This window comes from Oncorhynchus gorbuscha, linkage group LG13 (genome assembly GCF_021184085.1).
Source record: "Oncorhynchus gorbuscha isolate QuinsamMale2020 ecotype Even-year linkage group LG13, OgorEven_v1.0, whole genome shotgun sequence".
Classification (NCBI taxonomy): domain Eukaryota; kingdom Metazoa; phylum Chordata; class Actinopteri; order Salmoniformes; family Salmonidae; genus Oncorhynchus; species Oncorhynchus gorbuscha.
Window position 1 is genome coordinate 69,117,830 of NC_060185.1, and position 141,240 is coordinate 69,259,069.

At 43.6% G+C, this 141,240-nt stretch overlaps 10 protein-coding genes and 1 long non-coding RNA gene across 29 annotated transcripts in view; 3 read left to right on the forward strand and 8 right to left on the reverse strand.

The window, feature by feature from the left end:
* Positions 1–6,917: 6,917 nt before the first annotated feature.
* LOC123993411 (E3 ubiquitin-protein ligase RNF38-like) lies at positions 6,918–14,681 on the reverse strand. Of its 2 annotated transcripts, XM_046295523.1 has the most exons (12): positions 14,459–14,680; positions 13,244–13,822; positions 10,617–10,666; positions 10,293–10,504; positions 9,781–10,162; positions 9,495–9,635; positions 9,126–9,314; positions 8,817–8,978; positions 8,555–8,658; positions 8,125–8,328; positions 7,913–8,012; positions 6,918–7,722 (listed from the first exon to the last, which is right to left on the reverse strand). In XM_046295523.1, exons 2-12 carry the CDS (start codon positions 13,509–13,511, stop codon positions 7,660–7,662), a joined length of 1,875 nt encoding a protein of 624 aa, XP_046151479.1. In that variant the 5' UTR covers positions 13,512–13,822; positions 14,459–14,680; the 3' UTR covers positions 6,918–7,659. The 2 variants fall into 2 exon arrangements, with proteins under 2 accessions (XP_046151479.1, XP_046151480.1); XM_046295524.1 differs by lacking the exon at positions 13,244–13,822 and having other exon boundaries at positions 14,459–14,681.
* Positions 14,682–24,831: 10,150 nt separating this feature from the next.
* Positions 24,832–26,340, reverse strand: LOC123994083. Its single transcript, XM_046296578.1, has 4 exons — positions 25,943–26,340; positions 25,685–25,742; positions 25,423–25,505; positions 24,832–25,261 (listed from the first exon to the last, which is right to left on the reverse strand). The coding sequence occupies exons 1-4, from the start codon at positions 26,204–26,206 to the stop codon at positions 24,962–24,964; spliced, it is 705 nt and encodes a 234-aa protein (XP_046152534.1). The 5' UTR covers positions 26,207–26,340; the 3' UTR covers positions 24,832–24,961.
* Positions 26,341–30,482: 4,142 nt separating this feature from the next.
* Positions 30,483–42,488, forward strand: LOC123993414 (signal-transducing adaptor protein 1-like). 3 transcript variants are annotated; one of them, XM_046295530.1, is made up of 10 exons: positions 30,484–30,844; positions 40,070–40,141; positions 40,242–40,358; positions 40,487–40,543; positions 40,698–40,870; positions 40,963–41,094; positions 41,296–41,365; positions 41,556–41,658; positions 41,785–41,955; positions 42,062–42,488. In XM_046295530.1, exons 1-10 carry the CDS (start codon positions 30,743–30,745, stop codon positions 42,085–42,087), a joined length of 1,023 nt encoding a protein of 340 aa, XP_046151486.1. In that variant the 5' UTR covers positions 30,484–30,742; the 3' UTR covers positions 42,088–42,488. The 3 variants fall into 3 exon arrangements, with proteins under 3 accessions (XP_046151485.1, XP_046151487.1, XP_046151486.1); XM_046295529.1 differs by having other exon boundaries at positions 30,483–30,844; positions 41,785–42,488; XM_046295531.1 differs by lacking the exon at positions 41,785–41,955 and having other exon boundaries at positions 30,483–30,844.
* On the reverse strand, positions 42,487–52,339 carry ankrd13d (ankyrin repeat domain 13 family, member D). The gene is made up of 16 exons (XM_046295528.1): positions 51,250–52,339; positions 50,973–51,108; positions 46,926–47,050; positions 46,775–46,820; positions 46,494–46,637; positions 46,228–46,417; positions 45,963–46,029; positions 45,771–45,852; positions 45,628–45,689; positions 45,383–45,513; positions 45,027–45,184; positions 44,721–44,834; positions 43,863–44,035; positions 43,649–43,737; positions 43,305–43,538; positions 42,487–43,096 (listed from the first exon to the last, which is right to left on the reverse strand). Exons 1-16 carry the CDS (start codon positions 51,331–51,333, stop codon positions 43,033–43,035), a joined length of 1,899 nt encoding a protein of 632 aa, XP_046151484.1. The 5' UTR covers positions 51,334–52,339; the 3' UTR covers positions 42,487–43,032.
* Positions 52,340–52,491: 152 nt separating this feature from the next.
* Positions 52,492–64,231, reverse strand: kdm2ab (lysine (K)-specific demethylase 2Ab). 2 transcript variants are annotated; one of them, XM_046295525.1, is made up of 23 exons: positions 64,051–64,231; positions 63,166–63,204; positions 60,633–60,771; positions 60,360–60,438; positions 60,165–60,211; positions 59,870–60,048; positions 59,581–59,687; positions 59,317–59,410; positions 58,955–59,108; positions 58,749–58,864; positions 58,462–58,588; positions 58,077–58,387; positions 57,461–57,538; positions 57,067–57,318; positions 56,847–56,987; positions 56,533–56,622; positions 56,149–56,391; positions 55,989–56,021; positions 54,820–55,883; positions 54,530–54,693; positions 54,289–54,435; positions 53,831–54,046; positions 52,492–53,707 (listed from the first exon to the last, which is right to left on the reverse strand). In XM_046295525.1, exons 2-23 carry the CDS (start codon positions 63,199–63,201, stop codon positions 53,526–53,528), a joined length of 3,999 nt encoding a protein of 1,332 aa, XP_046151481.1. In that variant the 5' UTR covers positions 63,202–63,204; positions 64,051–64,231; the 3' UTR covers positions 52,492–53,525. The 2 variants fall into 2 exon arrangements, with proteins under 2 accessions (XP_046151481.1, XP_046151482.1); XM_046295526.1 differs by lacking the exon at positions 64,051–64,231 and adding an exon at positions 63,534–64,006.
* Positions 64,232–65,084: 853 nt separating this feature from the next.
* Positions 65,085–90,095, reverse strand: stx3a (syntaxin 3A). 11 transcript variants are annotated; one of them, XM_046295539.1, is made up of 11 exons: positions 89,676–90,090; positions 75,808–75,882; positions 75,621–75,720; positions 75,439–75,513; positions 75,263–75,333; positions 75,026–75,134; positions 74,861–74,934; positions 74,662–74,796; positions 73,257–73,367; positions 65,983–66,073; positions 65,085–65,793 (listed from the first exon to the last, which is right to left on the reverse strand). In XM_046295539.1, the coding sequence occupies exons 1-10, from the start codon at positions 89,703–89,705 to the stop codon at positions 65,996–65,998; spliced, it is 858 nt and encodes a 285-aa protein (XP_046151495.1). In that variant the 5' UTR covers positions 89,706–90,090; the 3' UTR covers positions 65,085–65,793; positions 65,983–65,995. The 11 variants fall into 11 exon arrangements, 10 of the variants coding, with proteins under 10 accessions (XP_046151495.1, XP_046151493.1, XP_046151496.1 ...); XM_046295537.1 differs by lacking the exons at positions 65,085–65,793; positions 65,983–66,073; positions 73,257–73,367 and adding exons at positions 70,798–71,829; positions 72,499–72,617; positions 73,693–73,803 and having other exon boundaries at positions 89,676–90,080; XM_046295540.1 differs by lacking the exons at positions 65,085–65,793; positions 65,983–66,073; positions 73,257–73,367 and adding exons at positions 70,798–71,829; positions 73,626–73,803 and having other exon boundaries at positions 89,676–90,082.
* A 10,823-nt stretch (positions 90,096–100,918) lies between these two features.
* ran (RAN, member RAS oncogene family) lies at positions 100,919–105,536 on the reverse strand. The gene is made up of 7 exons (XM_046295543.1): positions 105,462–105,536; positions 104,504–104,570; positions 104,290–104,374; positions 103,736–103,861; positions 101,807–101,994; positions 101,461–101,631; positions 100,919–101,295 (listed from the first exon to the last, which is right to left on the reverse strand). The coding sequence occupies exons 2-7, from the start codon at positions 104,534–104,536 to the stop codon at positions 101,251–101,253; spliced, it is 648 nt and encodes a 215-aa protein (XP_046151499.1). The 5' UTR covers positions 104,537–104,570; positions 105,462–105,536; the 3' UTR covers positions 100,919–101,250.
* Positions 105,537–107,218: 1,682 nt separating this feature from the next.
* On the reverse strand, positions 107,219–110,225 carry LOC123994258. The gene is made up of 5 exons (XR_006831607.1): positions 110,048–110,225; positions 109,356–109,411; positions 109,002–109,071; positions 107,892–108,062; positions 107,219–107,465 (listed from the first exon to the last, which is right to left on the reverse strand). It is a non-coding gene; the product is annotated as an uncharacterized LOC123994258 (long non-coding RNA).
* Positions 110,226–123,631: 13,406 nt separating this feature from the next.
* tbc1d10c (TBC1 domain family, member 10C) lies at positions 123,632–133,144 on the forward strand. 4 transcript variants are annotated; one of them, XM_046295547.1, is made up of 11 exons: positions 123,632–123,952; positions 125,937–126,088; positions 126,695–126,794; positions 126,892–126,999; positions 127,138–127,244; positions 127,394–127,508; positions 127,615–127,680; positions 127,850–128,039; positions 128,234–128,391; positions 130,106–131,199; positions 131,242–133,144. In XM_046295547.1, the coding sequence occupies exons 2-11, from the start codon at positions 125,943–125,945 to the stop codon at positions 132,983–132,985; spliced, it is 3,828 nt and encodes a 1,275-aa protein (XP_046151503.1). In that variant the 5' UTR covers positions 123,632–123,952; positions 125,937–125,942; the 3' UTR covers positions 132,986–133,144. The 4 variants fall into 4 exon arrangements, with proteins under 4 accessions (XP_046151503.1, XP_046151502.1, XP_046151500.1 ...); XM_046295546.1 differs by having other exon boundaries at positions 123,634–123,952; positions 130,133–133,142; XM_046295544.1 differs by having other exon boundaries at positions 123,635–123,952; positions 130,106–133,141.
* On the reverse strand, positions 133,110–137,567 carry rad9a (RAD9 checkpoint clamp component A). Of its 2 annotated transcripts, none has more exons than XM_046295548.1 (13): positions 137,455–137,567; positions 136,811–136,909; positions 135,954–136,024; positions 135,724–135,797; positions 135,589–135,637; positions 135,158–135,272; positions 134,925–135,024; positions 134,725–134,831; positions 134,463–134,569; positions 134,274–134,338; positions 134,078–134,182; positions 133,753–133,984; positions 133,110–133,653 (listed from the first exon to the last, which is right to left on the reverse strand). In XM_046295548.1, exons 2-13 carry the CDS (start codon positions 136,842–136,844, stop codon positions 133,531–133,533), a joined length of 1,182 nt encoding a protein of 393 aa, XP_046151504.1. In that variant the 5' UTR covers positions 136,845–136,909; positions 137,455–137,567; the 3' UTR covers positions 133,110–133,530. The 2 variants fall into 2 exon arrangements, with proteins under 2 accessions (XP_046151504.1, XP_046151505.1); XM_046295549.1 differs by lacking the exon at positions 137,455–137,567 and adding an exon at positions 137,406–137,432.
* A 1,203-nt stretch (positions 137,568–138,770) lies between these two features.
* The window catches only part of LOC123993421, a 6,493-nt gene continuing 4,023 nt past the window's right edge, over positions 138,771–141,240 (forward strand). The window contains exons 1-2 of the mRNA XM_046295550.1: positions 138,771–140,436; positions 140,587–140,729. Coding sequence (XP_046151506.1) covers positions 139,522–140,436; positions 140,587–140,729 — 1,058 coding nt within the window. The 5' untranslated portion in view covers positions 138,771–139,521. The remainder of the gene's footprint in view (positions 140,437–140,586; positions 140,730–141,240) is intronic.

Here is a 141,240-nt window from a genome sequence, read left to right on the forward strand (position 1 = left end):
GCAAGGTGACTGGGAATATGGCAGAATACAGAGTAGTTATTACCTCTGCATTTAACCATGGCAAGGTGACTGGGAATATGGCAGAATATAGAGTAGTTATTACCTCTGCATTTAACCATGGCAAGGTGACTGGGAATATGGCAGAATACAGAGTAGTTATTACCTCTGCATTTAACCATGGCAAGGTGACTGGGAATATGGCAGAATACAGAGTAGTTATTACCTCTGCATTTAACCATGGCAAGGTGACTGGGAATATGGCAGAATACAGAGTAGTTATTACCTCTGCATTTAACCAGGACAAGGTGACTGGGAATATGGCAGAATACAGAGTAGTTATTCCCTCCGCAAGGCAATCAAACAGACAAAACGTCAGTATGCAGACAAAGTGGAGTCGCAATTCAAGGGCTCAGACAACGACACGTATGTGGCAGGGAAAACCAGTCACGTCACGGACACTGACGTCTTGCTTCCAAATAACACAGTGCCACCGAGGCGGCCAGCTACCAAGGACTGTGGGCTCTCCTTCTCCGTGGCCGACGTGAGTAAGACATTTAAACATGTTAACCCCAGACGGCGTCCCTAGCCACGTCCTCAGAGCATGCTAGACCAGCTGGCTGGTGTGTTTACGGACATATTCTCCCTGTCCCAGTCTGCAGGGGCCCATACGCTTCACGATGGCCAGCATTGTTCCTGGACCCAAGAATGCAGGAAACTGAACTAAATGACTATCGCCCCGTAGCACTCACTTCTGTCATCATGAATTGCTTTGAGAGACTAGTCAAGGATCATATCACCTCCACCTTACCTGTCAACCTAGACCCACTTCATTTTGCGTACCGCCCCAATCGGTCCACAGACGATGCAATTGCCATCACATTGCCCACTGCCCTAACCCATCTGGTCAAGAGGAATACCTATGCAAGAATGCAGTTTATTGACTACAGCTCAGCATTCAACACCCTCCAAGTTAATCATTGAGCTCGAGGCCCTGGGTCTGAACTGCGCCCTGTGCCCTGTGCAATTGGGTCCTGGACTTCCTGACGGGTGGCCCCCAGGTGGTGAAGGTAGGAAACAACATCTCCACTTTGCTGATCCTCAAAACTGGGGCCCCACTAGGGTGCGTGCTTAGCCCCTTTCTGTACTCCCTGTTCAACTATGACTGAGTGGCCATGTATGCCTCCAACTCAATCATCAAGTTTGCAGATGACACAACAGTAGTGGGCTTGATTACCAACAACAACGAGGCAGCCTACAGGGAGGAGGTGAGGGCTCTGGGATTGTGGTGTCAGGAAAATAACCTCCCACTCAATGTCAACAAAACAAAGGAGATGATCGTGGACTTCAGGAAACAGCAGAGGGAGCACCCCCCATCCACATCGACGGAAAAGTAGTGGTGAAGGTGGAAAGTTTTAAGTTCCTCACGTACATATCACTGACGAATTGAAATGGTCCACCCACACAGACTGTGTGGGGAAGAAGGCGCAACAGCTCCTCTTCAACCTCAGGAGGCTGAAGAAATTTGTCTAGTCACCTAAAACCCTCACAAACTTTTACAGATGCACAATCGAGAGCATCCTGTTGGCCTGTATCACCGCCTGGTACAGCAACTGCACCGCCCACAACCGCAGGGCTCTCCAGAGGGTATTGCAGTCTGCACAATGCATCACTGGGGGCAAACTTCCTCCCCTCCAGGACAGATCATCAAGGACAACAACCACCCGAGACACTGCCTGTTCAGCCCGCTATCATCCAGAAGGTGAGGTCAGTAAAGGTGCATCATAACTGGGACCAAAAGACTGAAAAACAACTTCTATCTCAAGGCCATCAGACTGTTAAATAACCATCACTAGCACAGAGAGGCTGCTGCCTACACATAGACTTGAAATCGTTGGCCACTTTAATAAATGGAACACTTGTCACTTTAATAATGTCACTTTAATAATGTTTACATATTTACATTTACATTTACATTTAAGTCATTTAGCAGACACTCTTATCCAGAGCGACTTACAAATTGATACATATCTTGCATTACTCATCTCATATGTATATACTATATTCTATTCTATCTATTGCATCTTAGCCTTTGCCGCTCTGAAATTGCTCATCCATATATTTATATTTTATTTTCCATTTCTTTACTTAGATGTGTATGTATTAGGTACTTGTTATGGAATTGTTAGATATTACTTGTTAGATACTGCTGCACTGTCGGAACTAGAAGCACAAGCATTTCGCTACACTCACAATAACATCTGCTAAACACGTGTATGTGACCAATAACATTGTATGTGTGTGGGTGTGCATGCATGTAAGTGAATCGGGCAGAGCTTGGCGCTTCCTCTACTTTCTAAAGAGGCAGGATGGAGATTCCCTGTACCCTATCAACCTGGGACACTGCAGACAGAGGCACACACACTCACACACGCGCACACACACACACACAATGAAGGCAGTAGGATGCATAAAGGAGAAAAATAAAACCGAAGAAGGGAGACGGAATGAGAAGGATGGAGAGAGTTGAATGGAGAGAGTTGAATGAAGAGAGTTGAATGGAGAGAGTTGAATGGAGAGAGGTAAGAGGGATAGAAGAGAGATAGAGAGAGAAAGGAGGAACACATCCGTTTGTCTAGCGTGACATGAACCATGAGTCATAGACCCACTCAGTGACATGCCATCCTCAGTGCACCCCTAACAGTGCCAGAGGGTCTGCCCTAAAGGGTACTGTGACATCATACCACGTGCATCACGCCCATAAATCCAGCATGACATCACCAGTGACAGTATTTACTTTTAATGAACATTTAGATTCTTTGGGAAAGACGGCTGCACATGCGCACAAGCATGAACACATACGCATGCACACCAGTGGAGGCTGCAGAGGAGAGGACGGCTCATAATAATGGCTAAAATGGAGTATAATGGCTGGAATGGAGTAAATGGAATGGGATCAAACACATGAAAACCCTCAAGAATGTATTTGATTTTCCATTCCGGCCATTATTATGAGCCGTCCTCCCCTCAGCAGCCTCCACTGATGCACACACACACACACACACACACACACACACACACACACACACACACACACACACTCATTCACTCCTATATTTACACACACAACCAAATCTAGAACATGACATAGACAGAACGACAGGAAAAGTGTTTGTGTGAGGGACTAGCCGAGGAATCCAAGGTCATTCCGTTCATGTGTCTTCATATGGTGGTATGCCACCAATCAGGAAACAGCTAGAGGACATACAGAAAACCAGTGAACAGCTTGAGGAGAGCCAACCAACCAAAATCTTATGAGGAGGATCAGTAATTGGAAGCTGCATGTTGCAAGTTAATGTTGATTTCTCTATGTGTAAAACAGAGATAACGTATCTGTGATAATGCTGCAACGGGGCAGTAGTTTGAAGGACAAAGTGACAACGTTTGAAGGTCTCGTCTGTTTGCACTGTTATTCGTGTCTATGTCTGTCAATGTGTTTATCTGCGTCTGAGTAACAGAGAGAGAGAGTGCTTCTGTCCCCAACCAAGGAGGGCCTACAGCAGCACCTAGATCTTCTGCATAAATTCTGTCAGACCTGGGCCCTGACCGTAAATCTCAATAAGACAACAATAATGGTGTTCCAAAGAAAGGTCCGTTGCCCTAGAGCACACAAAAAACTGTACATATCTCGGCCTAAACATCAGCACCACGGGTAACTTCCACAAAGCTATGAACGATCTGAGAGACGAGACAAGAAGGGCTTTCTATGCCATCAACAGAAACATAAAATTCAACATGCCAATTAGGATCTGGCTAAAAATATTTCAATCAGTTCTAGAACCCATTGTCCTTTATGGTTATGTGAGGTCTGGGGTCCGCTCACCAACCAAGAGTTCACAAAATGGGACAAACACCAAATTAAGACTCTGCATGCATAATTCTGCAAAGAATATCCTCTGTGTACAACATGAAACACCAAATAATGCATACAGAGGAAAATTAGGCCAACACCCTCTAATTATCAAAATCCAGAAAAGAGACGTTAAATTCTACAACCACCTAAAAGGAAGCGATTCCCAAACCTTTCATAACAAAGTCATCCCCTACAGAGAGATGAACCTGGAGAAGAGTTCCGTAAGCAAGCTGGTCCTGGGCCTCTGTTTACAAACACTAACACACCCCACAGAGCCCCAGGACAGCAGCACAATTAGACCCAACCAAATCATGAGAAAACAAAAATATAATTACTTGACACATTGGAAAGAATTTAAAAAACAAAGCAAACTAGAATGCTATTAAGCCCTAAACAGAGAGTACACAGGGGCAAATACCTGACCACTGTGACTGACCCAAACTTAAGGAAAGCTTTGACTATGTACAGACTCAGTGAGCATAGCCTTGCGATTGAGAAAGGCCGCCATAGGCAGAACTGGCTCTCAAGAGAAGACAGGCTATGTGCCCACTGCCCTCAAAAGGAGGTGGAACTAAGCTGAGCTTCTAACCTCCTGCCAAATGTATGACCATATTATAGACACCTATTTCCCTCAGATTACACAGACCCACAAAGACTATTAAAACAAATCCAATATTGATAAACTCCCATATCTACTGGGTGAAATACCACAGTGTTCAATCACAGCAGCAAGATTTGGGATCTGTTGCCACAAGGGCAACCAGTGAAGAACAAACACCATCGTAAATACAACCTATATTTACCTTTATTTTCCCTTTTGTACTTTAACTATCTGCACATAATTGCAACACTGTATATAGACATATGACATTTGAAATGTCTTTATTCTTTTGGAACTTTTGTGAGTGTAATGTTTACTGTTCATTATTTATTGCTTATTTCACTTGTGTTTATCATCTATTTCACTTGCTTTGGCAATGTAAACATATGTTTCCCTTGCCTATAAAGCTGCCTTAAATTCCAAATGAATTGAGAGACGGACACAGAGATATAAGCGCGGAGAGTGACACACAGAGAAGGGGAAACCGTGCTCAGTGAATGCATTCGGCTTTAACTGGAGAGACAGTTTAGGCAGAAATCCCATATCTCTTCCATCTCATTACTCTCCGAGGGCTGGAGGATGGTTTGGACGGGAGGATGTAGGGATGGGCAGTGGTAACAGTGGAGGGAGGAGGGATGGAAGGGTATTTAGGGTGAAGGACGTGGGAAGGGTTGCATCTCCTCTGCTTATTGTTCTGAGTCATCAAAGTCGGGCCAAAAGGCCTCCGATTTCCATTAAACATGAACTCAGATTCGCTCTCCTTTTGTCTCTCTTGCTGTCACACACACTCTCTCCCTTTGCTGTTTTGTAAGAAACTGTTTCTTATACAGTTGTATAATTGGTGAAAGTTAATTAAAGATAGTTGATAGAATGCTAATTCATCTTTAGACCTGCTCCTGCTCAGAGCGGAGTTGCATTCCTCCGTTTTAGGAAATAAACCTGCAGTTACCATTGACTATTTGTCTCTCCATCCTCTACCCCTCTTTTCTCGACCACTCCACCCCACTCTCGTTCTCCTTCTTCACATCCCACGACACACACAAGTCAAATGCAACGGTCTCCTGTGTCCAGTGTGTATGTGTTTAGATCCGTCTGCATCTGGAGTTCCAGATGACCCCTGACAGTGTCTGTGACAGACAGAGGTGTGGATCCGTGTCAGGGTGTCTCAGAGGAAGGCTTCTGTTCCACAACAGGCCAATACGGACAATATGCTAAACGGATCTCACTCACTCTCCATGCATCAGGCTACTTAGAGCCAGGGCATTCAGCTTGGAATAATAACCTCTCTCTCTTTAGCTGGTGAGTGGTCATGAATCATCAAATGCGATGCAAAGAAAGGATAGTGAAACAAAATGAGAGGAAGCAAGGGTAGAGTAAGGGAAGTGCCTGAAAGAGGGAGAATAGAGAGAGCAGAAAGAGAACAATAAAATGAAAGAGTATAAGGAGTCAAATGTGAGTAATCCTGTATGGTTACATTACGCAGGTCAGAGGTCACATTGCCTGGAGACAGCCTGGTGAAAGGCTCACCATGAACAGACAACCCCTTCCATGTGATGGAGCTAACAGCCGTGCACTAGGCAACAGGCCAGACGCACGGCTATGTGGATGCTCCATATGGGGTCACAGAGTAGACTAGCATAAGTGTGTTACCGGCCAGGGTTAACAAGTTAATGTGTTGATCATTGCATATCATATAGGTCAGACTGTAGAAACATGTGTTGGTTAAAAAGTGTTAAACACCATATGCTGCCTTGTAGAACCGGTTTATTCCTGTCTTTTGGGACTCATTTTATTATTTTGATCTAGTGCCTAGTCCTTAACCAAACCCTAATCTCTACCCTTAAACAATCTGAAAGAACTGGATGGTTGTGTCATCTGATTATTATAGCCTGCGTTTATACAATTGTAATATTTTTTTTCCCCAAATGGCAAAAGAACACATCGGGTTGGTCAAAAGACAAATAATTGGGCAAAAGATCAGAATTGGTCTCTCTGTGTAAAACACATCCTTCTGGCTTCCATCTGTACCCAGGAGTGAACCTTATGAGGATAAGGAGAGGAAGCCTCTTTGAAACATTGAGAGCCATTCCTCCCTCTCTAAAATAAACCACCATGCCTTAGAAAGAACTGTGACACCACCCTATGGCGGTTTGCAGTTATTACAGTTTAAAAAGGTGCAAATAAACAAAGCCAGCCACCAACTGAGAAGAAACACACCGGAAAGATTAACGGCTGAAAGTAGCAGGTGGCCGCGGCGTGCGAGCGATCACCTGCCGGGTGTTAACGAACACATGTAGAAGCGACAGGAAATTGATGGATAATGTTCTGTGGAGAGGCGATAGGATTTCCTGAGGGCGGGTGTCCTATACTGTGCGTTTCCTCGACATGAAACAGACAGCAGACAGATCAGTGTATAATGTCTTTTATTAACGAACCACCACCTAGTCTAACACATCCAGAACACAAATCAATTGAGCACAATCAAACCCAACTGCACCACAGCTCATAATACAAAACAAACCTGTACAAAATGTGATTTTAAAAAGTTAATGTCAAGCCTTTTATTTGGTATACAGATATTAATATATTTATACAGTATATATATATATATGTGTGCCACTGCAGTCAGAAACTGATCATATTTAATAAGGAACAAAAATAAAGAGAAATAGAATAAGAGAAACTTCAGAGGAATACAGTGAAACATGTTGTCGTGGCAACAATGAGCAACAGGAATGACGAGGTAAACAGCCAGGCAGAGAAACTGAACAAAAACAAACAGAAGTTCTACAGAGAGGCAGCGCAGTGGCATGGACCTTTACGTGTCAACTACATGGAGAGGTCCGTGTGGACACCCAAGTCTAAACACACACACGATCAGAAACACTAAAATACAGTATCACACACACACACACACACACACTCAACGCTGGTACATACCAACGCCAGGAATCATACAGATAGACACGTTCATGCGCACACACTACACACACACACCAGCTGAAGGACATTCAGAGCTAGAGAGATGCAATGGGTGTGTGCTGGACCAGTGGGAATGGAGTATAAAGAGAGGACAGAAGGGCAAGAGCGCGAAAGGAGAGATGGAGGGCAGTACTACAACTGTCAGCGTGGTTGTGCCCCCTGCTGGTCACTCCGAGTCTCGCTGGACCTCGGAGGCATCAGCCCTACAGATGGGACACGTCCTGTTAGCCTGGAGAGAGAACCAGAGGGAGGGAGAGTGACAATGTCAGTTAACCCGCAGGGATGACTTGATCATTACAGGGAAACAACTCCAGATTTGAGGGAACTAAGAATGAAGACGTTTCACAGCATCTAAGAAAGTACACGTTTGCCAACGAGTTGATCCTGAATTGTGAAATACTGGAGCGAGAGAAACTCACCCTGAGCCACTTGTCCACACACTTTCCATGGAACTCGTGACTGCAGGGTAGAACCCGCAGCAGCTGACGAGACTCAAAGTCACTCATACACACCACACACCTGCAAATCAACAGTACAATGTTATTACAACAGAAACACCAACAGTATGATCCAATTGATAAATGCGGAGGATAATATCCTCATATTCCATTCTGATAGGGGAAGTACTCACAGCGTCTGTTCTGATTGGTGGTTGTTGGGGTTGAACCTATAGGAAGGCAGCTGTTCAATGTCTCCCTTGGTCAGTCCTCTGAGTTTGGCCTCTCCAAGACGCTCTGCCAGGTTGAGAAGGGCCTCATAGTTCTCCACCTCTCCGTCATCTACATCCAGCTCCAGGCTGATGGCAGGGCCTGTTGGCTGGACTGGCAGCATGGAGCTGACAGAGGGAGAAAAACCCACTTACCTACAGACACTGTGTGCCTACACAGCACATTAGAACTGAGGATAGTGGCAGATACATGCTGTACATTAAAGCTCAGCAGTATTTACACAAATATGCTGTGCCACAAGGGTAGGTTTCTTCCACACAATATGGCAGAGTCTCCGGATTCTCTAAACTACAACTCCCATGATGTCGAGCTAGAAGCGGATGGTGGACTTACAGGAAGTAAGGCAGGAAACTGGGGTGGTAAGGCGAGGGTGGCAGTGGCTGCTGGGAGCGGTAGCGTCGTCCTGGGATACGTCGTGGCATGAAGCTGGGATACGACTGAGAGAAGAGATGAGGCATCGTCAACATCGCTGGCAATACCAGATTTTAAAATAAAGCCAACAGGCTATTAAAATGGCTTAAAAGATAATGATGCAACCATCACCCTGATGTGTGATAAAGGTGGTTTGAAGAGAATGGCAGAGAGAGACACTCACCACTCCAAAGAACTCCTGTGGCAGTGGATCATGGGAAAGGAAGTGGAGCTGTGTGGAGTGGGGGGGCAGGCCGGGGTGGGCTGCGGGGGGGTAGTGGAGACCCGCCCCTAAGGACAAGTGTTCCCCCAACAGCTCCACGTCATTCTCTATCCTCTGTAATGGCTAGGAGGGAGGGAGAGAGGGGGGGGGTTGATTACATGAGAGCAAGTGGAGCTACCCAAATAGTTAAATGATTACCTACAACTTCAATACTAACTGAAATACTGCTTTAAGTCGCTAATGGAGGTTCAAATTGCTAATGCCACTCACCGATCTGGCCTGCTGTGTGGGGTAGGGTCCAAACTGTCCAGGCTGGGGGAGGTGAGGGGGATGGTGGGGGAGGTGAGGGGGATGGTGGGACAGGTGGGGAGGGGGCAGGAGAAAGGTGGGGTCACTGGACAGCAGGGAGGGGAATGGGTAGGGCATGGGAAGGTGCTGCACAGAGCATGTCTGCAGAACCTGAGACCGAGAGGGAGCCATTTAAAACACACGATTCTATTACAATATAGATGACAGATAATGACACATTATGTACACATGAAAATACATGCTGATGGAAAACGGGGGGAATTAGACCCATATGAAGTAGGCATACTGTGCGAACTATATCAGACAAACAGACAGGGTAGTTGAACTCACCGATGGAGGAACACTGCAGACAGGGTAGTGTTGTCCACTGAAGACCACCGAGCATGCTGGGAGCTGCGGGGGGGCAGAGCGGGGAGACAGGCCAGGGGGTGCGCCAGGGGGAGAGACCGGGTACGACACCTGAGAAGAACTCTGGGAGCAGAAGTCAAAAGGTCAGAATTCAAACCACCACGTCACCCGAACGCCCACATAGAAGGATAAAGATGCCTCTAATCACATTCAATAATGTTTGATTGGCAACTATAGAAACAAAATGGCTTCTTGTTTCCCCACTGACCTGGTCATGAAGGTCGAGCACCACACTGCTCTGCTGCTGAGGGGGGTGCTGGGGGTGGGCAGCAGGGTGCATCAGCCTGGGGGACAGGTTAGGAGGGTGGTGGAGGGGGTGGGGATAGGTTGGGGGGTGGTAGGGGCGCTCCTCTGGACCCCGGGGGGGTTGCTGGTTGTAGGGGTAACTCTGAGGGGGGACGGGGTGGCGGTAGTTCTCATCCTGAGGCCCTGCTGAGAGGCCGTGGTGGGGGTGAGAATGATGATGGTGTGGGTTGTGGTGATGGTGGTGGTAGTGGTGATGATGATGTTGTTGTTGTTGGGGGTGAGAGTTGTGATGAGGGTGGGAGGTGAGACGGTCACGGCGGCCACGCTGGCGTCTCATTGGAGGACTGGGGAGAGAGGACGCTTGACATTATTACATCACAATTTACACCAAACATCCTCATCCTATCACAACAGATAATGCCCAAAGGATTCATTACTACACACAGATTCTGTGTCATTGACACCCACACATACCTGCGGCGGTTGCGAACAGGAGTGTGGCATCGCTCTGGCAGGTAGTGGGGGTGTGGCCTGCGACTGGGTGGGGGTGTGGCCCAGGTAGTGGGGGTGTGGGGTAGCTCCCAGGGACGAATGGGAGAGGATGGGGTGGAGGGAGGGGCAGAGCTCAAATCTAACATAGACTGCTGGGAAAGACGCTGTCGCTTTGGGCTAGGACTGTCCTCCATCTATAGATGAGACAGAGAGAGATAAGGGAGCAGAAAGAAAGCATGGTGTTAAATAAGGCTAAAGCATTCCTACTGCTGTGTTGGTACAACAGGGAGAGGTTAATATCCTCACCTTGTCCCGCTCATCACTGCAGATGTTATCAGGGTGGAAGTGCAGGACACCTACAGGCCACAGAGAATAACAGGAGGGTCAAGCCAGGCTATAGGCCCCACAAAACCTCAAAGCTCAAACTTGGATGGGCCTGGCTAACAGGTACACACCAGTAGTCATGCTCCTTTAAACCATGTCTGCAAGTACCATTTGTAGAGAAAGTAGCAGCCCAAATTGTGTCTACAAATATGCACGTATTATAGCTGGATAAAGTCTGCTCGGTCTAGGGCAGGGTTTCCCCAAACTCTTGTTTTTTCTCTAGCACTACACAGATGCTTCAAATTACACGTTTTGATCATTTGAATCAGCTGCGTAGTGCTAGGGGGAAAAAAACAAAAAGTACACCCCTTGGGGACCCGAGGATGAGTATGGGAAACTGGTGTAGGGCTTCAAATTGCCTGGTTCAGTGTCTGCCACTGACAAGAGGGAGAACCACTAAGATGTAACAATAATCTTGCTGTTCTCAAATATAAAAACTACCCCCTCTGCTGCCTCAATCTTACACAGACACAATCCCCTCCAATCGCCAACAGGCAGAAATGCCCTTGAACTGTGCGGATGGAGTTTGCTTTAAAACAGTCCTCTGAAAACACCTCCCTCCCCAGCCTCCCATCTCCAAACTAGCCCCCCCCCTCCCTCAGTCGCTTCAGAAACAACAGATCTGAGAGCAATCCCATCGCTCCTCTCTGCTGCTCTGTGAAGTCAAGGGAGAGTGACAGCTCAAAGACGCCCCGCCAGCAGAACAGAACAGAGCAGCCAGGCGACTGGCGCTCAGCTCCGACAGGGAGGGACAGAGATCCAGACATTGGGCTGGGTGAGGATTGCCAGGTTATGAGGCGTAGTCCTAGTATCTGGGCCTCAGCACAGAGCCAGCAGCTGCATACAACCCTGGTTCCAGGATTGAGCCACTAGTCTAAGCTGCTCTTCCACAAGCCCAAAACACACAGTTTATCGGTTTGAGCTCAGAGGGAGAGAAACCGTGGACAAATGCACAGACATATTTTCAACACCTCCAAATCCAGTCCTAACACATTCCCCTGAAAGTAATGTTCAGAGGCGTGACATGCTGAGAGCTCTGCTCACAGAACACACAGACCGAAAATCACACACAGGTTATTCAAGTAGAGGCCTCTGCAGCTGCTTAGAGCAGGGAGTGTGTGTGCCACACAAGCATGTTCAAAAGTGTGCGTATGCGCAAGTGTTCTTTTCAGTCTGGAAGGCAAACATGCTATTAGAAAAGCTCTCCATTAAAAGCTTGCATTCATAGGCCTTTCTGCCTCTAGGGAATCCACTCTGTTATAACTGTAACCGGTTTCTTCAGAGGTTAGTGGAAGCCACGATAGACTACTGGGTAAACACAGACTGACGTCACTGTTGAAAGCATGACCAAGTAACCATTACTGTTTGAACATGCCATTATGGCTCACATGGGGAACTCAGTGCGTGTTCCATCCCACCATAGGTGGCAGTATTCTCATAGCTCATTGACATCTGCCTCAGTGGTTGGCGATATCCAGATGTTCATAGTCATACCATTTCTGTACCACACCAGTGAATATGGTATTACCGAATGTGCACACAAGGGGCGCCATTTTAAAAAAATGAAATGCAAATGCAGGCACAAAAGAATTTAGGCAACAGGGATGTTGATCCAGGTGGTGGATGAATGTCTCTGCTGTAACCAAGAAGCTTGATCTAGACATCTCGCCACTTCGCTAGCAAACTAAATGCATAGCTGGAACCCCTGAGCTGGATATCATCTGACACGTCTTAGATTTCTTATATAATTACTGAAAATATAAAACGCAACAAGTAACAATTTCAAAGACTTGAAATATATTAATTAGGCTCTAATCTATGGATTTCACATGCCTGGGCAGGGGTGCAGGCATGGGTGGGCCTGGGAGGACATAGGCCCACCCACTGGGGGTAAAACATGGGACCAACACTTTACATTGAACAAAAATATAAAACGCAACATAAGCAGTATTATGAAATACCCTGGTGTACAGTATATCTCCCAGGCCTACTGCCTCAGACATATATTACTACAACATAGAAATTGTGTAGCACAAAACATGAGTATTTTATTTTCTGGAAAGTAATTTAGGTTATCAAGCCATAACACATTCTGCACACCTCCATATGATAATTTACCTTGTCCACAACTGTCCTGTCCAGCTCCCTCACTCACCATTTGTTCAAAGCTCCCTTAAATGCTCTGAGAAGGTGGCATGAGCAATCTTTCAATAACTGAAATGTGTTCATGTTGTTTGGAAATCTAAGCAATTTATAGGTCAGGCAGACTGGATGGATGGGCCATTCGCATAAGCAGTGAGGATACTACTAACTGAGTCACAGCCCATTCCTTGCATAGCCACCTGACTACAGACAACACTGGAGGTTCAAATATGGTTGTTGGCATCTTATCTTTTTAGACAAAAAGCTAGAACATTGCACTGACGAGGAGGAAGACTGCACTGTTTACATGTCAAGCCTGGCACATGCTAAATCACAAAAGGTACACTAATGTATGCACGGGGTGTGCTACATCTAGATTCGTATGGAAAGGGAGCCTTGAAGCTTACCGGTGCCGGGGTGTCTGTGTGCTCCGTGGGAAGGGTGGCGTTGCGCCCCACCGGACAGGTAGTTCCCCTGGGTGTGCTGGTTCTCCGAATAGCTACCGCGCGCTCCGTGCGGAACCCAGCCAGGGTTGTTCTGTTGAGGGTAATTCACCCCGATCCCTCCGCTGGCATTCATCATGTTCCCATTATTGATGGTGTTATTGCCGTTGCCACCACCGTTCATGCCATAATGAAAGAAACCTGAACGTGACCGAGTCCTCGGCTGATCCATGGCTGAAGGAGGCGGTGGTAGGTGGGCGTAATGGAGGTATATCTGGGAGAGATGGTTTGCCGTAGCCTCCCTCTCGCCTGGCCGCCACTCCTTGCTATCTTCCTAATCGGCCTGTTCTAGAGAGTATCTTCCTTCGCATGAACCGCTTGGTTTGGGGCGTAGGTAAAACGGAAAGCGGCGGGTGTACGAGTAGTCCTCTACTGTCGTTCGTACACCATCAGCAGCGATGGGTATTTCCTGTCAGCTCTCCCCTCTGCCGGTGTTGCGCGTCACTGTCAGTCAACACTCCAAAAACGGCTTTATTTGTATCCCTAGAGGTCGATTTGGTATGTTAGTTTGTTCTGTCATTGCAATACACCGTGTGCAATCGAAACAAAGACCATACAGATAGGTACATTATAACAAAAACTTTAGTTAATGTATCTGGGCTGTACCCCTTCGGGTTTTTTCTATTGTCTCATCAGCTATGAAGCTTGGTTGGCGACTAACGTTACTGGCTTATTATTTTTTCTGGTGAAATGGCACGCAAGCTAGCCAGAGTTCACATTCAGTTAGCTAGTTAGAGTATTTGCTAGTTTGATAACGTTAACACACAGCTGGCGTTGTAATAATATTAACTGTCGCTAGCTAGCCAACAAACTTAGCTTGCTGCTGTTTAGCATATTATAGCTAGCTGGATCGCGGGCTAGCTTACGTAAGCTAACAAAACCACGGTTCGGAAGTGCTAAATTCCTACATAAAACCTTCCTGTAATATTTATCTGATTCTACATTACTAACTACGCTTTGTTACTACTAACATTTTAACTCAACCCGTCGTTAACAAATGTATTGCTAACATGAAAGCTATCTTGGCTAGCAGGAGGAAAACAATTTCGCTGCCGACATTACCAAGCCTATACAGAGAGTTAGCAAGAATGTCTTCTCATTGGCATGCATGCTGCTAACCTTTTTAGACGATGTTGGTTGATCCGAGATAGGCGCGGTCGAATGCCTTGCCCGATCTTCAAATAATGTTGTTCTTCATACGATTTAAATCCCCACCACGAAATGTACATTCACGGCTGAAGCTAGTGGTGTTTTCTCTGGAGATGTCAGTGCGGAGCGTAAACGGAGATCAATCATTGGGATTTTCAGATCTCTGGTCAGACCGATCTAATCGAGTACATAAATCTCTGACGACACATTCGTTACATTGTGCAAAAATCCTCAAAGACATACCACACCTAGAATATATTTATTAGTGCATATGTTTTATTTCAAAACAGTGGTGTCTTTTTCAGGACATATTGTTGATTATCCAGATAACAAAATATCACTGCATTGATTCGCTTTGTCTGGTAAACGACTGGGAAGAATCAACCTAATTAATAATTCAGTAGTCTTGTTTCAGTACTAAGGAATTGGGTTTGGTATCAGCCAGTCAAAAGTTTGGACACGCCTACTTTAAGGCTTTTTCTTTATTTTTGCTATTTTCTACATTGTAGAATAGTGAAAACATCAAAACTATGAAATAACACATATGGAATCATGTAGAAAGAAAAAAAGTGTTAAACAAATCAAAATATATTTTATATTTGAGATTCTCCCTTTGCCTTGACAGATTTGCGCACTCTTGGCATTCTCCCAACCAGCTTCATGAGGTGATCACCTGGAATGCATTTCAATTAACAGGTGTGCCTTGTTAAGTCAATGTGTGGAATTTCTTTCCTTCTTAATGCGTTTGAGCCAATCAGTTGTGTTGTGATAAAGTAGGGGTGGTATACAGAATATAGACCTATTTGGTAAAATACCATATTATGGCAAGCTTTGCACACTCTTCACATTCTCTCAACCAGCTTCCCCTGGAATTATTTTCAACATTCTTGTAGGAGTTCCCAGATATGTATATTTATTATGGATCCCCATTAGCTCTTCCTGGGGTCCGGCTAAATTAAGGCAGTTATACAATTACAATACATTCATTACAGAATTCACAACACACTAAGTGTATACCCTCAGGCCCATACTCCACATCTACAATGCAAAATCCATGTGTATGTGCGTGTATGTTATTGTTACGTACACCTCTAGGAAGAGGGAACGCAACACCCTGCTACAACTCAACTCCCCCTGGAGTGAAAGAGGTATGGGACTGTAGGTGCGAGTAAGGATGACAAAGGCAGACAATGATACCGTTTACAGGGAATTTATTCCGTCACACAGTCATTTTGGGGAAAGGGGGCTGGACGGAACCAAATCAAAGAAATTAAGTGTCATAGCCCCCTCTCCTACCTTACCTGCCTACCCACTACTTACCTATCTTAGCACCACCTGGTGCGCTAACCAAAATACAGGGGGTGGTCCGCCCAGGTCTTCCCTAGTGTGTATTGACAGTAAATACTACGGGTTATGTATGCCTCTTGCCTAAGCACTCCCTAGGTGCCTTCCCTTTTCCCCCTGGGAACAAAAACAGAATAACAAGAATTTAAATAATCAAAACACTGTGTCCTATTTACACACAGGACATACTAACCTCTCTCTCTTTGCAACAACCAACATAGGACATACAAATCAGCTCTCTCAACAACAACCAACTTAGGACACACTCAACTCCTTTCTGAGCAACAGAACACTGGCTTATATAGCTTCAGAAAGAGTTGGTAATTGAAGACAGCTGCATCCTCTGATGAGAGGGCAGGGTCAGCTCCAATTTGCCATGGAGTCGACAAATCAGTTGCTTGGGGGATTTCAGGAAGCCATTTCCTGAAATACATACATACAAATACACAAACCACAACACAGAAACTGTGAAACGTAACAGTTATCATGTGTTTGTATGCATGTGTCTGTGCCTATGTTTGTGTTACTTCACAGTCCTGCTGTTCTGTGGTTTTTACATCTGATTCTACTGCTTGCGTCAGTTACCTGATGTAGAATAGTGTTCCATGTAGTCATGGCTCAGTGAAGTACTGTGCACCTCCCATAGTCTGTTCTGGACTTGGGGACTGTGAAGAGACCTCTGTTGGAATGTCTTGTGGGGTATGCATGGGTGTCCGAGCTGCGTGCTAGTATTTTAAACAGATAACTTGGTACCTTCAGCTTGCCAACACCTCTTACAAAAACAAGTAATGAGGAAGTCAATCTCTCTTCCACTTTGAGCAATGAGAGATTGACATGCATGTCATTAATGTTAGCTCTCTGTGTACTTTTAAGGTCCAGCAGTTCTGCCATGTTCTGAGCCAACCACAATTTTCCTAAGTCCCTCTTTGCACCTGACCACCCGACTGAACAGTAATCCAGGTGCGACAAAACCAGGGCCTGTAGGACCTGCCTTGTTGATAGTGTTATTAAGAAGGCAGACAGCGCTTTATTATGGACATACTTCTCCCCATCTTAGCTACTGTTGTATCAATATGTTTTGACCATGACCAGTCACCTCAATTTGCTCAATGTCTACATCAGGGGTGTCAAACTCAAATACCAGTGGGCCAAAATGTAAAACCTGAACAAAGTCACGGGCCAACATTGAACAAATTAACCTTTTAATATGGACCCAAACAAGTTTTGCTTTAACATTGAATATGGAACAAGCATCGCTTATTACCATACAATATATAATTTAATAGTGGAGACATGCAAAATCGAATTTCAAATGAAAAAACACATCAATGGCATTCATTTATTAAATAAATAAAATTTAAATAAAAATTGTATGCCTCTTTTCTATTTGCAGCCTTCTGATTTAAATACCAAAATAAACTTTTTCCACTGGCTAATAATTTTACAAATAAAATGATAATAAATCAATCAACCATTCAAGCCCATGCCTTGTAGCAAGAAAAAGTGCATAAAGAAAATGTTAATTATTGCACACTGGTCTAATCTGATGTGCCCAAGCCAGATACATGGCATCTCTTCTTGGATGCTAGTTCATCAATGTCTGGGCTCAAGCTATGAGCTGAAGAAATCCTCAGTATCGAGCGAAGATGTTCATCAGTCAGACGTCTCCTGTGAGTTGTTTTGGTCATCTTCATCGAGGAGAAAAGTTGCTCGCATAGATAAGTGCTGCCGAACATGGAGAGCATCTGAGCAGCTTGGGTGCTGAGCTGAGGCATTGTGTCAGGGATGAACCGTGGAAACTGTGCGGCGCCCACAGCATCATACTTTGACTTCAGCGTGTCGTTGCACAGGAGTTCAATCAGCACCATTTGGATGTTGGTTGGTGCATTTTCCACATCAACTGTGAAGGGATTACTAAGCAGTTCAAACTTGCATTTCTGGGCATCGAAGTCGGCAAATCGCCGGCTAAACTCAGCGGCGAGAACACTGAGTTTTTCAGCAAACTGTGCGCATGGGAACACGGCGGTAGAGATCTGCGCTTTTATGGATTGGCAGCAGGGAAAATGGCAAGGGTTTCCTTGCAGCATCTGATTCTCCCACAGGCAGAGTTTAGTTTTGAAGGCCCTCACTGCAGCGTACATGTCTGTGATGATGCGCCCCCGCCCCTGAAGCTGCAGGTTCAGCGCATCGAGATGGCTCGAGATGTCACAGAGAAAGGCCAGCTCACACAGGAACTTTTGCTCCCGGAGCTCTGCTGTATCCTTCCCTTTGTTTTCCAGGAATTGACATATTTCCTCACGCAGCTCGAAACATCTGTTCAGTACTTTTCCTCTGCTTAGCCATCTCACCTCTGTGTGATACCGCACGTCTGCGTATTCCGAACAACACTCCTCCAGAAAAGATTTAAACTGGCGGTGATTTAGACCTTTGGCTCTTATAAAGTTAACTACCTGTGTTACTGTGGTCATAACATGTTCCATCTTTAGGGCTTTGGCACACAGTGCTTCCTGATGTATGATGCAGTGGTAAACAGTTAGCTCACCTGCACAGTTCTCTTCCCGCATCTTCTCCCGAACCATGCCCACCAGTCCACTCTTTTTACCGCACATCGCTGGTGCACCATCTGTCGTTCATCCAACGAGTTTATCCCACGGCAGCTTTATTTCAGTTACACATTTGGAAACCTCCTCAAAGATTTCCTTTCCTGTGGTTGTGCCATGCATTGATTTGAATCCTAATAGCTCCTCCGTAACACACAGATTTGAGTCCACTCCACGGATGAAGACTGACAGCTGAGCAGTATCAGATGCGTCGCAGCTCTCATCCACAGCGAGGGAGAACGCAACAAAATCTTTTCCCTTTTCCATCAGCTGGTCATACAGATTGGTGGCAAGATCACATGTGCGATCAGCTACTGTGTTCCTGCTCAGGCTCACGTTTGAAAAGCTTGTTTTTTCTCTGGGCGTACGAGGTCACAAACCTTCATCATGCACTTTTTCATGAACTCTCCCTCATTAAAAGGGCCGGGCCGATTTTGCGATCTCTGCTGCCACTATATAACTAGCCTTTACAGCAGCCTCGCTTTGTGATGTGGCTTTTTTAAACATATTCTGTTGTGAAACCAAACTTCTTTTCATCTCCTCTACTTTCTGGCTCCTTTGAGTCATGTCCAGGTCCTTGTATTTGTCATGGTGTTTCGTTTCATAGTGTCGTCTAATGTTGTACTCCTTACTTACAGCCACGTTGACTCCACAAACAAGACAAACAGGTTTGTCTTTTACATATGTAAACAGATATTCTGCCTCCCACTTGTCCAGAAAGCTCCTGTTTTCTGCCTTTCTTTTCGCCATTTTTGGGAAGGGTTAGCTCGCTGACAGTTGTAGCGTCTATGTTGCTATGACTACTGTCACAGAGGAGAGAGCGTTTCTGGGTCCTGTCCTGATTGGCGCGCGAAAACAGCAGAGCATTATGGGATTCGTAGTATTAGTGGTGAATGCGCTGTATAATACTGGCGGGCCAGCTCTAGTAGTAATTTGGTATTGTCTCGCGGGCCAAATATAATTACCCCGCGGGCCAAATTTGGCCCACGGGCCAGAGTTTGACAACCATGGTCTACATTATTCATTATGATATGTAGTTGAGGTTTAGTGAATAATTTGTCCCAAATACAATGCTTTTACTTTTGGAAATATTTAGGACTAACTTATTCCTTGCTACCCATTTCGGAACTAACTGCAGCTCTTTGTTAAGTGTTTTCGTCATTTCAACTGCTGTAGTAGCTGACATGTATAGTGTTGAGTCATCAGCAAACATAGACACACTGGCCTTACTCAAAGCCAGTGGCATGTCATTAAAGATTGAAAAATGCAAGGGGCCTAAACAGCTACCCTGGGGAATTCCTGCTTCTACCTGGATTATGTTTGAGAGGTTTCCATTAAATAACACCCTCTGTGTTCTGTTAGACAAATAACTCTTTATCCACATTATAGCAGGGGGGTGTAAAGCCATAACACATACGTTTTTACAGCTGCAGACTATGACTGATAATGTCAAAACCTGCACTGAAGTCTAACAAGACAGCCCCCGCAATCATTGTATCATCAATTTCTCTCAGCCAAACATCAGTCATTTGTGTAAGTGCCATGCTTGTTGAGTGTCATTCCCTATATGTGTGCTGAAAGTCTGTGTTGAGCACTTGTTGGCTGCTTTTCCTTCACTCTAAGGTCCATCTCATCCCAAACCATCTCAATTGGGTTGAGCTCTGATGATTGCAGAGGTCTGGTTATCTGATACAGCACTACATCACTCTCCTTCTTGGTAAAATATCCCTTACACAGCCTGGAGGTGTGTTGGGTCATTGTCCTGTTGAAAAACAAATGATAGTCCCACTAAGAGCTAACCAGATGGGATGGTGTATTCCTTCAGAATTCTGGTTAACTGTGCCTTGAATTCTAAATAAATCACAGACAGTGTCACCAGTAAAGCACCATCACACCTCCTCCTCCATGCTTCACAGTGGGAACCACATATGCAGAGATCATCCGTTCACCTATTCTGTGATATCTCATAAAAACATGGCGGTTAAGACTCATTAGACCAAACAACAGATTTCCACCGGTTTAATGTCCATTGTTCATGTTTCTAGGCCCAAGCAGACAGCGCTTTATTGCTTTATAAGCAAGTATCTTCTTCTTCTTAGAGTCCTTTAGTAGTGGTTTCTTTGCTGCAAAAGTCTCTTCTGAACAGTTGATGTTAAATGTGTCTGTTACTTGAACTCTGTGAAGCATTTATTTGGGCTGCAATTTCTGAGACTGGTAACTCTAATGAACTTATCCTCTGCAGCAGAGGTAACTCTGGGTCTTCCTTTCTTGTGGGTGTCCTCATGAGAGCCAGTTTCATCATAGTGCTTGATGGTTTTTGCGACTGCACTTGAAGAAACTTAGGTATTATGTAGTAGGTATTACACTGAACAAAAATATAAACAGAATATGTAAAGTGTTGGTCTCATATTTCATGAGCTGAAATGAAAAATCCCAGAAATGTCCATATGCACAAAAATATAATTTATCTCAAATTGTGCACACATTTGTTTACATCCCTGTTAGTGAGCATTTCTCCTTTACCAAGATAATCATCCACCTGATAGGTGTGGAATATCAAGAAGCTCATTAAACAGCATGATCCTTACACAGGTGCACCTTGTGCAGGGGACAATTAAAGCACACTAACATGTGCAGTTTTGTCACACAACAACACAATGCCACAGATGTCTCAAGTTTTGAGGGAGCATGCAATTGGCATGCTGACTGCAGGAATGTCCACGAGAGTTGTTGCCTGAGAATTGAATGTTAATTTCTCTACTATAAGCTGCCTCCAACGTTGTTTTAGAGAATTTGGCAGTATGTCCAACCGGCCTCACAACCACAGACCACAGGAGTAACCACGCCAGCCCAGGACCTCAACAACCAGCTTCTTCACCTGTGGGATTGTCTGGATGCTGAGGAGTATTTGTGTCTGTAATAAAGCCCTTATGTGGGGAGAAACTGTCTCCACAGTGAGTAGGCCTGGCTGCCAAGTGGGTGGGCCTATGCCCTCCCAGGCACACCCAAGGCTGCGCCCATTGCCCAGTCATGTGAAATCCATAAATTATGGCCTAAATTATTTATTTCAATTGACTGATTTCTTCATCTGAACTGTGACTCAGCAAAATCTTTGAAATTGCATGCTGCGTTTATATTTCTCAGTGTATTTCTCATCTCTCAATTTTCAGCTCAATAGCAACTATTTTACAACCAATATATTTGATAAGGCTGTGAGATATGGAGCGACGCACGTGCAAAATGCTTACTGGCCATTGCGAGACATATTTGTTTCCATGTGTAGTAGCCTACAACTGCAAGTTTGTTTTTTTAGGACATTACATTTACTGTTGGATGATTACATGGCTACTAGAAGTGGATCATTTTTGTTGCCATATTTTCTTTTAAAGAAACTCAGCAAAAAAAGGAATGTCCTCTCACTGTCAACTGCGTTTAATTTCAACAAACTTAACATGTGTAAATATTTGTATGAACATCACAAGATTCAACAACTGAGATATAAACTGAACAAGTTCCACAGACATGTGACTAACATAAATGGAATAATGTGTCCCTGAACAAAGGGGGGGGGGGTCAAAAGTAATAGCCCTCTCCCTCTGATTCAACAGGTCCCAGACATGCTCAATGGGAGTAAGATCCAGGCTCTTCGCTGGCCATAGCAGAACACTGACATTCCTGTCTTGCAGGAAATCACGCACAGAAAGAGCAATATGGCTGGTGGCATTGTCATGCTGGAGTGTCATGTCAGGATGAGCCTGCAGGAAGGGTACCACATGAGGGAGGAGGATGTCTTCCCTGTAACTCACAGCGATTGATTGATTGATAGATTGCCTGCAATGACAACAAGCTCAGTCTGATGATGCTGTGACACACCGCCCCAGACCATGACGGACCCTCCACCTCCAAATCGATCCTGCTCCAGAGTACAGGCCTCGGTGTAACACTCATTCCTTCGACAATAAACACGAATCCGACCATCACCCCTGGTGAGACAAAACCGCAACTTGTCAGCAAAGAGCACTTTTTGCAAGTCCTGTCTGGTCCAGCGACGGTGGGTTTGTGCCCATAGGCGACGTTGTTGCCGGTGATGTCTGGTGAGGACCTGCCTTACAACAGGCCTACAAGCCCTCAGATCAGCCTCTCTCAGCCTATTGCGGACAGTCTGAGCAGTGATGGAGGGATTGTGTGTTTCTGGTGTAACTCAGGCAGTCGTTGTTGCCATCCTGTACCTGTTCCGCAGGTGTGATGTTCGGATGTACCGATCCTGTGCAGGTGTTGTTACGCGTGGTCTGCCACTGTGAGGACAATCAGCTGTCTGTCCTGTCTCCCTGTAGCGCTGTCTTAGGCATCTCACAGTACGGACATTGCAATTTATTGCCCTGGCCATATCTGCAGTCCTCATGCCTCCTTGCAGCATGCCTAAGGCACGTTCACGCAGATGAGCAGGGACCCTAGGCATCTTTCTTTTGGTGTTTTTCAGAGTCAGTAGAAAGGCCTCTTTAGTGTCCTAAGTTTTCATAACTGTGACCTCAATTGCATACCGTCTGTAAGCTGTTAGTGTCTTAATGACCGTTCCACAGGTGCATGTTCATTAATTGTTTATGGATCTGTAACGGCTGTCCTCTTCATCTGAGGAGGAGTAGGAAGGATCGGACCAATATGCAGCTTGGTATTCATTAAACTCAGAACACTAAGACCAAAATAACAAAAAAATAGGCCAACACAAAACAATTCTGTCTGGTGCAGACACAGAGACAGAAAACAACTACCCACACCCATAGTGGGAAAACTGGCTGCCTAAGTATGGTTCTCAATCAGAAACAACGACTGACAGCTGCCTCTGATTGGGAACCATACCAGGCCTAAACATAGAAAGCCAACACCTAGACATACAACATAGAATACCCACCAACATCACACCCTGACCAAACGAAAAATCGAAACATACAAAGCAATCTAGGGTCAGGGCGTGACAAGATCATTGAACAAGCATGAGAAATGTTTAAACCCTTAACAATGAAGATCTGTGAAGTTTTTTGGATTTTTACTAATTATCTTTGAAAAACAGGGTACTGAAAAAGGGACGTTTGTTTTTTTGCTGAGTTTATTCAGAACCCGTGACCTTTTCCACATTATGTTACAGTCTTATTCTAAAATTGATTAAATTGTTTTTTTCTTCATTAATCTACACATAATACCCCATAATGACAAAGCAAAAACCGTTTTTTCAAAATCTGCCAATTAATATTTTAAAAAACCAAGCTTGGCACGCCTGTATTTGGGAAGTTCTCCCATTCTTTTCAGGTCTCTTCAGAGATGTTCGATCAACTCTGGGCTCTGGCTGGACCACTCAAGGATATTCAGAGACTTGTCCTGAAGCCAATCCTGTGTTGTCTTGGCTGTGTGCTTAAGGTCGTTGTCCTGTTGGAAGGTGAACCTTCGTCCCAGTCTGAGGTCCTGAGAGCTCTAGAGCAGGTTTTCATCAAGGATCTCTCTGTACTTTGCTCCGTTCATCTTTCCCTCGATCCTGACTAGTCTCCCAGTCCCTTCCTCACCACATGATGCTGCCAACACCATGCTCACCGTAAGCATGGTGCCAGGTTTCCTCCAGATGTGACACTTTTCATTCAGACCAGTGAGTTCAATCTTGGTTTCATCAGACCAGAGAATCTTGTTTCTCATGGTCCGAGTCCTTTAGGTGCCTTTTGGCAAACTCCAAGTGGGCTGTCATGTGCCTTTTACTGAGGAGTGGCTTCTGTCTGGCCACTCTACCATAAAGGCCTGATTGGTGTTGTGTTGCAGAGATGGTTGTCCTTTTGGAAGGTTCTCCAATCTCCATAGAGGAACTCTGGAGCTTTGTCAGAGTGACCATCGGGTTCTTAGTCACCTCCCTGACCAAGGCCCTTCTCCCCCGATTGATCAGTTTGGCCGAGCGGCCAGCTCTAGGATGAGTGGTTCAAACTTCTTCCATTTAAGAATGATGGAGGCCACTGTGTTCTTCGGGACCTGCAATGCTGCCGACATTTTTTGATACCCTTCCCCAGATCTGTGCCTTGACACAATACTGTCTCGGAACTCTACGGACAATTCCTTTGACCTCATGGCTTGTTTTTGCACTGACATGCACTGTCAGCTCACTGTCACCTTACATAGACAGGTGTGTGCCTTTCCAAATCATGTCCACTCAAATTAATTTACCACAGGTGGACTCAAACCAAGTCATAGAAACATCTCAAGGATGATCAATGGAAACAGGATGCACCTGAGCTCAATTTCGAATCTCATAGTAAACAGTCTGAATACTTGTGTAAATAAGGTATTTCAGTTTCTTTTGTAGTGTAGAAAATAGTAAAAATAGTAAATATAATGAAAAACCTGTGAATGAGTAGGTGTCCAAACTTTTGACTGGTACTGTATATATTTATTTATTTACATCTTTCAAAATCTTCCTTGACCAAAAATGTTTGTTCAGTAGTGGAGTATCACTGGATTAAAGCATTCTGTAGGCTACTTTTCATGTTAGGATACTTCACGTAGGCCTACCCTCCCTACCATGCCTGGTGTCAGCAATCAAATTCAGAATGTAAACAATACCACAAACATACACAAGGACATTGAATGTAAAATATGTAGCATTGCCTAACCAAGCAAAAACCTGTAAGAGGCAAGACATAATAAACTCCACACTCAAACATATCAGCCACAATAGTGTGGAGGCAAACCACCACAACACCCATAGGGGGAGCCAAAGGATCTGGAGGAGCAGGGAGAGTAGCGACACGAGTGTCCAGATCACTCTTGGCAGAAAGAGACCATCATGCTGGGTAACCTTGAAGAGAAACAAAGATAGGATTATGGAACAACCAAGACATACTTCCATTATTTTGTTATTTTCGTTCTCTCTGAACCCAACACACACAGTGTAACACAACAACAAAAAATGTGTTTTATACTGCTCTGGACTGTATGTGGCTGGAGAGGGGACCAAACCTGGTTTGGGAGGTCTGAAGGGTGGACTTCCAGCTGCATCTGATAATCTTCGTCTGCGATCTTCCAAAGGGAGTACACTTTTACTGGGGAAAGAGTACGAAGAACAGAGTGAAGAGCACAGTCAGTACTGTGCTCTTACATCTACATAATAATTGATCTATCTTTCCATTTGTATATTTCCCCTAACTGTTTAAATACTATTCTTCGCTGTGGGGAGTATTGGAAACCATCATATCTTTGGTATTGGGTATTGTGTACTCACAGAGGGCAACAATAGTTAGGAGTATGATCATCAGCTGTAACCAGCTCACACCAGGCGTCTGATAGGAAAGAGGGAGAAGTTCAGCAAACTACTGTTGGATACCAACATTTAAGAATTATTCATTGGAGTTTTCATACAAATAAAATCAACCTGACTTTCAAGGCAACTCTCTCTGTCACATCACACCAGATATTCTTGAGTCCCACATGTAAAGAAAGAGCAACCAAAAGTTTGGTGTCACCTCAGACCCGGACTCACCTCAGAGGCCCCTGTAACAGTTTTACCCTCAGTCCTCTGTTGATGTTTGCGGAATGTGTTGGCAATGTTAGCCAGCCTATAGTTTCTGACGACATCACTGTTGCCTGTGAATTCTCTTCGACATTCAGGACAGCTGTAATTGTTGTGGCGCCTCATGCTGTGGATGCAGGGCAGGCAGTAGCTGTGTCCACATGGGAACTGGTGGGGATCATTTAGTATCTCATAGCAGATAAGACAAGTCAACTCCGGCAGAACACTGTCCATTTTGACAGAGTCAAGTATCTTATCCAATCGCCGACTTTAACACTTCACACAGCAATTTGACAGAGAAAAGATGCACATAAAGAAGCAAGAGCAACTACTGCAAGCAGTCTTAAAAAACGAAAGCAAAAGGAAAGTTATTGAGTTATTTCCTGTGTGGGAGTGGCCTGTGTGCGCCTGTGTGTATGTGTGTGTGTGTGTGTGTGTGTGTTTAGGATTTAAGCAGATTCCAAGTCAACCTAATACAGGGACGGGCAACTTTTATGAGGGTGCAATCATGTTATTTTTATGAGAAGGGAATGCAAAACGCAATAATTATTTAATAACTTTGTCCAATGAACGCTGCAATGCTTAAGTTACAGATGTTTTAACAAGCATTACAATGGATTATTCTAGACATGATCAGAGGGAGAGAGAAAGCATAGCCTCAAAGGCCACGCCCCAAGAGTCCCTGGGGAGGAGAGAGACAGAAAGAGAGAGAATATATCTCACCAGTGTCATGAGCCAAATAGAAAGAGACAATTAATCTACGAGCATTTTATAGGCATCTGACCTGTTTGGATTCCAAATCTGACTTGTTGACTAATGGCATTACTACTGAGTTAATCCGTTTTGCATGGGCTGCATCTCAATTGGTGGAAAGTGGCAGAGCTACAGCACTGCTTGTCAGACTAGGAGACATCACAAAAATCGGTCTTCTCGTGAGAAAGTATGTAGCATCTGACCGGTTTGGCCTACAAAACTAATATAATTCTATGGAAAGATGAGACTCTCACAAACAAGATGATCTTCTCCGTTTTGCTCCAAGTCCCCCACAAGCCCCACGGGACTTGTCGGTACTGCCAATGTGCCAACTTCTGTCTGTAGCGTCTGAACCGTTTGGGCTACCAACTACACTGAACTAAAATATAAACACAACATGGAAAGTGTTGGTCCCATGTTTCATGAGCTGAAATGAAATCTCAGAAATGTTTTACACGCACAAAAAGCTTATTTATGTCAAATTTGTGCACAAATTTGTTTACATCCTTGTTGCACAGGTGCACCTTGTGCTGGGGACAATAAAGGGCCAGTCTAAAATGTGCAGTTTTGTCACACAACACAATACCACAGATGTCTCAGGTTGAGGGAGCGTGCAATTGTCATGCTAACTGCAAGAATGTCCACCAGAGCTGTTGCCAGAGAATTGAATGTTAATATCTCTACCATCATTTTAGAGAATTTGGCAGTACGACCAACCGGACTCACAATCGCAGACTGCGTGTAACCACTCCAGCCAAGGACCTCCACATCCAGCTTCTTCATCTGGGGAATGGTCTGAGATCAGCCACCCGGACAGCTGATGAAGCCGTAGGATTTCTCTACCAAAACATTTCTGCACAAACTGTCAGAAACCGTCTCATGGAAGCTCATCTGCGTGCTCGTCGTCCTCACCTGGGTCTTGACCTGACTGCAGTTCGGCGTCATAATCTACTTCAGTAGGCAAAAGTTCACTTTCCATGGCCACTGGCAACTGTACCAGACAGATGGCATTGTGTGGGCGAGAGGTTTGCTGATATCAACGTTGTGAACAGAGTGCCCCATGGTGGCGGTGGGGTTATGGTATGGACAGGCTTAAGCTACGAACAACAAACACAATTGCATTTTATCAATGGCAATTTGAATGCACAGAAATACAGGGATGAGCCCCTGAGGCCCATTGTCGTACCATTCATCCGCCGCCGCCACCATCTCATGTTTCAGCATGATAATACACGTCACAAGGAAATGTACACAACTCCTGGAAGCTGAAAATGTCCCAATTCATCCATGGCCTGCATACTCACCAGACATGTCACGGATAGAGCATGTTTGGGGCGTTTATTTATTTTTTCCTTCCTATATATTTATATGATCAATATTATATGGACACCTGCTCGTCGATCATCTCATTCCAAAGTCATATGCATTAATATGGAGTTGGTCCCCCCTTTGCTGCTATAACAAACTCCACTCTTCTGGGAAGGCTTACCACTAGATGTTGGAACACTGCTGCCGGGACTTGCATCCATTCAGCCACAAGAGCATTAGTGAGGTTGGGCGCTGATGTTGGGCGAATAGGCCTGGCTCGCAGTCGAATTTCCAATTCATCCCAAAGGTGCCTGACTAAGGGGCCTAGCCCAAGTTCTTTCACACCGATCTCGACAAACCATTTCTGTTTGGACCTCGCTTTGTGTACGGGGGAATTGTCATGCTGAAACAGGATAGGGACTTCCCCAAACTGTTGTCACAAAGTTGGAAGCACAGAATTGTCTAGAATGTCATTGTATGCGGCAGCGTTAAGATTTCCCTGCACTGGAACTAAAGGGCCTAGCCCGAACCGTGAAAAACAGCCCCAGACCATTATTCCTCCTCCACCAAACATTACAGTTGGCACCATGCATTGAGGCAGGTAGTGTTCTTCTGGCATTCGTCAAACCCAGATTTGTCTGTCGGACTGCCAAGCCTGACGCTTGGCATTGCGCATGGTGATCTTAGGCTTTTGCGCGGCTGCTCGGCCATGGAAACCCATTTCATGAAGCTACTAGCTTCAGCACTCACCGGTCCCGTTCTGTGATCTTGTGTGGCCTACCACATTGCGGCCAAGCCGTTGTTGCTCCTAGATGTTTCCACTTCACAATAACAGCACTTACAGTTGACGAGGGCAGCTCTAGCAGGGCGAAAATTGTACGAAAAATTGTACGAAAGACGGTGCTATATTGAAAGTCACTGAGCTCTTCAATAAGGCCATTCTACTGCCAATGTTTGTGTATGGAGATTACATGGCTGTGTGCTCGATGTTATACACCTGTCAGCAATGGGTGTGGCTGAAATAGCCAAATCCACTCATTGGAAGGGGTGTTCATATACTTTTGTATTTATAGTGTCTCCCCTTGATATGAGAGACACTTCAAAACCTTATTCTTTATGATAATTTTTTTTACTTGCGGTTTTGCCATTAATTAACGTGTTATTCAATTACATTCAAACCATCAATTCAATTTTTTATATATTTTATACCTACAGGTGTCCTAAAATTACAAATCAAATCACTAAATGATACACGGTATGGCCATTTAAAAACAATTCCAAATGTTAGTTTAGTAGAACCCCCCTCGCAAAGGCTAGACAGTGTGGCTAGACGGTATGGCTAGACGGTACACTGTCCCTCTCTCAGCACATATCAAAGCTGCAGGCTAAAGTTAAATCTAATCTATCTTGGTTTCCTCTATCGTAATCGCTACTCTTTCACCCCAGCTGCCAAGCTAACCCTGATTCAGATGACCATCCTACCCGTGCTAGATTACAGAGACATAATTTATAGATCGGCAGGTAAGGGTGCTCTCGGAGTGCATTGACGTTCTTTACTATTCGGCCATCAGATTTGCCACCAATGCTCCTTAGAGTACACATCACTGCACTCTACACTCCTCTGTAAACTGGTCATCTCTGTATACCCGTCGCAAGAACCTCTGGTTGATGCTTATTTATTAAACCCTCTAAGGACTCAGTCCTACCTGTCTGAGATATCTACTGCAGCCCTCATCCTCAACATACAACCCCCATTCTGCCAGTCACATTCTGCTAAAGGTCCCCAAAGCATACACATCCTTGGGTCGCTCTTCTTTTTAGTTCGCTGCAGCTAGCGACTGGAATGAGCTGCAACAAGCACTCAAACTGGACAGTTTTATCTCCATCTCTTCATTCAAAGACTCAATCATGGACACTCTTACTGACAGTTGTGTCTGCTTTGTGTGATGCACACACTCTACATAGGTTTTTCTATTTTTCTTTTCTTTTGTGTTATTGACTCGACGTTTGTTTATGTGTAACTCTGTGTTGTTGTTTTTGTCGCACTGCTTTGCTTTATCTTGGCCAGGTCGCAGTTGTAAATGAGAACTTGTTCTCAACTGGCCTACCCGGTTAAATTAAGGTTTAAGAAAATAAAGAAAAAAAGAAAAAGGCTTAGACTTTTCGGGGTTAACTTCCAATCAGATACAGTATCAGACCTACAGGATGTAAAGACAACTCTGCTACCCAGACGTGTGACAAAAATGGATGTTGGAGAGATAATGCAGCATTCCTGAGACAACACAAAGGAAAAACGTCCATACAGTTGATGAGAGTCACTTCGGAGGTTGGGCACAGTACCTAGTCATGTGAAAGTGGCAGTTGTGCCAGTTCCAGGTCTAAAGTGCTAAAGGACGCCCTAGTACCTCGAGGTTCTACTTTACTCTGTAAATCACTGCACTGCTTCCTCATTCCCTAAGTTCAACCAGCCTTATACTGACCAAGGACTGAGGGAGAGAGAAGACGATAAGCTAAGTCAATGACTCACACAGACAGATAAAACAACACTAAAAGTTCTGAGGTAATTAGATCAAGTGGTGGACAGAGCCACGGGGATCTGGATCTATATGTATAGTGGTTTAAACTTAAGTCGAACTTAAAGTTTATGTGTACTGAACTGGGCTAAACAACACAGAGTTGAGCTAAGCAGGACCAGGACAAAGTGGAAACATGACAGCAACCACTAGACGGGTTTACAAGAGGAGGGAGACCATCACAGCCCTTCCTCTGTATTACTCAGGACAGCTGCTGAAGAAATACACTGGAGAGAAGGTAACGAACAGGAGACAGAGAATGGGGGGTAGGCCAATAAGGACTGGCAGAGAGAAAATTACAGAGTGACCCTTACAAAAATAAAAGTTAAAAAATCTATATATTTGACATTATGTAATACATGTAAATGCAATTAGCATTTTTGTAATGCCTGACAATATTCCTGAAATGCATGGCTATGGCATCTAGTCCACCTGTTGGCCAAAGTGGTTCCTAATGCAGCTTCTTCAATTACTCTTTACGTATTGATCAATGGAGATATGAATTTAAATGTTTCATCTAACCTTTATTTAACTATGCAATTCAGTTAAGAACAAAAATCTTATTTACATGGGGCTACCAGAAAGCAAAAGGCTTCCTGCGGGTACGGGTGTCACGCCCTGACCTTAGAGAGCCGTTTTATTTCTCTATTTGGTTAGGTCAGGGTGTAATTTGGGGTGGGCATTCTATGTTATCTGTTTCTTTGTTTTTGGCCGAGTGTGGTTCCCAATCAGAGGCAGCTGTCCATCGTTGTCTCGGATTGAGAATCATACTTAGGCAGTCCTTTTTCCCTCTTTCATTTGAAGGATCTTATTTTTGCATTGGTTGTTATTTTGCCTTGCAGAACGTCACGTTCGTATTTTGTTGTTGTCGGCGTTCATTATAAAATAAATAGAATGAACACGTACCACGCTGCGCTTTGGTCCACTTCTTCCCTTGATCGTGACAACGGGGGCTTGGATTAAAAATTAAAAATAAATAAAAAATAAACAAAACACACATCACGACAAGAGAGACTCTACAACACTACATAAAAAGAGACCTAAGACAACAACATAGCATGGCAGCAACACATGAAAACACAGCATGGTAGCAACACAACACGACAACAACATGGTAGCAACACAACATGTCAGCAGCACAACATGGTAGCAGCACAAAAATAATGTGCAAACATTTTTGGGCACAGACAACTATACATAACACAAAGCAGCCACAACTGTCAGTGTCCATGATTAAGTCGTTGAATGAAGAGATTGAGATAAAACTGTCCAGTTTGAGTGTTTGTTGCAGCTCGTTCCTGCGCTAGCTGCAGCGAATTGAAAAGAGGAACGACCCAGGGATGTGTGTGCTTTGGGGACCTTTAGCAGAATGTGACTGGCAGAACGGGTGTTGTATGTGGAGGATGAGGGCTGCAGTAGGTATCTTAGATAGGGGGAATGAGGCCTAAGAGTATTTTATAAAACCAGTGGAGATAATTGTTTTGCCCGCCAAACAAAACTTTGGCAATGATATAATTTAAATTGTAAAAAAAAAAATGGGGGGGGGGGATTTCAGCTAATTTTAGGCTGTTTAAAAAATTATAGATAAAAATATATTTTTATGGATTTAAACATGAACTATACATTGTACAACACTTCACAATAAAATGCCTTCAAAAAGTATTCACACCAGTTGACTTTTTCCACATTTGTCTTCGTTACGAATTGGGATTCAAATGGATTTGATTGTTTGTTTTTTCAACGATATACACAAAGTACTCTGTCAAAGTGGAAGAAAAAATGAAGATTTTGAAAAAGATGAATGAAAAATAAAACACAGATATATGCTGATTAGATAACTATTCAACCCCCTCGGTCAATACATGCAAGATCACCTTTTGCCAGCGATTACAGAAAAAAAATAGTCTTTTTGAGAACGTCTCCAGAGCTTTGCACACCTGGATTGTACAATACTTGCCAATTATCATTTTTTACACTCTTCAAGCTCTATCAAGATGATTGTTGATCATTACTAGACAGCCATTTTCAAGTCTTTCCATAGATTTTCAAGCCGATTTAAGTCCGAACTGTAACTAGGCCACACAGGAACATTTAATGTCGTCTTGGTAAGCAACTCCAGTGTATATTTGGCCCTGAATTGAACTTCTTGCCCTGCTGAAAGGTGAATTGGTCTCCCAGTGCTGGAAAGCATACTGAACCAGGTTTTCCTCTAGAATTTTGCATGTGCTTAGCTCTATTCCATTTCTTTTCATCAACAACAAAAAACTCCCTAGTCCTTGCCGATGACGAGCATATCCATAACATGATGCAGCCACCACCATCCTTGAAAATGTGAAGACTGATACTCAGTGATGTGTTCTGTTGGTTTTGCCCTAAACAACACTTTCTATTCAGGACAAAAAGTTCATTTCTTTGACAATTTTTTGGCAGTATTACTTTAGTGCCTTATTGCAAACAGGATGCATGTTTTGGAACATTTTTATTCTGTACAGACTTCCTCCTTTTCACTCTGTTAATTAGGTTAGTATTGTTGAGTAGCTACAATATGGTTGAGCCATCCTCAGTTTTTTCTTATCACGGCCATTAAACTCTGTAACTGTTTTAAAGTCACCATTGGCCTCTCCGGCAACTGTGTTAGGAAGGACACCTGTATCTTTGTAGTGACTGGGTGTATTGATACACCATCCAAAGTGTAATTAAGAACTTCACCATGCTCAACTGGATATTCAGTGTCTGTTTTTTATACCCATTTACCAATAGGTGCCTTCTTTGCGAAGCATTGGAAAACCTCCCTGGTCTTTCTGGTGAATCTGTGCTTGAAATTCACTCATCGGCTGATGTATGGGGTACAGAGATGCGGCAATGATTTTAAAATATATATGAATCGATATTATTGCACACAGAGTGAGTCCATGCAACGTATGTGACTTGTTAAGAAAATGTTTACTTTTGGATGTATTTTGTCTTGCCATAGCAAATGAGTTAAATAGTTATTGTGGCAGGTAGCCTAGTGGTTAGAGCGTTGGGCCAGTTACCGAAAGAGTTGCAAGATCAAATCCCTGAGCTGACAAGGTATAAATCTGTCTTTCTGCCCCTGAACAAGGCAGTTAACCCACTGTTCCTAGGCTGTCATTGTAAACAATAATTTGTTCTTAACTGAATTGCCTAGTTAAAAAATGTTTTAAATAGACTCAAGATATTTCAGCTTTAAATTTGTATAAATTTCAACAACAAAAAATATCAATTTAAATTCAGGCTGTAACACAACAAAGTGTGTAAAAAGTTAAGGGGTGCGAATACTTTCTGAAGGCACTGTATTTCAAAGTGTAGGTCTAGGTTTTGTGCATCCAATGAGCGGTATGATACGGCTCTACAGTGTTGGGTTAGCAGTGTTATGGTGCGTTAGTAACCAAGTGAGAAGTGGGAATTTACCACATCTGGGAAAAATCCACTTGGGCGGCCCTCCAGGTGGTAATTACTAGTTAAATCAGCCATGAGTCCTCATGACAGGGAGAATGGAAGGTTGTTGTGTATTACAAAGAGGGGCAATTGAATGCAAGTTTCACAAAAACAAAAACAAATTCTAGCCTGTCTATCTATGCGTGACAGGTCACACATCCTGAGTGTTATGCTGTACCTGCTCAGTTTTTCCCCACAAAACGGCCTAAAAGAGTAGAACCAGCTCACCTATGATTTCACTATTAGATGTTCAATATTTCTTTTAAAATAAATGTTTAAAAAGGAATAGTTTCACCATATTAAAATGAGAGTTCACATAACAGGGTTGACCTTCAAATGAGGGACAGAAGTAAATGAATCATTAATCACATAATCTTTCATAAATAACGTTGTCAAAGCAACAAAATAACTTAGGTTTTACAGTGATGGTGAAAACTTGGACACACATATTCATTCAATGGTTTTTCTTTATTCTTACTATTTTCTACATTGTGACTACATCGATACTATGAAATAACGCATATGGAATCATGTGGTAACCAAAAATGGTGTTAAACAAATTAAAATAGATTTTTATCTTTGAGACTCTTCAAAGTAGCCACCCTTTGCCCTGATGACAACTTTACACATTATTGGCATTCTCTCAACCAGCTTCACCTGGAAAGCTTTTGAAACAGTTTTGAAGGAGTTCCCACGTATGCTTTTTTCACCTTTATTTAACAAGGTAGGCTAGTTGAGAACAAGTTCTCATTTACAACTGCAACCTGGCCAAGATAAAGCAAAGCAGTTCGAAACACAACAACACAGATTTACACATGGAATAAACAAACATGCAGACAATAATACAGTAGAAAAAGTATATGTACAGTGTGTGCAAATAAGGTAAGATAATGGAGTTAAGGCAATAAATAGGCTATGGTGGCGAAGTAATTACAATATAGCAATTAAACACTGGAGTGATAGATGTGCAAAAGATGAATGTGCAAGTAGAGATACTGGGGTGTAAAGGAGCTACATAAATAAATAAAAAATACAGTATGGGGATGCTGTAGTTGGATGGGCTATTTACAGATGGGATATGTACAGGTGCAGTGATCTGTGAGCTGCTCTGACAGCTGGTGCTTAAAGCTAGTGAGGGAGATACGAGTCTCCAGCTTCAGTGATTTTTGCAGTTTGTTCCAGTCATTTGCAGTGGAGAACTGGAAGGACTGGTGGCCAAAGGAAGAATCGGCTTTGGGTGTGACCAGTGAAATATATCTGCTGGAGCGCGTGCTACGGGTGGGTGCTGCTATGGTGACCAGTGAGCTGAGAAAAGGTGGGGCTTTACCTAGCAGAGACTTGTAGATGACCTGGAGCCAGTGGGTTTGGCGACGAGTAAGAAGCGAGGGCCAGCCAACGAGAGTATACAGGTCACAGTGGTGATTAGTGTATGGGACTTTGGTGACAAAACGGATGGCACTGTGATAGACTGCATCCAGTTTGTTGAGTAGAGTGTCGGAGGCTATTTTGTAAATGACATCGCCGAAATCGAGGATCGGTAGGATGGTCAGTTTTACGATGGTATGTTTGGCAGCATGAGTGAAGGATGCTTTTTTGCGAATTAGGAAGCTGATTCTAGATTTAATTTTGGATTGGAGATGCTTAATGTGAGTCTGGAAGGAGAGTTTACAGTCTAATCAGACACCTAGGTATTTGTAGTTGTCCACATATTCTATGTCAGAACTGTCCAAAGTAGTGATGCTGGACGGGCGGGCAGGTGTGGGCAGCGATCAGTTGAAGAGCATGCATTTCGTTTAACTTGCAATTAAGAACAGTTGGAGGCCACGGAAGGAGAGCTGTATGGCATTGAAGCTCATCTGGAGGTCAGTTAACACAGTGTCCAAAGAAGGGCCAGATGTATACAGAATGGTGTCGTTTGCATAGAGGTGGATCAGAGAATCACCAGCAACAAGAGCGACATCATTGATGTATACAGAGAAAAGTGTCGGCCCAAGAATTGAACCCTGTGGCACCCCCATAGAGACTGCCAGAGGTCCGGACAACAGGCCCTCCGATTTGACACACTGAACTCTATCAGAGAAGTAGTTGGTAAACCAAACGAGGCAGTCATCTGAGAAACCAAGGCTGTTGAGCCTGCCGATAAGAATGTGGTGATTGACAGAGTCGAAAGCCTTGGCCATGTCGATGAATACGGCTGCACAGTATTGTTTCTTATCGATAGTGGTTAAGATACCGTTTAGGACCTTGAGCGTGGCTGAGGTGCACCCATGACCAGCTCTGAAACCAGATTGCATAGTGGAGAAGGTACAGTGGGATTTGAAATGGTCGGTAATCTGTTTGTTAACTTTACTTTCAAAGACCTTAGAAGGAAGGGTAGGATAGATACAGGTCTGTAGCAGTTTGGGTCGAGAGTGTCTCCCCCTTTGAAGAGGGGGATGACCGCAACAGCTTTCCAATCTCAGACGATACGAAAGAGAGGTTGAACAGGTTAGTAATAGGGGTTGCAACAATTTTGTCAGATAATTTTAGAAAGAGAAGGTCCAGATTGTCTAGCCCGGCTAATTCAGAACATCAGCTATCTGGATTTGGGTGAAGGAAAAATGGGGGAGGCTTGGGCGAGATGCTGTGGGGGGTGCAGGTCTGTTGACCGGGGTAGGGGTAACAGGTGGAAAGCATGGCCAGCCATTGAAAAATGCTTATTGAAATTCTCAATTATAATGGATTTATCAGTGGTGACAGTGTTGCCTAGCCTCGGTGCAGTGGGCAGCTGGGAGGAAGTGTTCTTATTCTTCATGGACATTAATGTCCCAGAACTTTTTTGAGTTTGTGCTAGAGGATGCAAATTTCTGTTTGCAAAATATAGTCTTAGCTTTCCTAACTGCTTGTGTACTGTATATTGGTTCCTAACTTCTCTGAAAAGATCATGCTAATGAAGTACGCCACAGGATGTTTTTGTGCTAGTCAAGGGCAGTCAGGTCTGGAGTGAACCAAGGGCTATATCTGTTCCTGGTTCCTGTTCCTGTTCCTGGTTCTACATTTTTTGAATGGGGCATGCTTATTTAAGATGGTGAGGAAGGCACTTTTAAAGAATAACCAGGCGTCCTCTACTGACGGGATGAGGTCAATATCCTTCTAGGATACCCGGAAGGAAAGGCCTGCTCGCTGAAGTGTTTTGGGGAGCGTTTGACAGTGCTGAGCACTTGTTGGCTGCTTTTCCTTTACTCTGCGTTCTAGCTCATCCCAAACCATCTCAATTGGGTTGAGGTTGGGTGATTGTGGAAGGCAGGCCATCTGATGCAGCACCATCATTCTCCTTCTTGGTCAAATAGCCCTTACACAGCCTGGAGATGTGTTGGGTCATTGTCCTGTTGAAAAACAAATGGTAATCCCACTAAGCGCAAACCAGATGTGATGGCGTATCGCTGCTGAATGCTGTGGTAGCCTTGTTAAGTGTGCCTTGAATTCTAAATAAATCACAGACAGTGTCACCAGCAAAGCACCCCCACACCATCACACCTCCTCCTCCATTCTTCCCGGTGTGAACCACACATGCGGAGATCATCCATTCACCTACTCTGCATCTCACAAAGACACAGTGGTTGGAACCAAAAAATCTCAAATTTGGACTCATCAGACCAAATTACAGATTTCCACTGGTCTAATGTCCATTGCTTGTGTTTCTTGACCCAAGCAAGTCTCTTCTTATTATTGGTGTCCTTTAGTAGTGGTTTCTTTTCAGCAATTCGACCATGAAGGCCTGATTCACTCACTCTTCTGAACAGTTGATGTTGAGATGGGTCTGTTACTTGAACACTGTGAAGCTGTATATAGACTTTTGTTTCTACTGTGTTATTAACTGTATGTTTGTTTATTCCATGTGTAACTCTGTGTTGTTGTTTGTGTCGCACTGCTTTGCTTTATCTTGGCCAGGTCGCAGTTGTAAATGAGAGCTTGTTCTCAACTATCTTACCTTGTTAAATAAAGGTGAAATAAAAAATAAATAAATAAAAGCATTTATTTGAACTGCAATCTGAGTTGCAGTTAACTCTAATGAACGTATCCTCTGTAGCAGAGGTAACTCTGGGTCTTTCCTGTGGCGGTCCCCTTGAGAGCCAGTTTCATCATAGCGCTTGATGGTTTTTGCGACTGCACTTTAAGAAACTTCTTGAAAGTTCTTGAAATGTTCCTGATTGACTGACCTTCATGTCTTAAAGTAATGATGGACTATCCTTTCGATTTGATTATTTGAGCTGTTCTTGCCATAATATGGACTTGGTCTTTCACCAAATAAGGCTATCTTCTGTACACCACCCCTACCTTGTCACAACACAGCTGATTAGCTCAAATGCATAAAAGAAGGAAATCAATTCCACAAATGAACTTTTAAACTTCTTAGGGCTGAGATCCCGTTAACGGGATCGATATGACAACAGCCAGTGAGAGTGCAGGGCGTCCAATACAAAACAACAGAACTCTCATAATTAAAATTCCTCAAACATACAAGTACCTTATACCATTTTAAAGGTAATCTTGTTGTTAATCCCACCACAGTGTCTGATTTCAAATAGGCTTTACAGCGAAAGCACCACAAACAATTGTTAGGTCAGAGCCAAGCCACAGAAAAACACAGCCATTTTTTCAGCCAAAGATAGGAGTCACAAAAAGCAGAAATAGAGATAAAATTAATCACTAACCTTTGATGATCTTCATCAGATGACACTCATAGGACTTCATGTTACACAATACATGTATGTTTTGTTTGATAAAGTTCATATATAAAATAATCTCAGTATACATTGGGCGCTTTATGTTCAGTAGTTCCAAAAACATCCAGCGATTTTGCAGAGCCACATAAATTTACAGAAATACTCATTATAAATGTTGAGTGAAAATACAAGTGTTCTGCATGGAATTAAAGATATACTTCTCCTTAATGCAACCGCTGTGTCAGATTTCAAAAAAGCTTTACGGAAAAAGCAAACCATGCAATTATCTGAGTACGGCGCTCCGACAACAAATATATATATCCGTCATGTTGGAGTCAACAGAAGTCAGAAATAACATTATAAATATTCAGTTACCTTTGATGATCTTTATCAGAATGGAATCCCAGTTCCACAAACATTTTGATTTGTTCGATAATGTCCATCATTTATGTCCAAATAGCTACTTTTGTTAGCGCGTTTGGTAAACAAATCAAAACTCACGAAGCGCGTTCACTAGTTGCAGACAAAAATTTTCAAATCTTCAGAAAAGCAAAGGAACGAGAGATACCTCTCATGTGAAATGCGTGTGACCAGCATGTGACTGCTGGCAGACCTCTGACTCATTCAGCCCGCCTTCATAGTAGAAGCATCAATCAAGTTTCTAAAGATGGTTGACATCTAGTGGAAGCCTTAGGAAGTGCAAAATGACCAATATCCCACTGTATCTTCTATAGGGGCTAAGTTGAAAATCGACCATCCTCAGATTTCACACTTCCTGGTTGGACTTTTTCTCAGGTTTTTGCCTGCCATATGAGTTCTGTTATACTCACAGACATAATTCAAACAGCTGAAGAAACCAGAGTGTTTTCTATCCATATATACAAATAATATGCATATATTAGCAACTGGGACTGAGGAGCAGGCAGTTTACTCTGGGGACCTCAGTCATACTGCCCACCAGCCATAAGAAGTGTTTAACAAGACACACCTGTTAATTGAAATGCATTCAAGGTGACTACCTTCTGAAGCTGGTTGAGAGAATGCCAAGAGCTGTGCAAAGCTGTCATAAACACAAAGGGTGGCTACTTTGAAGAATCTCAAAGATAAAATATATTTTGATTTGTTTAACACTTCTTTTGGTTACAATTTCACAGTATTGATGTCTTCAGTATTATTCTACAATGTAGAACCTTTTTACTGGGAAAGTATACTTATCAAAGTAAATCAATTCATTTGGGCATGTTTCTGCAAGTGTAGAGCAATGGACTTCATGTTGAATCTGGTTTGGCCTTTTCCAGGAATTTAAGAACTTTTATGCAGAGCTCCGTGGATCAACACTCTTTCTGTACACAGACGAGATGCATGACACAGTAAGAGAATAGCTGCCCTCATCTAATCTCTTGGTTGTATTGTATCAAGTTTTTTAATCTATCTATGGCTTGACTAATCAGATACGTAATTCCCTATCAGTACTCAGAGAAACTGGACCTTCAGATGTGGAAGTCGATGTCGATGGATTCTCCTTATCAAAACAACAGGTCAACCATCTACACTCTCACCCTGACCAATGAGGAAGTGCAGCTAAAGGTAATTTATTTTACATTCAGTCAAGTTATTGCCACTCCTAATCAGAACGTGTTACTGGCAAATAGCCATAAAGTGGTTGCACAATCCTGCAGATTTACGAGACAGGTATCTGTTGATATCTGATCTAGGTGGATAACCCCAACACAGGAGAGGAGTGGAGAGGCTTTATCATGACTGTGGCCACTGTATGTAACACACACATACACATTGGGCTGTCAGGGTTAATTACTCTTTCTGACTCATTTTCCTGAGAGTTAAGTAAGAACAGAGAACTTCTAGATTAAACTAAAGAGCAAAGTAGATATAAGCTTGCAATTTCTTTGACGATGTGCCCTGTAGAAGGAGATCCCCAGTAAACTGCAGCTGCTCCCAGGTCAGATGCTGAGGCTGGAAGAGGTTCTGTCTGAGGAGAAGAAGAGGCAGGCCCCACGTCCTCCCCTGCCTTATACCACCTACCATATCCATCCCTCCTCAGACGACACATATGACGATGCTCTCTCTGGAACCCCCCTGTGAGAATTGCCATGTTTCTATTCGTTATTTTGATAGAAATACATTTTCTATCTCATCTCCTCTCACCCTCCTTTTCTTCTCCTCTCTCCAGCTGTTTCTTTCCTGTGTCTCGACAGAAGGCAGAGAAGATGTTGAAGGAGAACACAGAGTACGGCAGCATCATTCTCCGCCCCTCGACTGACAACACTAACTACGCCATCACCTTGAGACAGGACTACTCCAGGTCTTGAACTTAAACATCTCACCCCTGACCTTTAACCCTGAACTCCAACACCATGTAACGTACAGGCCTCAGGTTTCTCCCCCCTTCACTAAACAAGCCTTTGACAACAGCACCCTATCCCTATCATACAACAGTATCTCTGTCTGAGGGAGTAGAGAGGAGACCGAGTACTCTTGAGATTTACCAGACTCTATCTTTCAGTGGCCCAGTGATGAAGAACTACAAAGTGCTTTCCATAGACACAGGCTTCGTCATTGAACTAGATGCCCCGGTGAGTCCTGCTCCTGCAGCGTGATTCCTGTACTGAATGTCTGACTCTCATCCCATCAGAATGGGCTCAAAACACAGCACTGATATGAGACTACACTCTGTATATGCTTAGTGTCTTGACAGCGCTTCAAGTTTGTCCGATATCTGCTTTTGATAGGAGGTAACATCCTAATGTCTGTCTGTTTCATCAGGTGAATGTCCCTTCCCTGGGGGCAGTGCTAGATCACTTCCTGAAGGCAACAGAGTTCCGTCTGCACCCATACCTGGTTCCCCAGACCTACGACACCTGCATTGGTGAGAGAGCGTCACAACACCACAAATAAGTTGACTCACCACTGAAGGCTAAGCTTATCCCCATAACAATCATATCATTACTCCTGTATCGTACAAGGTGTGTAACTTGTGACCTGTGCCAATCAGATTTGCCACTCGCATTGCCCTGTTTTCCACCCAAAACGGTCCCCCGGGCGAGAGTGGCACCGATGATCCCGAAAGGGAGCACCCCTCCCTCCTTTCCCAAACTCCCAATCAAAGACACAGATACAGATACAGGAAAAGAATATCAAGACGCAGATGAAGTATTAAACCCAGGTGTGTGGGTCACAATCAACTTCAGCGCATCAGTGTGTTTACAATAGACGTGGGTGCAGTCTCAGGCTTGTAAGTTCTCTTCAGTCCGTCTACTCTGTCTCTCCAGACCCCAGACCTGAAGACCTGAATTAGGAGCTCCGCACAGCAGTACCGAAAGGGGATGAAACAGACATACACAGGGGAACAGTTCACACACTACACAAAAATCACACACACACACACAGAGCAACAATGTCACAAATGAACACACTTGATCTATAGCATCTAGCAAGTTTTTGTTTCTCTGTGGCTTTGTACCCAAATGTCACGTTGGCGAGGAAACATCCTGTCAATCATCCTTATAAAGATGTGTACACTATAGTAAATGCACTTTTTTTTGTTGAGCTCATGCTTGGCTCCAGTTAAAAATTTGCCAATGAGATGTAGATTTGAAATAATACAATGGTGCATAAAGATTACTACTGGCCTAGATATCTGAATTGTCCGCTTCTGACCTTTGCACACACACACGGAAATAAAATACCACACAAATGCTTCAGGATACATTTATTTTCCAAGTCACACACGCAGGAGTCAACCAGCATAATATATTTTTTATCAATAATTATCTTATATCAGTATTTTATAAATCATATCACTATTATCAGTTTGTATCATAGGTGAAAGGTTAAAGAACTTATCACTCAATGACAGCTGAGTTGTGAAAAATAAAGCAAAATAAAAGTGTTCTCCCCATCCATTCAGGGCCTGAAGAGCGCTCTTACAGCAGCACTGCTAGTTTGACCAGCTTTCCCTCCCAGTACCCCTCATCTCTCAAAACAACCCTTCCCACTGGACAGGTGACAGCAAATACAGCAGGTGCCCACTGGTGAATGGAAAGTAGTTTCCACCATATTGCTTTTACCCACCTTGAGGCCAGTACCATCTCTACCTCCCTCCCTGCAGTCTGGTCCCATACTCTAATGCCCCATTATTAAGACATCATAAATTAAAACTAAATAATAATAATTTAACATTGCAGGATAAAAAAACTAAAACAATAAGTTAACATGTTTGTTCCCCAATGAAGACACGTGGCTACTTCTCTAAAAGTGACAGCTGAAGGATCCTCTCTAGCTCATCCTCTTCCTCCTGCCTCGCCCTGTAACAGGAAACATAATTAAGTCATTAGATCCCAGAATCTGGCAATCAAGCTCCCCAAATCCTTTCCTCATCCATCCTTATAATCCCACTCTGCATGGCTGTGTTCAAATACGCTAGAACGGGTTCCTCTCCTCATCCCTTTCCCTGGTCAGAAATCAATGGACGATCAGAGAAAGAAACCCTACAAGCACTCATCCCTCTCACACCTGTCCATCTCTTCCTGTTCCCTGCACGAGAGGTCCATGGCAATGCGTAGCTGCTCGTCAAAGCTGTTTCCCCCAGGAAATGGCCCCGGCAACCGTGGCTCAGCCACTGAGCTGTAGGAGGGAGGGGAGTAGGCTCCGGGGTGCGACGGCGAGACTGACAGGGGAGGGGCAGGATCTGCAGGCTCTCCTTCCTTACCACCAGCCAATGAGATCGACAGGGACTCCTGGATGGCCCTATCAAAGAGAGGTAGCGGGATGACAGTTTAAAAGCTAATGCCAGAGAGTGAAAGCCTTATAATATATTATCCGACATAAACCAGGTGAAAAGGATAGACGCTTCTCACCTCTCCAGCTGAGAGTCGTCCTCATACAGGGGTGACTGTATTTGCCCAGAAACAGGACGACTGTTAGTCAGAGCCTCCCATATAGTCACCTACAGAGAGATAGATTTTACTGAACTTCCGTGGCAATCGTCATGAAAACTTAAAGCTGATAAATATTTAATTTGTGGATCAATGACTTCTATTAAGAGTAAACCATGATCATTTCCTGTCTCACCTGGTCGCTCTCTGTCCCTGCGTCCAATAGGCTCTGCTGGATGGCAAACTGCAGCAAGTTATCATCCTCATCTCTCATTGGCTCGCTGCGGCCCGGACCAAGCGTGGTGTAGTCTGGGGGTGGTTCAAATACGGAGGGGTCCACCTCGCAGTTAAATGGATGCAGGGCCTGCCCTGGGAGCAGAGGGACAGGGAGATACGTTTCCACACCTTTTTTTTCGAGCAACGTGCACCTTTTGGTAACACGATACCTCACCCATCCAGACTCCCAAATAGCAACATTCACAAGGAGGCAACAGAAGTTTTTGTTGTCTTCTCATTTGTTGTGAAAGCAAAAGAAGAGTCTTGTCTACCCTAGCTAGCAAGTTGGCTAAACACTGCAAGACAGCTAGCCTTTTAGCTTCCCACATTGTTTCACATGGCATTTGATTTAATAAATCTGATTGACCTGGCAAATACTCTCAAAACTTGCCGGTGTTACCTACAACATTATCGAAATGTCATATGCTGCTCCTATGTATTCACTCAGCTAAAAATAGAATGTCATGTTTTGGTCACAGAGAAAATAGTTATTTCTTCTAAACAAAATACATTCTAATTAAGGCTACAATGTTGTTTGGTTAATTGTCTGAACAGTTGCTGAGATCATATACACAACACTTCCCCCATGGCTACGCAAGGAATGATACGGCACGTTAAAAGCATTCATGGTGCACAGGACTACGTAGAATATCGGCGCGCACTACAAGGAGCTGCCCCTTTTGGAGGACGAAAAACGTCACTGACACTGCACTACACTCCGTAGGGTCCGTCTGCGTAGGGTATAAATAGCCCTTTAGTATGTGTTGCGTGTGGTTACCAGCCTCGGGGGCCTCCTCAGGTGTGTGTACAGTAACCGAGCTGACAGGCTCATCACAGCCACACAGGTTACTGAAGGTCACTCTGGCATTCAACACATGGAACAGAGGGATCTCTGAGAAAGAGAGAGAGATAGAGAGAAAGGGGAGACCTTCAAACTCTTGTCACTTTGTTTAAGCTTAAATTGTAAAGCATGTCCTTTTTCTTCTGATAGCACCTGCTCCTCTCCATGTCTTCTCTTTGGGTCTCTGTTTCAGATCCTGCCTAGAAGGTAGGGACTAGGGGTCAGTTTGGGATTAAGCCTCACCTATTTTGACCGGGAAGCCGGGGGGCAGGCTCAGAGTGATGAAGTCACGTAGTTTGGCAAAATGGGCGTTGGAGATGGCCATGAGGTCAATGATGGGCGTGACCTGCTCAGCCAATGACAGAGGGTGAGCCTCACTCAACCACAGATGGGCCTTAAACCTAAAGAGAGAGAGAGAGAGAGAGAGAGAGAGAGAGAGACAGAGAGACAGAGAGACAGAGAGACAGAGAGACAGAGAGAGCAAGAGAGAAAAATAAAGACACTTGCATTAAACATGGCAGTGATCTTGTGCTTCTCCAAGCTTGACTGTGTGTTGCTACGGTGATCCCGGCTATCTGTTGCCATGGCAACAGCGGTACCTCTGGACTTTGCTGGTGAGCTCCACGGGGCGTCCGATGTCTCGCTCATGGAGTTGGAACTCTGGGTCAAAGTATTCCTCAGCGGTGATGGCTGTGGGGTTATGGGGGCTGGCACACTGAGAAACATTACTCTGAGAGACATGGGAAGAGACACATCATTGACCACATCCAGTCAGTCAGTCAGTCCATCAAAGCATCTATCCACCACATATAATATGAGGTGGAGGTGTCTTTCTGAAACTCACCCCATTAGGAGCAGTATGCTGCTCAGCTATCCCCAGGAAGGACTGAAGAGGAGTCTTGGTGCCTGGGAGGACAGGAGGGATTGAACCATGCTGTGCCTGTACGTACACTATGACCAAATAAAACATAAGTGTTCTGTGTGTACCTTTGCTCTTTGACTTGTCCTGGTCCGACAGGTGCTCTGTTCTTGATCGAGTCACCAGCTCCACATTAGTGGCGCTGTACACCTGAAAACAGGGAAAAAAACATGATTCAATAAAAAAATGATTTTTTTAAACGCCAAGAAACACTTTCTATTAGAAACATTTTTCAAGTCCAATGGTGCCTCTGGGCTCACCTTTGCTTCATAGCCACTGACTGCCTCACTCTTCTCAGAACGCCAGCCCCAAATGCCAGACTTGTTCCTGTGCAGCAAAGAGCAGGAGAGAATAATTAGAAGACAGACCAGGTAGGTGAGTATGTTGTGTGTGAAGTAGCTACCTTTCGAAGGTGAAGTTGAGTGTGTTGAGGTGTGTGAAGACGATGCGTGTATGTGGGTTTCCTCTCAAAGGCGAAGTTGAGTGTGTTGAGGTGTGTGAAGACGATGCGTGTGTGTGGGTTACCTCTCGAAGGCGATGTTGCGTGTGTTGAGGTGTGTGGAGACGATAGGGGAGGTGAGTCTCTGGGCGGTGTTCTCCTGGGTGGGCAGCATGGCAGCCAGGAGAGACGGAGTGTCCCGCAGGGAGAGAGACAGAGGCTCTGTGTACACAACCTGCTTGTCATGGTCCACCTCCATCACCACAGCTCCATTCTCTATAGAAACACACACATTACCATGGAGACAACACACATTCACCATTCTATGGAAACCATACCACCAGTGTTATACCTTCGCCCTTAAAGATGTAGCTGCGACGGCCCTTGAGCCAGGTCATGTGCTCAAATCCCAATAGAGTGGTGTCCACCCGCAGACACGAGCCACTCTTCCACACGCGGTACACATCACTGGGACACACCTTGGAGACCAGGGGGACTGAGAGTTTGGGGGGGGGTTAACCACCATAAACACTTCAGTGCATCACAGTGACAGTATAACTGGGAGCTGTTCATCTGGTGCTGAAACCGACCACAGTGAGCAGATATGAGCCCTTCACGATCACACACACTCACCCCAACTGGTGAACTCCCATTTCATCTCCACGTAAAAATCCCGGGCCTGAAAGAGGTGACACAGCATCGTGAGTTTCAGATATGTGATTGATAGGTGTGCTACCAGTGTTTGTTATATGGCTGAAGCGAAGGCTGCAAAGCGTTACCTTACCCGTCTTAGCTTGCTGAGCAGTTCTGGGATGCCGGCCAGTCTCTCTGTGGCTCTCTTGAAGTCTCTATACTGCAGCACCAGCTGACAAAGCTCAGGGTCCCCTGTGCTCACTGCCTCCTGCAAAACTGGACATCGACATGCAATCAACCCACACACAGTGCCTATAGAAAGTCTGCACTCAATTGAAATTCTCTCACATTGTTACATTACAATGTGGGAGTGAAATATTTTAATTGTCATGTTTTGTCATTGACCTAGACAAAATACTCCAAAGTGTTTGACAAAATAATAAAATTTTTATAAAATAATGAGTTGCACAAGTATTCACCCGCTTTGTTTTGGGAAGTTGAGAAGTCAAATTTGAAAAAAAAAAAAAAATGAGAGCCGCACACTCAGACGCAATAATGTAACAACGTTTCGACAGCCAAGCGGTCTTCATCCGGGTATAATGACAAACACAGTGGGTCACTCTTTTATATCGAGTTTGAAAGCCCTTGCTCCCTTTGGTCTCAAAGTAGAGTTTGATCGGAAGTCCTTCTTTCGCTATCCATTGTAAATAATGTTTGTAGGCCTACGTAGCCACATTGGATAGGATCAGATACATTCATGCTTTTTTCACCGTTATATATATATACTCTATATCAATGAAGTCAAGCCACAGCTGGCCATGATTACAGACACCTGTGTACTTTCAAACTCTATATCAATTAGTGACCCGCAATGTTTGTCATTATACCACAATGAAGACAGCTTGTCTGTCGAAACATTATTAAATTACGTCTGAGCTCCGAGAGTGTGAGGCTCTCCTTTTCACTTTCAAGTGTTCTACTCCGCTAGCCAGCACCTTGACAAACCAGGTGTGAGTTAACCGCCTCCAGATTGAACACAGAAGTCAAATTTGGCATAACAAATCAGATAAATTATATGGAAATAATAAGAGTTGGCATGATTTTTCAATGACTACCCCCTTCCTCTGTCATCCATACATACAGTGCCTTCAGAAAGTTGTCACACCCCTAGACTTTATCCACATTTTGTTGTCAGACTGAATTTAAAATGGATTACATTTAGATTGTGTGTCAATGGCCTACACACAATAACCTATAATAACAGTGGAATTATGTTTTTAGTAATATCTTAATAATGAAAAGGCAAAATGTCTTGAATCAATAAGTATTCAATCCGTTTGTTACGGTACGCCTAAATAAGTTCAGGAGTAAAAATGTGCTTAAAAAGCCACATAAGTTACATGGACTCAGTGCAATAATAGTGTTTAACATGATTTTTTAATGACTACCTCATCTCTTTACCCCACAAGTAAAATGATCGTTAAGTTCCTTCAGTTGAACAGTGAATTTCAAACACAAATTCAACCAAAGACCAGGGAGGTTTTCCAATGCCTCGCAAAGGGCGCCTATTGATAAATGGGTAAAAAAAACAGACGTTGAATATCCCTTTGAGCATGGTGTAGTTATTAATTACACTTTGGTGTATCATTACACCCAGTCACTACAAAGCTACAGGGGTCCTTCCTAACTCAGTTGCCGGAGAGGAAGGAAATTGCTCAGGGATTTCACCATGAGGCCAATGGCGACTTTAAAACAGTTAGAGTTGAATGGCTGTGACAGGAGAGAATTGAGGATGGATCAACAATGTAGTTACTCCACAATACTAAGCTAAATGACGGCATGAAAGCAAGGAAGCCTGTACAGAATAACAAATATTCCAAAACATTCATCCTGTTTACAATAAGGCACTAAAGTAAAACTGCAAATTATGTAGCAAGGAAATTAACTTTATGTCCGGAATACAAAAGTGATATGTTTGGGGCAAATCCAACACAACGTTACTGCGTACCACCCTTCACATTTTCAAGCATGGTGGTGGCTGCATCATGTTATGGGTATGCTTGTCATCAGCATGGACTAGGGAGTTTTTTTAGGGTAGACAGAAACAGAAAGGCTTAGCACAGTCAAAATCCTAGAGGAAAACCTGGTTCAACTGCAGTCTGCTTTCCAATAGACACAGAAACAAAGTCACCTTTCAGCGGGAAAATAAGCTAAAACAAGGCCAAATAGTGGTTAGAGCGTTGGGTTGGTAACCGAAAGTTGCTGGATCGAATCCCCGAGCTGACAAGGTAAAAATCTGTCGTTCTGCCCGAGCAAGGCAGTTAACTCACTGTTCTCTGGGAGCCGAAGACGCGGATGTCGATTAAGGCAGTCCCCCCCCCCCCGCACCTCTCTAATTCAGAGGGGTTGGGTTAAATGTGGAAGACACATTTCAATTGAAGACATTCAGTTGTACAGCTGACTAAGTATCCCCCTTTCCCTTATATACATTGGAGTTTCTTACCAAGATGACATTGAATGTTCCTTTAGTGGGCTCATTACAGTTTTGACCTGAATTGCCTTAAAATCGATGGCAAGACTTGAAAATGGTATTGAACAACAACCAACTTGACATAGCTTGAAGAATTTTTTAAAGAATAGTGTTCAAATATTGCACAATACAGTTGTGCAAAGCACTTATGAGATGTACCCAAGAAGACACCAAAGGTGTTTCTAACATGTATTGACTCGGGTGGGGTAAATACTAATCTAATCAAGGTTTACAATGCATTTGGAAAGTTTTCAGACCTTTTACCACATTTTGTTACGTAACAGACTTATTCTAAAACGGATCAATTAAAAATGTTTCCTCATCAATCTACACACAATACCTCATAATGACGTAGTAAAAACAGGTTTAAAATTTTGCAAATGTATATAAATAAATAACATTTACATAAGTATTCAGACTCTTTACTCAGTTGACAGTTCATGTCAGCTCAAAAACCAAGCCATGAGGTCGAAGGAATTGTTCGCAGAGCTCCGAGACAGGATTGTGTTGAGGCACAGATCTGCAGCATAGAAGGTCCCCAAGAAAAGTGGCCTCCATCATTCTTAAATGGAGGAACTTTTGGAACCACCAACACTCTTCCTAGAGCTGGCAGTCTGGCCAAACTGAGCAATCAGGGGACAATGGATGGTCACTCTGACAGTCACTCTGACAGAACTCCAGAGTTCCTCTGTGGAGATGGGAAAACCTTCCAGAAGGACAAAAATCCTGCAGCACTCCACCAATCAGACCTCTAAAGTAGTGGCAAGACGGAAGCCACTGCTCAGTAAAAAACACATGACAGCTAGCTTGGAGTTTTCCGAAAGGCACCTAAAAGGACTCTGACCATGAGATTGAAATCTTAAACTGAATGCCAAGCATCACGTCTGGAGGAAACCTGGCACCATCCCTACGTTGAGCTATGGTAGTGTTAGCATCATGCTGTGGCAATGTTTTTCAGCAGCAGGGATTGGGAGCCTCGTCAGGATCGAGGGAAAGAAACAGAGCAAAGTAAAAAGTGATCCTTGATGAAAACCTGCTCCAGAGCGCACATAGACTGGGGCGAAGGTTCACCTTTCAACAGGACAAAGACCTTAAGCTCACAGCCAAGACAACACAGAAGCGGATTCGGGACAAGTCTCTGAATGTCCTTGAGTGGCCCAGCCAGAGCCTGGACTTGAATCTGATCGAACATCTCAGGAAAGACCTGGAAATAGCTGTGCAGCAACGCTCCCCATCCAACCTGACAGAGTTTAAGAGGATTTGCAGAGAAGAGTGGGAGAAACTCCACCATAACGATAAAGCTTGATATTGTGTGTGGATTGATGGGGGGGGGGAAACTATTTAATCAATTTTAGAATAAGGCTGTAACATAACAAAATGTGGAAAAGGTCAAGGGGTCTGAATACTTTCCGAATGCTCCGTATTAGAGTTTTATTCTTCATTAATCTTAACATTAAAAAAAAAAAAAATCCACTGAGTTGTGTGTAGGTAGATCCTTGACAAAACAAATGAAAAATGCATTTGAATTCCACTTTGTAACTTGTGAAAATGTTCAAGGGGGTGTGGACTTTCTACAGGCACTATATCCTTCAAAAACTGTACAGAAATATGTTTTAGGAAACAGGTGATTTGTATTCTTCTCATACATTCCTCTGTGTATCCACTCACCAGTCCAGCTCTGAGCGTTGCAGTGCGTTGGGTCTGCGGAGTGTCTGAGCAGCACACGGGTTGATTCCAGGTGGCCCAGACACACAGCCAGCTCTAGCGGGGTGCGCCCCCGTGGGTCCAAGCGATCCACATTCTCCTGTGAAAGAACAGCACTGGTGTGTCATGAAAGCTGGGGCGCGCCTTCTGAGCGGTGCGGTATAGGACGCAAAGCTGTCAAACTCAAAACGTGAACTGTTGAAAAGAGAGAAACGTATGTTGCTACCCCAGGTTGACCTACCTCGTTTTTTTGTAGTTGCCGTTCAAGCTCAAGGTATTGGTTGTTCCAAACCAGAAAATGAAAAGGAAACGCCTCTTGAGCCATTGTTTATCAAATGTAGCTAGCAACTTGCTATACAGCTTTCACCGTTTCTCTTCCAACAGCAGCAAAAATGTTCTCTCTCAAGAGACGTGTGAGGACGCGTGCACAAAAAAAATCCCGCAAGGTAGCAAGATTCTACTTTATTAAACGGGTAAATATTTAGCAAAATAATTAGCAATAGGATAGGAGTAGGTGCCGATTAAAATACATAGCTAGCTAGCCCACGTCTACCCATTAGCCAGGAAAGCGGCTAACTGGCTAAGAACATATGACAGCACTTATTTTCCATTCCATCTTGCTTGTTAGCTAGCTGGCTAACATTGAACGTCTAACCATGTCCATTTCTAGTCTAGCAATGCCGTTTGTAACAAACGACGGTATCATGTCCTGCTGATGTGCTAACAAGCAAACAACTCCCTATCATCACCCACTCGCTTTCGCGATGGTTTTTTTCTGATCCTGTGCAGTCAAAATAATAGACCGAGATACGGCCTATTTCGAATACACATCCAGGTCACTCGAGTATATAATACGTCCGATGATAGCGATGTCAATTCGGATGCCGTCAATATACCTTGTCGGTGTTCATATTCCAATCACAAACATTCTGGAAACAACAAACCACTATTGCAGAGTCCGGTATTCTTAAAAATAACAGACTGCAGCAGCTGAGACAATATACACACCCCAGTTTGCATTATTTATTTATATTTCACGTCATTTTCAGCGTCGCTTTAGTTCCAGGTTATTGCTAGCAGCTGGAGTGGGTGAGGAAGGAAGGGCGCGTAATGCATGTTGCCATACAATCATTGATGGGTAAACAACTGTTCTATCCCCACTTCTAATGCCAGATGTCAAGTAGAGTTGTGGGGAAATGGTGAGAATCTCCAGCTGATGACCACGGGCTCTTTGCGCCCAATAAAAAAGGTATTGGATGTACACAGCGAATCACCTGACACCGTAACAAAAGCCTGCACAACCTGTAGATAAGATCCCAAGGATCAGATTTGTAAAACACTGGGCTAAGACAAGAAGCCGAGTACCATATTACTCAAGTTTTCTTTATCAATTAACCAATTGTGAAATTAGGTTCTGCAGAGTGCACATTTGTGGTCCCGTTCTCAATCTCAGCACTCAAACAACCCAAAAAACACATACATCTGGAACAGTTAACCTTTAATTTTCTCTTTTTAATTTATTTAATAACAAATTAAGTGAAAAAGCTTCTGAAAATAATTACAATGCTACAGGTTTTTTTTGTCATCTAACAGAGGGAAACACATTTACACAAAAGTATATATTTATATTATTTTTTAGATGTGGCAAGGTGGGAAGGAAAAGAAGGATCCCTCAGAAGCACTAGACCGAAGGGTAACAGGACAGAATAATGACAGCAAATATTACATTTATACACTGAGTCTTATCAAGTAAAAATAAACTGTAAAGGGAACTCACATTTTATCCATGGGAAACAGAAAATGCATCAAAGTAGGCTGAAGGGTATTTCCTAGAATAGAGACGGTTGTCATAGATTGATATTTGTACAAAACAGGGAGTTTTGGGAGTGATAGCACCTGAATTCTAACGGTTGTTTGAGATCGCGCCATTTACCCTGTCTCCGCCCCTTCCACCCCATTTCATTCATACCCCGTCCTTATTTAGGAGTGGTCTGGTCACCATGTCGATTGCCCTCGCACCTTCCCCGAATCCCTTGTCTGCGCCCCTCTGTCTCAGGGTGGGGTGACCTGACCAGAGTACTCCTGGAGGAGTTAGTCCACAGCCAACACCTTTGGTTAAAGACAGCCTTAGAACTCCCAGGGTGAAGAGAAGAACCCACCCCACAATCTCCTGCCACCCTCACAAGAACCCGTCTAACCTCTCCCCTCCACATATCATGGAATCCACTTCCCACCCCAACTAAATCATGCAGCGTAGGCGCCTAAACTCAAACTCCTGAGTCTCTTGTCTGGTTTAGTAAAATATATATATATATATACATACACACACACACACACACACAACTGGAAAGAAATCCTGCTCCCACTAAGTGCGCAGTAACTAAGTGCTTTCCATTCCTGCTCCCTTCAGAGGCAGCAGGTGCTTTTAAGCCTCCCTGTCCTACAGTCTTTTCTCTTGTCACACAGATGTCCCCAACCTCTCCCTGTATCCTCTGTCCCAGACAGAGGCGGCAGGCTCTAGGATATCCTCTGGATCAGTTTGTCTTCAGATAGGCAGTAGAGGGTGTTGACAGACAGCTCAGAGATGAAGGCCTCACAGGCTTTGCGGGACACACTCTTGCATTCCCGCAGGTCCAGCAGGGAGAGGCAGGAAAGCCGGCGGAGGTACCGCAGACACGAGTCTGTCAGCTTACTGCAGCCTGGGAGATAGAGACCGGGGCTCAACACTAACAACAACTCAATATCAAGTACTAGTCACAATCGTGTGTGCACACTGCTCCAAGTCTCAGCTATGGCTGTGTATGCGTGAGTCAAAGTCTTACCCCCCAGGTTGAGCTCGGTGAGTGTGTTGCGTGTGGAGGAGCCCACAGCAGTGAGAAGGTTGATGGACTGGTCAGTGAGGGCTCCACAGTGGGACAGGTCCAGACGGGTCAGCAGGGGCATGTGTCTGATCACCAGCCTCAGAGTAGAGTCACTGATCTCCAGCCCCGCCAGACGGAAAGACTGCATGTTCCTCAGCTGACTGCGGTTATCACAACCTAGAGAGAGATGGGGTAGGGGTAAACAGTAATTAGGGTGAGAAGAGGGGGGGGGGGGCAGAGGAGAAAGAGAGGTGACAGGAGGAAGGCGGTGGAAGGGGAAAAAAAATAGAAAATATCTGTCTGCTGTGGACTCCAGCGGGACGCAGATAATTCATTTGGTATGACAAGGGATTTATCCAAACAGTATTTAACTCAAAACAGAAAACGGTGGAGGAAAGGGGCAGGATGTGTTGTCTCACCTGGTGGGTTGAGCAGGTCCCTGATCTGTCCGTCTTTGATCCCGTCGGCCCATCGAAGGTCCAGCGTGCGCAGGAGGGGGCAACCGGGCGAGCTAAGAGCCGAAATTGAAGACCAGGAACAGCCAGACAACATGAGATCCTTCAACCCTGAGTCGGAGAGAGAATAAGTTACATCTCCAGAGTGAGTAGTTGTCCAAGTGTGTGAGGACATGTTTGGTGGCATGACTGTGTGTGTGTGTACCAGGCAGGCGGTTGATGAGCCAGGTGAGTTGTTTCTTGGAGATGGAGGTCCAGGAGAGGTCCAGGGTGACTGGTTGGCGTTTGATGATACCTGACAGAGCTTGAGGACTGATGGATTTAGACACGCTCAGATCGACCCGCATCCACAGCCTCTTATCCAAGCTCCTACACGAGAACACACACACACACACGTTTTAATTGGTTATTGAGCTCCTATACACTCTTGTGCATGCAGACACATTCATAGTGTGTGTGTGTATAAAATGCATTTAAATAGTTTTTGTCTCTTACCATTTGTGCCAGTTCTTGCAGACGGCCATGCAGACACAAAGTTCGGCACGAGTCAGGTAACGGAAGACAGATACCCATACCTCCCTCTCACAGCCCGGCTCACTCCCTCCATTCGCCACTTCCCTCCCCCCATCCTGTAAAGCCGACAGAGGGAGGCGTAGAGGAAGAACAGGAGAGGAGGAGGAAGCGCTGTTGTCTGTTCTCTCTGTTCTGCCTGGCCTCATTCTCCTCTCGTCTGGATGGGAGCCCCGTGTGTGTGTGTCTGAGTGCAAGGGTGCAGCGTAGGGGTCTGGGGCGTGGTTCCTGAGGGGTGGTCGGGCCAGGTTCTTGCGTTGGATGCAACTCTGGCCGGGAGGGGCAGGGCGGGGGGCGACTGCAGCCTCCAGTTTCGGGACAATGGCCCCCGGATCACGTTTGGCCCTCGACGGCTGTAGGGTTACTGTGAGATACGAGCCTTTCATGAGCTCGTCGGTAAGGTCCGACACTACGAGGACTGGTGGCTCCGTCTGTGCCTGTCCTCCTTCCCCCCCGTCTTCATCCATCTCTTCTTCTCCGTTTTGGTTGGACTCTTCACTCTGTTCCTCTTCCTCATCTTCTTTGGCTGCTCCTCTTCCTCGTCTCTGTGGTCGGTTCTCTTTGTTCCGTCTGGCCCGCACGCCGTTCTCCCTCTCCTCATCACTACCACTACTACTACTACTACTGCTGCTGCTGCTGCTGGTGCTGCTGCTGCTACTACTGCTGCTATCACTCTCTTCCTCTGCTCCTCCGTGTCTCTGTCCTCTTCTTCCTCTCCCTGCAGCTCCTCCTCTGAGCCGTACTCCTCTCCCACTCCCTCGCTCCCTGTTCCCCTCTCCCCTGCCTGCAGGGGCCAGGCTGAGGGAGAGTTGGTGGGGATGGAGGCGAGCCCCTGTAGGGGAGCGGTAAGGGGAGCCTCTGAAGGACCCACGGCCCCGGGACAGTCTGCCAACAGGGGAGCGGAGGCGAGAGGACACCCCTCTCTGGAGGTGGGCTAGACCCTGGGAGCACAGGAGCTTAGGAGAACGCTCCAGAGACAACGTCTGCTTCTGTAGAGGATAATGGGTAAATGGAATAAACAGTGCTTTGGTTTGAATAATCATGCACTGGTTTGGAGAAGTACTGTGCTTTAAAATAGGACTGCATGTGCTTACCGATTGTAAGATTTTGCTGCGCTCCAGTTTGATCTGCAACAAAGAGTAGAAAGAGATTTAAGAGATTACTTTGTGGTGAGGAATGATTGTACAATAGATGTAGAGCTTTAACACAGACCTCTAAACAAAAACGCACTCTAGCAACCCCCTCCCCCCTCACCCTCTTCCTGAGTCGAAGCTCCAGCGCTCCGGCTCTCTTCCTGTTTTGTTGTTGCTGCAGTAACAGCCTCTGAGAGGGAGGGGGCACTCTCCGCTGGGACAGAGAGGATGTCAGGGGGGGTCTGCCACGTCGGCTCTTCCTCATCCCACTGCATGCCTCCCCATCTCCTATCCCCTCTCGGTGGGCATGATTTGACGTAGAGAGAGAACCTGTAGACGCCATGCTGTCCTCACTGCTGGACGACTGAGACCGAGAGTGAGACAGGGGGCATCATTATGATCACTAAATGGGTATCAATAGAGTAGATGGGTATTGTCTTATAGGGACATAGAGGAAGAGAGAGACAGACTGAGAAATGGAGAGGAAGAGTAAGAGTTGGGGTACCTCCGATGAAGATCCTTCTTTGCCCTGGTAACATTTGGGACACTCCCAGCAGCTGGGCAGGTCCTTGTTGATCCTGCCCTCCCCAGGAACCTGAGAGAGAATTAACAACAGTTATAACACCTGCCATACACACAGAGGACTATTATATACAGCCATAACACCTCAAATCATCACATCAGTAAGGGCCATTTGAGTTGTGTGGGATACATACATTGTTAAGAAAATGTGTAATGGAAGTATGTTGCACAAGAAGGATTTTCCATGTGGATTGTAGTACAGCTATACATGTATCTGCTAGTGCGAGGCCTGGTCACCTTGATGCAGTCGGGGTGGGCGATCTGAGCACAGTTGGAGCATTCCATGAGGGTTGTGGAGGAGGGGCTTTCGTCTGAACACTCCTGTTTCCCCTGGCCAGCTCCACACAGAGCACACACCGCTGAGTTAGGCAGGCCAGGCTGGAGACGGGGAGAGACCAGGGTCAATATACTACACACCTCTCTCTCTGAGTAGGAAGGCACTGCACTGGCTACTCACAGCGAGACACTGCCTCATCATGCAGCCCTTCTTCATACGCCCGGGTCCTCCGAACCTCCTCATATCTTTGCAGAAGTTGCATTCGCCGCACTCCTTCCTCTGGCAGGCTGCACAGTGTTTGCAGCGCACACGCCTACGTCTCAGAGCCGAGATAGAGGTGGGCTTGGCAGGGCGCGGGACCACAGCCTTGTGGGGCATGGCGAGACGAGGACGGTATACCACTGAGGGTGGAGGGGGCTGGTACCACGAGGGCTGTGGAGGGGGGAGAGGAGACTGGAAAGTTAGTCTGTCTCTGTGTTGTTGAGACCTTGACTCTGGTGAGTAAATGTATGACACCTGTATGTTAAGTGGATATTTGAATGTGTGTATGAGAGGCATGTGCTCTAAGGCTCACCCTCTTGGGCCACTTGACAATGGGCTTTCCGGTATAAGACAGCTTGGGGTCATCGTTGCAGTGTTCCTCCAGAAGAGCCTGAAAACAGCAGAACATTAGCCATGTCAGGATCATGTCTCACTGTATCCCAACCAGCCATGATCGGGAGTCCCATAGGATGGCGCACAATTGGCCCAGTGTCGTCCGGGTTAGGGGAGGGTTTGGCAGGGGTAGGCCGTCATTGTAAAATAATAATTTATTTTTAACTGACTTGCCTAGTTAAATAAAAAAACATGCAAGACTTGACTGAGCAGATTACAAATGGATGCAGACAGCTGGATACTAATAGGTACCATTCCAAAATCTACAGTAGCATACCATTTAGAATTAAGCTATTGGCCATGCACGGGAAGTTGTATGCTAGTGTGGATATTGAAACGTAGCCAGAGACTGATGTAAATAGCTAGTGCAGCCATAGAAACATCCTGTGTAGCTCAGTTGCAACCTCAGGATCATGGGTTTGATTCCTGCTGGGGCTAACCATACAATGTATGCATGCACTACTGAAAGTGGCTATAGATGAAAGCAACTGCTAAATAATACATTATTATATTGTAGACTGGTGTATTGTACCCACACGTATGTCATGGAGCAGGGCGGGGGCATTACGGATGCCTGCGGGGACACACTTTTTGTGGGTCGGCAGCTCCTCCAGCTTCCCCAGCAGGTTCCACAGCCCCTCCAGCTCCAGGGGAGTCAGGTTTACTCTCACCCCCGGCTTAGTGGCACCGGGAAGGGGGAAGGAATCGTCATCAGACTCTTCCATTTTGACCTTGGTCTCACTTTCCTCCTCCTTTTCTTCCTTATCATTGTCTCCCTCTTTCTTTTCCTCTGTGCCATTTTTCACATGGCCGTTGAGTTTGTTCTCAGAGTCTTCACGGGTCAGACCTGACAGAAGGATAAACTCAGAGGAATTAATATTGAGAGAAAAGATAAGGAGGGGAAACAAATGGTGTACTCACCAACACCAAGTGAGTGCTTCTGGAAGTCGGGGGTGAGGTGGGAGGTGTTGGTCAGGCAGTAGAGGTATCTTTCCAACACGTACCAGCACATCTCATAGTAGAAGGGGTATCGGAACTTAGCCGGGACCTGGAGAGGGGACAAGGACAGCAGTACACATGAGATATTGGAAGTCAACAATTCATTTTCCCCCTAATCAAGTAGTACTCATCCAAACTCATGGATCTGCAATACAGTAGTGTGTTACGGTACAGTAGTGTTACAGTGTGCAGTAGGGTACAGTACTCACTCGTGTGCGGTCCTCAATGTTGTAGATGTTGAGCTGCATGGGGATGTTGAAGCTGTGGAGGAAGTTTCCTCCAAACACCAGTGTGTCCTCAGGGGTGTACACAGCATGGATCCAGCCTAGGCAGTTGGGTAGGTTAGATTATTTTTGTGTTGGAATGTCTGTGTCCGGGTGTGTCTGAGGGTACGTCTCAGTGTGTGTGTACGTACCGGAGGGGATCATGAAGGTGTATCCCTGCTTCAGTTCTATCCTCTGACAGTCCTGGGCCTTGTCCCCGAGGAAAATGTCTCCCTGTTTCCCTGACAACACCCAGTTCTCATACAGCTCCAAGTTCTGGGGTGTGGGCGGGATAAGCCAAAACACCTACAGGAGGTCAGAGGTCAGGGTTGAAGAGTGAGATAGTATTTTATTGTATCTCTGTCTAAATTGGCATATGTCTTAAACCTTCATAACTCTAGACTGTGCTGATAATGGCAGCCATCTTGGTCAGGGATAAATTATGTTCTAATAAATTCTGTGGTGATTCAAATGTGACACATCAAGGCTCTACTTCTCCTGGGTGTTGTCTCACCTTTCCCCCCCGCAGGATGTGGTACCAGACCGACGTACCGCCAAAGTCAACGTGGAAGTCTGTGAAGCAGCCCTGAACACTCATCAGACAGTACCTGAAAGAGAGAGATAGAGGGAAGAAAATACATCTTTACATCCAACATCAACCAGCACTGAAACAATGTAATAAACTCATGCTTCCACCCACAAACACTGCATGGGGTAGAATTAATCAGTGTGGTTGAGTATATGAGGGAGGAAGGCCATGTAAAGGCACGGGACTCACTTCTGCACTTTGGGATACTGCATTTCTATTATGGAGTTGGTTGAGTCTCTCTGTCTCTCCTTTAGGTGCCTTGGCCACATGTTGTCCACCCAGTCTATCAAATCCACCTGGGGAGAAAAGGACAATAAAGACATACATCACTGACTGTCCAGGGCTCTGTGGAAGTGATAGCCCAGCGTTTACAATGGTCAGACTCCCAAGCTTGCCATGTGATAGTTTGGTGTTATGTGTGTATAACTTTCAAGCTGAGGTGTCTGACAAGGTCTTCTGGTTTGCGTGTGTCTCTTACCGAGGCGGGTCGTTTCACCAGGTTCTCCAGCTTGGTGTGACTGAACTCCAGGCTGATGACGTTATAGAGCTTATCTCGCTCCGAGGGCGGGGTCTCGTAGTACCGCCGCCATTGGGCCATGGACATCTCGATGCCCTTCTGAGTGGTCACATCCATAACGTCAACCATCCTCCGACTGCCTATGAGAGAGGGAGACAGGCAAGGGGCAGGGAATATTGTTCACAGGGCTGCAGCACTGTTACATCAGTTGAAATCAGCAACTGTGAGTTCATAGTGTTCATAGTTTGGACCTTACCTACAAACAGCTTGACATCACTCACACTGAAATCAGAGTCTGGCATCCTGAAAGAATGAGAGCGTGAGAGAGCGAAAGAGAGAGGTTATTAAATACATCTGGAAAATCAGAGTGAACCAACTGTTATATTTCTATCCAGGCACAGATATGCAGTGAGGAAGGTCGGTTAGATAATTAGAAAGAAGCGTGACCTACTCTAAGCCGAGGCCATCTTTTTTCTCAAAGACGATAGGGTCTCTCAGCCCCTCCCTCTGGATGTACTCGAATGTGAAGTCTGCAGAGAAACACGTTATAGACAATGCAGGGTAGGCACACCAAGAGTAATCAAAAAAATAGAATACACCATAATTAGGGACATGATTTTTTGCCAGATAAAAAAAAAACGTTTTTTCCAGATCAAGATCATCACAACATAAGAGAAACATGGTTAATGCCTCTAAGGGATATTACAGCGTGGTTTGACCCGACCTTTTCCATCCATGTGTTTAACCAGGTAAGAGTTGAACCTGTCACTCTGCAGCTTCTCATCCAGGTCAAACGTCCTCTTTCCCTCAATCTCATCGTCCGAGATCCCGTCATCCTGGTAGCGCCGCCGCGTCCCTGTACGCTAGTGACACAAGGCAGAAACTCAACTTGTTGTATCATTTTGAATGAGTTTTCTCCTGAGACCATACATATGTAAAAATCTGGCAGTTTTTTGACTGTTCACTCTTCGGTCTGCATGGTCAATGCAGCAGATGCAACAATATGCAGGGTTTTTTTCTGGATCAAAAAGGGGCTTAGGTGGTGGGCGAGCAATGGGCCCAATCAGTCCAGCTGGACTTTAGAGACAATTTTAGAGGTCCCCATCTTGGCGGTGTAGAGACATTTGTAATACTTATGCAAATGTCCTTCAATTCTACAAATTTCTCCATGTAACAGAGAAATTGTTTCAGTTTGAAAGCTAATTTCCTGTATTCTACACATTTTGCCATAGAGCTGAGAGAAAATCTTGCAGTTTTTAAGCTAATATTCTGCAATTGTAAATATGTCATTGAAGCTGAGAGAACTTAGCTGTTTTTAAGCTAATTTCCAGCAATTCTATGCATGTGGCCATGGCTAATGCTGTGTTATTTTGCTGTGTTATAATGTTCAAACATTATTCAAACGAGACAACATTCCATTATTATCTATAATTCTATGGATTGTTTTTAATGACAGCAGATGTTATTTTGTTAAAACATAATAACAAACGTACTGCTAAACTAATTGTTTTGGGAAGTTTCGATTCTCCCCGACTTTCCTAGCTTTTTTTTAGCTGATTGTTCATTTCTCAAAGATGATATTATTTAAAAAATATAAAATCCCTGATATGACGACAACATCGATGCTGCTTTCCACTCTGTACTTAATATAAATCCACAGACGTTCTATAATTACACTATTAGTTTGTGTATCTTTCGGTCTCCAAGCAGCTAGTTGACCTTTTCTTAGCAAGTTGTGACTAAAATAAAATGTGTTAGCTAGCTAATAAATTTAGAGTCAGTCAGAGCAAACATAGCTAGCTAATACAGCCGATACCAGTGCTGGTGTAGGCCTATATCAGCATGTTGTTTGTACAACAGTATCTTCTAAATCTGATACGAATAAGTGAAGAGAAAACATTTAATGTAGCCAAAGATTATAGGGTGCCACCCCTCTGGTAAACACTTCGGTTCCTACCCTGTCACAATTACACCTCCATAGAGATCCTGATAGTATTATAATTCTTAATCATACAAACGCCTCCCTGGCTTTTTCATTTTTTGTCAAACACTGTATTCGAAGTGCCCACTATTACATTCTAACTATAGAATTAGAATAATCCTATTTCCATGATTTCAACAGTTCACCCAAGTGTTTTGATTTAAAGAGCAATTGCAATATTTGGTTCAAAATAAGGCCTCATTTATTTTTTGCCCATATCATGCAGCCCAACATGGCAGTGTGGAAATGAACTCAAATGAGATCAACTTTTGGTTGAAGTTTGATTGAACAGCATAACCCAATCAGAATGGTGAAAGCCCCATTGAAATCACTTACAATGCATGTGTTGCCAACCCAAGTAGGATGCACAACTCCAAGCAAAGTTTGAACTTTTATTATTCAAAAACATAAAAAATAAAAAAATGTAACATTGTGATATTTTTTGCCCATATCACCCAGCCCTATATAGATTCATAACAGAAAGATTTACAGATGAGTCATTCAGTCACTTAATGGTCCGTATGGGCATCACAGGAGGGGCTTATCCTACTACGACCCCATTCCCCCTATCCTCTCATAGTTTGGCTTGACAGATGGGTCCAGCACAACAACCCCATTCACCCCCCCCCCCAACCATCTCTCTACTCAAAACACCAAGCATGCTGTTTCCTACTCAGCTGGACTGATCCATTCTCATATATTGATTTAACCACAGTTTGAAAGACACAAGACAACATTCCATTATTATCTATAATTCTATGGATTGTTTTTAATGACAGCAGATAAAACAAAATCACACCCCTTAGAATGGCCTAATGGTTCTACAAAGGATAGCTGTGTCACAATTGAATACATGTCCTTGGCCCTTGGGGTTTTATGCTGGGGATCTGGATAAGCACTTTGTGACAACTACGGACGTAAAAAGGACTTCTAAAATACATTTTACTGAATGATGTCCTCTGCTCTAAATGAGTCACTGCACGAGGACAAAAAAAAGTTAAACGTAATGTAAGGTACACGAGTAAGCATTTTCAAGTAGGACAACACTAGTGAAATTGAACCTACTGACACACATTCAGTATTCCGTCATGCCAACAAATAAGCAACACTATCTATTGATTGAGCTCGTTAACGATGCAAATGTGGTTTTGATTAAGGAAACTATAATTGTCTTATTGTACACTTGCAAAATAGTGCAACTTGGCCAACTCCAGAAGTATATTGGTTAAGTTAGTATGCCTAAACATATCTGGTAAAACGAACGTTAACTACTTACCAAGCGCTTGCTGTAACGAGGGTTTTGGTCTTCCATAACCTAGGTATGCAATGAGACAGGTTTAGGAATATGAAGATAAAATACCTGTAAAAGTTCTGGCACTTGGATTGACAGTTTGCCAGATAATATAGGACCAATAATTATATAGTTCTATAGTTAGCGACAAAATTATCGATGAATAGCGTAACTCCTTCTAGCTGGTTATCAGCTACTAACGTTCATTTGGCTACATTGCTAATATAGGCTAGCTAGGGTTTTTGTATTTCACTAGGCAAGTCAGTTAAAAACAAATTCTTATTTACAATGACGGCCTACTGGGGACCAGTGGGTTAACTGCCTTGATCAAGGACAGAACGACATATGTTTACCTTGTCAGCTCAGGGATTCGATCCAGCAAACTTTAGGTAACTGGCCCAAAGCACTAACCTACCTAACCCTAGAAACAATCGATAACGTTGATAGCCAACTAACGTTATTCTTTTACCTAAACAGCAAAAATATTTAGCAACCAATTCGAATTTTACTTGCAACAAAACCAGTGAGTTCGATGGTTGTGCTTGGCTTATGGTACAGAACTGACCGACTTGCAGCAGACGCTGTTGTTAACTGGCTGGCTAGCTAGAGTGAATCTTAGCCAGCAACGTTCTGGCAGCTAACGTTAACTAGCTAACTTTCGAGAATACATGTGTGTGTGTGTGTGGTTATCTCCTGTTCGAACGCAGTAGCCATGTTAGGCTACATTTGTGGGGCATTTCTTTAAAATATGTACAATAACTAGCGACTTCATTCACGGAACGTTAGCCCGCTAGCTAGCTACCGTTAGCTAGCCATGTAACTTACATTATCTAGCTTACTATTGGGAAAATGCTATTATTTTCACTGTACCACTGAAATAACTCCCGGGGTTGTTGTGGTCTATACGTTGTCCTGTAGAACTGCTTTTATGGGTTATCCTTGAAGTTGGTATCCATTTTATATAATTTTAGCTGTGTAGTTTGTTATCCGTGTTATTGTGCGATAAGTTAAAGCGATCGCTTCGGGACGCCATTTTCATCTGAGCACAAAACACACAGGGCGGATTCTATTAATCTGAACGGCTGGGCACCGTCTATGGCCGGTGACGTCGACGGGCAAAAGCGGCGAGGGAGGAGCGCAACTCAACTCGAACAGTAATCTGAGTTGCTCGGTCATGTTGTCAACCAGGCAACATGGTGCTTCGTTCAGAAACATACCACATCTCATTTCCATTAAATATATGTTAGAATGTTGTTTGGGAAAGAAGATAGAGTTTTTATCTAAATCAATCCTACGCATTACTCCACGTCCTAATTACGTGACGTTTGTTTTGAGACGGTTTTGAACGGGGCTCCTGGCTCATGCCCGGTTCCAAAACGAATGGAATCAACGTTCATCCATTCAAAACACATCTTCCCTGACGCCCGGGACAAATTAATCGAATCCCCTCACACTCACACCCCCTTCCCGATCGAGAACGATCCGCCTCCAATTTACACTGACCTCCAATAGTAAATAGATAAATCAACACAAGAATGTTGTAATTGGGCAAACGTTATGTAATTCCGTGAAGCAGGAGGAGACCACGTGGTGTGTAAACCTATGGCCGTAGAGATTACTGACGTAGGCAAAACATCTATTCGCTGGAGTGTCCAAATTGGGTCAACAAAAGAGCCTATCATCAGACCAGTATGGGGAACAATTTACGTACATAAACCAATCATATCGGACTCGGACTATATTGAGACTGAAGACTCCCAGTAAAGACTGATTGATTGAAGGACAAGGGGACAATAGTTGTCCCATTCAACTCGTCTGAATAGCACCTGCCAACGGAAAAAAAGCCATATTATTTCAGATGAGTACAAAGAGAGAATCAAAGACAAAGACAAGAGGCGCACTAATACGATGCACACACAATATTTTATTACGTAACAGGTTTTACCAGGCTGACCCACAACCACACTGACGAAACCCCTCATCACCGAAAATACCATCACTAACAATTCAGCACAATACATGACACAGCATACCGTGAAAAATTGTATGACTGACAACAACATACAACCTTACGAAACAAATACACATTCAATAAAAGACATGCCTGGGGAAATTAAGGATTTTGACGATGAATCACGGCTATAATTGTATTTATAACTTGGAATTTGGTGCTAAAATATATAATCCATATTTTATTATGCACATATTTCATTGATACCTTTAATTGCATCATTGATTCCTTTAACAAAATATACCCCCAACATATTTTGCATACAGATGATACTCCTACAATGGTCCTACTGTCATGGCCAGGGGCGTAAATCTCAGTTCATAGGTCTAGGGATTTTCATTTGAGTCCTAGGATGGAATATCACACTGACCCTATGTCATCTGAATGAGAAATTGAAGCAGTGAGCTAAATAAATACACATTTAAAAAACAATAAGACATTTTACTACAGCAAGAGGACAGAGAGAACCAGGTCAGGGAGCATGGGAGGCGGAGTTAAGTAAAGGTTATTTTTACATTTATTTTTCGATTTCGAGTAATAAGGAAGAAACAGACACCAGTCAAAAAGTTTCTATGGGAAACGCAGGCCATTCTTCTATTCATCTGAAAGCAAGGGAAAGGAAAAATATAATGAAAAAAAAGTGGAAACAGAGTTTTCATTTACATTACATTTAAGTCATTTAGCAGACGCTCTTATCCAGAGCGACTTACATCGATGAATTTTCCATTGATAGTCATGTGGACCATAATCTAAATGATGCTAGATGGATAATAACCATGTGTGTCCTTTACCTGTTGTAAACCTCTATGAGAAGAAACTATACAAATAGGAAAACCCAACGATCCCGATAATGGCACAGCACAATGTGATCATCATCTTCTTCTGTAGATTTAAAAAAAACAACAGAGCAAAAGAAGTGAGAAACAAAAAAAAAGAGGATAGGAACCCATCATAGCACAGTTAAAATATAACAGAACGGATTGCTGGTCCCTATTGGACTTAACCAAAAACACTTAAAGTATTTAACAAATTCGTTATGTACAAACTACAGTATGCACTACCGGTCAAAAGTTTGAGAACACCTACTCATTAAAGGGTTTATCTTTATTTTGACTATTTTCTACATTGTAGAATAATAGTGAAGACATCAAAACTGTGAAATAACACTTATGGAATCATGTAGTAACCAAAAAAAGTGTTAAACAAATATATTTTATATTTGAGATTCTTCAAATAGCCACACTTTGCCTTGATGACAGTTTTGCACACTCTTGTCATTCTCTCAACCAGCTTCACGAGGTAGTCACCTGGAATGCATTTCAATTAACAGGTGTGCCTTCTTAAAAAGTTCATTTGTGGAATTTCTTTCCTTAATTCGTTTGAGCCAATCAGTTGTGTTGTGACAAGTTAGGGGGATATACAGAAGGTAGCCATACTTGGTACCTTCTGTATACCCCCCGTTTTCTCAAATAAGCAAAGAGAAATGACAGTCCATCATTACTAACACAAAGGTCAGTCAATGTGGAACATTTCTAGAACTTTGAAAGTTTCTTCAAGTGCAGTCTAAAAACCATCAAGCACTATGATTCAACTGGCTCTCATGAGGACCGCCACAGGAATGGAAGACCCAGAGTTACCTCTGCTGCAGAGGATAAGTTCATTAGAGTTACAAGCCTCAAATTGCAGCCCAAATAAATGCTTCACCGAGTTCAATTAACAGACACATCTCAACATCAACTGTTCAGAGGAGACTGTATGAATCAGGCTTTCGTGGTCAAATTGCTGCAAAGAAACCACTACTACAGGATACTAATAAGAAGAGACTTGCTTGGGCCAAGAAACACAAGCAATGGACATTAGACTGGTGGAAATTTGTCCTTTGGTCTGGAGTCCAAATTGGAGATTTTTGGCTCCAATCGCAGTGTCTTTGTGAGACGCGGTGTGGGTGAATGGATGATCTCCGCATGTGTATTTCCCACCGTTAAGCATGGAGGAGGTGTTATGGTGTGGGGGTGCTTTGCTGGTGACACGGTCTGCGATTTATTTAGAATTTAGTGTCAAGGGACACTTAACCAGCATGGCTACCACAGCATTCTGCAGCAATACGCCATCCCATCTGGTTTGGGCTTAGCGGGACTATAATTTGTTTTTCAACAGGACAATGACCCAACACACCTTCAGGCTTGTGTAAGGGATATTTTACCAAGAAGGAGTGATAGAGTGCTGCATCAGATGACCTGGCCTCCACAATCACCCGACCTCAACCAAATTGAGATGGTTTGGGATGAGTCTGACCACAGAGTGAAGGAAAAGCAGCCAACAAGTGCTCAGCATATGTGGGAACTCCTTCAAGACTGTTGGAAAAGCATTCCAGGTGAAGCTGGTTGAGAGAATGCCAAGAGTGTGCAAAGCTGTCAAGGCAAAGGCTGGCTATTATAAGATTCTCAAATATAAAATATATTTAGGTTTGTTTAACACTTCTTTGGTTAATACATGTCTTCACTATTATTCTACAACACAAAAATAAAGTAAAACCCTTGAATGAGTAGGTGTTCTAAAACTTTTGACCGGTAGTGTATCATTTTGAAAATGTGAAATTTTATCATCAGTAATAGACATTGTGCAAAACAAGGTAGATAGGACTGTAAACATCTCATCAAAACTCCAATGGAAGGAGACAGTAACCCATAGGAGGATGATATACGAAGGACCATGTTAACATGGGAGAGCAGGGGGGAGGGTGTGTCTGGGTCAGTATGGCCTGTTTTTGTGTGTGTGTGTGTGTGTGTGTGTGTGTGTGTGTGTGTGTGTGTGTGTGTGTGTGTGTGTGTGTGTGTGTGTGTGTGTGTGTGTGTGTGTGTGTGTGTGTGTGTGAGACAGAGAGAGAGAGAGACACACACATACCTGCTCTTGATTGCTTCAATCACGTGGACTGGGATATGTTCCGCATTGCGTCAAACATTGACAAATACGCTGAGTCGGTGAGCGAGTTTATTAGCAAGTGCATCGGACATGTCGTACCCACAGCAACTATTAAAACATTCCCAAACCAGAAACCGTGGATTGATGATAGCATTCGCGCGAAACTGAAAGCGCGAACCACTGGTTTTAATCTGAGCAAGGTGACCGGAAACATGACCGAATACAAACAGTGTAGCTATTCCCTCTGCAAGGCAATCAAACCAGCTAAGCGTCAGTATAGAGACAAAGTAGAGTCGCAATTCAACGGCTCAGACACAAGAGGTATGTGGCAGGGTGTACAGTCAATCACGGATTACAAAAAGAAAACCAGCCCCGTCGCAGACCAGGATGTCTTGCTCCCAGGCAGACTAAACTTCTTTGCTCGCTTTGAGGACAATACAGTGCCACTGACGCGGCCCGCTACCAAAACCTGCCGACTCTCCTTTACTGCAGCCGACGTGAGTAAAACATTTAAACGTGCTAACCCTCGCAAGGCTGCAGGCCCAGACAGCATCCCCAGCCGCTTCCTCAGAGCATGCGCAGACCAGCTGGCTGGCTGGTGTTTACGGACATATTCAATCAATCCTTATCCCAGTCTGCTGTTCCCACATGCTTCAAGAGGGCCACCATTGTTCCTGTACCCAAGAAAACTAAGGTAACTGAGCTAAACGACTACCGCCCCGTAGCACTCACTTCCGTAATCATGAAGTGCTTTGAGAGACTAGTCAAGAACCATATCACCTCCACCCTACCGAACACCCTAGACCCACTACAATTTGCTTACCGCCCCCAATAGGTCCACAGACGACGCAATCGCAACTGCACTGCCCTAACCCATCTGGACAAGAGGAATACCTATGTGAGAATGCTGTTCATCGACTACAGCTCAGCATTTAACACCATAGTACCCTTCAAACTCATCATCAAGCTCAAGACCCTGGGTCTCGACCTCGCCTTGTGCTACTGGACTTCCTGACGGACCTCCCCCAGGTGGTGAGGGTAGGTAACAACATCTCCACCCCGCTGATCCTCAACACTGGGGCATCACAAGGGTGCGTTCCGAGCCCTGTCCTGCACTCCCTGTTCACCCACGACTGCATGGCCATGCACGCCTCCAACTCAATCATCGAGTTTTCAGACGACACTACAATGGTAGGCTTGATTACCAACAACGAGGAGACGGCCTACAGGGAGGAGGTGAGGGCCCTCGGAGTGTGGTGTCAGGAAAATAACCTCACACTCAACAAAACAAAGGAGAGGATTGTGGACTTCAGGAAACAGCAGAGGGAGCACCCCCCTATCCACATAGACGGGACAGTAGAGGGTAGTGAGTTAAGTTCCTCGGCGTACACATCACGGACAAACTGAATTGGTCCACTCACACAGACAGCGTGGTGAAGAAGGCGCAGCAGCGCCTCTTCAACCTCAGGAGGCTGTCACCAAAAGTCACGCTTAAGCTGGTCACCAAAAGCACTCAAACTTTTACAGATGTACAATCAAGAGCATCCTGTCAGGCTGTATCACCGCCTGGTACGGCAACTGCTCCGCCTACAACCGTAAGGCTCTCCAGAGGGTAGGGAGGTCTGCACAACACATCACCGGGGGCAAACTACCTGCCCTCCAGGACACCTACACCACCAATGTCACAGAAAGGCCATAAAGATCAACCACCCGAGCCACTGCCTGTTCACCCCGCCATCATCCAGAAGGAGAGGTCAGTACAGGTGCATCAAAGCAGGGACCGAGAGACTGAAAAACAGCTTCTATCTCAAGGCCATCAGACTGTTTAACAGCCACCACTAACATTGCGTGGCTGCTGCCAACATACTGACTCAACTCCAGCCACTTTAATAATGTAAAAATGTATGAAAAATGTATCACTAGCCACTTTAAACAATGCCACTTCATATGTTTACATACCCTACATGACTCATTTCATATGTATATACTGTACCCGATACCATCTACTGCATCTTGCCTATGCCGTTCTGTACCTTCACTCATTCATATATTTTTATGTACATATTCTTCATTCCTTTACACTTGTGTGTATAAGGTGGTTGTTGTGAAATTGTTAGGTTAGATTACTCGTTGGTTATTACTGCATTGTCGGAACTAGAAGCACAAGCATTTCGCTACACTCGTATTAACATCTGCTAACCATGTGTATGTGACAAATCAAATGTAATTTGACTTCACGGTACCTTTAACCCAGACTCTAGGTTAGGGTTCCCCAACTAGCTCCCTGGCCAAATTTGGCCTGCGGGTGATTTTATTTGGCACCCAATGTTCAGAGAAAAAATAACCTGTTTGGGCTTCTTGTATTCTATTTGAAGTCTACAAATGTTACTGCTCCATGACCAACCACTCAAGAAAAACAGACCACAGCTAATTCTAGTTGATGATCCCTGCTCTAGGTGCAGCCATTGCCGTAAGAGATCTCATTCGCCACTTGCTGTATTACAATACATGAGATTGATAATTACCTATCACCATAAATACACATTTCTTCAGAGAAACACATGCACTTAGTCAAACAAGATTCCCTCACACACGCCATGTCTGCTAACTCAGTATTGCACAGCGCAAATTTCAGCAGCATAATTCACAGAACATAGAAAAACAAAGCAGTCTCAACCAAACCATTAAAAAACGAAATATTTTATTCCTTCATTAAAATCTCTGGAATCCATCATAATACTACAGTGAAGATTACATTTAAAATGTTCAGCTTGAAATTTCCAGACCCTCAATGGCCCATTTAGAGCCTCGTCATTGGCTACCGCATCTGAGGTGTGGGGTGCATGAAATGAATTTGATTGGACAGATTGTAAAGGAAGGCATAAGAAGCAAATCAGATGTTCGACGAAGATCTCTCCCAAACGCTCAAGAGGTAAGGTGTGCTTTAAGAATTTTTTAAAACTATTCAAGTGGCATCAAACATGGACAGAGTCATTGATTTCACATAGACTGAAGTGAAATCCACTCGTGTCCCTCAATACAAGAATCATAGGGGAGTTTAACAATGCACCATTCCTCTGTGGGCTGGAGGAGGCTACTTTTCAGCTTGCAGGTTCAGAATGGCAAGACAACAAGGCAAGGGTGGTGGCGGGGGTCATTAGGTTTTTGTAATGGGGAAAGGAGTGTCAGGTTCCCTTAAGTGCAGATCAAGATCAATCAAATTATTAACATTATTGGAAAAATAGAAAGCATTTCAGAGAATTTAAATGAAATGTTGCACGGTGTCCATTTAGTTGTGTGTGTGAGGGTGAAGACTTCCACCTCTTCAGATTCCCTTTTTTTGTTGAGCTTTATCAGGGGCTAATAACCAGTCTCAGCTTTGGTCCCCTTGTTTCTTTCCCACCTGGTGCTCATCCTCTCAGCCACCCCAAGGGGAACACCAGCCTGCTCCAACTAGGAAGTCCCACTGGCTGGGCCTTTTTCTATAGTTACAGTAAGAGAGGGGGAGTGTCCAAGGGCAAGGGAAGGGATAGGTTAAGTCTTCATCCCCCTCTTTGGCTTCACAGCTGGAGGAGGGCAAAATTGAGTGATGAAGATGAATGAAGAGGGTGAGGTTAGGGGGCGTGGTCCCTCTATTACCCTACTGTCTGTGATAGGATGATGGCGAGGATGATGAGAGCGAGCACAGCACAGACCACTGCTATAATGATTGTCTTCTACAGAGGGGGAGAAAAAAAGGGGAGAACAAATACATCAGTATTTACGGTAACAAATGAGATGGTGTTAGACAGAGGTACTGAGGGAAATGAAGCTCTTAACATGATGGGCGGGAATATCATGCACTGTCAGCCATCATCAGGTCATTCTGACCAATGGAGGCTCTTTGATGCAGAGTATGCAGAGCTTTTATTGTCCGATACGGGTCAGTGATTGACAGCAAATGAAGATCCCGTCCATCATAACAGTGAATCATCATCACATGTATAGTCAAACAGGACACACTACACAGCCCAAAGACCCCAATGAGAAACTGAAACCCACATATACAATCCCACACAGCCCAAGGACACCATTGAGACGGACACACACTGTGCCAATCAGTGACCAGGCCATAGAGCTAAATAATGTAATTTCTATGGACCCAGGCCTTAACAAAGGCAACAAGAGCACTTGTGTTATGCTTAGCAGGAACACCTGATAAGACATGCAGTACCCAGAGATGGTCCAAACGCACCCCATAAACAGGCCAAGGAGCATGAACACATACACATTTTACCACCTTCACACACACACACAGCCGAAGGCAAGGAAAATGTAAAACGTTGCCAAAGTTCCAGATCCCACTACACCCACTAACACTTCAGAGTCCCTCCAACTTTACTCACCCTTTACACAACTCTTATTCGCACACGTCTCATTTCTCCTTCAATCCCACCGACAACCCAATAATCAGAGCCACTATGGCCAGCACGATAACCAGAACTGCCACTATTATCACCATTTTCTGTGGGGAACAATTAAGTGTCTGCTATGAAGACCATTTATTGTGGGCAACAACCTTAATAACAATTGAAAAGGACAAAGCAACAACAAACATCTTTAAACATTTTTAAACATCCTAAAACATACATGCATGCATGACTCAGAGCAAAATGTTACATAAAGTGACCAAAAAAACACGCAAATCTACAGTCAACCACCAAATCAAGGGCTCCCGAGTGGCGCAGCAATTTGAGGTACTGCATCTCAGTGCTAGAGGCGTCACTACAGACCCTGGCTCGATTCTAGGCTGTATCACACAACCGGCCGTGATTAGGTAAGGTAGCTAAGCGCACAATTGGCCCAGCATCATTAGGGTTTGGCCAGGGTGACCGTCATTGTAAATAAGAGTGTTCTTAACGGACTTAACTAGTTAAATAAAACTAGAAAGCTAGAAAGGAAGTGGAAAATGAAGAGAGAGAAGGAGAAAGAGGTGTGTGTGTGTGTCCTCTGTTGAGGGATATTGGTCCAGATCTGGAGAAGGAGGGTTCGAGGTTTGGGATGGGGATCGTTGGGTACCAGGGTGCCAGCCCAATAGATGCTGGTCAACGGAGCAGGAGGAAAGGCCAGGGGGTGGGACTTGGGCCTTTTCATTGCCACTCACACGACGGGCCTCCTGCTGAAACTTGGCGGCTTTCTTAGTGTCAGCTACCGCCCGCTCCACGAAGCCCACCGATTGGTCCATGTTGCTCTCAATCCTTTCAATCATTCCACCCTGGCAGAGGGCAGGACATTGTAGGAAAGAGATTTGCAGAGGAAGTGACAGAAAGAGACGGGTGCAGAGAAAAGCAGAAAAGACGACAAACGTAGATTGTTTTACGGTGGTGTGTGTGTGATCAACAGTGTGTGAGGGGAGTGTATACGGTCCTTAGAGTGCACGTGGTTTACTAATGTGAAGGTGTGTGAAAATGTTGATGTGCTTCAGAAATTGCTGCATACTGTACAGAAGCTTCCTAGAAACAGGGACAGTTACCTCAGTAGATTCAGGTTAACGGGTGTACTTGATGATTCATATCAGGGTGTTGGATGGAGTGCAGTACCTTGCGTGCTTTGCTCTGGTACCTGATGGCTTTTTTGGTCTCAGTCTTAGCCACTGCTATGTGGTCCTGCGCTTTACACACTTGAGCTTCTATATTGTTTACAATGTCACCCTGAAACAAACAAAACCCACACCGTGAGTATACAGACATAGAAAAAAACAATAAGAAAGCATTAGTATCTATTCAACTCCATGGTAACAGAGAGAATCAGACAAAAAACAACGTCACAAAGAGGAATATGTTAGGAAGTGGTAAGATGCTTACCTTGCACACAACTTCCCCTCAGACAGCATAGGATAACCAACAAGATACATGTGGTTACATAGAGTATATGTAGCTGTGGTGACTATACAGTATGGGGTTGTGTCGATTCCAATGTGGCTACGTTAAATGTGACTTACTGAGAATGGAGACTCGCACTGAAGATGAATGAGTTATGGGAGGGAGAGAGATGGCCACAGAAACCAGGGGAACTCTGTCCCAAAACATGGGGAAAGGAAAGCACAGCAGAAGAAGCGGGGGAAGGAACAAAGAGAAGGTAAAAACAGCACGGTTGACAGACAAAGAGGGAGCAAACAGGAGAAAGGGAGAGGTCACTGGGAAAGAGAAGGTAAAAACAGCACGGTTGACAGACAAAGAGGGAGCGAACAGGAGAAAGGGAGAGGTCACTGGGAAAGAGAAGGTAAAAACAGCACGGTTGACAGACAAAGAGGGAGCGAACAGGAGAAAGGGAGAGGTCACTGGGAAAGAGAAGGTAAAAACAGCACGGTTGACAGACAAAGAGGGAGCGAACAGGAGAAAGGGAGAGGTCACTGGGAAAGAGAAGGTAAAAACAGCACGGTTGACAGACAGAGGGAGCGAACAGGAGAAAACAACGTTAGACACAGTGGGGTTCAAATGTAGGGTAGAGATCTGAGATAATGATGGATGGATGACTGAATAGATGGCTGAGACAGAGGAGGAGTGTACCTGGCTCTCCACTAGCATGGCGATGTCCACGAACATGTCATGTAGCTCTTTGATGCTGCTCTCCAGACGCACAATGTCTTTGTGTCGCGCCTCGATCTCACTGAGAGCCTGCTTCGAGATCCCAGAGTCCATGATCTAAAGAAAGGAGACCCTTAGTACACGCACTCGCATGCGCACACACACACACACAATTTCTTACCCCTGAAGTGAAAACGGCAGAGTTTCCACCCTCTAACATCTCTTCAAGCTCCTCGTCTGTCGTAGCTTTGCCAGCTGAGAAACAGAGGATCATTTTAGTACATACATGAGGTTATGGTCCACTTGTGTGTATATAAAACAGTGTGTAAGGCTGTGGGTAACTCACTGATCTCTAGTTGTCTCTGGATGCGTCCTTTACTCCTCTCCCTGAAGTCCAGCTGGGCCTCGTTGTACTTGGTCATCACGTCTACAAACTTCCTGGACAGCACTGCATGCTGGGAGGACATGAAACAGACAGGGGCCACAAGCTATAACAATCCAATATTTATTCATTTCTATGGTAACATTGACGGTTAGGCACCGGGTTACATAAAGGGTTAGGGGAGAATTTTCGGAAGCTGACCTGTGATTTGCGTATCCGCATGTCGGCTGAAATCCTCTCCTCTTCCTCAGACTCCAGATTCCTCTCGATGGCTGAGAACCAATCAACATGATTCACCAATCAGTATTCACCCATACCCGAATTAACCAATCAGCATTTAGTCTGTCTGTGATTCGTATCATGTGTGAGGGTCTTACTTTTGAGTTTGTTGCGGGCGTTGTTAGCCATCTTCTTGATGTCGTTGGTGACAGCCTCCAAGTCATCCTGCGTTTCTGGAGGAAAAAACACAAATGAAAACAGACACACTGACAGTAACAGGCAAAAGGTAGAAAAGATGGGGGGGGGGTTCATAGAGAGTAGCAGAGGCAGTATGTTTTACTCTGGTCTGATGTGGGGGCAGACAGTATGACTGAGTAGAGCTTCTTGACTTCAGAGACATTCTCATCAATCTTATCAATACTGTTCCTGATGTCCTCGATCTGAAACAGAGTGAACAAAATTGTTACACACACACACACACACACACACACACACACACACACACACCCCATTTCAAAAACACTCACCTGAGAGAAGAACTCATCCATAAAAGCTGCATTGTCAATAGCAATTTCCACTTCCTCATCGTCATTGTCGCATGTCTATGAGGAAAAGCAGAAGGCAGCATGAGTAGATTACGTAATGTATTCAAACACAGTGGATCAACCGCATATGTACACTGACGTCATAACTGTAGTTGAGAGCATAGAGAGCATAAGTACAGAGACCACAAGGCTTGGTGATACCAACACTGAGAAGGGCGAGGAGGGCTGAGGAGGAAACAGAACCAGTTTTTAGCGGACCACTCCTGCATGAATAAACATCAGACAAAACGAGTAAAACAGACACCACCATGTCTGTATTGTCAGCTGACCTGAAAGGGGGAGGGGGGGGGCAAGACATAATATTTAAGTGCCTTTGAACAGGGTGTGGTAGTAGGTGCCAGGAGAACTGGTTTGAGTGTGTCAAGAACTGCAACACTGCTGTTTTTTTGAACGCTCAACAATTCCCTGTGTCTATCTATCCCTGTGCCCATCACCCAAAGGGTCATCCAGTCAACTTGACACAAAAGTGGGAAGCATTGGAGTCAACATGGGCCAGCGTCCCTGTGGAACGCTTTCGACACCTTGTGGAGTCCATGCCACAACGAATTGAGTCTTTTCTGAGGGCAAAAGGGGGTGCAATTCAATATTAGGAAGGTGTTGTGTACATGCAGAGTATGTACACACACTTATTACATGCATACACACTCAAAAGTTTGGGGTCACTTAGAAATGTCTTTGTTTTTGAAAGAAAAAACACTTGTCAATTAAAATACCATCAAATTTATCAGAGAGTGTAGACATTGTTAATGTTGTAAATGACTATTGTAGCTGGAAACGGCTGATTTTCAATCGAATATCTACACAGGGGTACAGAGGCCCATTATCAGCAACCATCACTCCTGTGTTCCAATGGCATGTTGTGTTACTAATCCAAGTTTATCATTTTAAAAGGCTAATTGATCATTAGAAACCCATTTTGCAATTGTTAGCACAGCTAAAAGCTGCTGCCAACACACTGACTCAACTCCAGCCACTTTAATAATGGGAATTGATGGGAAATGTAAAATATATCACTAGCCACTTTAAACAATGCTACCTAATACAATGTTTACATACCCTACATTATTCATCTCATATGTATATGTATATACAACGCAGTGTACTACTCCCTTCACAGAACAGCGCAAACTGTCTCTAACCACAATAGAAAGAGGAGTGGGAGGCCCTGGTGCACAACTAAACAAGAGGACAAGTACATTAGAGTGTCTAGTATGAGAAACAGACGCCTCACAAGACCTCAACTGGCAGCTTCATTAAATGGTACCCGCAAAACACCAGCCTCAATGTCAACAGGTAACTTCGGGATGCTGGCCTTCTAGGCAGAGTTGCAAAGAAAAATCCATATCTCAGACTGGCCAATAAAAATAAGAGATTAAGATGGACAAAAGAACACAGACACTGGACAGAGGAACTCTGCCTAGAAGGCAAGCATCCCAGAGTTGCCTCGTCACTGTTGACATTGAGACTGGTGTTTTGCGGGTACTGTTGTGAGCATGCCTGCTCCATTCTGTGCTCTCGATGACAACAGGCCATGAAATGCATCAACATTGCTCGCTGCTCCAATATACAAATTTAAACAGAAGACTCATCAGGGTCAGGATCCCCGCTCGCCATCACAGCTAAATTATAGATTTATTTTTTTAACTGATGTTGGTAGTATCGTATGAGACGTTTTGGTACCAGTACACCGTGCAACACTACTTTGTACCGGACATTATTACTAATTAGCATTAGTCTGAAGTCCACTCAGTGTTCTCATTGTTCAATTTAAAAGGGTTATCCATTTCATGTCAACCAACATCTGTTATGATGCATGTAAATGTAATTCAAAATGACTATTTAGTGTTGTGATTCAGGAAGCATCACTTGCTATTAGCTGTTGCTCTATATGCCTTTGCCTTTAATCCAACATGCCTTTTAGGCATTTGCTCTTTAGCCACCATGCTTTCAGCCGCTGTTAGCCACTAGGGTTAAAACACCAGCATGTTTAGCCTCTGGTGCTATTAGCCTTTTCATTTTGACATGATTAGCTATCTGTAGCCTGGAAGCTCTTTTTACTTCAAATTTGACTCAAGTCTCATCTCCTCTTTACATTTAAAAAGAGTAAACTATGCCATTACAGAATTCAATCTACACCTCTCTGCATGTTGTCTTTTTTCCCCCCTCAGCTAACAGCTCAAATGTCAAACTGAACGTCAGTGTTGGTCTTAGAGTGCTACTGTATGACGAGAGTCCAAAGTCCGAGTGCTTTACGTTCCTTGTCAAAAAGCAAGATCAAAGTCGAGACAAAAGATGTGGCACCTCTTGTTTTTCTCCTCATTCCCAGTCCATCCCTCCCCCTTCATTCCACAAATGCATCAGCTGAGTTCAAGGTCTCGGAGTCAGCTGATTCCCGTCAGTCACACTGCATACAGGTTGGACACACACCAAATACAGTACTTTTTAAATCATAAAACTGGAAAGGAGAGCGCTTCCAAGATAAGGATTTTTGGTGGGGAATTCAATTCACCAGGATATATTTTTTATCATGAGACAAAGGGGGGTATAAAGATTCACTCATGATTTACACTTGCAAAAGCTCTATACATGTAAAGATATACTTACGGACACTCACATGCCTAGTTAGACACAGACACACAAACAGTCTCACTCTCTTACAGTGGTAATGCTGCGGCAGTGAGATAAGACTATGCGCTCGTCCTTCCTGTGTACTCACTCAGTCTCAACAAAAACGAGGGAGAATCAAATATGTGAAAGAGTTGGTTTTGTGATGAAGTGTGTCAATTTAACACGGAGACCCCTCGGTTACAAGGGTGGCTCAATCTCTCTGTTTAGTCATCTGTCGGTTAGATAACCTTCTCAACCAGGCTCACAAATGTAGCTAACTCATCCTGTGATTTATGACTCCACTGCCCTTGAAAGGATTCTGAACATGCAACTCGAGACATACAATACCAGTCAAAAGTTCAGACACACCTACTCATTCAAGGGTTTTTCTTTATTTTTACTATTTTCTACATTGTAGAATAGTGAAGACATCAAAACTACGAAATAACACATGTAATGTAGTAACCAAAATAAGTGTTAAACAAATCAAAATATATTTCAATAGGTTTCCTATGGAGGATTCATAGTATCATTTAAAAACAGATATTCCCATTCAAGTCAACATTGTTCTTAAATGTGGACCTCCAACTATCTTTGTGATACCATTTGAAGGTTGAAATGTCCATATTAGTACAATGGCTTGCGAAAGTATTCACCCCCTTGGCATTTTTCCTCATTTGTTGCCTTACAACATGAAATGAAAATAGATTGAGGGAGGGTTGTATCATTTGATTTACACAACATGCCTACCACTTTGAAGATTCACAATAAAACATATTGCAACAAACAAGAAATAAGACCTTTTAAAAAAAAAAAATACTTGAGTGTGCATAACTATTCAGACCCCCAAAGTCAATACTTTGTGGAGACACCTTTTGCAGGAATTACAGCTGCGAGTCTCTTGGTGCATGCCTCTATAAACTTGGCACATCTAGCCACTGGAATGTTTTACCCATTCTTCAAGGCAAAACTGCTCCAGCTCCTTCAAGTTGGATGGGTTCTGCTGGTGTACAGCAATCTTTAAGTCATACCACAGATTCTCAATTGGATTGAGGTCTAGGCTTTGACTAGGCCACTTCCCGCTGGAAGGTGAACCTCTGTCCCAGTCTCAAATCTCTGGAAGACTGAAACAGGTTTCCCTCAAAAATATCCCTGTATTTAGAGCCTTCCATCATTCTGACCAGTTTTCTAGTCCCTGCCAATGAAACACATCCCCACAGCATGATGCTGCCTCCACACCATGTTTCATTATAGGGATGCTGTTCTAGGGTGTTGAGAGGTGTTGGGTTTGTGCCAGACATAGCGTTTTCCTTGATGGCCAAAAAGTTAAATTTTAGTCTCATCTGACCAGAGTACATTCTTCCATATGTTTGGGGAGTCTCCCACATGCCTTTTGGCAAACACCAAACATGTTTGCTTATTTTTTCTTTTAGCAATGACTTTTTTTCTTCTGTAAAGCCCAGCTCTGTGGAGTGTACGGCAAGGTGGTCCTATGGACAGACACTCCAATCTCCGCTGTGGAGCTTCTTCAGGGTTATCTTTGGTCTCTTTGTTGCAGCTCTGATTAATGCCTGGTCCGTGAGTTTTGGTGGTCGGCCCTCTCTTGGCAAGTTTGTTGTGGTGCCATAATTCTTTACATTTTTTAATAAAGGATTTAAAAATGGTGCTCCGTTGGATGTTCAAAGTTTAAAAAAAAAATAATTATAACCCAACCCTGATCTGTACTTCTCCACAACTTTGTAGCTGACCTATTTGGAGAGCTCCTTGGTCTTCATGGTGCCCCTTGCTTTGTGGTGTTGCAGACTCTGGGGCCTTTCAGAACAGGTGTATATAAACTGAGATCATGTGACAGATAGGTAAAGTCCACCTGTGTGTAATCTAATTATGTGACTTCTGAAGGTAATTGGTTGCACCAGATGTTATTTAGGGGCTTCATACCAAAGGGGGTGAATACATATGCGCACACCACTTTTCCCTTTTACTTTCTTTTTTACATGTCATTTTTTTTCATTTCACCTCACAAATTTGGACTATTTTGTGTATGTCCATTACATGAAATCCAAATAAAAATCCATTTAAAATTACAGGTTGTAATAAAACAAAATAGGAAACCGCCAAGGGGATGAATACTTTTGCAAGGCACTGTACATTTATCTGCCAAAACATGACACCCACCCTTAGGTGACATACCTTTTATACCGTATTACCACACGGGAGGCTGCTGAGGGACGAATGGCTCAATCATGGGTGAAATGTAGTGAATAAAATGTCACCAAAGCCACTAAATTGGTAATACAGGCTTGTCAGTCAGTGTAGTCCCCTGAAACACATGGGTGAGAAAGCTGTTCATTTGGCTCCCACATTCTTTGGTGATTACCTGCAGATAAATTATGAAAACATTTGATGAAGATGGTGAATAACCACTGCAGGACAAATAGGTAGAAGAGAGCCTCATTCTGGTCCAAATATGAAAAATCAGGGCCCTCAAGAAAACCAGGCATTAAAACAAAATTCAACAATATTCAGAAACGTATTGACCTTCGCTGGGAATCAAATAAATATTGTTTTTTAAAGGAACAAATTTGCCCATGTTTATCATATTTCCAGAAACATTCTGTGGAGGCAATGAGAATACCCATCTGTGTGTGTGTGGGGTGCGCACGTCTAGCACTTTGTGTGGCTGTTAGCGATGATGCTTATTCTTCTGGTAGATGGAAAGGAGTCCTCAAAACCCAGCATGTTAACGACAAAGTAGCCTGTTTACCTGGCAGAATGATATCACGATTATTCATCAATCCAGTGGGTATTTGTTTTGCAAACTACCATCACATGTACGATACAAAAACACAGCTAAAGAGAAGCCTCTTGCTAGGTGTGAACAAAATATCTCAGATTTATCTCAGATCGTCTCCTGATGTGGTTTAAGCATTGTGGACTTAGGAAAACAACAAAATAGGATGTTCCATTTTTTTTTAACTATGATTTTGAGAGCAAATACCTGAATAAAAAAAATGATAATCTGGGCTATTTACTTCAGGTTTCAGTTTGAATAAAACACATAATTTGAAGAACAAACATTGCGGCATAGCAATTAATATATTGCAGTAAAACTTTAATATTCAAGAGTTAAAGATGCTCAAAGTTTTTTCATACCTCACCATGAGACATCCATGTCTTTATCATTGGAAAAGATAAACAGTTGAGGTATCATTTTAAAGCTTAGAAACAGGGTTATCAAACTTTTATCATTTCAGGAATAAAATAAGTATAATATATTCTGTCTTTTTTCCCCCCATCTTAAACAGCAATTATTTTAAAAAACCGCATAATGTTGATATCATTTTCATAGCTTAGACCTTATTTTACATTATGTCGAGGTGTGCGTTGTGCCTGCCATTAGCTGAGAAACAACATGGTCTTGAATACAGACATGGTGGGTTGGGTGATATCCAAAATGTGGGAGCCAGATTTTTATACAGTTACTGTACCACACACACAAGGGGCCCTACTATATATATATATATATATATATATATATATATAGTTATAGTGGGGCATAAAAGTATTTAGTCAGCCACCAATTGTGAAAGTTCTCCAATTTAAAAAGATGAGAGGCCTGTAATTTTCATCATAGGTACACTTCAACTATGACAGACAAAATGAGAAGAACAGAAATCCAGAAAATCACATTGTAGGATTTTTTTATGAATTTATTTGCAAATTATGGTGGAAAATGCACCAGGCTGGGAAGACTGAATCTGCAATAGGTAAGCAGCTTGGTTTGAAGAAATCAACTGTGGGAGCAATTTTTAGGAAATGGAAGACATACAAGACCACTGATAATCTCCCTCGATCTGGGGCTCCACGCAAGATCTCACCCCGTGGAGTCAAAATGATAACAAGAACGGTGAGCAAAAATCCCAGAACCACACTGGGGAACCTAGTGAATGACCTGCAGAGAGCTGGGACCAAAGGAACAAAGCCTACCATCAGTAACACACTACGGCGCCAGGGACTAAAATCCTGCAGTGCCAGACGTGTCCCCCTGCTTAAGCCAGTACATGTCCAGGCCCGTCTGAAGTTTGCTAGAGAGCATTTGGATGATCCAGAAGAAGATTGGGAGAATGTCATATGGTCAGATGAAACCAAAATAGAACTTTTTGGTAAAAACTCAACTCGTCATGTTTGGAGGACAAATAATGCTGAGTTGCATCCAAAGAACATCATACCTACTGTGAAGCATGGGGGTGGAAACATCATGCTTTGGGGCTGTTTTTCTGCAAAGGGACCAGGACAACTGATCTGTGTAAAGTAAAGAATGAATGGGGCCATGTATCATGAGATTTTGAGTGAAAACCTCCTTCCATCAGCAAGGGCATTGAAGATGAAACATGGCTGGGTCTTTCAGCATGACAATGATCCCAAACACACCGCCCGGGCAACGAAGGATTGGCTTCATAAGAAGCATTTCAAGGTCCTGGAGTGGCCTAGCCAGTCTCCAGATCTCAACCCCATAGAAAATCTTTGGAGGGATTTGAAAGTCCGTGTTGCCCAGCAACAGCCCCAAAACATCACTGCTCTAGAGGAGATCTGCATGGAGGAATGGGCCAAAATACCAGCAATAGTGTGTGAAAACCTTGTGAAGACTTACAGAAAACGTTTGACCTCTGTCATTGCCAAGAAAGGGTATATAACAAAGTATTGAGAAACTTTTTTGTTATTGACCAAATACTTATTTTCCACCATAATTTGCAAATAGGTCCCTACAATGTGATTTTCTGGATTTTTTTTCTCATTTTGTCTGTCATAGTTGAAGTGTACCTATGATGAAAATTACAGGCCTCTCATCTTTTTAAGTGGGACAACTTGCACAATTGGTGGCTGACTAAAAGCTTTTTTGCCCCACTGTGTACACACACACACACACACACACAATCTTTCATGTTATAGGTACAAAACAATTTAGGCAACAGGAATCTTGATCCAGGAGGCAATTCAATGTCTCTGCTGTAACTTAGAAGCTTGATTCTGACATCTAGTCCCTTCAATAGCAAGTTAGCAAACCAATTGCATAGCTGGAGCCCTGAGCAGGATATAATTTATTTGACACATCTTAGATTTGATAGTTATACTTAACATGCAGTTAGTTATAAGCAGTGGCATAGAACGTACCCACAAACACCTCCCACCAGTATTTTCAAAATACCCCGGTATACCACAGGAGGCTGGTGGTACCTTAATTGGGGAGGATGGGCTATAGTAATGGCTGGAGAGGAATAGGTGGATTGTTATCAAATACATCAAAGACATGGTTTCCATGTGTTTGGTGACATTCCATTCACTACATTTCAGCCATTATTCTGAGCCGTTCTTCCCTCAGCAGCCTCCTGCGCGTTAATACAGTATAAATTGTATATATCGCCTAAGGGTGGGTGTCATGTTTTGACAGATACATTTATTAAAATTGACATTTCAACTTTCAAATGGTATCACAAAGATGGTTGGAGGGTCCACACATCAGAAAAATGTTGACTTGAATGGGAAATTATACTGCCAAGCCTCCATAGGAAACCTATTGAAATCATAGAGAAAACGGTTAGACAACCATTTAAGTTCATATTTGAAAAGGTGGTTGAACCGGTGGCCGGTATTTCAATTAAAAATTGCAGTGGTCTGAAGGGAGAGGCTAATTATATTAATTAAACTGAACAAAAATATAAAAATGCAACATGTAAAGTGTTGGTCCCATGTTTCAAGAGCTGAAATAAAAGATCCCAGAAATGTTCCATATGCACAAAATTTTCTCTCAAATTCTGTGCACACATTTGTTTCCATCGCTGTTAGTCAGCATTTCTCCTTTGTCAAGATAGAATTTGGCAGTACGTTTAACTGGCTTCATAACCCCAGACCATGTGTAACCACACTAAGGTCCTCCAAAACAGTCTTCACCTGCAGGATGGTCTGAGACCAGCCACCCAGACAGCTGATGAAACTGTGGGTTTGCACAACCCAAACATTTCTGCAAACTGTCAGAAACTTCTCAGGGAATATCATCTGCATGCTCACTGTCCTCAACGGGGTATTGACCTGACTGCAGTTTGGCGTTGTAACCGACTTCAGTGGGCAAATCCTCACCTTCAATGGCCACTGGCACACCGGAGAAGTGTGCTCTTCACAGATGAATCCTTGTTTCAACTGTATCGGGCAGATGTAGGACAGCTTGTGTGACGTTGTGTGGGCGAGCGATTGGCTGATATCAACGTTGTGAAGAGAGTGCCCCATGGTGGCAGTGGGGTTATGGTATGTGCATGCATAAGCAACGGACAACAAAGAGAATTGCATTTTATCGATGGCAATTTGAATGCACAGAGATACCGTGGCAAGACCCTGAGGGCCATTGTCGTACCATTCATCCACCACCATCACTTCATGTTTCAGCATGATCATGCATGGCCTCATGTCACAAGGAAGCTTAAAAATGTCCGTTCTTCCATGGCTTGCATACTCAGACATATGACCCATTAAAGCGGTTTGGGGGTGATCTGGATTGACTTGTACGACAGCGTGTTCCAGTTCCCCCCAAATATCCAGCAACTTCGCACAGCCATTGAAGAGGAGTGGAGAACAACATTCCACAATCATCAGCCTGATCAACTATGTGAATGACATCGCTGCATGAGGCAAATGGTGGTCACACCAGACACTGACTAGTTTTCTGATCCACACCCTTACATTTTTATTTTAAAAGGGTACCTGTGACCAACTGATGCATATCTGTATTCCCAGTCATATGAAATCCATAGATTAGGGCCTAATGAATATTTCAGTTGACTGATTTCCTCATATGAACTGTAACTTATTGCATGTTGCGTTTATATATATTTTTATATTTCTATGATTGAAATGACACCCACCCTGTATTCAAGAGCATGCGTCTCAACCGATGGCAGCACAACACTAACACCTCATACACTCAGTGGCATGTTTATGTGTGCCAAGAAAACATTCCCCCACCAGCCTGTACTGTTGACACGAGGCAGGATGGGGCCATTTTTAGATAATTGATGTTAAAGATATTTTTAAAAAGTCAATCTTTAGAAATGTAAAATAATCAAGACGTTATCAAATAAAAACTCTAGTTTATATTTTCCAGTGATGAAGACATATGTCTCATGGTATGTTGGGGTATGCAAAATGGGTCAGCTTTGAACACTATCTCCTGAATGTTTTGTCATTCAGTTCCAAAAAGTCCACTTTCTGACCGCTTCTTCAATGGCCAAACATGTACGGAAAGTTGTTTCAGGTTAAAAGGGATGCTTTCAAAAAAGTGATTGAATTCAAATGGATTTCCCCAATACTATGAGAGACAGCCTAGTACTTTGAGTGTCACAGAGTACCCAAGGGATGCGTGTCTGAACCCTCTCTGGTCTCTACAGTTCAGTACAGAATGCTGTACAACAACAACAAAAAGCCAATCTATGGAGAGATCAAGCTAGTTACTACAGAAACCAGACCGAATATAATATGGTGTTCTCAAGAGACATTATCCTCGGTTTCCTGTTGTAGTCTGTTCTCCTGTCTACTGCACCAGTCAGGTGGTCTGATTATGCACTGAGCATGAACAACAATACAGCCCCACCAATTTAAAATTAAGGAAAACAGCAGAGAGAGATAGAAAACCATGCAGAGGTCTACTACGGCCTCCAGTCTTGTTTTATGTAAATAGCCATCCCATAAAAAAAACTGCCACACCATTTTGACTTTACTTCCCTTCCCAGTAGAAACCCATTGTACCTGCAAGATTGTCAATTGCTGCGCAGAGGCATTGGTAAACTAAACATGACAAATATTTGGACAACAGTAAGGGGTGGCCATGGTAACAGATCCTGACGCGGCTGGATTGGATCAGCAGCGCCTCACCCAAAGGGGAACCTTACATTCTTCAACAGGACAGAACATCCTGGTTCTCTAGTGTTAGAAACTAAGCTATTCAGAGAGATAATATCTTAAAATAACCAATAAAGGGTTTTAGGCTAGTAGGTCCACTCCAAGAGGAGTAGAAAGACCAAAGACATAGTGGAAAGAGATCGGCGTTGTAGAACAATCTCACCATCATAGGCCTTGCATTACGCTACTGACTTAATTAGTATAGGTGTCAGTTACACCTGCAGTTTAATTACAGGAAACATATGTATAAATAGATGTGGGAATTAAATAGCCTACAACCATGTCTGCCTAGGTGCTTCTAGCAACAAAGGTGTATTTACATATACTAGCATTGATTTCTCCAATCAAATCAAAGTTTGTCATGTGCGCCGAATAGAACAGGTGTAGAGCTTAGTGAAATGCTTACTTGCAGGCCATAACCAACATTGCGATTTTTAAGTAAAAAAAATAGGTATTAGGTGAACAATAGATAAGTAAAGAAATAAAAAACAACCATAAAAAATATATTTTTCACTAACAGTAGCGAGGCTATATACAGGCACTGGTTAGTCGGGCTAATTGAGGTAGTCTGTGGGAAAACAGAAGTTAACGGGGGGAATTTTAAACAAAATATCTAAAGGATTGTATGATTAAAAATAATTTCCAAACATGGGTCTGTTGTAGACCAACTTCCTGTCTGCTTACCTCATGTCAAAATAAAAGTTACTCTTTTTTTGTGTCCATATATAGGGCGCACTTGCAGGACTTTTATTTTGGAATGAGGTAAGCAGAGAGAAAATGGGTTTATGGCAGACCTACGTTTGGAAAGTATGTTAATAATACAATCCTTAAGATATTGTCTCAAATTCCCTTTGTCATAATAACCAACAGTCCTGCCCACCGGCACAATAAGTTGAAATGGAATTGTATTTAACTTCTGGATTCCCACTGTACAACCCAAAATCATTGAAAGCAGTGCTAGTGCATGTAAATAGTGTTGCTAGGACATTCTGTTTAATTCCATTAGATGTTTTCTTCTCAAAGCCCTCCTGCATAAGGACCAAGCCTACAAAAAAAAAAAAAAAATCGACAGAATAAAATGAAATTGAAGTTGATTTAACTTCTGGCTTCCAGCGGACTATTGTGTTTTTATGCAAGCTAATTCCCAGCAACACTAGTGTGTAAACAGTTGTGTTGCTAAAAGCAGCTAGGTCACTTGACAGCACATCCCACCCTTGAACATCCCATTGGTTCCTGCTTGAGCACCACTGGGTATCCAAGTCCTCTTTGCTAGCTGGCGTCATTCGCTCCTGCCTGCCTAACACAGAACCCAAACCGGCTGCACATGTGCACCATAGTGCATACATTTCTTTTGTACCCACACACCAAACGCGATCACGACACGCAGGTTAAAATATCAAAACAAACTCTTAACAAATTACATTAATTTGGGGACAGGTCGAAAAGCATTAAACCTTTATGACAATTTAGCTAGCTAGCTTACACTTGCTAGCTAATTTGTCCTGGGATATAACCATTGAGTTGTTATTTTACCTTAAATGCACAAGGTCCTCTACTCCGACAATTAATCCACACATAAAATGGTCAACCGAATCGTTTCTAGTCATCTCTCCTCCTAGGCCTTTTCTTCTCTTTACTTTATATTGAGATTGGCAACTTTCATAAATTAGGTGCATTACCGCCACTGACCTCATTCATCTTTCAGTCACCCACGTTTGTATAACCAATGAGGAGATGGCACGTGGGTACCTGCTTCTATAAACCTATGATGAGATGGGAGAGGCAGGACTTGCAGCGCGATCTGCTTCAGAAATAGAACTTACTTCTATTTTACAGGCTGACGACACCGCTCGCGTCACAAAATACATTTATAAATATATATTATTAAATTATTGCGCACGCCAGCGAGCATATGCGTTGCCAAGGGCTGAAATAGAAGTCAGTTCTATTTGGGAATAGAACTGCACGCGTGCAGCTGGTTTGGGTCCGTGTTACCACTTGGCAACGCAGATGCTCGTTGGCACACGTGAGCAGTGTGGGTGCAATAATTGAATATAGATTTCTAAATGAATTTTGCAATGCGAGCGGTGTAGTCACCTGCCCTCAGCATTGTTAACAGAACTGTGGGAAAACAGTGACTAACAAGCAGGGCTAAGGACACTGTACCGTTCGCCCCCACCTCCTCCTCGCACAGCAGGCGGGAGCGACACCAGGTGCTAACGAGCTAGCTATCACACGGTCTCCCCAGCCTCCCGCCTGCTGTGTACTGGAGGAAAAATGCTAGCTACTCCGGTACACAGCAGGCGAGAGGCGGGAACGACACCATGTCCTAGCGACACTGTGTGTTCGCTAGCTAGCACACGTGTCACCCACACATTGCGCCTTCTGTGTATCGAAGTCCTCCTTAGCACTAGCTGGCTAAGCTAGCACAGTGTCCTTCGCTCCCTCCCGCCAAATACCTGCCCTTACCATCGTTAACAGAACTGCGGGAATATAGTGTCTGACAGGCGGGAGCAAAGGTCACTACTGGTGTGTACTACCTATAGCTAGCTACCATTGTCACCCTCACCTCTTCTTCTGTGGGATTTATGGGCAGTTGGCATCCAACGTTATTGTGCATTGCCACCTACTATTCTGTAGTGCCCCTGCCTATGTACTGGAGTCATAGCTTAAAAATGTGCCAATAGACGTATAAAGAGGGGTTCCTGTTGGTGCAGGAATGCCCACATGCAAGAACGCCCCGAATTGCGGGATGCAGTTGCACCTTTATCCCACATTCTCCAATCCCCTGAGCGTGCAAGGACACACTGTATGACACCTGTGGTCCCGTTACCTTGTCCTCAAACCCAACCCCCACAGTCTGACTGCCGCAGAGAACACAAACATGTCCCCAAGAGACACACCGCAAAAACATAACCAAATTGATCCAGTTCATACAACCTTACACTATTCTCTTTGCATCGCCTCTAATTTAGGCAATCTCTTGATTTGTAAATTAAGGCGACTAATTGTGTAATCAAATAGCGTCAGTCGACCACAGGCCTTCAGATAGGATGTTGACTAGTTTGTACACTACCAAATAAGACCAATAATGAGGTAAAACATAGTTGTGTCGAATTATAGTTACTCGTTTTTTTTGCAGACCATTTGTAATTTGCATGCTGCACCGGAGGTAATAACATCTGTCTAGCTCTGTAAAAGGTGCCTCTGTGTAACATATCCCAGACCCCACTTACAGCTTTGAGTTGTTCCAATCGGTCCTTCATCTTGCCGACTGTTAATAAAACAAGCTAAAAGTAAATATAGTATTCTCTAATTTAAAAAAAATATACGATCCCCAATCTGTGAAATTCGTCAACCAGCTGGACTGCTGGCTAATGAACGGAATCCCACCGCCAGTGAGTTAAAAATCAACTATCTCAAAGTCTTGGCAAGGTTCTTCTTGAAAGTGTTTTTTTCCTTCTGCTTTTTCCACCAAATGTCCATACAATATGGCTGCTAGGGGAGAAACCCGTGGTTTTTTTTTGCTAAATCTCTTCGCTCTGTGGATTAAAACAACAGTTGTGTACAGCCCACATAATCTCTTTCGCTCGCTCGCCCCCAGTAATCATCCTAAAACGCACTTTCTCGCTCACGCATGCGTAAACGCCTTCTCGTATACGGGGCCACGCCCTGGCCAGTGTGATACCTGTGTGTGTTGGCCGACCTGCCATGCCATTTAAAGGGGACGCACAGTCGCTGTGAAATTCATGAATTCATGTTGACAGGGTCAATATGATGAAGCCTACATTATTCTCGAATAAACAACCGACCCGTATGAGAATGCGCACCAGTCTTTACGCACAGGTATGTGCGTGTATTTTTTTGGTAAATACACAGGATCTATGTTTCTAGCCTTTTCTGCCTACCCTCCAATCCAGAGGGATTTAACATTCATTAACAAATCCCCCTCTCCACCGCCCTCCTCTCTCACACATTCATTCACAGTCTCACACAGATCATCTGTCATCTCTCTCTAATAGCAAACGGTTTATTACGGCGAACCTTGACCGATAGCTTGACAGCTGTTGTTGTTTGGCACCCCTACGAATGAGAGTAGGCAAAAAAATAAGCAAGTCTCGGTCATAGACAGACACGCACGCACGCATGCATAGCCAATCAACACAAATCCTATTCAAGTGAATTTGAGGAACTGTAGAACATTCGTTTATGTTGACCATTGACTGTCATGAGTCCACACTATAGACCAGGGGTGTCAAACTCATTCCATGGAGGGCCGAGTGTCTTCTGGTTTTTGTTTTTTCATTTAAACGAAGACAACCAGGTGAGGGGAGTTCCTTTCTAATTAATGACCATAATTCATCATCACGTATAAGGGAGGAGTGAAACCCCGCAGACACTCAGCCCATGGTGGAATGAGTTTGGCACGTGCCATAGACTGTATACAGTACCAGTCAAAGGTTTGGACACACTTACTCATTCAAGGGTTTTTCTTTATTTAGACAATTTTCTACATGGTAGCATAATAGTGAAGACATCAGACTATGAAATAATACATGTGGAATCATGTAGTAACCAAAAGTGTTAAACGAATACAAATATATTTTATATTTATCCACCCTTTGCCTTTATGACAGCTTTGCACACTTTTGGCATTCTCTCAACCAGCTTCATGAGGTATTCACCTGGAATGCATTTTAATTACCAGGTGTGCCTGGTTAAGTTAAATTGTGGAATTTCATCCATTCTTAATGTGTTGCATTGTGACAAGGTAGGGGTGGTATACATAAGTTAGCCCTATTTGTTAAAAGACAAAGTCCATATTATGGCAAGAACAACTCAAATAAGCAAAGAGAAATGACATTCTGTAACCACTCCCTCTTCATATCATGGCTGATTGAAAAAAGCTGTTCATAAGAGGACATAGTATTATAATTTCTTTGTACTCCCTGATGAAGGCCATGCAGCCGAATGGGGTCGGGTGATTGTGGAGGCCAGGTCATCTGATGCAGCACTCTATCACTCTCCTTCTTGGTAAAATAGCCCTTACACAAGCCTGAAGGTGTGTTGGGTCATTGTCCTGTTGAAAGACAAATGATAGTCCCACTAAGTGCAAACCAGAAAGGATGGCGGTATCGCTGCAGAATGCTGTGGTAGCCATGCTGGCTAAGTGTGCCTTCTAAATAAATCTCTGACAGTGTCACCAGCAACGCATCCCCACACCTTCTGCCCCATGCTTCATGTTGGGAATCACACATGCGGAGATCATCCATTCACCTACTCTACGTCTCTCAAAAACACGGTGGTTGGAACCAAAACTCTCTAATTTGGAATTGTCAGAGCAAAGGACAGATTTACACCGGTCTAATGTCTATTTCCCGTGTTTCTTGGCCCAAGCAAGTCTCTTCTTATTGGTGTCCTTTAGTAGTGGTTTCTTTGCTGCAATTTGAACATGAAGGCCTGATTCACATGATGTTAAATGTGCCTGTTTCTTGAACTCTGAAGCATTTATTTGGGCTGCAATTTCTGAGGTTGGTAACAATAATGAACTTATTTTCTGCAGAAGAAGTAACTCTGGGTCTTCCTCTCCTGTGGCGGTCCTCATGAGAGCCAGCTTCATCATAGTGCTTAATGGTTTTTGCAACTGCACTTGAAGAAACTTTGAAAGTTCTTGACATTTTCTGTATTGACTGACATTAATGTATTTAATGCATTCCATTAATGCATTCCAGGTGACTATCTCATAAAGCTGGTTGAGAGAATGCCAAGAGTGTGCAAAGCTGTCATCAAGGCAAAGGGTGGCTACTTTGAAGAATCTCAAATATAAAATATACTTTGGTTTGTTTAACACTTTTTGAGTTACTACATTATTCCATATGTGTTATTACATAGTTTTGATGTCTTCACTATTATTTTACAATGTGGAAAATAGTCTTGAATGAGTAGGTGTCCAAACCTTTGAGTGGAACTGCATATACACTGCTCCAGAAAATAAAGGGAACACTAAAATAACACATCCTAGATCTGAATGAATGAAATATTCTTATTAAATACTTTTTACTTTACATAGTTGAATGTGCTGACAACAAAATCACACAAAAATTATCAATGGAAATCAAATTTATCAACCCATGGAGGTCTGGATTTGGAGTCACACTCAAAATTAAAGTGGAAAACCACACTACAGGCTGATCCAACTTTGATGTAATGTCCTTAAAACCAGTCAAAATGAGGCTCAGTAGTGTGTGTGGCCTCCACGTGCCTGTATGACCTCCCTACAACGCCTGGGCATGCTCCTGATGAGGTGGCGGATGATCTCCTGAGGGATCTCCTCCCAGACCTGGACTAAAGAATCCGCCAACTCCTTGACAGTCTGTGGTGCAACATGGCGTTGGTGGATGGAGCGAGACATGATGTCCAAGATGTGCTCAATTGGATTCAGGTCTGGGGAACGGGCGGGCCAGTCCATAGAATCAATGCCTTCCTCTTGCAGGAACTGCTGACACACTCCAGCCACATAAGGTCAAGCATTGTCTTGCATTAGGAGGAACCCAGGGCCAACCGCACCAGCATATGGTCTCACAAGGGGTCTGAGGATCTCATCTCGGTACCTAATGACAGTCAGGCTACCTCTGGCGAGCACATGGAGGGCTGTGCGGCCCCCCAAAGAAATGCCACCCCACACCATGACTGACCCATCGCCAAACCGGTCATGCTGGAGGATGTTGCAGGCAGCAGAACGTTCTCCACGGCATCTCCAGACTGTCACGTCTGTCACATGTGCTCAGTGTGAACCTGCTTTCATCTGTGAAGAGCACAGGGCGCCAGTGGTGAATTTGCCAATCTTGGTGTTCTCTGGCAAATGCCAAACGTCCTGCACGGTGTTGGGCTGTAAGCACAACCCCCACCTGTGGACGTCGGGCCCTCATACCACCCTCATGGAGTCTGTTTCTGACCGTTTGAGCAGACACATGCACATTTGTGGCCTGCTGGAGGTCATTTTGCAAGGCTCTGGCAGTGCTCCTCCTGCTCCTCCTTGCACAAAGGTGGAGGTAGCGGTCCTGCTGCTGGGTTGTTGCCCTCCTACAGCCTCCTCCAAGTCTCCTGATGTACTGGTCTGTCTCCTGGTAGAGCCTCCATGCTCTGGACAATACGCTGACAGACACAGCAAACCTTCTTGCCACAGCTCGCATTGATGTGCCATCCTGGATGAGCTGCACTACCTGAGCCACTTGTGTGGGTTGTAGACTCCGTCTCATGCTACCACTAGAGTGAAAGCACCACCACCATTCAAAAGTGACCAAAACATCAGCCAGGAAGCATGGGAACTGAGAAGTGGTCTGTGGTCACCACCTGCAGAACCACTCCTTTATTGGGGGTGTCTTGCTAATTGCTTATAATTTCCACCTGTTGTCTATTCCATTTGCACAACAGCATGTGAAATTTATTGTCAATCAGTGTTGCTTCCTAAGTGGACAGTTTGATTTCACAGAAGTGTGATTGACTTGGAGTTACATTGTGTTGTTTAAGTATTCCCTTTATTTTTTTGAGCAGTGTATATATACTGAACAAAAATATAAACGTAACATTTAAAGTATTGGTCCCATGTTTCATGAGCTGAAATAAAAGGTCCCAGAAATGTTCCATATGCACATTTCTCTCAAATTTGGTGCACAAGATCATTTACTTCCCTGTTAGGTGAGCATTTTTTCTTTGCCAACCTAAGAATTTTGGCACAAACTGTCAGAAACCGTCTGTGTGCTCATTGTCCTCACCAGGGTCTTAACCTGACTGCAGTTCGGCCTCAAACCTGACTTCAGTGGGCAAATAGTCACCTTCAATGGCCACTGGCACGCTGGAGAAGTGTGCTCTTCACAGATGAAGTCGGGTATCAACTGTACCGTGCAGGTGGCAGACTTCATGTATTGCGTTGAGTGGGCGAGTGGTTTGCTGATGTCAACGTTGCAAAGAGCGTGCCCCTGGTGCAGTGGGGTTATGGTATGGGAAACTTGAATGCACAGAGATAACGTGACGAGATCCTGAGGCCCATTATCGTGCCATTTCTGCCGCCATCACCTAATTTTTCAGCATGATAATGCACAGCCCCATGTCGTCAGGATCTGTACACAATTCATGGAAGCTGTCAAGGAGGTATGCGGTCAACAATGCTTGACTCAGGGAGGAGGACGCCCCTGCCATGCATAGTCCCATGGGATGTTGGCTATCAACAACAAGGCAACTCCTATGACTAATTGGGAATGGGACGCAAGTGTAGGATTGATCACCCTGTCGCTGGCCGCCTTTGGGGAGGGTGTATAGTGTGAAAGGCCGAAACACCCTAGGAACCAAAGGTACACTACTGACGATGCGCTCCCCAAATTTCACCACGCTCACTGTTCATTAACTCTTGGAAGTGATTGCACAAAGGACAGTAACATCTCATCCTGTGTTCTTGGAATCATGGAAGTTGAAAATATCTTAGTGCTTCCATGGCCTGCATACTCACCAGACATGTCAACCCTTGAGCATGTTTGGAATGCTCTGGATCTGTGTGTGCAACAGCATGTTCCAGTTCCCGCCAATATCCAGCAACTTCACACAGCAGAAGAAGAGCGGGACAGCATTCTACAGGCCACAATCAACAGTCTGATCAACTCTATTCGAAGGAGATGTGTCACGCTCCATGAAGCAAATGGTGGTCCCACCAGAAACTGACTGGTTTATCTGATGCACGCCCCTACCTTTCTGTAGGGTCATGCATCAGATTTCTGTGACCAACAGATTAATATCTGTATTCCCAGTCGTGAAAGCCATAGATTAGGGCCTAATGAATATATTTCAATTGACTGATTTCCTTATATGAACTGTAACTTAGTAACATCTTTGAAATTGTTACATGTTGCATTTAAATTTTTGTTCATATATCCACACTCAGAGCCTTGTGGGGATAGTTACATATGTTGATTACTCTGAGACGCAACAAGGCTGACACTAGGTGGTCTTTGAGACAAATTGCAACCTAATATAGTTGTGTGGCGACAACACAGCTTCAGGCCTGTGTTGGTAGTGGCACTAGCACGTCATACAGGGTGTCTCAAGAAAGACCTGCCAGGAGTCTGCAATGTAGCCATCCTCCGCAAACTGGATGTGCTAAATGTCCTCACATATTTGAGTAGCACCATTTAATACAATCAGGCAGGTAGCCTAGTGGTTAGAGCGTTGGACTAGTAACCAAAATGTTGCTAGATCAAATCCCCGAGCTGACAAGGTAAACATATGTCTTTCTGCCCCTGAACAAGGTAGTTAACCCATTGTTCCTAGGTCATCATTGAAAATAAGAATTTGTTCTTAACTGACATTCCTAGTAAAATGTTTTAGTTCACCTGCTTTTATCCTTAGCTTTATCTTACCAGATGGTAGATATTCCCACTAGGACTTGTACATTAGTATACAGTATTTCTTAGATCAGGGATATTCAACCGAGGGGCCACGGTCTAGGGGTCCCTAGGGGTCCGTGGTGGCACTGCATGGGAAAGAAATATATATATATATTTACACTGAACTAAAATATAAACGCAACATCAAATCAAATGTTATTTGTCACATGCGCCGAATACAACAGCTGTGAAACCTTACCATGAAATGCTTAATTATAAGCCCTTAACCAACAATGCAGTTAAGAAAATAGAGTTAAGAAAACATTTACTAAATAAACGAAAGTTTTTTTAAATGTTAAAAAATTTAAATAATCATATATACAAAAATAACACAATAGAATAACAATAACGAGCCTATATACAGGGGCACTGGTACCGAGTCAATGTGCGGGGATACATGTTAGTCAAGGTAATTTGTACATGTACGTAGGGGTAAAGTGACTATGCATAGATAATAAACAGAGAGTAGCAGCAGTGAAAAAACAATGGGGGGTGTCATTGCAAATAGTCCGGATGGCCATTTGATTAATTGTTCAGCAGTCTTATGGCTTGGGGGTAGAAGCTGTTTAGTAGCCTTTTGGGCCAAGAATTGACACTGGTTCCCGCTTGCCGTGCGGTAGCAGAGAGAAAAGTCTATGACTTGGGTGACTGGACTCATTGCCAATTTTCTAGGCCTTTCTCTGACACCATCTAGTATATAGGTCCTGGATGGCAGGAAGCTTGGCCCCAGTGATGTACTGGACTGTACGCACTACCCTCTGTAGCGCCATACGGTCGGATGCCATTACCGGTCAAGGTGCTCTCAATGATGCAGCTGTTGAATTTTTTTAGGATCTGGGGACCCATGCCAAATGTTTTCCGTCTCCTGAGGGGGAAAAGGCATTGTCGTGCCCTCTTCACGACTTTCTTGGTGTGTTTGGACCATGATAGTTCGTTGGTGATGTGGACACCAAGGAACTTGAAACCCTTAACCCTATCCACTACTTCCCTGTCGATGTGAATGGGGGCGTGTTCGGCCCTCCTTTTCCTGTAGTCCATTATAATCTCCTTTGTCTTGCTCACGTTGAGGGAGAGTTTGTCGTCCTGGCACCACACTGCCAGGTCTCTGATCTCCTCCCTATAGGCTGTCTCATCGTTGTCGGTGATCAGGCCTACCACCATTGTGTCGTCAGCAAACTTAATGGTGTTGGAGTCGTGCTTGTCCACGCAGTCGTGGGTGAACAGCGGACTAAGCACGCTTATGGCCTTATATAGCTCGTTGGGTGTGATCTTAGTGCCAGCGTCGGTTTGTGGTGGTAAATAGACGGCCACGAAAAATCTAGATGAGAACTCTCTTGATAGATAGTGTGGTCTACAGCTTATCATGATTTACTCTACCGCAATACCTTGAGACTACCTTAATATTAGACGTCGTATACCAGCTGTTATTGACAAATAGACACACACCCCCACCCCTCGTCTTACCGGATGTAGCTGTTCTGTCCAGCCGATGCACGGAAAATCCAGCTAACTGTTTATTATCCGTGTTGTCGTTCAGCCACGACACAGTGGAACATAAGATATTACAGTTTTTAATATCCCATTCATTGAATAGTCTCGAATGGATCTCATCCAGTTTATTCTCTAGTGATTCTCACAAGGCACCCTGATCTCTGCCCCCTGCATTTTCTTCATGCGAATGACGGGGATTTGGGCCTTGTCTGGGAGCAACATTATATCCTTCGCGTCAGACTCATTAAAGAAAAAATATTTGTCCAGTCCGAGATGAGTAATCACTGTTCTGATATCCATGAGCTCTTTTTGGTCATAAGAGACGGTAGCGTCAACATTACGTGCAAAATATGTTAAAACAATGTGAAAATACACACAAAATAGCACAATTGGTTAGGAGCCCGTAAAACGGCAGCCGTCCCCTCCAGCGCTATTATCATACATGCAACAAATTCATAGATTTTAGTTACAGTTCACATAAGGAAATCAGTCAATTGAAATATATTCATTAGGCCCTAATCTATCGATATCACGACTGTGAATACAGATATACATCTGTTGGTCACAGATAACTTAAAATAAAGGTAGGGGCGTGGATCAGAAAACCAGTCAGTATCTGGTGTGACCACCATTTGCCTCATGCAGCGTGGATTGTGACCTGTGGAATGTTGTCCCACTCCTCTTCAGTGGCTTTGCAAAGTTGCAGGATATTTGCAGGAACTGGAACATGCTGTCCTACACACTGATCCAGAGCATCCCAAAAATGCTCAATGGGTGAAATGTCTGGTGAGTATGCAGGCCATGGAAGAAATGGGACATTTTCAGCTTCCAGGAAGATCCTTGCAACATGGGGTCATGCATTATCATGTTGAAACATGGGGTGATGGTGGCACAACAATGGACCTCAAGATCATGTCACTTTATCTTTGTGCATTCAAATTGTCATCTATAAAATGCAAGTGTCTTCATTGTCCATAGTTTATGCCTGCCCATACCATAACCCCACCGCCAACACGGGACACTCTGTTCACAACGTTTACATCAGCAATCTGCTCGCCCACACAATGCCATCTGCCCGGTACAGTTGAAACCAGGATTCATCCGTGAAGAGCACACTTCTCCAGTGTGCCAGTAGCCATCGAAGGTGAGCATATGCCCACTGAAGTCAGTTATGATGCCGAACTGCAGTCAGGTCAAGACCCTGGTGAGTACGGCGAGAACACAGAGCTTCCCTGAGACATTTCTGACAGTTCTTTGCTTGTGCAAGCCCACAGTTTCATCAGCTGTCCGTGTGGCTGGTCTCAGGTGATCTCGCAGGTGTAGAAGCTGGATGGTGAGGTCTTGGGCTGGTGTGGTAACGCGTGGTCTACAGTTGTGAGGCCGGTTGGACATACTGCCAAATTCTCTAAAACAACGGCTTATGGTAGAGAAATAAACAAAAATCTCTGGCAACAGTGTGCCAGGCTGTATCACAACCGGCCGTGATTGGGATTCCCATAGGGTAGCGTACAATTGTCCCAGCTTCTTCCTTGTTCTGGCTGGTGTATATAAGAATTAGTTCTTAACTTGTCTAATTAAATAAAGTTTAAATTTAAAAAGCAGCTCTGCTGGACCTTCCTGCAGTCAGCATGCCAATTTCACATTCCCTAAAAACTTGATTAATACCCAATAATAGGTTGAGACTGGGATGTCACCAAAGCTGTGTTGTACAGGGCCAAAGACCCCTCAGCCACCAATACTCCTTAGCCGGCTCACAAGAATGGAATGTTCTACCGTATCAAAAGCTTCGGCCAAGTCAAAAATTGCAGCACAACACTGCTTAGAATCAAGGGCGATGGTGACGTCATTGAGCACCTTTAAGGTTGCAGTGACACATCCATAACCTGAGCGGAAACCAGATACCATACCCGAGAGAATACTATAGGCATCAAGAAAGTCAGTCAGATAATTATTGACAAGTTTTCCAACACTTTTGATAAACAGGGCAAAATAGAAATAGGCCTATAACAGTTAGGATCAGCTTGATCTTCCCCTTTAAAATAAAGGACGCACCGAGGCTGCCTTCCAAGCAATGGGAACCTCCCCAGAGAGGAGACAGGCTTGGCAATGAGGGACAGCAACCTTAAAGAGTAAAGGATCTTTTTTGGTGTCAAGTTTGAGCTCCTTTAGCACCTTGGACTCAGTGACCACCTGCAGGGAGAACCTTTGTAGAGGGGTAGGGGGGAGAGGGAGGAGCATCGGGGATAGTCATATTAGAAGACTTGGGAGATGAGGAAATACTGGATGGGCAAGGAGGCATGGCAGTCAAATAGGAATCCTGACTTTATGAAGTGGTGATTAGAGCTCAGCCATGTGCTCCTTTTCAGTAACAACCACAACAACATTGAGACATAGGCAGCTTTGAGGGTTTATTGTCATGGTGGCAGCATCATGTTGTGGGGATTTCTTTTCAGCGGCAGACTGGGAGACTAGTCAGGATCAAGAGAAAGATGAACAGAGCAAAGTAGAAAGATCCTTGATGAAAACCTGCTCCAGAGTCGTCAGGACCTCAGACTGGGGCGAAAGTTCACCTTTCAACAGGACAACGATCCTAAACACACAGCCAAGACAACGCAGGAGTGGCATTGGAACAAGTGTTCTTGAGTGGCCCAGCCAGAGCCCGGACTTGAAGCCAATCGAACATCTCTGGAGACCTAAAAATAGCTGTGCAGCGACACTCCCCATCCAACCTGACAGAGCTTGAGGACCTGAAGAGAATGGGATCAACTCCCCAAATTGCGCCAAGCTTGTAGCGTCATACCCAAGACCTGAGGATGTTTTAGCTGCTTCAACAAATTACTGAGTAAAGGGTCTGAATAGTAAAATGTGATACACATTTAACATTTCTAAAAACCAGTTTTTGTTCTGTCATTATGGGGTATTGTCTAGATTGAGTGGAAAACTTTTCATTTTAGAATTAGGCTTTAACAAAATTCTAAGTCAATGGGTCTGAACACTTTCAGAATGCACTGTATTAATTAGGTATGTCGTAGTTGCAATGCATCTTGGAAAGACGGCGCCTAATGAATACAAGCACTTTAAAAAAAAATTGCAATTATGACAACTGGTTATTTGGATGACAATGACCAGTTACCCATAATTCCATATAATCTTCACAGCCCCAGTTTAGGCTCCGTTTACACTTCTTCCAATTATGTGGGGAGGTCAAAAAGTATATATCAATTTTAAAATGTTGATTACTAGTCCTTGCTATTATCATTCACCGGATGATTAAGACAAGACCAGGGAAATAAACATTTTTCCAACATGAGGGGGTCCCCGTGAAAGAAAAGGATTTAGACCGGTCTTGCATCAAATTGCTTAATTCTCCAGTCTAATTGGTAAGTCATTTATGAAGGAACCTGCAGTAATTTACTCACTGACTTTAAAATGGAATTGACCCCAACCCTGGCCTCTTATCAGCTACTTAAGATTTGCGCCTACTGTGCCTAACGTCTACCCCCTAGCCACACGTTAAAACATTTAGCAAAACAATGAATCAGAACTGCATGTTATATTGAGAATGTTTTTATTCAAAGTTTATCCCCCCCCAAGTGCTTCCGGTCAGTCGGCCTTAGCCCAGTGTGTGTGCCGGGGAAGGGCAGAGGGTGGTGCTTGATGATGGTGAGTAACATTGCCATGCCAACACTAGGGCGGTGTGTCTTACAGTGAAACTAGAGAACCACACGACTTCACCATGTTTGTATTTCTTTCCGTTTTAAAACACAAGCAAAACAAAAAAATAGAGTTCAAAAATAAATCTGCAACGGGATTTTACAGTAAAGGGGCCAAACTCAGACAACTTCCTGCCACGCGGGGGTAGGGGGGGGTCATAGGTAACAGGTTAAAGGTCATCATCTTCATCTGGGAGCGCTGTTTCTGATGCAACCTGGAGGGCGGAGAAAGTGAATAACTTATGACGATACACCATTTACAATCAGCAACATAACAAAAGACATTGACAGCAAATCTGATCCAATTTCACCTGATAACATTTTAGTTTGGTCTCTATGCAGTCCATATACCCGTGCTGGGCCACTATGGTTCTACTCACTTTGAGGTCATGCTCGTACTGCGCGGCGAGGGAGGGGTCCATGAGGATCTCTGGGGGGGCGAGGGCGGGCATGGCCACAAACTCCAGGTTGGGGTCTCCAATCAGCTTCCGTGCTAGCCACAGGAAGGGCTTCTCAAAGTTGTAATTACTCTTAGCAGAGATGTCATAGTACTGAGAGAGAAGGGGTGAGAGAATGAGAAGAGAGGATTATCATCACCTTGCTGTGGTGCACACAGTCACAAATGTTGCTTGTTGACCCATTATTTCCATCAGGGCCAGTCTTTCAGTTTGCACAGAAACACACTGCATAAGAACAGTCTACTGTAATAAAGTGTGTAATAATTACCTGGAGGTTCTTCTTGCGATGGAATACGATGCTCTTGGCTTTGACTTTACGGTCTTTGATGTCCACCTTGTTGCCGCAGAGGACTATGGGAATGTTCTCACAGACACGCACCAGGTCACGATGCCAGTTGGGTACGTTCTTGTAGGTGACTCGAGACGTGACGTCAAACATGATGATCGCACACTGGGCTGGAGAGTGGAAAGTGAGAGTACAAAGAAGGAGTGGAGAGAAAAGCGGATGGAGTGAAGAGTCAAGAAAGCGAGAGAAGGATGTAGAGAGGGAGAGTCACAACACGAATCTTCAACACAGCATCGTTAGAGGGGGAAGTGGTTACTAGAGATCAACCGATTAATCGGAATGGCCAATTAATTAGGGCCGATGTCAAGTCCTCAAATCGGTAATCAGCATTTTTGGACGCCGATTATATTGCAGTCCACGAGGAGACTGCGTGGCAGGCTGACCACCTGTTACGCAAGTGCAGGCAGCGAGGAGCCATGGTAAGTTGCTTGCTAAAAACAATCAAACTACACATGTTGGTGATATTACTTGTTTAACTAGCTTGTCCTGCGTTGCATATAATCAATGCGGTGCCTGAAATTGTGTCACTTCTCTTCTCTTGTGTTCAGTCTAAGCAGTCAGGGTGGGGTATATGCAGCAGTTTGTGTCGCCTGGCTCGTTGTGAACTGTGTGAAGACCATTTCTTCCTAACAAAGACTAATTAATTTGCCAGAATTTTACATAATTGTAACAGATGTGAAATGGCTAGCTAGTTAGCGGTGGTGCGCGCTAATCGCATTTCATTCTGTGAAATCACTCGCTTTGAGACCTTGGTTCCCCTTGCTCTGCAAGGGCCGCAGCTTTTGTGGAGCGATGGGTAACAACGCTTCGAGGGTGACTTGATGTGTGCAGAGGGTCCCTGGTTCGCGCCCGGGTATGGGCGAGGGTACGGATTAAAGTTATACTGTTACATAATTATGACATAACACTGAAAGATGTGCAATGTAACAGAAATATTTAGACTTTGGGTTGCCACCCGTTAGATAAAATATGGAACGGCTCCGTATTTCACCAAAAGAATAAACTTTTATTATACATTTCCGGGTTTGACCATATTAATGACTTACGGCTTGTATTTCTGTGTTTATTATAACTAAGTCTGATTTGATATTTGATAGAGCAGTCTGAGCGGTGGTAGGCAGCAGCAGGATCGTTAGCATTCATTCTATCAGCACTTTCCTGCGTTTGCCAGCAGCTCTTCGCAATGCTTGAAGCACAGCTCTGCTTATGACTTCAAGTCCATTAACTCCCAAGATCAGGCTGGCAATACTTAAGTGCCTATAAGAACATCCAATAGTCTATGAAATACAAGTGGTAGAGAGAAATAGTCCAATAACTACAACCTAAAACTTCTTAACTGGGAACATTGAAGACTTATATTGCAAGGAACATAAACTTTAGCTTTTTTACATGGCATATATTGCACTTTTATACTTTCTTCTCCAACACTGTTTTTGCAGTATTTTAACCAAATTGAACACGTTCTATTATTTGAGACTAAATTGATTTTATTTAAGTATGTTTGTAATTGATTGTATTCATTATTGTTGTAACTATCATTACACACAAAAAATAATAATAAATAATATTTAAAAAGACTGATTAGTCGGTATATGCTTTTTTAAATTATTCCTCCAATAATCGGTATCGAAAAATCATATTCGGTCGACCTCTAGTGGTTACCCATTATGAACTATTGTCATTCATTAGTTCCTGGTTGTAAGAACTGGCCAGTGACCTTCCATACAAAGCTCTGTATCCGAGTATTTTTTGTTGAGCAGGGAGTTATTTTTAGTAACTAGAGTTAAGAGTTCTTCCTCCTGGTCATGAAAAACTCTAGGATAAGCTAATAAGTACTGTTTTATACCATACCTTGGATGTAGTAGCCGTCTCTGAGCCCTCCAAATTTCTCCTGCCCAGCTGTGTCCCACACGTTGTATTTGATGGCCCCTCTGTTAGTGTGGAAGACCAGCGGGTGCACCTCCACTCCCAGAGTGGCTAGAAGGAAGGAAAGGGGAGAATAGAGGGGAACCCCAAATTGAGAAGACAGGAGAGATAGCAAGGAATAAGGGAGAGAAAGGTGGGGCGCAAAGGAGAAATGGTTAGAGGAGAAAGACAGTTTAGTAAAACTGGCGAGATTAGAAGATGCTAGAATGGTGGCTGTTTGTTTCATTCAGTGTCACACCCTTGCTGCACATTGCCATCTGGTGCCTCCATGTATCCTCTCATATTGGAGGCCTCTGCATTCTGACAGTTGAATCTGCCAACACGGCCCCCTCCCAATGACAAATTCTGATTAAGCATTCTACTATTACAGGCTGTGTGCAGAGGCCTAACACCCATTTATCATCCCATGTGGCTGTGTTCTCGCTTTAAAAACAGTTTGTTGTTGTTTAAGTAATTACATGCAGATGGGAGTGACTTACCAACATATTTCTTCTCAAACTCTCCCGTCAAATGTCTTTTGACGAAAGTAGTCTTTCCCGTTCCTCCATCGCCAACCAACACAAGCTGAGAGGGGAAGAGGGATAGAAGTTGAAACATAGGTGAAAACAGCAGCTAACTACTCATGACCAAACATATAATCAAATTTCACGCTCTAAACCCGTTGACGTCTGAGATTTAAGTAATAGCCCTCACCTTGAACTGGACCTGTGGCTCGCCTTCTGCCATTGTTAATAAATGTGTCGTGGATGTTGATGTTCTCCTAAAAACAGGACAAGGCGCCGGAATGGTTACGTTAACCCGTGAAGATGGGTCAACTGGTTCGCTAACTATTTTCTGATGATGGGATCGCTAAACTACAACAACCTAACTTTCTACATATCGAGACAACAGCACGCGCCCAGGAACTAGCTGTTAGCTAACCAACAAGTAACCTCGCTAGCTAACGCTTGTTTTTGGGCGGTTTTAATTCTATCAACTTCTTCCAAATATATTGCATATTTTCAGACATCTGACAACACGATATTTAAACGTGTAAAGAATCAGAAGTATTACAACCCAATTGCAGGAATATATACTTTCTAAATAAAATAGTTTTATTTGTACCTAGCACAGCATGCATCCTCAACGCAGAGAATGGCTAGCTAACAGTTAGCATTTGAAGAGTACGCCATTGATTCAGCAGGCTGAGGCTGCCGCACTTTTCTAGTTTCGACTGGAACAATGTCTGTGCAGCGCTAAAATCTGTCCCCCGTTTAGCTAAAAGACTAACGGCAGTTTGTCTAACAAACTCCTTCTCAAAGCAAACAACTAAACAAATGTTATTTGGATTGACAATAACAATAGTTCGTTTCAATTGCAGAAACAAATTAAGGAAAGTCTCGCAATCCAGTTAGCTAGCATTTCGCCAACAGAACCACTTATCACAAAGCTAACGTTCGCTACTAACATGGTAGCTAACGTTCGCTAGCATGGGCTTGGAAACCAATAAAATTGTCTAATAACTTCGCATATTATTAACATAACTAGGAAACTGAGTGTATAAGTGCACAAACAACGTACTTTAGTGTCTCCGATTAAACCAATTTTTATTCACAATGATTAACATTTGAATGTAGACAAGCATCACATCAGGAAAAATGTTCAGACTCACCAGCGTTGAAACGAAGAGAAAAAGAGTAAATGGCTGCGTTCGCGGGAGATTCAGCGTGGAATTGAGTCAGTTTCCGCCCATGTCATGTGACCAATGCCAGCAATACAATGCTTTTTGTTACAACTCCCGATGATATCATACAGGTACAGATGTAGGATCTTAATTTGAGCCAGTATGCTAGAACAGAAAAATAATCTTGCAGCAACAGGAAATGCATATTGGTATGTCGATTATAATTAATGGATATTTTTGTAGGGGTTGATACATTTTTCATTAGTGCAAATCAAGCTACAGTATCTACAGTGCCAAGATATCACTTTTAAACTTCTTCCAAAAGTGGATGAAAAGATACACAAAAATAAGCCGTCAAAAACATTTATTTTCTTCATACAAATACATAACCTAGAATTTCATCTACAGTTATAATACTTTAAAGTTTTTGTTAATGACAAAATGTGCATGAGGTATACACGGTCATCAAATAATGATTAATGTACAATTTGTGTGTGCACTTTCACGCTTGTGTTTTTTTCCCCCTCTGACAATAGGCCTACTGGCTCTCCATGTTAAAAGTATGATCTAAGGCTTTGTTTGTGTAATATTCATTGACATTAGATTGTCTTAGTGTTTACGGTATGCATAGTATATGTAGTTAGGTTGGTTTGCCAGTACGATGGTCTATCTATAGAGGTAGTCTGCCTGTATGTTGGCAGCAATCTCCAACTTCCACTGATCTCCATTGTTCAGTAGCTTCTCTTTGTTGTACAGCAACTCCTCATAGGTGTCTGTGGCAAACTCAAAGTTTGGACCCTGAGGGACATGAAAGAGAGAAATAAGTCCAAAAACCCTTAGCCCTAGAATAATCCAGAAGTTCTGCAATAGGCTGCTGAATTTTCTGTTCTAGAATTTGACAAACTGAGAGAGTGATATTTCCCTCAGATTACAGAGACCCATAAAGAATTTGAAAACAAATCCAATTTCGATAAACTCCCATATCTATTAGGTGAAATACCACAGTGTGCCATCACAGCAGCAATATGTGTGACCTGTTACCACAAGGGCAACCAGTGAAGAATAAACCCCATTGTAAATACAACCCATATTTATGTTTGTTTATTCTTCTTTTTGCAATTTAACTGTATGTACATCATTACAACACAGTACATAGCCATAATATGACATTTGAAAAGTCTCTAGTCCTTTGAGACTTTTCTGAGTGTAATGTTTACTGTACAATTTTATTATTTATTTAACTTTTGCTTATGATCTATTTCACTTGCTTTGGCAATGTAAACATGCTTCCCATGCCAATAAAGTCCATTGAATTGAAAAAAAGAAAGTAAGATGGGTTGTCAGCTGTTTACCTCCACAATAGCATCAACACAAAATAAACATGACAAATTACTACTTTGTAATATATAACTGCAAACAGCATCAATCATTGTAAATATATATAAATAAACCCACCTGCTCCGACAACCTGCCTGGACTGTGCAGACTTGAGGGGCAGCAGTCACAACTCGATCACACAGACATTGTTTTACGCTAAATATCATCTTTATGTAATACACTAGCCACTTTAACTATGCCACTTTGTTTACATACTCATCTCATATGTATATACTGTACTCAATACCATCTACTGTATCTTGCCTATGCCGCCCTGTACCATCACTCACTCATATATCTTTATGTACATATTCTTATCCCCTTACACTTGTGTCTATAAGGTAGTAGTTTTGGAATTGTTAGCTAGATTACTTGTTGGTTATTACTGCATTGTCGGAACTAGAAGCACAAGCATTTCGCTACACTCGCATTAACATCTGCTAACCATGTGTATGTGACAAATACAATTTGATTTGATTTGAACAGGACAGGCCTCCTGGCAGAAGCCACAGTAGATGCACTTGGTCATGTCGATGTCGTAGCGAGTGGTCCTCCTGCTGCGGTCTGCATGGTCCTGCTGCAGTCTGCATGTGTCTCAGCCTCAATGGTAATGGCCTGTGGCAGACACAAGGGGCAGCAGAGAGAGGACTTAATGAACAGGAGGAGGGAATGTAAACTCTATGGGGCTCTATTGAGCTGTGCAGGAGGGTAGGAAATTACCTGGGGGGGTACTTACCTGGGCTTTATAGGAGTTACCTGGTTGGGGTAGCATTCCATAGTAAAGTATATGAAGTTATCTATACCCTGAGTAATGTTGTGGACTGCAGGTACATACAATCAAGTATTACTGATATCAAATCAAATTTGATTTGTCACATACACATGGTTAGCAGATGTTAATGCGAGTGTAGCGAAATGCTTGTAGTGTAGCGAAATGCTTATATAGGCCTATATACAGTAGTTTGTAGTACCAGTGTGTATAGTGACCAGGGCATTGAAGGCAGTATGTGTATAGGGTACAGTAGGTGTGTATATGGTCACCTGGGCATGGCAGACAGCCTCACACAGCTTGCAGGCGATACAACGCTACTCTTCGTTGGGGTACCGGCACAGAGCATGTTCACCACGGAAACAAGGAGACATGACCCTTCTCAAACGGGTAGTTGATGGTAGCGGGCTCGCGGAAAAGGTAACTCATAGTCATCCCCAAACCTGGAGGAGTGTGGCAAGACAGGTAAATGAATGTAATAGGATTTATTAAACAAGAGACAAAATTGACAAATGCTACAGCACAACAGCAGAGTCATGTCTTAAGTGTAAAACAAATTAATGCCTTCTGGGAGTGCTTTGAAGTCCAAAAGTTATGGGCAGAGTTAGAAAGCTGGCTGTCAGTTTTACAATGTAAATGTACTTTTAAATCGGTCTAATGGCATACTTCAAGACACGGCAAGGGTGCAGTGAGATACTCAATGGGATGGACAATATTATTTCCCTCACTTATATTGAAGAAGCTATTACTTAAATAATTATACTCCACCGTTAAGAGAATGGAAGAAGCAAATGCTTTATTATTTAAATATTGAAAAACATCTGGCTACAGACAGAAACAACATAACACAATTTTAAGTCATATGGGGCAGTCTTACAAGTATTTGAAACAACATTGGGGATGGATATGGTGGGAACATGTGGGTGTGAGCATGTGTGATGTCATTAATGTTCGTGGAAATGTATGTAAACGTTAAGTTGTATATCGTTTTTGTCTGTGTATGATTTTGTTGTAAAAAACTAATGTCACAAAACTTAAAATACAAAAAAATAATTTTATATAGGCCTATGGTGTGGGTGTGCTCGGTCCACGGGGGGGGGGAGAGGAAGAGAGAGAGAGAGAGAGAGAGAGAAATATAGACACAGCAACAGAGAGAGAGAGAGAGAGAGAGAGAGAGAGAGAGAGAGAGAGAGAGAGAGAGGCAGATGATGTGAAAGGGAAGGGGGATGCCTAGTCAGTTGCACGACTGAATGAATTCAACCGAAATGTGTCTTCCACATTTAACCCAACTCGTCGGAATCAGAGTTGCGGGGGGCTGCCTTAAATCAGAAGCACAATCAATTGTGTTATTGCTCTTAAAAATCAACATTTGTGTTACTTACTGTACATCTCTCTCCCTTACACTGAGGCTGAAGTGTCAAACCAAGGCAGGGCTGTTGACTCCAAAGGCACCTAACAAAGAAACAGAGAGGACAGTGACACAGGTATCCATCACCCCCAAATGAAGGCAGACTGTCATAAAGATGCAATGCAAGTACACAATTCACTAACAATGGAAGCTTCAGGGCAATTAGATCTAGGTGTCTCGTGTTACTGGCCTGGAGCAGTTAAGCAAACACAATACAGTAGATGTCACAGAAAGAAGAAACTGGAGAGGGAGAGAGAGTGAAAGAGAGAGAGAAAGTGCATTTGTTGAAAAATAAATGAGTCAAATAGACTAAATATTGTATTCTGACCGCAAATGTCCAGCAGCAGGAAAACCCCCTTCCATGTGACCTCCAGTGAGCACATCCTAAACACAGACGCTATTTGTGAGTGTGTAAAGCAGTGAACAGACTGCCAGGCAGCTGATTTACCCTGCACTTTCCTAATCTCCCGTCCCCAATCTGTCCCATACATCCTACTGAATTTACAAATAAATGGCATAAAATTGTAGCCGCACGAACATTCAGGCCTGCAGCATAGGTTACTACTGTAGCATTAAATATGGTTAATGTCACTGGTAAACAAAGTTGAAAGAAAAAGCGTGCGGATCCTCGTAAATCACGCACAGTGGATATAACATTAACTGGCTATGAATGGATGAATAAACCTTAAGGAAAAACGGTTATAGAAGAAAAAAAACGTTGAATAATAAGGCACGGTTGTCTATATGAGCGGTCTGTAGCCTATGACGGGGGAAGCGGGTCAGGTCATTAAACATGACATGCTGTGCACTTGAATATCGCTGTTCAAACCGGACAGATAACTTCCCAAGTATCCGACAGGCGGCGCTCAGTATATCCTTATATTTTCTGAGCAATGATAGTTAATATCAGGAAATGCAGGAATACAGATTAAAAAACGAAATAAACATGACAAATTACTACTTTGTAATATATAACTGCAAGCAGCATTAATCATTGTAAATATATAAAAATAAACCCACCTGCTCCGACAACCTGCCTGGACTGTGCAGACTCGAGGGGCAGCAGTCACAACTCGATCACACAGACATTGTTTTACGCGAAATATTATGCAGCATCATATGGTTCTGTATGCAACAAAAGTTCAACATTCACCTTCAAGCTGTCTACTTATACAGTTTGACGGATACGTTCGATAAATCCAACATATCCACTACAACTGCCTCTGCAACGCAATGCTGCAAGGCAAACGCAGCTTTTTTACATTTACATTTAAGTCATTTAGCAGACGCTCTTATCCAGAGCGACTTACAAATTGGTGTATTCACCTTATGACATCCAGTGGAACAGTCACTTTACAATAGTGCATCTAAAATTTAAGGGGGGGGGTGAGAGGGATTACTTATCCTATCCTAGGTATTGCTTAAATATATATAGTGCATATATATAGTGCACTACTTTAGACCAGGGCCCTATTCCCTATATATAGTGCACTACTATAGCCCAGGGCCCTATTCCCTATATAATAGCTTTTCATTGGAAATGAATGTAATGCTGGTGTATCAAAATGAAATGACCCTGTCGGTGTGGTATATGCATCAAACTGTATGCGTAGACGGCTTGACATAAAGGGTAGCAAAAGGTGAATGTTGAACTTTTGTTGCACACACAGTACCAGTCAAAAGTTTGGACACACCTACTAATTCAAGGGTTTTTCTTTATTTTTACTATTTTCTACATTGTAGAATAATAGTGAAGACATAAAAACAATTAAATACACATTGGCAACCCATCATTCAGGGCAATTAGGGCAGAGCATTTATTTTTGCACGTTATTCTGGCATTAATATGTGTCGCATATATCAGTTTGCAAACTATGTAGAAAAAAAGTATATAATTGAATTAATAAAGCCGCATACGAACATGGTCTCTTTTTCGTTTTCTTGAGTAAGTCAGCTCCAAAATGCAGGTGTTTCAGCCTAGCTCAGTGCTTTCTGTGGTGGTGGGGCGAGCCAGCAGAAAATAGAAGCATTGCTCCTGATTGGCTCAGCGTTCTGTCACTCATGGGGACACTACCTAACAGGCCAAGTCTAAGTGCTGAGTAAGAGCAGACATCCGAAAATATCAGCCCTTTGAATCCTGCCATAGAGTTATATTATAAGTGCCCTTCCAAAATAAGGCTCAATGTCATTGGCCACAGATAAAATGACATCAAATCACGTTATATGTACAGTAGCTTTGATTGGACCGATCATGTCAACATCTTACATTCAAAATCTTAGCTAGCATTCATCATCATGAATCAAGTCTACGGTCTATTGGCAAATTCTTTGTTATATGAAGATAAATAACGAAGAGAATTTATAGATAACACATATCCTATGTCTTTTGTGAGTAAAATCCTTTTTCCAAAATTGATTTAGGTACATTTTTGTGAAGACCCTGCTGGACAGAAAGAGAAGGAGGAATCGGAACACGCTGCATTCAAATTCATGTCTTAGTTATTCCATTGTACTGGATCTAATACATATTATCATTTTATTTTACAAATATTTCCTAACACTTCGGATCCTATTCTTGGACAGTTAGAAGACACAATGCATCAATGCAACAACAAAAAATGTATTACTGTCCATGAGTAACCTCAACCTTGTGAGGAGAGAGACAGATAGGAGAGAGACAGATAATATCTCCTTTCGTCGTTAATATCAACCATAAAGGAAAAGGGCAAAGTACGAGAGTCATGTTATTAATTGTCCAAAGCAGGGATGGAGAGTGAGCTCGTGAGGTAGGCTGCAGTGGGGTTGCTGGTCAATACATATACTGAACATGTAACCACAGTAATGGTGGCCAATAAATCAATGAATAAAAATTGAATATTGACAAATTAAACATAAATTGTAGACCATGAACTGAACATATGGCTGTCCAACACAACTACATAAAAATAAATAATTTACATTTACTTTGAATTAAATGTCATTACATACCAGACATATTTAGTATATCCTCAGCCATTTCTTTTCGCAGTTGCTCCATGTGTTTTTGATTGTTCCATATCAATTTGGGAAGGGATGTTGGGGAATTTCTGTGCAACTTCCTTGGCCAAATAAAAAATAGAGTTTTGACTTCATTGTCACATAACAGCTAACCATTCATTATTGAAAATATAACTATCAAACCTGCATTACAAAGACCCCACAGCTGAAGGGGTCCTGCTGCATGGTGAGTTATTTCCCCTCCTTTCCACTTTATGTCCGCCCAGTCGTCTTTTCCATGGCAGGATCTTCTCATTTCGATGTATTCTCTTTTTTTTATGTAAACATAATGGAATTCTGATTAGTTATAGGCAAATGAATACACAAGCCAAATTTGTATGCCGTTTCCTTATCACTACAACCTAGTAGTAATTTATTAGTAGAGGTAATTTCCTTTATGCCCCAACCACACAGCCTAAATTATAGGCACTGAACCATTTACAGGACATTAATAAAAGTAGCATATAGGATCCAACCCTATTACAGAGTGAATAAATGTAGAGCGTTTGTAGACCTTAAGAAAAAACTATGAAGTGACCGTTTCATCAGTACCTGCTTAAAGAAAGTCATATCACAAAGATGACAGGTGACAGTGCTCACCAATTCTATGACAATAGAGAATGAATTGTAAGCACCAAAGTGTGTTTGTCAAAATAATATCTGAAAATGTCAGTTGTTGGACATATTACTTCTATTTGCAATAACAATTTAAGATATATGCAGTGGAGGAATATTCCATGTACCAACACTACATGTCGGACGGACATAAGACATTCCCATTTTTTATTTCACCTTTATTGAACCAGGTAAGCCAGTTGAGACCAAGCTCTCATTTACAACTGTGACCTGGCCAAGATAAAGCATAGCAATGTGACACAAACAACAACACAGAGTTACATATGGAATAAACAAACGTACAGTCAATAACACAATACAAAAGTCTATATACAGTGTGTGCAAATGAAGTAACACGGGGGCTGCGAGAGTGCGCCATCGTGCACCATAGTGCATACATTTATTTTGTCCACCTACACCAAACACGATCACGACACGCAGGTTAAAATATCAAAACAAACTCTGAACCAATGACATTAATTTGGGGACTGGTCGAAAAGCATTAAACGTGTATGGCAATTTAGCTAGTTAGCTTGCAGTTGCTAGCTATTTTGTCCTGGGATATAAACATTGAGTTGTTTTTTTACCTGAACTGCACAAGGTCCTCTACTCCGACAAAATTAATCTACACATAAAATGGCCAACCGAATTGTTTCTAGTCATCTCTCCTCCTTCCAGGCTTTTTCATCGTTGAATTTATATGGTGATCGGCATCTAAACTTTCATTGTATTACCACGACTACCGGCAAAACAGTTGGTCTTTCAATCACCCACGTGGGTATAACCAATGAGGAGATGGCACATGGGTACCTGCTTCTATAAACCAACGAGGACATGGGAGAAGCAGGACTTTCAGCGCGATCTGCGTCAGAAATAGGAAGAAGTTCTATTTTAGCCCTTGGCATCTCAGACGCTCGTTGGCGAGAGGGAGCAGTGTGGGGTGCAATAATTGAATAACATGGATTTCTAAATGTATTTTGCGACGCTTGCGCACGCGACGTTTCCGGTCTGGTCAGCATGTAAGATTAGGGAGGTAAGGCAATAAATAGGCTGTAGTGGCGAAATAATTACAATTTCGCAAATAAACACTGGAGTGAGATTTGCAGAAGATGAATGTGCAAGTAGAGATACTATGATGCAAAGGAGAAAAAAAATATATAAATAACAATATGGGGATGAGGTAGTTGGATCGGCTATTTACAGATGGGCTACGTACAGGTGCAATGATCTGTAAGCTGCTCTGATAGCTGATGCTTAAAGAAAGTGAGGGAGATCTCCAGTTTCAGTGATTTTTGCTATTCGTTCCAGTCATTGGCAGCAGAGAACTGTAAGGAAAGGCGGCCAAAGGAGGAATTGGCTTTGGGGGTGACCAGTGAAATATACCTGCTGGAACGCGTTCTACGGGTGGGTGATAGACTGCATACAATTTGCTGAGTAGAGTGTTGGAGGCTATTTTGTAAATGATATGGCCAAAGTCAAGAATTGGTAAGATAGTCAGTTTTACGAGGGTATGTTTGGCAGCATGAGTGAAGGATACTTTGTTGCGAAATAGGAAGCCGATTCTAGATTTCATTTTGGATTGGAGATGCCTCATATGAGTCTAGAAGGAGAGTTTACAGTCTAGCCAGACACCTAGGTATTTGTAGTTGTCCACATATTCTAAGTCAGAACCGTCCAGAGTAGTGATGCTCGGCGGATGAGCAGATGCGGGCAGTGATCGGTTGAAGAACAGGCATTTAGTTTTACTTGCATTTAAGAGCAGTTGGAGGCCACGGAAGGAGAGTTGTAATGGCATTGAAGCTCATCTGGGGGTTAGTTAACAAAGTGTCCAAAGAAGGGCCAGACGTATACAGAATGGTGTCGTCTGCGTAGAGGTGGATCAGAGAATCACCAGCCGCAAGAGCGACATCATTGATGTATACAGAGAAAAGAGTCGGCCCGAGAATTGAACCCTGTGGCACCCCCATAGAGACTGGCAGAGGTCCGGACAACAGGCCCTCCCATTTGACACACTGAACTCTATCTGAGAATTGCATAGCGGGGAGGGTACGGTGGGATTCGAAATGGTCTGTGATCTTTTTGTTAACTTGGCTTTCGAAGACCTTAGAAAGGCAGGGTAGGATAACAATTTGGGTCTAAAGTTTCTCCCCCTTTGAAGAGGGGGATGACCGGAGCAGCTTTCCAGTCTTTGGGGATCTCAGACGATACGAAAGAGAGGTTGAACAGGCTAGTAATAGGGGTTGCAACAATTGCGGTGGATAATTTTAGAAAGAGAGGGTCCAGATTGTCGAGCCTGGCTGATTTGTAGGGGTCCAGATTTTGCAGCTCTTTCAGAACATCAGCTATCTGGATTTGGGTGAAGGAGAAATGGTGGAGGCTTGGGCAAGTTGCTGTCAGAGGTTCAGAACTGTTGACCGGGGTAGGGGTAGCCAGGAAAGCAAGGCCAGCCGTAGAAAAATGCTTATTGATATTCACGATAATCGTAGATTTATCGGTGGTGACAGTGTTTCATAGCCTCAGTGCAGTGGGCAGCTGGGAGGAGGTGCTCTTATTCTCCATGGACTTTATACTGTCCCAGAACTTTTGGGAGTTTGTGCTACAGGATGCAAAATTCTGTTTGAAAAAGCTAGTCTTTGCTTTCCTAACTGCCTGTGTATATTGGTTCCTAACTTCCCTGAAAAGTTGCATATCGCGGGGGCTATTCGATGCTAATGCAGTAAGCCACAGGATGTTTTTGTGTTGGTCGAGGGCAGTCAGGTCTGGAGTGAACCAAGGGCTATATCTGTTCCTGGTTCTACATTTTTTGAATGGGGCATGCTTATTTAAGATGGTGAGGAAGGCACTTTTAAAGAATAACCAGGCATCCTCTAATGACGGAATGAGGTCAATATCCTTCCAGGATACCCAGGCCAGGTCGATTAGAAAGGCCTGCTCGCTAAAGTGTTTTAGGGAGCGTTTGACTGTGATGAGGTGTGGTCATTTAACCGCGGACCCATTACGGACGCAGGAAATGAGGCAGTGATCGCTGAGATCCTGGTTGAAGACAGCAGAGGTGTATTTAGAGGACAGGTTGGTCAGGATGATATCTATGAGGGTGCCCGTGTTTACAGATTTGAGGTTGTACCTGGTAGGTTCCATGATCATTTGTGTGAGATTGAGGGCATGTAGCTGAGATTGTAGGACGGCAGGGGTGTTAAGCATATCCCAGTTTAGGTCACCTAACAGTACAATCTCTAAAGATAAATGGGGGGCAATTAATTCACATATGGTGTCCAGGGCACAGCTGGGGGCTGAGGGGGGTCTGTAACAAGCGGCAACAGTGAGAGACTTATTTCTGGAAAGGTGGATTTTTAAAAGTCGAAGCTCTAAATGTTTGGGCACAGACGTGGATAGCATGGCAGAACTCTGCAGGCTGTCTCTGCAGTAGATTGCAACTCCACCCCCTTTGGCAGTTCTGTCTTGGGGGAAAATGTATACACATACATACAGACATTTTTCAGCTAAGATTTTACCACGAAGAATCCAGAATGGATATGACAATGAGGCCAGCAGAGGATGTAGTACACCCTTACAACAATCTACTTTTTGATCTTCTTGACTTCTTATCTGGTAAACTGCTACTATGTGTCAAGAAAAGAGCCCCAATTAGGGGTTGGTGTACTCCAGTAAAAAGGTCTTGTTAGATTAAAAACTATTGCCCTGTGTCCCCATTCATAGGGGCATGAGAGACTAGTCAGTGGTTGAATTGAGTTGGCACTTTATTGGCACAAACACCCATAGACCCACAAGGTTGAGGCTACTCATGGACAGTAATTAGTAATACATTTGTTGTTGTTGCATTGATGCATTGTGTCTTCTAACTGTCCAATAATATGATCCGAAGTGTTAGGAAATATTTGTCAGACTGCCAGACTTTAGTCAGACTGCCAGACTTTAGTCAGACTGCCAGACTTTAGTCAGACTGCCAGACTTTAGTCAGACTGCCAGACTTTAGTCAGACTGCCAGACTTTAGTCAGACTGCCAGACTGTGCACCACAGAGCCAATCAGGAGAGAATACGTATAGGTCAACGGTGCCAATTGGAAGTCAAGGGGTGTCTGTTCCTTTTGGATTACTATCTCTTTCCAGAGAACCCCTGTGGTTCAAGTCTGCTCTGCGCGTGTCTGAAAGGGACAGAGCCAGCAGCCAGGAGTGTTTATCACAGTATGTCATAAAAGAGTATTACACTTATGAATGTATGTAAAATGATAATATGTATTAGATCCAGTACAATGGAATAACTAAGACATGAATTTGAATGCAGCGTGTTCCGATTCCTCCTTCTCTTTCTGTCCAGCAGGGTCTTCACAAAAATGTACCTCAATCAATTTTGGAAAAATGATTTTACTCACAAAAGACGTACAAATGTATTTTCCCAGTTAGAAATAGTAGGCCATGCATCAAATAACTATTTTCATCAGAAAAACGAACCCTCAAATGCAATATTGCATTTTGTAAGTTGTCTGCAGGTTGCTTGTTGTGAATGCACTCACATATCAAGTCATTATCAGGTTATGTAAACTCTGTTCTAATACTCAACATAGAAGGATTTATCTTAATGTAGATTATATGAAAGTGATGCTATGAAAAGGATTCTTTCACATTATCAAGCTCACTGTGACTGACAAATCACTGCCTATTACTGTGATTAAAAAGAGCATATGAAACATTGTTTTTCATGAAGCCTACCTGTGCACCTTCCTTTAAGTACCTCTGTATGAACACCTCTCCTGTCCTTGATCCATACCACATACAGCCATTTGTGGATCTTTTCAGTGTCCATGTGAAAGATAGTTATTGTGAGGATGGAACATTTGCGGACATTTTTAACACCCATGTAAAATGAAGGCCTGCAAAGCTTACAGATTTAAGTCTAATAGCATGATATGAAAATAGACAAACATCAGAGTGTGATATGAAGGTATAGTCAGTGGACATTCTGAACCTTGTTTGAATTCAGCAGGTCACATGACCAAGGAGCTATTGAAATTCCACATTTTGATTATTATTTTTTTATCTTGTGATATGAAAATGGATAAACTAAAGGGTGTGAAATGTGTAGACCCACAGAGTGGACATTCTGAACCTTGTTTGAAGTCACTAGGTCACATGACCAAGGAGCTATTGAAATTTGAATGTAAGATAAGTTTGTACTTTGTTTACGCTCCCTAACTAATTAAACTAGGAACACAAAAAGCTGCTCACATTTCCACATGTTTATTAGCTTTGGAAAGCAAATTAACGTCCAAATCGTGAAAATAAGACCTGTGCAATGTTGTGGGAATTTTTCCAACATCATGACACTTATTTGGAGTCTGTGGCTCAAGTGGTTTGAAAGCTATTAAGGTTTGAAAGCGCGAGTATCCTTCGAATATCCAACTTGAAACTGTCTTTACCTCGGTGAGTGACCGTGTGTTTTTTTCGAGTTCCCACCAGAAATCTAGAGAATACGAGACTTTGATGACAAAGTTTGATGACAAAATATGCCAACACAGGACCATCGTGCCACCTTCCTGTTTAAGTGAGCAAGGTGAGTCCAAAAATGTCTTGTATGCTGCTGCATATGTAATATGCCAGGGAGATATGTATACTGTAGCTAAGAAAGTAATACTAAGTGTATGTTGTGTAGTAAGCTGTTAATAGCCCATGTGCCTCACTCTCATAATTTGGTCTATTTTCACCAACGCTGTATTGTAAACACATCGTTTGTGGCAGGTGTTTGCTTGTTTGCAGACTTTTTTTGTACAGCTTTGACAGTGCTACTGATAGTAGTGGTGGCGCTTGGTTTGCACGTGCAAATTCAGCACACACAACATTCTATAATAGAACTGTGTTATTTGACCAGTCAAATTAGAATCTTATAGTGGTATTTCTTTTGTATCTTTTTTGACACACAAAGACCGAAATGGTGTTCAATGTGCCTGACCCTAATCATTTGGTCTATTTTCACCTCATAATTTTGCCTGCTGTTCTAACTTGGTGGTGCACATGTAGCCTATAACCTGTTTTAGAGAAATGTAATCATTGAATATTGTAAGAGCTTTCATTGTCTGCTTATATGCCCCCTTTACTTATCATATGGTTCTGACTTGGTGTACAGGGAGTACACTGTAAGATCGGCCCATGTTCTGAATTCTTTCGCTGTACATTTCAAAAGTGCTGAACAAATAGTTATATTGACTACGTCCGTCGTCGCTCTCTCATTAATGTCTTAATCGAAATTATGGATTGCCTCTCATCCACTTGTTGTCCCCTTATGCCATAGTTTTTACATCTCAATTGTCAGTAGCAAGCACATTTGTTTAAGCAAGTCAGCCACATCAGCTATGTTTATTTTAAAGGCAGTAGATGAGGCCAAATTGACTTTTTTCGCTGCCAGACAAGGCTCCGCTGATAGCAGGTGTAGCATTGGTAAGGTGTTGGGACAGCTTTATGTAGGCCCGAACAGTTTGTGGGCACCGTTTGTCACCGTTATAGTGCAATTCATGTATTATTTAGTGTTTTGTTATGTAGTGGATTTGCTGGCATGCATCCCATTTTTGGGGGGGTTTGCCCCACCAAGATTTACATGGAAAATAACACATGGAAATAACACATATGGAATCATGTAGAAACCAAAAAAGTGTTAAACAAATAAAAACATATTTTATATTTAGCCACCCTTTGCCTTGATGACAGCTTTGCACACTCTTGGCATTCTCTCAAGCAGCTTCATGAGGTATTCACCTGGAATGCATTTCAATTAACCTTGCTAAAAGGTAAATTGTGGAATTTATTTCATTCTTAATGCGTTTGAGCCAATCAGGTGTGTTGTGACAAGGTAGGGGTGGTATACATTAGTTAGCCCTATTTGTTAAAAGACAAAGTTCATATTATGGCAAGAACAACTCAAATAAGCGAAGAGAATTATATTCTGTAACCACTCCCTCTTCAAATCAGGGCTGATTGGAAAAAGCTGCTCAAAAGAGGACATTGTATTATCATTTCTTTGTACTACTTAACGAAGACCATGCAGCCGAAACGCGTCTGAGTTTTTAAACTTTGTTTCCATTGAACATGCCATACATATAAAGGCATTTTAATTAATTATATGAAGAGTGCCTTGGTTCGTTTTGATGACAGTCCATCAATATACTAAGACATGAAGGTCGGTCAATGCGGATAATTTCAAGAACTTCAAAAGTTTCTTCAAGTGCAATCACAAAAACCATCAAGCGCTATTATAAAACTGGCTCTCATGAGGACCAACACAGGTTAGAAATTCCCAGAGTTACCTCTGCTGCAGAGGATAAGTTCATTAGAGTTAACTGCACCTCAGATTGTTCCCCAAATAAATGCTTCACAGAGTTCAAGTAACAGACACATCTCAACATCAACTGTTCAGAGGAGACTGCGTGAATCAGGCCTTCATTGTCGAATTGCTGCAAAGAAACCACTACTAAAGGACACCAATAAGAAGAGACTTGCTTGGGCCAAGAAACACGAGCAATGGACATTAGATCGGTGGAAATTTGTCCTTTTAGTTGAATGAGTCCAAATTTGAGATTTTTGGTTTCAACCGCATGTGTCTTTGTGAGACGCACAGTAGGTTAAAGGATGATCTCCGCATGTGTGGTTCCCACAGTGAAGCATGGAGGAGGAGGTGTGATGGTGTGGGGGTGCTTTGCTGGTGACACAGCCAGTGATTTATTTAGAATTGAAGGTACACTTAACCAGCATGACTACCACAGCATTCTGCAGCATTGCACCATCCCATCTGATTTGCACTTAGTCCCTCTATCATTTGTTATTCAACAGGACAATGACCCAACACACCTTCAGGCTGTGTAAGGGCTATTTGACAAAGAAGGAGAGTGATGGAGTGCTGCAGCAGATAACCTGGCCTCCACAATCACCCGACCTCAACCCAATTGAGATGGTTTGTGAAGAATTGGACCACAGAGGGAAGGAAAAGCAGCCAACAAGTGCTCAGCATATGTGAGAACTCCTTCAAGACTGTTGGGAAAGCATTCCAGGTGATGCTGGTTGAGAGAATGCCAAGAGTGTGCAATGCTGTCATTAAGGCAAAGGGTGGCTACTTTGAAGAATCTCAAATATAATTTATTTGATTTATTTAACACTTTTTTTTGGTTACTACATGATTCCATATGTTTTTTTGCCTAGTTTTGATGTCTTCATTATTATTATACAATGTAGAAAATAGTAAAAATAAAGAAAATCCCTTGAATGAGTAGGTGTGTCCAAACTTTTGACTGGTACTGTATATCCAGATGATTCTGCTTACCATTTTGCGCAAAGGCACTGTAGGTGTGGTCAAGGCATTACATTTGATACCGGAGTTGCCATGCATGCATCAAATTCGTAAGCAGCGAAGCAGTGTGCTGAGACATGTCACTTTATCAGAAGTGACTTGCAAAGCTGCTGCTTCTTCTTCTATGGTATATTGGCAATCACACAATGTAATGTACATCCCGCCATCTACTATGTGGTGATGGAAACAGGATTCCCCCCAAAAAACGGAACTACCAAAAAACAACCAAAAAATGTACTAAATCAGATAACTTTTCAGTGAAAAATACATTTAAAAAACAGAGGGCGGGTCTTTCGGAGTCAGTACCCCTTGCAAGTCTTCAGATGTAAAATCAAAAACTTTTCTGCCGCAGCCACAATAATGTCCCGTTTCTTTGACTTCTTTAAGACTTGTGCTGTACAGATTATAACAGTGGCAATGAATGCAACAAAAATCCATCTTTTTAACACACTTTTGTCTGGCAGCGAACATTTACTACAGGCTGGGGTGTATCCACTAGCATCTCTTCACTAGCATCACTTGTTTTCTCAGTTCTTATAATCGCCTCCACATAGGTCATTCGATTTACCGCTCAAACCTTTGCCACCTCAATTTCCTTCACCCTTACAGGGCACTCCAGGACCTCAGGATCCTGATCCAAACCACGATTGCAACACAGTCATCCTTTCTACCCACTGTTCTTCAGTATACTCTGTTCGTCTGCACACACTTGAAACATGGCAAAATCCTTTACAATTCTTACACTGCAGTGGTCTGGGGACGAAAGCTCATACAGCGTATCTTACATAACCAAGCTGCGTAGGTATTTGCTCTTTATCAAAAAACAACAGGACCGACAGACTTTCTTCTTTTACTCCATTCACCCAGTGGGTCAGACGCCGGGCAACAACCACACCAGGAATTATCTTCAGGAATTCAACTTGAACATCTGTCGTCACCCCTGTGATGACTCCTTTGACGGGTACTCCACTCCGAAGTTCAGAACACAAAACTTTTGTTCTCTGCATTCTTTTAAGGCCCACTGCAATCTTGTATTTCTCTTCAGAAATACAATTAATCAAAATAAGACCACTCCTGGCCACTGTGACAGACACTTTCCCAAGCGCATACTTCACCATTTTTGACACCTCAAATGGGTTTCCCACATATGGATCCTTACTCAACAAACGCATCCCAACAAAAATAAATTCATTATCATTTACACACGTATCCTCCACTCCAATTTTAGACAATTTCCTTTTTGTTCCAGTTTTCGATACTACTGTTGTCCAATCAGAACATTCATCTTCACCAAATTTGCTCAACGCGCTGCTTAATTCGAACTCAGCATCCACTTCCGCCATCTTTCTCTCATTCGCGAGATCATCTCTGTCACCCGTCCAAAGCTTCGTTTGATCACGTGCTTTTTCAAACAGGGTGTCGCAAAATCCCACTGAATTCGCCGTGGGGACAATAAAAGGTAACTCTTAAATGTCACTCAACAAAATGTTACACCACAATTGGCATGCTGACTGCAGGGATGTCCACCAGAGCTGTTGCCAGAGAATTAATATTAATTTCTCTACCATGAGCCACCTCCAACATAGTTTTTGACAATTTGGCAGTATGCCCAACTAGCCTCAACACCACAGACCACGTGTAACCACGCCAGCCCATGATTTTTTTTAAAGAACATTTTATTTTTTAGGAACTCAGTCCGGCTTTCAACTTACTCTTGAAAGTTGTAATAGTAGAATGCACAAGGCGCAATTTTGAAATTGGGTAGTGAATAATCAGTTTTCCTCTTGTCATGTCAGTCATTGCATACCTTAGAGCTATTTATAACTTACCAGAAATGTCCAGATCAACTAGCCCATGACTGGTAATGTATTTTAGCTAGGTTTTTAAGCCCAAAGATTGTTATAATGTTTGAGTCACTTATATCACATGAATACACATTAGACATGGCAAAATATATACAATTGCAAGAAAAAAACTGCAACATTTTCTCTGCACCCCATGACAAAATGTGTAGAAGTAACCATACAAAAAGTGTGGTGTGCAGAATGTTCCCCAATGCTGGAAGTGTGGCCTGAGTGAAAAGGTTTGGGAACCCCTGGCTTAGCAGGTTGAGTAGGGAATACTGGCATATTCAGGGACATGGGGGTAGGAGGTCGAAACCCATTGAAGGTACATTTGTTTTAGTTATATGTGAAACCACACTTCTTGCACTGTTGTTCAAATAATTCGTTGTATATAGTATAGTATAGGCGTCTGTTTAAGCACCCTAAATCATGCATTTAGATATCGTTTTTGAAAAAGAGTAAACTTGAAGGCAAAACAAGGGAGAATGATGTAAAATGCAAATCTGGTATTCCAACTGATTATAGGCTACTAAAGCCAACGACTTATAGCTGCGCCACGGGGGTTTGAAGAAAACAACGGAGGAAAAATGTTCATCTAATAATCACATGCGTCTATGTATTGCTGACCACCAGATGTCACTCATGTGCATTTTGAACAGATAATGATAAAGCTCTGAAGATTGAACAGTTTTTTGGCACACTTTGGTGAAAGCTCCGAAGCATTCGGAAATCCTCGGCTTCCTATTACTATGCTCTGGCACTGTCGCTCCCAGAGGAACACAGAGAACTGGTGGGAAACAGCAGCATAGGTCTGGGTAGACGTTGTCGCCATTTTAAATGTGGCAAAGGTTCACTTCATTTCTTATTCCTTACACAACATCACCCTCCTATAACATGCTATCACACCGTAATTCGCACACGCGCATTATTGTAACGACTTCCTATGTGTGTGTGATAGAGAGAGCAAGTGACAGCATTAATAGCGGAAGTTTCTCGCGTCCTCTCCAATCTCGTTCTAACCAAACACTTCTCTCCAGCAAGCATCCCATCCAGTGATCAAAGAGGAGAGAGAACTCAAAGGTATTTGATTTTACATAGTTTTACATCATTACTACTTTATAACTACCAGGTGTGGTTACAGTCACGGTTGATGGCATGGCAGGGAGTAAATAGGGTATCACTTCTGCTTCAAATGAAACAACTTCATCTGCTGATGATGTGGCTAGATTCAGTAGCACTACACTATGTATATAGGTATGTACAGTTGAAGTCGGTAGTTTACATACACTTAGGTTGGAGTCATTTAAACTCGTTTTTCAACCACTTCATAAATGTCTTGTTAATAACAAACTACAGTTTGGCAAGTCAGTTAGGACATCTACATTGTGGATGGCACAAATAAGTTTTCCAACAATTGTTTGTAGACAGATTATTTCAATTATTATTCACTGTATCACAATTACAATGGGTCAGAAGTTTACATACACTAAGTTGACTGTGCCTTTAAACAGCTGGGAAATTCCAGAACATTATGTCATGGCTTTAGAAGCTTCTGAAAGGCTAATTGACATCATTTGAGTCAATTGGAGGTGCACCTGTGGATGTATTTCAAAGCCTACCTTCAATCTCCGTGCCTCTTTGCTTGACATCATGGGAAAATCAAAAGAAATCAGCCAAGAACTCAGATTTTTTTTGTTGTAGACCTCCACAAGTCTGGTTCATCCTTGGGAGCAATTTACAAATGCCTGAAGATACCACGTTCATCTGTACAAACAGTAGTATGCATGTATAAACACCATGGGACCACGCAGCCATCATACCGATCAGGAAGGAGACGCGTTCTGTCTCCTAGAGATGAACGTACTTTGGTGCGAAAAGTGCAAATCAATCTCAGAACAACAGCGAAGGACCTTGTGAAGATGCTGGAGGAAACAAGTACAAAAGTATGCACAGTAAAACGAGTCCTATATCAACATAACCCGAAAGGCCACTCAGCAAGGAAGAAGCCACTGCTCCAAAACCGTCATAAAAAGCCAGACTACGGTTTGCAACTGCACATGGGGACAAAGATCGTACATTTTGGAGTAATGTCCTCTGGTCTGATGAAACAAAAATAGAACTGTTCGTCCATAATGATCATCGTTATGTTTGGAGGAAAAAGGGGAGACTTGCAAGCCGAAGAACACCATCCCAACCGTGAAGCACGGGGGTGGCAGCATCATGTTGTGGTGGTGCTTTGCTGTCGGAGGGACCGGTGCACTTCACAAAATAAATGGCATCATGAGGACAGAAAATGATGTGGATATGTTGAAGCAACATCTCAAGACATCAGTCAAAGCTTGGTCGCAAATGGGTAATGACCCCAAGCATACTTCCAAAGGTGTGGCAAAATGGCTTAAGGACAACAAAGTCAAGGTATTAGAGTGGCCATCACTAAGCCCTGACCTCAATCCTATAGAAAATGTGTGGGCAGAACTGAAAAAGCATGTACGAGCAAGGAGGCCTACAAACATGACTCAGTTAAACCAGCTCTGTCTGGAGGAATAGGCCAAAATTCACCTAACTTATTGTGGGAAGCTTGTGGAAGGCTACCTGAAACATTTGACCCAAGTTAAACAATTTAAAGTCAATGCTACCAAATGATAATTGAATGTATGTAAACTTCTGACTCTCTGGGAATGTGATGGAAGAAATTAAAGCTGACATAAATCATTCTCTCTACTATTATTCTGACATTTCACATTCTTAAAATAAAGTGGTGATCCTAACTGACCAAAGACGGGGCATTTTTATGAGGATTAAATAACAAGAATTGTGAAAAACTGAGTTTAAATGTATTTGGCTAAGGTGTATGTAAACTTCCGACTTCAACGATATGTATGTATGCATGTATGTAGCCTAGATTGTAAAAGGTTTTAAGCATCCTAATTTCTAATATACAGGATGAGTATTCTGTGTCACACTTGTACTTGCTTTCATTCTGAACACAAACAGTACAGACATACACACACGTGTGCACTATATTGTAACGGAGACCATTGTCTCTCCTCTCTTTGTTCTGTAGGGTAAGATGCAGAGTGCGTCCACCCCGACCCAGACGCCCCCCAGCGGAGAGGACAGTTCTGGTTCTGACAGGGGGTCAGAGGTCAGTGTTGGAGCTCTAGCCACAGAGACAGACCGCTTCGGCTTCATCCTGGGGAATGGATCCACTGCTGGGTCAGTACTACACAGAGCCTCTGGCTCAGCAGCACTGAATTTTTTTTTTTTTTACCAATCTCTCTCTGTTTAAATTTTAGTATTTATTAGTTACGATAAGAGAAACAAACAGAGAGAATGCATTTCTGGTGAATAAAATCCACTAAAGACATCCAATAGCTTGCAACTGAATGTAAAAAAACACAGTTATGGCAGCAAAGATGACCGTTCAGCATCAGACAGAATTGTTTTTCAATAGATGCAAGTACAAATGGGTCTTGACCCAGGTAGAATCAGAACACCAATATAACAATCACCTCCTACACACACTCACTCACTCTGTGTCGTTGAACATCCTGACCCGTTGCCATGGAGACAGTCGCCCCGCCACCTTGTGGTTTTCCTGTTTCCTGTGGGTGTTTATGGGGTTTTCGTTCTCTGTGACAAGAACTGAAGGTGCAGTTGACTCATCTCAGGAAATGTGCAGATAATTTTGTCCACAGAAACAGAATAGAGCGAGCCATAGTGAGGAGTTTGTTACCTACCCGAGAAATATACTGCCTTGGAAATGTTATGACAGCTTTGTTTAAAGTGTTCACCGTATTCTGCTGATGATATGTTGGTTAGGAGTGAAGGCCCGTCCCCTGAGCTCGTTAGACAGAGAGAGGCCAAGTGGATCAACATCATAAGCCAATGGGATCGTGTCTTACTAAAAAATTCCAGCAAGGTGTGTACTCTGCCTTTTAAATGTAACCTTTTTTGGAACACCAGACCCAGGTGTTTACTCTGGCATGACCGTTACACACCCTCCACCCGTCTCTCAGGTCAAAGAGCAGTGTCAGAAAGGCATCCCAGCATCCCTCAGGGCTAAATGTTGGCCACTGCTGTGTGGCGCCACAGACAGAATGCGCCACAACAAGGACCTCTATCAGGTAAGAGAGCAACCACCTCTACAGATAGAACCAACAATTAGAACCTTACTGTTCCATTTGCATGATATACTTACTGTAAATCTACAAATATAGCAGAGTAAAACCTAGTCATCAGGTAAATCTCTCCCCCTCTATCAGGCTCTGGACTCCAGACCCGCACTCCAGAGCTGGGTGGACGTTATAGAGAGAGACTTAGACCGCCAGTTCCCCTTCCATGAGATGTTCCTCTCCAGAGACGGCCATGGGTAACAGAGCCTCATAATACTACATGTTCAATGATGACATACTAAACACATCTTTCTCCATCTCTCCTTCTTGTAGTTTTGTATACATATTATCTAGTGTTACCCTGTCAATGTTCGATGCATCAGTGTTGTGCTGTTTGTGTGGGCAGACAGCGTGGTCTGTTCCGGGTGCTGAAGGCCTTCACTCAGCTGAAGCCTGAGGAGGGCTACTGCCAGGCCCAGGGACCTGTAGCAGCTGTACTGCTGATGAACATGCCTACTGAGGTACTGTTACAATCACCATCTTATCACCAGTGATCCTTCATCATCACCACGTTGAAAGGACTGGACCTTCCATCTCTCTTAATACCTTTGCTTTCCCCTCCTATAGCAGGCATTCTGGTGTCTGGTGCAGATCAGTGAACAGTACCTCCCTGGCTACTACAGTCCCCTTCTGGTAAGATGATGGCTCTACACACTGTTACTTTACTACACATGATCAATTTGTGATACAGTGTGCTCAACAGTGTAACGTGCATATATTTGTCATCAGTAAAGGGTTTGGATGTTGCAACATAGCTGAATAGCAGCACTCCGGACACTTGTCCCTCTAATGTTGTCGTTAGGAGGGGGTTCTCTTTGACGCAGCCATGCTGACCAGGGTGCTGAAGAAGACGTGTCCCGCGGCTCACAAGCACCTGCAGAGACACGGCGTGGAGCCTCTGATGTTCGCCACCGATTGGTTGATGTGCCTGTTCACACGCCACCTACCCTTTAACACCTTGCTCAGGGTCTGGGACCTGTTCTTCTGCTACGGTCTGTACCTGAATAAGGGACTTCATCAATCCATCATCTATGGTCATACTTATGCATTCTGTCAATCCTCTATCTAATCTACCTATTCTTCTTTCTTGGCCCTTCCGTCCACACAAGATTGAAAGAATCTCTCTAAGAGGAGATTTGATTCCTCTGTTTCCCTCCTTGTGTTGTTTTTATCCCCCCTCCATCAGGAGTGCGTGTGTTGTTCCAGGTGGCGGTGGTGTTGGTGCGCAGGGCTCTGGGCCGGGTGGAGCAGAGGGAGGCGTGCGAGGGCCAGATGGAGACTCTGGAGAGGCTGAGGGGTGTGAGGGAGCAGGTGCAGCAGGAGGACGATAACTTCATTGCAGAGGTCAGACACTTGAACTATCTTACCATGTATATAAATACACACACCTGTGTCATAGCAGATAAACCCCCACTTTTACCACCTCCCCTCGTATCTCCCTTTCACCCCCACCTACAGTGGGGAGAAGTATGATACACTGCCGATTTTGCAGGTTTTCCTACTTACAAAGCATGTATAGGTCTGTAATCTTTTTAAATCATAGGTACACTTCAACTGTGAGAGATGGAATCTAAAACAAAAATCCAGAAAATCACATTGTATGATTTTTAAGTAATTAATTTGCATTTCTTTGCATGACATAAGTATTTGATCACCTATCAACCAGTAAGAATTCCAGCTCTCACAGACCTGTTAGTTTTTCTTTAAGAAGCCCTCCTGTTCTTCACTCATTACCTGTATTAACTGCACCTGTTGGAACTCGTTACCTGTATAAAAGACACCTGTCCACACACTCAATCAAACAGACTCCAACCTCTTCAATGACCAAGACCAGAGAGCTGTGTAAGGACATCAGGGTTATAATTGTAGACCTGCACAAGGCTGGGATGGGCTACAGGACAATAAGCAAGCAGCTTGGTGAGAAGGCAAAAACTGTTGGCGCAATTATTAGAAAATGGAAGAAGTTCAAGATGACGGTCAATCACCCTCGGTCTGGGGCTCCATGCAAGATCTCACCTTGTGGGGCATCAATGATCATGAGGAAGGTGAGGGATCAGCCAATAACTACATGGCAGGACATGGTCAATGACCTGAAGAGAGCTGGGACCACAGTCTCAAAGAAAACCATTAGTAACACACTACGCCGTCATGGATTAAAATCCTGCAGCGCACGCAAGGTCCCCCTGCTCAAGCCAGCGCATATCCAGGCCTGTCTGAAGTTTGCCAATGACCATCTGGATGATCCAGAGGAGGAATGGAAGAAGGTCATGTGGTCTGATGAGACAAAAATAGAGCTTTTTGGTTTAAACTCCACTTGCCGTGTTTGGAGGAAGAAGGATGAGTACAACCCCAAGAACACCATCCCAACCGTCAAGCATGGAGGTGGAAACATCATTCTTTGGGGATGCTTTTCTGCAAAGGGGACAGGACGACTGCACCATATTGAGGGGAGGATGGATGAGGCCATGTATCGCGAGATCTTGGCCAACAACCTCCTTCCCTCAGTAAGAGCATTGAAGATGGGTCGTGGCTTGGTCTTCCAGCATGACAACGACCCGAAACACACAGCCAGGGCAACTAATGAGTGGCTCCGCAAGAAGCATCTCAAGGTCCTGGAGTGGTCTAGCCAGTCTCCAGACCTGAACCCAATAGAACATCTTTGGAGGGAGCTGAAAGTCCGTATTGCCCAGCAACAGCCCCAAAACCTGAAGGATCTGGAGAAGGTCTGTATGGAGGAGTGGGCCAAAATCCCTGCTGCAGTGTGTGCAAACCTGGTCAAGAACTACAGGAAACGTATGATCTCTGTAATTGCAAACAAAGGTTTCTGTACCAAATATTAAGTTCTGCTTTTCTGATGTATCAAATACTTATGTCATGCAATAAAATGCTAATTAATGACTTAAAAATCATACAATGTGATTTTCTGGATTTTGTTTTAGATTCCGTCTCTCACAGTTGAAGTGTCCCTGTGATAAAAATGACAGACTTCTACATGCTTTGTAAGTAGGAAAACCTGCAAAATCGGCAGTGTATCAAATACTTGTTCTCCCCACTGTAGGTGTGTTCTGTTCCCCTGTCGAGTAAGGATCTAGAGAGGCAGACTGAGAGAGAGCTGGAGAAGTGGAGAATGGAACGGCCCGCCTCCACCTTTGATCCCCGGGGTCGTTGCCACGGATATCGGATGGCGTGGGCGAGGGTTCGAGAGAGGGAGGAGGAGAGGAACAGGAAGGAGAGGGAGAAAGGGAACCTGTCCCTCCCTCTGATTCGCTCGCCCTCCCTCCTCTCTCTCTCTCCCTCGCTCCTCCGCAAGAAGTGGATAAGAGGGAGTAGGACAGACATTGGGGAGTGGGAGGGAGAAGGCAGAGGGGTGAGGAAGGTTTCAGAGGTGTGGGAGGAGAGAAGCAAGGGAGGGAAACTGAGGAGAAGAAGTGAGATGGATGGTAGTCCAACGAGGGCTCCGGGTGTTCCATGTCCAGCTACAGAGGACAGGGCCCCAGTGGAAACGAGAGAACCGTTAGAACACAAAGAACCCATAGAACAGGAGGACAGAAGGCAGAAAACCCAGCTGACCCCAGATTCAGACAGAGAACCTTCCCAGCAGCATCAGCTCACCTCGGACCACAGCGTCACCTCACAGGGCCAGAGAGAGGAGCAGGGGGGTCTCAGCCAGACACCAGTCTCTGAGCAGCACAGCGACAGCCAGACACAGGAAACTGACCACAGTAAAGACACCATGCAAACACAGGAAGTACTGAACAAACAGTCAACAGCGAGTGCAAATTTCATCACAGTGCATATAGTGACAGAGACGAAGGGAGAGGCAGAGACAAGCAAGGAGACAGAGACATGTGCAGGAGCAATGACAGAGGAGGAAACTGCTCCAGACACAGACCTGAAGATATACACAGAGGAGGAAACTGCTCCAGACACAGACCTGAAGACATACACAGAGGAGGAAACTGCTCCAGACACAGACCTGAAGACATACACAGAGGAGGAAACTGCTCCAGACACAGACCTGAAGACATACACAGAGGAGGAAACTGCTCCAGACACAGACCTGAAGACATACACAGAGGAGGAAACTGCTCCAGACACAGACCTGAAGACATACACAGAGGAGGAAACTGCTCCAGACACAGACCTGAAGACATACACAGAGGAGGAAACTGCTCCAGACACAGACCTGAAGACATACATTGAAGCAAAGACAGAGAAGGAAAGAGTGACAGAGACCCACACAGATGTAGAGATTCAGATACGAGCAGAAGCCAAGAAAGAGGAGGAAATGGAGGCAGAGGTACAGAAAGGACTACACACAGATAAAAGTGTAGAGACCGAGACGGACATGGGGTCAAAAGAGACAGCGACTCAAACAGATTTGAATACAGACACGGAGACAGACACACAACAAGAGGCAGATGTAAACTTGGAGGCAGAAACAGACACGGGCTCACTGACCGAGAGAGACAAAGGCACTGGCACAGAGACACACACCGACAAGGAGATACAGGCTCGTACAGAGATCCAGTCACACAAAGGGACGGAGACACGGACAGATAAAAAATCTGAGGCAGTGAGAGAAACGGCATTAGAGGCACATACAGAACCAGAGACGCAGGAAGAAAATGAGTCAGCGATGCACATAGAGGCAGACACAAGAGTAGAGGCAGAGTTGGGGTCACAGATTGAGGCAGAAACACAGACGGACAAAGAATCAGAGATACGTGTAGCTGTATACCAAGGGATTGAGACGCGCACGGAGAAAGCCACTGACACAAACACAGGGACAGAGACGACCATGGAGTCTCCACATGACATTCAGAGACGCACAGAGACAGCAAAGACGGAGGTACAGTACACAGAGCCCTCTAGCACAATACCAGCCAATCAGAGCCAGGTTTCTCCAGAGTTGACATCCACTACTGAGCCTGCGGAGGAGAGGAACTCATCAGAACAGAAGCTTCCTGAAAAACCCCAGAGTCCAGTTACCATCCGTCCAGATCAGGAGACCCAGAAAATCAGGGAGAGTGAAGGAGAGAAAGAAAAGAAAGCCTCAACTGACATCCTTCCACCATTACATCAGGGGAAATCACTGACAGGTGAAATCCCTCACATACCTGACAACCCAAAGTCACAAAGTCAGAGTGAGTCTCCCCCTCCTGCAGACTCAAAGGCTGACTCTGGCAACTCGGTGTCCACACAAATTGATGTCTCGTCCCAAAGGACTACGCCCTGTGATGGACCGTGGGCAACCCCTTCCGGAGACTTCCGGCTCTGCAAATTCTCCAGCTCCCGGAGGCTCACCCGCAGGCTCTCTGAGGATCTCTTCACTAAGCCCAACCAATCACAACCCACCTTCACACAATCCAATCAATCAAATATAGGCTTCATTCAGTCCAATCAACCACAACCCACATCTCCCATTCAGGTACCAAAGCGCCCAGAATCACCCAAACGGGTGACAGGGAGCAACCCGGACACTGTCCCATCTCAGACTGGGCCTAAATCTGTCAAAGGGTCGACCGACACCCCCAGGCTATTTGGTCTCTTCCGCAGGCTCAAAGGGGAGCAACCAAGGCAGGACAGGGAGAAAGGGGAGCACAAAGTCCCCATTCCCCAAATCCTGATCCAGGACTTCAGTGACGGGACAGGTGAGGGGAGCACGGTCAGGGGGGAGGAAGAGGAGAACTTGAGCTCCAGAGAGAGGAGGAGGAGACGGAGGGAGCAGGAGAGGAGGGAGAAAGAGGAGGAGAAGTTACAGAAGAAGAGGGAGAAGGAGTTAGAGAAAGAGAGAAAGAGGGAGAGGAGGAAGCCTCAGACGAGGGGAAAGAGTTTTCAGGTGCTACACAGCAGTGTTCCCCTCCCTGAAAACAGTGGCTCACAGACATTTGGTTCCAAAAGAAACTCAACTCCATCTATGGAGACATACTTTTAACAAGCAAGGAAAGAAATCGACATTCTAAAGGTTTTTACAAACAACAAAAATGACCAATAAAACATCTCATCCAAGTGTAGACTTGAAAAAAAAAATGTAAATAAAACAATTTATATTTTCAAACTCTGGGGAGAAAAAAAGTGTTTTTTTATTCTAGAGCTTGTGTACATTGATCATTGACATGCCATCATAAACAGGAAGTAGTCCATTTCCTCATAATTCCAGAGTCCCCCAGTGTGATGATATGGTCCAATAAAAAGTCTGAATGTCCCATCACTGTCCCTCAGAGGACCTACTGAGTGCAGACTTTCTTCTCAAGGCTGCAACGGTCATTAGAACTAGAAAGGTCTGGATTTGTTCAAATCCATATTCTAAAAAAATTATCCCACGGGTAAGACTCTGCATCTAATGTGATTAGTCTTCAGATTAGATGCAAGCATTTTTTAATCTTTTTAAATATCTCTTCGCAGGGATTCTATAAGTGGGTTTCTCCAAACCACACACACACACACAAACACACGTGGCTTCAACTCCACCACCCCAGGTCACGGCAATGATGCTTGGGTGTCGTCCTCGCTGTCACTGGCCAGTACTTCCTGGCTCTTGATCGTCTGATTGGTCAGTTGAGAATCAGAGGGACAGACTGACCCGAAAAAGAGCGAGCGGAACTGAGCGGGAATGAAGAAAGAGAGGGGGCGAGGGGTTAGTTTTACATTGATCCCAGGAGTTGTGTAAGTAACAGCAAGCCCTTTGACAACAAAACTCACCTTTTTATTTGGAGGTCTTTCAGTGTCCTCGGCATCTTCCTCCTCCTCTTCCTCTCCTCTCTCTAGCCTGCGCATGGCTACAGATGGCGGAGTTGTAAGTGTGTGATTGGGCGAGGGGGACCGGGGCGCAAGGGCATTGGAGGGACCCGCTAATTCACTGGTCTCCATGGCGATGAGATAAGAGTCAATGTCGTCAGTCATAAAGTCGTCAGGAGGTGGCGGCGAACGAGCTCTGGGGAGAACGGAGAGGATTCTGGGTAAAGAACAGGGTCCTGTACAAAGAGGCATGACTGTTCTGAATGTTTGATAGTTAATGTTCAATTACCGTTTTGTGTTGTTGTTATGGTTACAGAGGCTGGAGTCATTAGACAGAGTGGCAAGCACGAAGTTCACCTCAAGAACACTGTCTGTTACACTTAACACCACAGGACTGACAAAAACAAAAATGAATGCTACACGGGAAACAAAATATCCTTATACCTTCATATTGGTATGTGTGGGTGGTGAATATGTATCCTTACCTGCCTGGCTCATCAAAATACATTGAGACTGGGAGACCTGTGGATTCTGCAAACACCAGCAAGCCCTGGAAGACAACGCAACGCTTCATTAAGTGGCCTGCTATGATGCCTTCAAATCACTTATGACATACCACGTCAGATTATAACAACAGTAATAACCTATTTGTCAAGTAACAAAACCCTACATACCCTCAGCTCCTTTAGACAGAATGTGATGCTGGTCTGAGCTCCAACAGCAAAGTGGTCAAACTCATCAGAACTCAAACACAGTTCAGTCAGCATGGCTTTGGATTGCTCTACGAGAGAGAAGAGAGCCAAAAGGAGAAGGGGGGATTAAAGATATTACTATCATTCTGCTATACAGGGTTATTAACTTGTTGAAAAATAGAAAATAAACACTACACCGCCAACACTTCAATAGTATAGAAAAACAAAATGGGTTTCTCCTCACCTGCCTCGTCGTCTACATGGTTCCTGAAGCACACTCGTTCTCCACTCACTGACACACTCACCTCTTCCAGAGAGGGAGGGAAGTGCAGCACCGTGTCAACCAGCAACCTGGAGGATAGAAAGAAGGAAAAATCAAAGTGATGCATAGGAGGTAAGATGACAGGAGAGGAACACTGAAAGAGAGAGAGAGAATGTGCTGACCTGGGCTGGGCTCGAAGCATGTTGGCACAGCTCTCTTTATCAAACACGGCCTGCAGACTCTCACTGTCCTGGAATGACAGGTTGTGTGTCTTCAGCAGACCTACAGAACGCAAACACACACACTTGATATGCCTTGATTAGGGGAAAGTTAAGGGTGTGAGGAGGTTTAAAGTGGTTAAAACTCCAGATAAAACTGTTCTGTGGTTATTTTATGGCACTTTAACGGCCTGTACCATGTTTGCAGTGCAGGGTGAAGGTGAGACGACTCTTCTCTCCATCCAGTTCAATGTGACACTTCTCTACTGTCTTCTCCAGAGACGACAGGGACCTGAACACGGCCTGCACACACTGAGAGAGAGAGGCAGAGAGGGACGAGAATAAGTAGACATTACAGATATAACAGAAGATTATTAAACTGTACATAACAGAAATGTGTCAAACAGGGTTGGCTCAATTCAAATTGAAGGCAGTCAATTCAGGAAGTGGTTAGAATGAAAATTGAAGATTCAAATTATATATATTTTTTATAAATAGCTTATACTTTTCAGTTTATTGTGAAAGTAATTCAAAATAAATGCATTGTTTTATGATTGAATGAACTGGATTGACTGCCTTCAATTTAAATTGCGCCCAACTCTGGGGTCAAAGCAATGTGTTTCTGTACCTTGATAGCCATCTTGCAGCGAAAAGCATGTCCTAAGGGAATGGTGTACCTGTAAAAGAATGGAAGCAGCCATAGGTAGTGTACCCTTTATTTCGCGTTCTCTCTCACACACACACACACACACACGCCCCATACCTGCTGAAGAAGAGTGGGGAGAAAAGGAAGCACGCGTAGGCTGAGCGGGATGAGTTCACTGAACGCAGAGCCAGCTGTGAGACAGGAAAGAGTAACTTTACAACTGCAACCCAATCCCTGGGCCTCAATGATGTCTTGGCAACAATATTGTAGAATTGAGTGAGAATGAGTGTCAATGTATTTTGGTCTGCATATTAAAGTGTGCTTGTGTGTGTTTCATGGTAACTCACCCCATCCTCCTGTGGCTCCAGGTACAACTCATCACCTATCCTGGACAGAGAGTGGATGGCCTTGGCCAGCACTGTAAAACACAGACACACAAATCATCCCAATTTCATTCAATAAAAAGGCATGTAGCTAGCTAGCTACAGTACCAGTCAAAAGTTTGGACACACCTACTCATTCAAGGGTTTTTCTTCATTTTTACTATTTTCTACATTGTAAACTAATAGTGAAGACATCAGCCAGTGATTTATTTAGAATTCAAGGTACACTTAACCAGCATGGCTACCACAGCATCCTGCAGCGCTTGCGCTTACTGCGACTATCATTTGTTTTTCAACAGGACAATGACCAAAAACACACCTCCAGGCTTGTGTATGGGCTATTTGACCAAGAAGGAGAGTGATGGAGTGCTGCATCAGATGACCTGGCCTCCACAATCACCTGACCCCAACCCAATTTAGATGGTTTGGGATAAGTTGGACCGCAGAGTGAAGCAAAAGCAGCCAAGAAGTCCTCAGCATTCATCCCCCTCCCCTCCCCTGTAACTATTCCCCAGGTCGTTGCTGCAAATGAGAACGTGTTCTCAGTCAACTTACCTGGTAAAATAACGGATAAATACATATGTGGGAACTCCTTCAAGACTGTTGGAAAAGCATTCCAGGTGAAGCTGGTTGAGAGAATGCCAATGAGTGTGCAAAGCTGTCATTAAGGCAAAGGGTGGCTACTTTGAAGAATCTAAAATCCCTTCACTATTATTCTACAATGTCCAAAACCCTGGAATGAGTAGGTGTGTACAAACGTTTGACTGGTATTGTAGGTGGTGGTATAAAATGTCTTCTTCAATGTCTGATGGGATAAGTACCTTTCACGTTGCCCCCTGTCACAACACAGTCCATGTCAGGGAGATGACGGTACTTGTTTGAGTTACAATGCAGGTGTACAGATCACACTTTCATAGCGCCTGGACAATAAGGGCGTGTCAGTCAGAGACATATAGCTACAGTTACAATGGTTTTCCTGGCTACTCATCACTCACAGAAAGCAGACAAATATCAACGTGACTCTATGTTTGATAGCAAATGATCAGTGAGCAAAAGTTGCTCCAGTCACTTTTGAAATGGGTAGCACTTGTCAACATGATTGCAGAAGGAAGCTAGCCAGCTACAAATTTCATTCCAAAGGAGTAACGTTATATTACTGGCAAATTAGCAAAGTGATTTACTGACCAAAGATTGCTAGCGACGTTATAACGCCAGTTCACAATGTAGCTAGCTAAGGGTACTTGCTGTCTGGAAAGCTTGTTAGCTAACCAGCTAACAGGACCAGCTAACGTTAGCTAGTTGAGTAAAGTGAAATCTGTTTAGCTATCCAGCATTTTAGTCAGAAATCATTCCTGCTCGATTGGCTATATTCAGAAGGATTGTGCATTATATTGGCCATTAATACTGTTCACTAACCTCCATAGCTAGCTATAAATATACACAGCAAAGTGTTGTAAATACTCACTTTATTTACTTCAAAGCCGCCATAACGCGCGTCTTTTTGACCGACCAATGAGAGAAACGAATGGGCGTGTTCTTGGTGATTCAGCGCCTGCCCATGTCGTGATCTGTCTGGATCTTCAGACAGCTTCCAAGCAATGCTGAGTATCAAGTCTAATCGGTCAATCCTTCATTAGAGAAACTGGTTCTATCAATTCACACACTCCACAGCTTTCAACTGTGGGTTGTAACTATACTAAACAAAAATATAAACGCAAAAATGTCAATGATTTTTACTGAGTTACAGTTCATATAATGAAATCAATCAACTGAAAAAAAGGTATTAGTCCCTAATTATGGATTTCACACGACTGGGCAGGGGCACAGCCATGGGTGGGCCTGGGAGGGCATAGGCCCACCCACTCACGAGCCTTCCCAGCAATTCAGAAGACGTTTTTCCCCACTTAAGGGCTTTATTACAGACAGAAATACCTCTCAGTTTCATCAGCTGTCTGGGTGGCTGGTCTCAGACGATCCCGCAGATGAGGAAGCCAGATGTGGAGGTCCTGGGCTGGCATGGCTACACGTGGTCTGTGAGTCCGTTTGGGTGTGCTGCCATATTCTCTAAAATGACATTGGAGGCGGTTTATGGTAGAGAAATTAACATAAAATTATCTGGCAACACCTCTGGGTGACATTCCTGCATTCAGAATACCAATTGTACGCTCCTTCAAAACTTGAGACATCTGTGGCATTGTGTTGTGTAACAAAACTACACATTTTAGAGTGGCCTTTCGTTATACCCAGCACAAGGTGCACCTGTGCAATGATCATGCTCTGTAACCAGCTTCTTGATATGCCACACCTATCAGGTGGATGGATTATCTTGGCAAAGGAGAAATGCTCAATAACAGGGATGTAAAAACATTTCTACCCAAAAATCTGAGAGAAATACTTCTTTTTTTTGCGTATGGAACATTTCTGGGATCTTTTATATCAGCTCATGAAATGTGGGACCAACACTTTACATGTTGCATTTATATTTTTGTTCAGTGTAGATGAATGAATAACATATATAAACACTTGTTTGCAGAGATCTCAAAGATGTTCAAAATCAGCTTCAACATGATCAAATGTCTGCTAGAAGAACAAAAAGGATTTTGTAAATGTGTCACCGATATATCTTCGTGTGGAACAGTAGAAGCAATGTATTTCCTGATTTGAGGCCAACTCCTTTTGCTGAGACAAAAATGCCCCCCCAAAAACCTCCTGACCACACCGTTCAGAGAAAGAGGGCATGTGCCAGTGTACACATGTGACAGAGAGACAGAATGAGAGAGAGAAAGAGAAAGAAAGATAGACAAAAGCGAGCGAGATTGAGTCACTGTCACTTGTGGAGGAAAGTGCTGTAGAGTAGTTAGACCAGCCTCACTGGTCTGGGTGCATTTATCTGTCTGTAAGGCCTGTTGAATGTCATTCCCATGCTTCTCCTCCTAGTGATGACATGATCGAAAGAAGGGCAACTTCTCCACCACGGAAATAGACACGCGTGACTTCTAGAGATAGAGAGAAACAAACTGGAGAGTGAGAGAATTTGATAGAGGAAAAGGAAGAGAGAGAGAGAGTGAGTGTAAGAGAGACAGAAGAGTTTGAGCGGGTTTGTAGTGTTGCTGTTTTTTGACACCGCTGAGTCTACAGAGCGATGTCGCAACTTTTATGACAACCCAAGGAGGACTGGAGTGACCATGCAACAGAGAGAGGAAATAAGGGGAAAGAATATGTCAACAATCCATCTGGAAAAACTGGTGAAGTATGAAAATGGAGAACAACTGGAATGATAAAGAGAACAATCCTAACGTGCTTCCTAACAAGACAAGAGACGCCAGGGCACACGCCTGAAACTGAACTAAGACTGCGGACAAACACAAGGAATATTCCAGATTGTTTTCTGTAACTCAATCTCAATAGCTGCTGGTCTGTCTAATCCATAATCCATATACAGCATATCATATGTATGTACTGTATGTTTGTTCGTATATACCATCATTAGTCTAACCCAAGGGGTCTGATGTAAGAGTGCTCTCTGTCCTGAATGTCTCAGCCAAGCCACTCCGTTGACACCCAGACTCTGCTTCAGTCCATGCTCCAGAGACTGAGGCTCCAGCCTGGCTCAGAGACCCAGCACGGCAGGCAGGACCAGGCCTCCCACGGCCCCACCACAGCTGCCCAGGGCCAGGGGGAGGATGGGGGGAGACCTTGGGCTAACGCCATTGGCAATGGGGCTCTGGGGCTGTCTCCGGCTGATGATGTCAGAGCGGCTGAGGGAAAAGGGGGATGTGAGAAGGCCAGGAAAAGTGAGATGTGGAGGTTGGACTCCAGGGAGGAGTTTGGGATACCTGTGTGGGACTGTAATTTTGGGGGATCCATTCGGAAAGGGAAAGGGGAGGAAGGGAGGAAGCAACCCACTGGCAGTCTCCCCAAGTTGGACAGAGGACAGATGGTGTCATCCCCTTCGGCTGCTCAGAGTGCCCCTGTCCTCGCCCCCTTACAGGATGCTGGCAGTGTAAGAGGTGACCCAGGGGGGTCAGTGGGGGCTCTGCCAACAGTGATGACCTTCACAGGAACTCAAACCGGGAACGAGGGCCACATTGACGCATCACCTCTCAGTAACTCATCTCTAAGCTCCAAGACCAAGGGTGCTCAGAACCATGACCAGTCGGTTCTAATGACGTCAAATTCTGACTTTATTCCATTTGACATGGGGACTCAAATGGGGAGGTGGCGGACTTTGGGCTTTGGGGGGTCGGAGGTTCCGGGACATGGAGATGTCATGAAGATTAAGTCACCTGGCCAAGGTGTAGCAGAAAACACCTCGTCAACTAAGTCGATGAAGAGATTGACACAGAGGATAAAGGAGAAATGGAGGGACAGGCAGGAGAGTTTAGGGAAGAAAAGGAAAGCGGAGGATGGAGTGAGAGAAGAAAGGAAAGATGCAAAACAAGTTAAAGTAAGTACAGTAGAGTTGACTTTGACTCATTTTATTTATTTGATGATGCAGACTGTTTCATTAGCAAATACAAGTAACATATTTGCTAACCTTTGTTAGCTAACTGTCTAGCGTTACACCCGAACATTCAATATATTTTTCATTCAACAGTTTCAGCTGTTAACCAGAGATGATAACGTCACTAAGATGTCCAATAAAGAAGGCTATACGACCACTCAGTCACCAATCAGAGAGGGCCAGGGGGAAGCCCCTCCCACTTTATCTGAAGACAGCGGTACAGTGGGTCAGTTCAGGTCAGTTCAAAACAAACAGACAATCAAACAGCTGTCAGTGTAGCAGATCAGCGTTGGTACTGTATGTGTTAGCAGCCATGGTTTGCTTAACTGATATATTTGTGGTTGTTCAGCGGCTGTGCATATGGCTAACTCATTTCCCAATGAAGTTGATTTCAACTACTGTCTTGTGATTTGCATTGGTTCAAATGTAATATGTGTACCACTTTGCCTATAGATACGGCATGGAGTATTTCCTAGTCAGGTCAGTAGGTCATGAAAACCTTTTTGCCTTAATTATACACTATAGAACAGCAAGGACTGTGAAGAGACACTCGTACAGGCACAGACACACAGAAACATGATAAGACACACACTCTACACACACGTACAGTTACAGACACACAGAAACATGATAAGACACACACTCTACACACACATACCAGTACACATACGTACAGTTACAGACACACAGACACATGATAAGACACACTCTACACACACATACATTCAGACACACATACACATGATA

Bases quoted from the DNA above. Each gene is read 5' to 3' on its own strand.
- LOC123993411 (XM_046295523.1), bottom strand. From the start codon at position 13,511: ATGGATCAGCCGAGGACTCGGTCACGTTCAGGTTTCTTTCATTATGGC. The intron at 9,636-9,780 runs GTCAGTGGGGAA...TTCTGCTCCCAG, and splicing joins TGCTCGACCTTCATGACCAG to AGTTCTTCTCAGGTGTCGTA. The intron at 8,013-8,124 runs GTGAGTACTTCC...GTTGATTTGCAG, and splicing joins CACCAATCAGAACAGACGCT to GTGTGTGGTGTGTATGAGTG.
- LOC123994083 (XM_046296578.1), bottom strand. From the start codon at position 26,206: ATGGACAGTGTTCTGCCGGAGTTGACTTGTCTTATCTGCTATGAGATA. The intron at 25,743-25,942 runs GTGAGTCCGGGT...CTTTCCTATCAG, and splicing joins CTGTTACAGGGGCCTCTGAG to ACGCCTGGTGTGAGCTGGTT. The intron at 25,262-25,422 runs GTTTGGTCCCCT...TTTCTCTTCAAG, and splicing joins CTTCAGACCTCCCAAACCAG to GTTACCCAGCATGATGGTCT.
- LOC123993414 (XM_046295529.1), top strand. From the start codon at position 30,743: ATGACAGCAACCACTAGACGGGTTTACAAGAGGAGGGAGACCATCACA. The intron at 41,095-41,295 runs GTCTTGAACTTA...TCTATCTTTCAG, and splicing joins TTGAGACAGGACTACTCCAG to TGGCCCAGTGATGAAGAACT. The intron at 41,366-41,555 runs GTGAGTCCTGCT...CTGTTTCATCAG, and splicing joins TCATTGAACTAGATGCCCCG to GTGAATGTCCCTTCCCTGGG.
- ankrd13d (XM_046295528.1), bottom strand. From the start codon at position 51,333: ATGGCTCAAGAGGCGTTTCCTTTTCATTTTCTGGTTTGGAACAACCAA. The intron at 45,690-45,770 runs GTACACACAGAA...CTGTCCTCCCAG, and splicing joins GGACAAGTCAAAGAGCAAAG to GCACCAAGACTCCTCTTCAG. The intron at 44,835-45,026 runs GTGAGGCTTAAT...TCTCTTTCTCAG, and splicing joins CGGCTTCCCGGTCAAAATAG to AGATCCCTCTGTTCCATGTG.
- kdm2ab (XM_046295525.1), bottom strand. From the start codon at position 63,201: ATGGAAGACCAAAACCCTCGTTACAGCAAGCGCTTG. The intron at 60,772-63,165 runs GTAAGTAGTTAA...TTGTGTCACTAG, and splicing joins CTCGTTACAGCAAGCGCTTG to CGTACAGGGACGCGGCGGCG. The intron at 56,623-56,846 runs GTGACCAGGCCT...ATTCTCTCTCAG, and splicing joins CCCACCCCGACTGCATCAAG to GTTCCTGGGGAGGGCAGGAT.
- stx3a (XM_046295533.1), bottom strand. From the start codon at position 89,705: ATGAAGGACCGATTGGAACAACTCAAAGCT. The intron at 75,514-75,620 runs GTAAAACATACT...TTTTTCCTCCAG, and splicing joins TGCCCCCACATCAGACCAGA to AAACGCAGGATGACTTGGAG. The intron at 75,334-75,438 runs GTAAGACCCTCA...ATTGGTTCTCAG, and splicing joins CGCCCGCAACAAACTCAAAA to CCATCGAGAGGAATCTGGAG.
- ran (XM_046295543.1), bottom strand. From the start codon at position 104,536: ATGGCAGAAGGCGAGCCACAGGTCCAGTTCAAG. The intron at 103,862-104,289 runs GTAAGTCACTCC...CCTTCCTTCTAG, and splicing joins GTTTGAGAAGAAATATGTTG to CCACTCTGGGAGTGGAGGTG. The intron at 101,296-101,460 runs GTGAGTAGAACC...TCCGCCCTCCAG, and splicing joins AGTACGAGCATGACCTCAAA to GTTGCATCAGAAACAGCGCT.
- tbc1d10c (XM_046295544.1), top strand. From the start codon at position 125,943: ATGCAGAGTGCGTCCACCCCGACCCAGACGCCCCCCAGCGGAGAGGAC. The intron at 127,245-127,393 runs GTAACAGAGCCT...TTGTGTGGGCAG, and splicing joins CTCTCCAGAGACGGCCATGG to ACAGCGTGGTCTGTTCCGGG. The intron at 128,392-130,105 runs GTCAGACACTTG...TCCCCACTGTAG, and splicing joins ACGATAACTTCATTGCAGAG to GTGTGTTCTGTTCCCCTGTC.
- rad9a (XM_046295548.1), bottom strand. From the start codon at position 136,844: ATGGACTGTGTTGTGACAGGGGGCAACGTGAAAG. The intron at 134,570-134,724 runs GTGAGGAGAAAC...TCTCTCTCGTAG, and splicing joins CCATGTAGACGACGAGGCAG to AGCAATCCAAAGCCATGCTG. The intron at 134,339-134,462 runs GTATGTAGGGTT...GTTGTCTTCCAG, and splicing joins TCTGTCTAAAGGAGCTGAGG to GGCTTGCTGGTGTTTGCAGA.